Genomic DNA, 135,725 nt, shown 5'->3' with positions numbered 1-135,725 from the left:
GTGAAACTTTTGGTGGATACGAACATCCCAAATTCAGCTGCATTTCACATAATTTGACGATGTAAGAGCATGAGTGAGAGGCAAGGTTGGGAGGTGACAGTGCACCATTGTTACCGTGAAGCTAATTGTGCTGCAGATTGGCTTGCTAATTATGGAGTCAATATGGAGCAACATCTTTTGATTTTTGAGGCGATCCCAGTGGATTTTCGATCCGTTTTTTTGGAGGACTTGGGTGGAATGACGATTGATAGCAGGGTACCTGCTCCGACAGCTTAAAGTTTTTAAGCCTTTGTTTTTACTTTTGTTGTTCGTTTAGTTTGTTATTTCATTTAGTTTAATTTACTGCTTTCTAGGGCTTTTGTTTCCCTCTTTTACACCCAAAAAAAAGGCCAATCATATCATTGTTCTGATTTGTATTTCTGCAAATACAACTAAAAAAAACACTGAATTGAAAAACAATTACAAATTCCATGAAAAGCAATGTTTTGATAGATCGTGATTCTGTCTTGGAATTTTCTTGTAATAGAACATGAACATAATGAAGACCATATGTTCCGGTGTTGAAGCGAATGAAACAATGGGCTTCGAATGAAGGCCCTTTTTCTGTGTGTTGAAGATCTTGCTAGCTCGAATATGTTGTGTCCAAATCAACCTGCACAATGAACAAGTTACTAGCCTCGGGGGTGTTTCCGAGGAAAGCCCCTCCGATGCCTAAGTAAGAACGATGCTCGGATTCTAGAGAGAGAAGTTCTCTAGAAGAGTGGTCTTAAGGGGTGAAATGGACGTACCTTGGTATGTGAGTCATGACGGCTTATTTATAGTGTTCGTGCAATGATTGCCCTTAGGTCATTTATTGCAAGTGGGCCTTGGGCCTTGGGCCTTGACTGGTGGCTGAATAGCCTTTTGGACTGTAGTGCTTGTGGGTTTGATGTTGCTATATTGAGCCCTTGGGCTTTGGACTTAGTGGCCCAATTGATGGTCAATTGGGAGCCCAAACAACATGCCCCCCAGACCCGGTCCATTTAGGAATAAATGGGCGGGTTTTGATGTGTCAGAAGTTGGAAAGTTTTCCCTCTTTTTTTTTCCAAAAGGGGCGTTGGAACCATGCGTCAGTGGGGCAGGTGTCACATGGATGTTGTGCGAGTGGCGTTGATCGAACGGCTTAGGATGAAGTGGGAGTTGGGCGGTTTCTCGAACCAAGGCTTATAAATACCCAACCCAAACGATCATATATTCAAAACTTTATTCTCCAAAATTCTCGAACTTTTCCCAAAATTCCGCCGATTTCTTTGTGAGTTTTCCTCAGATCTTCGTGAATTCGTAGAGAATTAACCTCGGATCTTGGCTCCCTTTGATTCGCCGGCGATTTCCGCTTCGAGCAAGGTAATTTGTTTCTCGTTTTCTTCTTTTGTTTTTCAGCTCTTAGCACTTCGGCACTCTATTTTCTTTGGAGTTTTGCCATGGCTGGGGGGAGATGGAAAAAGAAATCTGGCGCGGTGTCTTCGTCTAGTGGTTCCGAAGATAGACCAACGAAAACTTCCCTCGAGGCTGAAGAGCGCTCGGGGAGTGGAGCTTATGCCGGGCCAAGTCCCGGAATTGGTGTTACTGGCCGCTTTCCTATTCGCCCTTTCTTCTCGAGGCGGTGGGAGGAAGCGGACCCTGAAGGTAGACTTGCGGCTCTCTTCGATGATCCGAGCGAGATAGCTGGTCCTGACGGCACGGCCGTCGATGGGGAGTGGCTAGTAACCGCTCGCCGTGGTCGTTACCATCGTCTCGCCGAGGATCTTTACGACATTCAGTATGCCTTGGGTTACTGGTGTGAGCTTCCGCTTCAGAGGCTTGCTTGGGTGACGAGGCCGCCTCCAGGTTTTATTGCCGTATACCTCCACCATTTTGACTATGGGCTTCGGTTTCCCTTGGATCCGTTCGTTTCTCGCGTGTTGGAGGAGTACAACATTTCCTTGGCCCAACTGACGCCGAAGTCTATGCGTCACATAATCTCTTTCCGCTGGACGTGCGATTTCCTCGGTTACCCTCCCTCTATCGAGGTTTTCAAGGAAATGCACGAGCTGGCGAGGAACCAAAACGCGGAGCACGGTTGGTGGGCGATCAGCAACAAAAGGCTTCGGAAGGGGGAGTCGCAGCACATAACTGCGTTTCCTTATGTCTCCTCAGTTCACAACTGGAAGAAGCAGTGGCTCCTAGTGCGGGTGCCTGTCGATCCGAAGCATCCATACTACTATGCACCGCCGAAGTGGTTTGTGAGGGTGGATCCGGAGATGTCTAGGGTTGGCCCTGTTGATCCGAGCAATTCGGATCATGTTGCTCTGCTTGAGTGGTTCCGAGCGAAATCGATTAGGGAGCCTTTGTATTGGCTTCCTAATTTCCACTATATCACTCAAGAGGCTCTCCTCGCTGCTGCCGGTCTCAGTAGGATTTATGATAGGGGTGAGCTTTCTTGTGCTGAGATCGCGCTTCGGCTGAGGTGCTTGCCTCTAGCTTTGTTTGTATCTAACCCATTTACTTTTCCTTGTGCAGCGTTCGGTGAGGCTGCTGTTGACCCTGAGGTGTTGGGGTATAAATTGGAGGGTAGCAGGATTCTTGAAAGCTGTCCTCCTTACGATTTTAAGTCTTCCAACCCTCGGCAGCCGAGGCTAGAGAATCATCGGTTCTCCGCCCACGCTTTGGCTCATATCGACGATATCCGAGCTGATCCTTGGTCTGCTGATAACCCTGGAGAAGCGGTTCCCAGACAGAGTGTTCTGCCTGAACTGGTAACTACTTCTGATCCGGTAACCTCCTCGTTCTGCTTGTTCGGATGCGAAGTGCTAAGCGTTTTCTGATGTGGGGCTCATCTTATTTTGTTTTTGTATAGGGTCCTGAAGTGACGGTTGCTGTACCGGTTACCTCGTCTGCTTCATCTCCTCCCTCTTTCGCTATTCCCGAGGTAGGTGTACTTTATTTCCTCGTGTTTTCTGGAGGTTTGTACTTGTATCCTTATTTTCCTGCGCCTTCCAGGAGTCGCGGAGGTTGCAGAAGCGGAAGTTCTCGGAGGACGAAACTTCTCGGAAGGGGAAGTCGGTTGCTAAGGAGAGGTCTCCGAAGAAGAAGAAGAAGAAGAAGAAGTCTTCGTCTTCGGTCGAGGTAACCCTTTCACCCGAGGTTCTTGAGTTCTTGGGCCGTCGACCTTTTCTGACTGAGGAGAGGATTCAGCAGGTTGTTGCTGAGGATCCGAGCCTTGCTGAAGCAAGAAAACTCTACCTTCCTCGTCAGCAGAAGGAGATGGGGCCTCCGCCGCACTTACGCCGCTCTATCCCGAAACCTGGCCAGAAGTTGAAGAGCGTCGCGGTGCTGGTATCAAACGAGCTTGTCGACCAACCTTTGGCTCAGGAGGCCGATGTTCCTTCTCCGTTGAAGCCTTTGACTCCAACGGAAGTGTTCGTTGAGGATATCACCCATGAGGTGGAGAAAGCTGAGGCTGATATTCCTACGTTCGCCGCCGAGGACCCCGCAACGAATGAGTTCGCCGTTGGCGACATGGAGGGGGATCCCGAGACTCCACCGAAGGTGGTGGTGGAGATCTCTGATACGGAGGCTGCTGAGAATTTGACCTCGGCTGCAGAAGGTGCTGAGCAACCTTCGTCTTTCCAGCTCGCTGAAGGTGGAGCTTCTGAGGGTCGTGGAGTTAAGAGGGTTCGTGAGACCCTGGGCTCAACTTCTACCTCCGTGCTGGAAGGGTTGATCCATGGTGACCCCTGCGCGAACGTTCCTTTGAAGAGGATTCCGTTGGAGGTTCGGGAGACCATGGCTCGCTATGCTCGTCCTGCCGTGTTGGGTGAGGATCCTTTGTCTCATGTGGGCTCTTTGGTCGGTCCTGAAGCTGCCTATGAGAATTTGCTTCGTGGGATCCCTCAGTTCCGCGTTCCTGGGGAGGTGGCGAACCACCCTACCAAGATGGCTCAGTACCATCTGAACGAGGTAATGTGTACATGTTTTGTTTTGGTCGTATCTCCCTTTCTTCTTTCGTTAGCTAAGCTCGCCTCCCATTTTTTTTTATTTTTTAGGTTGCCTATTGGATCTCTCTGTCTGCTTCTTGCCAGTCTCATGATGAGAGGAGGCTCCAAAAGTTTGACGCAATCTATGCTCGGGACATCCCCAACATTGACAGAAACTTCAGCTTGATCGTTTCCGAGCTTGCTAAGGCAAGGGAGGAAGTTGCTGAGTTTACCAAGGAAGGAGGGGATGCCTTGGCTCGGATTGGGAAGGAGGTCGGCATTCTTGCTTTCCACGCGGGGGATGCCGAAAAATACGAGGCGGAGAAGAAGAGGCACACTGCTGAGAAGGTTGCCTGGAGGCCAAGCTCCAAGGTAAAGACACCACGATTGTCGACCTTCGGGAGAGCAATATGGAGCTTCAGGCCGAGGTTGACCGGATTCCTGTTCTTGAGGACGACATTAAGCGTCTAAAGGAACAGGTTCGTGACCTCGAGCAGCAGAAGGCTCGGATGTATAGCCTCGAGCAGTACCAGGATATGTACTGGGAGGGTATCCTTGGTGCCCGCAGGATGTTTGCCAAGAACATGCCTGACTTTAAGTGGGCCGAGCATGTGCCTAAATGGCTCGAAGCTGAGGACAACCAGGAGGAGTGCCAGGCTGATAGGGATGATGCAGCCAGGGAGAGCGAAGGAGCTGCTAAGGGACAGCAGGCTCGGAAGGTCGCCTCGGAAGAGGACACCACTGTTGGTACTTCTTCGCAAGCCGTTCCTCAGGGGCGTGATGGTGACGTCCCCTAGTGACTTGGGCAGTCGTCTTCCTCAGAGTCGGTTGGTTCCAGTTGAGGGCCCCCGAACTTGCGCTTGATTTTCCCCCCTTTTGCCTCGGCACTGCGTTGTACTTCAATAATTTCATTTTTTTGCTTTCTTAGTACTTCGGTAGGCCGACGTTTTGTCTGTTGATGGCTGTCGATTTTAGCTTTAAGTCATTTTTCTTTCAATTTTTGAGGATTCCTCGGTTTGATCCGAGCTTTAGTTGGTGTAATCGTATTTGCTCCCCAAACGTTGAATAAAAATGACTTCGCTGTTTTCGTTTTATCTCTTTTGCACTTCCGAAGTATTTAACTTGTTTTGGGATCCCTGGATTCTGTTTGCGTCCTCGGATCTCCTTTAGTCTTTCCGATCTCCTCAGATCTGTGGATCTGTTAAGAGACTCGTTCTTTTGTTGACTTTATCAGGGTCTTGCTGAATCAGGGTCTGAACATTTGTTCAGAGTCTGCTTTTGAGCTCACCAGATCCGTGGATCTGTTGAGTCCTCTTTTGAGCTCTTTTGGAGTTTGACATTTAGAGTCTGCTTTTGAGCTCTCCAGATCTGCGGATCTGTTACGAGTCTGCTTTTGAGCTCTTTGGAATGTGACATTAGAGTCTGCTTTTGAGCTCTCCAGGTCCGTAGATCTGTTAAGAGTCTTCTTTTGAGCTCTTTGTCTTTTGTAGACATGTATAGAGTCTACTTTTGAGCTCATCAGATCCGTGGATCTGTTGAGTCTACTTTTGAGCTCTTCCAGTGTCTACTTTCGTTCTTCCGAGTTCTTGTGGTTCGGAAACCTGGGCAAGAAATCGCAAGTCCTCTTAGTTATTAGCTTCGGGAATCCGTGGATTTGAGCCGTACTTGCTATAACTGTATTCGAGAGACTTTTTTGCGAACGAAGTGTCCCTGGGTACCGCGAATCCGAAGATTCTGGACGGTACCTTGCGGGTCGTTTTTTGAGCTAGCTATTCTTGGGCCTTTGGAACCCAAGGAGTGGCTACTTCGGGTTGTTTTTAGCTTTGGATTGATCAGATCCGAAGTTGCATGCATGGTGATAGAATAAAAAGACATAGGGATATGTTTAATGAAACACATGGTGCCAGTGGCTTTCCTCTTTTCATTAAACGACTTACTTCTTGAGAACATCGGCATTCCAATGGTTCTTGAGAACATCGGCATTCCAATGGTTCTTCAAGATTGTTCCATCTAACTGTTTAAGCATAAAGGTGCCAGTCCTCTTTTCAGAGTGGATGATGTATGGTCCTTCCCATGTTGCCGAGAGTTTCCCATGGATCCTTCCCTTCTGAACTGCAGCAGCGTTTCTGAGCACTAGGTCGCCGACCTTTAGAGGCCTGGCATTGACTCTTCGGTTGTAGTGCTTGCTGACTCTTTGCTGATACGCTGCGTTTAGAGTTCTGGCCTCGTCCCGAGCTTCATCTAGTAGATCCAATGATTCGGACAGAAGTTGGTCGTTGCTTTGACCATGGACTCCATCATACATGTTGTATGCCTGGACCCTTAAGCTTTCTGTTCCGATCTCTACAGGGATGACAGCCTCGGAACTGTAGACCAGGTGGAAGGGTGTTTGTCCTGTGGCTTCCTTCTCGGTGGTCCGAAGGGACCAAAGTGTTCCTGGGAGCTCTTCTAGCCATTTGCTTTTTTCGTCCTCGACTCTCTTCTTGAGTGCATTAAGGATGAGCTTGTTTGCAGCTTCGGCTTGGCCGTTGCTCTGAGGATGGCACACTGCTGAGTAGGCGAGGTGGATACCGAACTGTTTGCACCATCTTTGCAGTGGTGTGTTGTCAAATTGCTTCCCATGATCGAAGACCAATAGCCTCGGTATTCCGAACCTTGTGATGATGTTTTGCCAAATGAACTTGCGGACCTGCTGCTCTGTGATGGAGGAGACTGCTTCGGCCTCAATCCACTTACTGAAGTAGTCGACCCCCACAATCAGCCACTTCTTCTGATTCACAGCCGAAGGGAATGGACCAATGATATCCAAACCCCATTGCGCGAATGGTAGGGGGTAGAGTGTTGCTTGAAGGGTTTGGGCTGGCTGGTGGATTGCAGGTGCGAACTTTTGGCATTTCTCGCATTTTCTTGTCAGCGCCTTTGCTTCGGAAACCATGGTGGGCCACCAAAATCCGGCCCTTAGTGCCTTGTGTGCCAGTGCCCTTCCTCCGATGTGATTTCCACATATGCCGAGGTGGATTTCCCTCAGGATATAATCGGCATCGGTTGGGCCTACACATTTCAGCAGTGGGGCTGAGAATGACTTTCTCATGAGCTCTCCGTTGGCGTCAATGATGAACCACCGGTTGAACCTTTTCAGCTTCCTTGCTTGCAGCTTGTCTTCGGGAAGTTCTCCCCTCTCTTTGTATGCAATGACTGCGTCCATCCAACTTGGCTCGGGACGTACATTGCAAACTGTAGGGGGTGGCATGTCGATGCTCCTTTCTTGGTGTACTTCCACATGGACTGACCTGTTTAGGTCAGAGAGCGTTGAGCTTGCAAGTTTGGACAGCGCATCCGCCTGTGCGTTTTGACCTCAGGGAATGAGTATGACTTCGAAGGATCTTAACTTTGACGTTAAGGAATTGATTTTTTCTAGGTAAGCTGTCATGCTTGGCCATTTGGCCTCGTACTCCCCTCGGATCTGGTTGGCTACGAGCTGAGAATCAGTCTTGAGACAAACATGTTCGGCTTCAAGAGATAAGCACAGCTCTATTCCTGCGATTGCTGCCTCGTATTCGGCCTCATTGTTGGTTGCTTTGAAACCGAACTTCAGGGCGTACTCTATGCTCTTTCCCACTGGGGGTATCAGTACTACTCCGGCTCCCGAGCCGTTCACTGTGGAAGATCCGTCAGTGTAGACCTCCTATGTTCTCTTGGTGTCATCTAGCACCTCTTGATATGAGCATTCGGCCAAGAAGTCTGCGAGCGCCTGTGCTTTGATGGCCGTCCTCGGCTGATACTTGATTCCGAATTCAGACAGCTCGAAAGCCCAAGCAGCCAATCTTCCCGACCGTTCTATCCTGTCTAGCACTTTCTCCAGTGGCTGGTCAGTTAGTACCACTATTTGATGGGAGTCAAAATAGGGCCTTAGTTTCCGAGCTGCTACCACCACTGCGTATGCTACTTTCTCAATGAGTGGATACCGAGTTTCGGCATCCGTCAGGGTTCGGCTGGTAAAGTAGATTGGTTGTTGCTTCTTTTCTTCCTCTCGGAGGAGTACTGCGCTTACGGTCCCGGGGATGACTGCGACGTATAAGTATAGAGCTTCCCCCTCTTTGGGCCTGGCTAGCGTCGGCAGTTGAGCTAGGTAAGCCCTGAGCTGTTGGAATGCATCTTTTTGCTCTTGTTCCCATGTCAGCTCGGGGTCCACTTTCCTCGGGACGCCTTTCTTTTTGATGAGTTCTGCTTCTCCTCCGGGGAGGGTTTTGGGTTTGAGAGCTTTGAAGAAGGGTGCCCCTTTATCCGAAGCTTTCGATATGAATCTTGACAGTGCGGCCAACCTGCCCGTTAGCCTTTGCACGTCTCTTTTTGTCTTCGGTTCAGGTAGATCTAGCGCAGCCTGGACCTTGTCCGGGTTCGCGTCTATTCCCCTTTCACTTACCATGAATCCGAGGAACTTCCCTGACTTCACCCCGAAGACGCACTTCTTCGGGTTCAGTTTCATGTTGTATTTCCTCAGGTTGGCGAAGGTTTCGGCCAGGTCCTTGATGTGATCCTCCTCCTTCACGCTTTTTACTATGGAATCGTCCACATAAACCTCGACGTTCCTTCCCTTTTGATCGGCAAAGACGTGATCAACTAGTCTTTGGTAGGTGGCTCCGGCGTTTTTCAATCCGAAGGGCATCATTCTGTAGTTGAACACTCCCGCGCTCGTGACGAAGGCGATCTTCGCCCTATCGTCAGGGTGCATGAATACTTGATGGTACCCTGAAAAGGCGTCCATGAAGCTCAGCAATGCGTGGCCACTGGTAGAGTCTACCAGTTGATCTATCCTCGGGAGGGGATAGCAATCTTTTGGGCAAGCTCGATTCAGATCTATGAAATCGACACACATGCGCCATGAGCCATTCGTTTCCTTGACCATGACCACATTGGCCAACCATTTGGGGTACATGCATGGCTCGATGAAGCCTGCCTCTTGCAATTTCTTCACCTCTTCGGCGATAGCTTTGTTTTTCTCCGAGGAGTAGTTCCTTTTCTTCTGTTTGATCGGCCGAGCCTCGGGACTGACATCCAGCTTGTGACATATCATCTTCGGGTAGGGTGATCAGAAGATGTCTTTGTGATCCCTCAGCAGCTGGATCAACTCTATTCGAAGTCCCGAGCCTAGGCCTTTGCCTATTCAGACACTTCTGTCTGACTCGTCCTCTAGGGAAATGTCTTCCATCTCTTGGTCTGATTCGGGAGAAAGGGTCTCTGGTCGAGCATCAACTTCTACGGGCTTTACCAGGTTGCTCGGTCCTGCCTTTCTCCTCTTGGCATCTTTTTCTCCACCTGGGGGAGAACTCTTCTCATCTTCATCCTCGGGACTGTCTCCTAGTTTCGGCTTTCGGATGACCGTGTGGCAGGTTGACCTTGCCACCTCTTGATCGCCCTTTATCCGCTCGGCGAAGCCAGCATCCGAGACATACATCATCATCTGATGGTATGTGGATGGAACTGCTTGTATTTTGTGGATCATGGTTCGTCCCATGATGACGTTATACACTGAGTCGCATTCCATCACCAAGAATTCCTCTCGGACGTTTCTTGCCGCCAGGCCTTGGCCGATTGTAACGGGTAGGGTGATCTTTCCTCGGGGAATAGCTGCGGATCCGTTGAATCCGATCAATGGGTAACTGACCTTGGTCAGTGACTCTTCTCCCTCTTCGAGGATGAGCTGTTCAAAACAGTTCCTGAAGATGATGTTGACAGCGCTCCCTCCACCGACTAGTACTCTATGGACGTTGTGGTTGTTGAGATCCATTTCGATCACCAACGAATCTTCATGTTTGTACTGGGTCCCGAGGCAGTCATCAGCAGTGAATGTCATGTTCGGGGGTGTAGGCTGATTCTCCCTAACATTGCTGAAGTTGACTCGGTGGGAGAGAGCTCTTAGATGTTTCTTGCTGGCGTGGCCGGACCTTTGTCCTCCGAACACCACTAGAATTGGTTTTTTCTTTTGCCCTTCGGTCTCATGGATCCTTTTCTGGGCTTGCTCTTGTAGCTTACCAGATTTTGCTTTTTCTTTTTCTTCTCTTTCCGCCCTATGGTCAAGCAGGTAACTCTTGAGGTAGCCTCGTCGTATGAGGTCTTCGATGTTATCTTTCAGCGAGTTACACTCCTCCGTGGTATGGCCGAAGTCATCGTGGAATTCACACCACTTGTTCTTGTTGCGGTGGCGGGGGTTTGACCTGAGCTTGTTTGGAAGCTTCCACTTTTCATCGTCCTTGTGGAGGTTGAAGATTTCTCTTCGGGGTATGGTGAGTGGGGTGTAGTTGGTGTACTTGGGTTGAAATTCACCCTTCTTCCCATCTCTCTTGGGACTCGCTTCTCTCGCACCCACCTTCTCTTTCCCCTTTCTTGAGTTGCCCTCGGGCTTACTCTGGTTTGTTCTGTTATCTTTCGGATCTGAGGAACCTCTTAGCCTTGCTGCTGCCTTGTTGAACTCTTCGGTTCTGATGAACGCATCTGCCATTTGGAGCACGTCCGCTATTTTGGAGGGGTTTTTCATTGTCAGTTTGTCTCGGAATTTCCCCTCCCGTAGCGCGTGCTTCAAGGCGAAGATTGCTACATCTGGCTGCAGGTTCGGAATGTTGGTGGATTCCTTCATGAATCTGGCCATGAAGTCTAGCTCGCAGGCTCTCGTCTCTTTCTTGCTGTATAGAGGTTAGCTCGGCAGTGGTTCGTTCTGGGCGATTGTTGCTCACGAACTGTATGCAAAACCTCTTTTTCAGCTTCTTCCAACTTTTGATCGATCCCTTCGGCAGCGATCTGAACCATTCCCCAGCAACTCCTGTCAGCGTGGTTGGGAAGTATTTGCACCAGCAGGCTTCGGAGTAGGGGCTCAGAAACATCTGTTGTTCGTAAGAGATGACATGATCCCTCGGATCCGTGACTCCGTTGTACGTCAGGTGCGCTGGTAGTCTCACTTTGGGAATCGTCTCCATGACAATATCATCCGAGAATGGGGAAGATGCTGGAGTCATGATTTTCTTTCCTAGCCTCGCCCTGATACCTTCGCTTCTCGAGTTTCCTCTAAGGGACTGCTCGGGGGCGTGTAGGGGGCTAGGAGTTCGGTCACTTCTCCTTCTCCTTCTCGACTGGCCACTGCCCTCGGGTTGTCTACTGGATCCACAGGGGCTGCCCAGCCTGTCATGAGCCGAAGGTCGCAGTCTGCTATGGATCGAGCTTCGGATCCGAGTGGGATCACTTGCTCCACTTTGGAGAGCTTGCGGTGTTGGAGATGGTGTTGCGAACCACTCTGGTTGCTGTGCAGCTCTCTGCTGCGTATCCCACGTGCTCTCTCTCCACCTTGTCATTAGGTGTGTTCCTGACATTGTGGAGAGATCTTGCTCGGGTCTCACATTGTCCTCGTCAGTCGAGGGCATGTTCAGCAATACCTGTCGCCTGGCTCTCCTCGCCTCTCGTCGTGCTACTGCCTGGTCTTGTTCTTTCTCGTTGAAGAGGAAGTTCTGCATGATGGTCATGGCCGCGGCGAGCTCTTCTCGAGAGGGGAGTGGTCTGCTAGTCGTGGCGGTGGCCCTTGTTGGCTGCGACCTCGCCACTGAGTGCAGCTGCTCACCTCCATCAGATTCCGAATCCGTTTGGACAAGGACGTCTCCCAACTGGTTGTTATTGTTGGGCACTTCCATTTTTTACGTGGAAATGTAGTGTTTTTCGGAGCTTTCAAGTGTTCCTCCCCAAAGACGGCGCCAAATTGTTCCGGTGTTGAAGCGAATGAAACAATGGGCTTCGAATGAAGACCCTTTTTGTGTGTGTGTTGAAGATCTCGCTAGCTCGAATATGTTGTGTCCAAATCAACCTGCACAATGAACAAGTTACTAGCCTCGGGGGTGTTTCCGAGGAAAGCCCCTCCGATGCCTAAGTAAGAACGATGCTCGGATTCTAGAGAGAGAAGTTCTCTAGAAGAGTGGTCTTAAGGCGTGAAATGGACGTACCTTGGTATGTGAGCCATGACGGCTTATTTATAGTGTTCGTGCAATGATTGCCCTTAGGTCATTTATTGCAAGTGGGCCTTGGGCCTTGGGCCTTGACTGGTGGCTGAATAGCCTTTTGGACTGTAGTGCTTGTGGGTTTGATGTTGCTATATTGAGCCCTTGGACTTTGGACTTAGTGGCCCAATTGGGAGCCCAAACACCATATATTTTTGCTAGTTTCAGTGAAGACCATATATATATTGAGTTATAACATTATTCCTAATTATATTAGGAACCTAATGCGACTAGCAGTCTATTGTACATAAAATAGCTTAAGATATTATATATCTCTATCAAACCTCCACAGACCATAGTCATGTAAATCCAAGAATGTTACGTTGTGGAAGCCTTTTGTAAACATTTCGACAAACTGATATCGGGAAGGAACATGCAAAAACTGTACTTGACCTAGCTCATCCTTTTCCCTAACGAAGTGGATTTCCATCTTTACGTGTATGATTTTTGATGTTGTATCGGAATTCTAGATAAATAAATAACACTGAAATAATCACAATAAACATTGGTGGCATGACGAAGTGGGAAACGTAGCTCTATAAGTAGATTAGTACGTAGATCACGAAGCCAACATGATTTGGCAACAATATCCCGAAGTCGAATGACGAGTGTTAGGACACCCGCCCCAATATGCATATAAATCAAGTGCGTAGTGGTAGCAGGATATAAGTGTAACTCGCGATTAATGGTACCCTGAATGTAGGCATGATGTGTTTTAATGCATTATAGTGAGGCTCTTGTGAATCATGCATAAAATGATACACCTACTGGACCGCGTAAGCAATATCAGGACGAGTGAACGTGAGGTATTGAGGAGCACCTGCTAAACTGTGCTAATGAGTAGGATGCTCGATCCACTGCAGGAACCAAATCGGCACTAAGCTGTGAGATAGCATGTGTCTAAAGAGTTGTTGCAGGTTTAAAAGTTCCCATGCCTACATGCTCTAGAATCTTTTGTGTATACTTCTACAGAGAAAGAAGCATAAAAGAGGGAGTGCGAGTGATTGAAATCCCTAGAAAATAATTCAATGGCCCCAAATTAGATGTGAAATCAATGTATCACGCAAAACATCTGAAGAGGTTCATAAAATGAGGAAACCAACAAAAAGAAGTAGGTATGTCATTTCATTACCCTGTTTGAAGGTGAATAGCGAAGTGTCACGCTTAGCAATGACAAAACCCATATGCGGTAGTGATATTGCATTATTTATAGTGTTTTTACCCCCGTCTCTTAGTACTATTCTGTGTTAAATGGGCCCTTAGGAGCCCTTTCTAGTACTAATATGTGTTGTGTAGTGTGCCTTGAGTTTTCAGGTTGTTTGGAGAGAAATTAGCCTTTTTAGGCCCGTTTCGTGATATTACGGGCCACTGCATGATCCCGAGTAGGTTCAGGATGATCATTGTCAATTCTTGGGAGCCTAGGATGTTCATATTTGATCCCCAAGTGTTAGACTCGGTGTTTGAGATGAAGAATGACGCGTCGAGCCGGTCGCCCTGCGACCTGTGGGCGAAGGGAGACCAACCGGGCAAGCAAAGAGGAGAAATATCCAAATCAGCACGCGCCCGATCGGGCGCCATTCGCCTAGGGCCCATCAAGCGCTGAGCTCGTCAAGGTTTCCTAGGGCAGATGCTCGCCCGTCGGGCGAGAATTAATGTTTTGGTACGCGCCCGATCGGGCGCCCGTCGCCTGGTGCCCATCGGGCGCATGCGCTGCTGCGTACAAGGAATAAATTCTGTCGAGTTGTTTTCCCGATCGGGCGGCAAATTGCTTGAACCTCTGGGGCGCGTTTTAACTTTATTTTCCTTTTTATTTCCTTCTTTAGGCAAGACTATAAATACTAAGCCCTTAGTTAATTGTAAACATCTAATTTTCTAGTACCTAAGTTTATTTGCACTTAGTTTTATTCCCTCAAACTTATTCCAAACACTTTTATTTCAATCAAAGTTCGAAACTTTCATTCAATCTTTCGTTCTTCAATTATGTATTAATTCATTTCTTGTTTTATTATTTTAGTGTAATCATGTTTTCATTAAATATTTGTGCTTTGTTTATTTCAATCATGCGTGAGTAGTCTTAATCTAGGGTTTTAGGAATCCATGAAATAATATGAAGGGATGATTTGTTATTGTTAATTGTTGGCATTGTTGGTTGATTTCCTATTGATTGATTTCATTTACTATGCGATTAGATTTGCGCAGGTTTAATTGTAATAGTCTAGCAATATCAAGTTAAAATTCGAGAGATGTAATTTGATATTTATGATTGTTTCAATAGGTAGAATTGGGTTTAAATAAAGTGCGAGAGCCTGTTAATCTCAAATCTGTGATTAGTATCGATTTGAGAGAGCATACTAGTCTGATTGGTTGCTTTGTTGACCATTAGTAATTGTTTATAATATACTACATAGTACCTTATGCCGGATTATGACAGTTGACCCGAATCTCTTGCGTTAGACTTTTCCACGTGAAAATCACATGACATTTAATGACTAGCTTCCCTCTAATTTTTTTTTTTTGCTTTAGGAGATAGAAATAATAATAAATACTCCCTCTGTCTATTTTTATTATTTACGTACTAGTATTTTGTTTCGGGTATCCCATATTAATTTTTACGTTTGGAATATTTCTTTTTATATTGTTTTCAGAATGATATTTCCGGTTACTATTTGCACAAACAGTAAGACAAAATAGAGAAAGTGCATAAGAAGGGTGTGTGGATATAATAAAATATGGATAAGTATGGTAGATGGATAAAAAGGTGAGTGGATGTAAGAAAAAAATGAATATAGTAAGAGAAAGTGAGTGTAAAGTTGTAAATGTTGTGGGGTAAGAGGGGTAAGATTGTGAACTTTCATGTCCAAAAATACAATAAAGCAAAGGTGAAAAGAACATTATAATGAAATGGACAAAAGTGAAAAATGTAAAGTTCATTTTGAAACGGAGGTAGTAACATAAACGTTCTTAATAGTCCGTGAAAAATCAATCAACTGATGATTTTAATCAATCAAATTATTTGGAGCACTAAATCTTTACATTTTCACAAACTTTAAAACTTGCGCACCTTTTTAATGTCATATTTTGGATTAAGTGAAAACATTATCAATAAACGTAATTTGCATTGTTTAAATAAATAAAAAAATGGATCTTTATCCACATTAATTATTACATCTATTTTTTTTTTCTTGCATCACTTTTTTTTTTTTTGATAAGTAAGTTTAGCTTCATTAGCAAAAAAGTTGAACCAATTTACAACCTAGGATAAGTTTTCAGAGAGCTCATCCCCTACCAAAAAACATGACAGCAGTCATGTGAATGTCCCAAACTATACAAGCATTTTACTCTGCCACCAATCCTGAACTCTACTACTGATTCTGGGAATCCCTAATTGCTGCATTCTATCTATTACACTTTGCTGTACAAATCTAACTGTATGAGTAACAGTAGGAAGCTTTTGGTTCCAAAGAACCTCATTTCTAGCTCTCCATATTGTGTAAACTGTTGCATTAATAGCAGCATACATGACATGCTTCTGAAACTTGCATCCTCTACCTTTCCAGTGTATCCATGTCATCAAAGCCATATATCTAACAATGTTCACTGGAATTCCCAGCCATTGCTTAACCTCCAAAAGACACTTCCTACTGTATAGACAGTCAAAAAACAGATGCACATGAGTCTCCTCATGACTGTCACAGAAAAGGCAACTTGTAGTATCACACACCCCAAACTTACATAATCTGGTTCTTGTCTGAAGTCTACCTTGCAACATCTTCTTACATCACTTTGACTTAAGCATTATTCAATATTAGGTTTGACTTGATTTTTAACGAATATATAGTAATCAAATGTTGTTATGTATTCCGTAAAATGTTGTTGGATTAGTCACAATACATATTTTCATAATATTAACTTTTCATAACTTTTACAAATACAAAATTGGAGATACTTAATGATAAAATGATGCAAGTAAAAGAACGGAGGGAATAGTTGCTAAATCGCATACATGATACCAAATGTAAAGAATAAAAAGGGACAAAGGAAATAGTTGATTAGAACCTTTTATAGAAGTGGTTACCAGTGAGTTTGTATGTGGTTAACTCCCGAAAATTATGTTTGAGGTTCCAAAAGGTGAAAAAAAGGCCGATGCAGGTCCTGAAAGGTGAAAAATGTGAAAGGTTAGACCTCAATATATAGCTTAATCATTGGATTGGTTTTAATTAATTAGATTTGAAGAAAGTGATCCAATAGGAATTTCAGTAATAATGAAAATTAAATGATTAATTATAAAAGTGGATTAATTTAAATATCAAACTAGTTTAGGAAATTAGCTAGAAAGTTAATTAGCTTAAAATCTTAGGTGGCATGATAACTGGAGTTGCTTTAAGTAAAGTAGGAAAAAAAAAGAGTTGGATTAAATATGATCGGCTATCTAGCCAAAAATGAAATAAAGTAAAATATTTCTCTTATTTTGAAAAACCTATTTATAAAAATGGTAACCATTTTTTTTATTCAAGCTAGGGACATTAAATTAAAATATCAATGTTTACAATAGAGTTCAAGGAGGTTTATCCTCCAAAATAACATCCACAACAAACCCGGGAGGGTGTTCAAGCAACATTAAATCAAAGCTAGCAATTAAATTCGTACAACACATTTTTTCCATTCTATCAGCCACCCGATTAGTGCTTTGCGGTGCAAAATGTAGCTCAATTCCCGTCATTTCCTTCAAAAGGGCGCTACACGTATTTGCAATAATGAGATTAGCATCTACAATTTCAGCATTAGCTACATTGTGTACTGCATGTTGTGCATCCGAGTTAACAATCACTTTAGACCATCCCCTGCTTTTTATCACCTACAAACTCGCACAAATAGCTAAGATCTCTCCCATCAAAACATCTTGGTGAAACCAAGAATCCAATTACCAGATTGGTCTCTAATGACTCCTGCAATGCTCGCATCATTACCCACATTCAAGAATGCGGTATTACAATTGATCTTCAAATAACCTGAGGGGGGGAGGGGATCCACTGAAAAATGGCAGCATTCGAACTAGGGACGGTGGACGTAGTTTTTTTGGAAGTATAAATCTCTCAAGCTAAAGCTTGGGATTACAAATCAAAATTCTCCGTAGTGAGTTGGGTTTGGGTAAAAATGATAGAATTCCTTCTTTTCCAAATGAACCAAAGAATGGAAGGAACAAGGGTTTTCGAAGGTAACAAAATCTGATGTTGGGAAGTACGTGGCTTGTGAGTGAGATTGAAGTGGAGCCATTGTTGGACAGGGAGGGTGAAGAAAGAGGCATAAACACCAAAGTTTTCCCAAATTTCCTTTGACTTAGAATAATCCCTAAGAATGTGGATTGAATCCTCTTGAGTGTCTTGACAACACATACAAAATTGGGAAGTGGTCACATGTCTAGCAAAGAGAGTTTTTCTATGTGGCAACCGATCATGGAAGGCTAACCACACAAAGAATTTCACTTTAGGAATCTAGTCAATCTTCTATAACCACTCAAAGGAGTCAGTTACAGTAGGTTGACTAACTTTGCAAATTTTCATAACTTTTTTTAAAATCAATCCTCCCATTACTAGAAAAATTAGATAACATGAAATCTGACAGGGGTTTGTTATTCACATTTTACTTCGGAATCGACTCACAAAAATTAAGAATACAACTAGGCAAGACAAAAGAGACAGAAGAAAAATCTCATTTATTACCCCCTCCGTATTTATTTAAGGATATACTTGCCTTTTCCGACCGTATTTATTTAAGAGATACAATTGCCATTTTTAGTAACTTATCAACTCCACTATCTAATTAAATAATACATCTAATTTACCCTATGACCCACCATCCTATTAAACAAATAATTTCATAAACTCACCCCACCTCCCACTTCCCAAAATGACATGGTCCCCACTTGTTTACTTATTAAAATATATATCCAACCCCACTTGCTTTATTATTTTATTTCATTCAATTTTTCTTCCTAATACTCGTATCCGTCCAAGTGTATCTCTTAAATAAATACGGAGAGAGTACTATTTAAAACATACCTCATAATAAGATTTTCTTCCCCTTTATTCAAGGGGCCTTAATATAGAATCCTAAGCTCACATTAAAAGCCACAAGGTAGAAAACAAAATGGTTATATATTAAAATAGTATATAGAACATTAAAATTTGGTTGCCCCAATGGTTTCCAGTAAGCTACTCCCTCTGTCCCTTAATACTCGCACCGTTTTGACTTTTCGTACTATTCACATAATTTACTTTGACCCTATTTTATTTCTAGTATATGAAAACAAATGTTAATATATAATATATTGTTGGATTCATCTTAATATATATTTTCAAAATATTAATATTTTTACAAGTTTTTATAATATGTAGTTAAAGATATTGATGGTCAAAATTGTGCATTGACAAGCGCGTCAAGTAGAAACGGTGCGAGTATTAAGGAACGGAGGGAGTATATTGTATCAAAGGTCGAGGTTTGACTCCTTCCGCGACTGTACTTCTCTAAAAGAGGCTTCATTTTATGTTTTTTGGTTTTTATCTCTTTAAATTGTCAGTTTTTTTTTGGGTTTTACCCATGTGTCTAGATCTCAAATTTTATGTGATTATGTTTAACTCTACAATTGATTACATATTTATAAATTCTAACTAGTTCTTGAACCCGTTCGATGAACGGGCTTTGGTTCACCGTGATATGTGTGGTATTTTAAAGATCCAATTAAACTTAACAATCACCATGTTGAAGTGCTCATATTAGATAATGTTAGGAATAAAGAAAACTAATATTGTAGTTGAAGTACCTCCAAAATAGGCAAAAAGTAATAGTACCAAATTACCAATAGACTATGCAAGAATTGGGTTAACATAACTGGTGAATTGTGAAGACAACCCATTTACAAAAGCTTGCTACAGCGTACTCCGTATTCAACTCCTAACATTACAATAGAAAGATGAAGATAATTTCTTTTCCCCATCCTTAGGCCTTTATGCTAACATTGAGGAGTTTGATTACCATAAGATACTTGACGGTGAATAAGTATGATCAAACTGCTAGTTTTGTTTATTTCTGAATGCTAACATTATAAGTGAATTGACGACGCGAGAAATACACACCATTATATCCTGAAACGTGATCAAAATGTATCAGCTTTGTATATTATGCCAAAGTACAAAAAGTTTCTTAATCCAACAAGTTATAATGGCAAGTTTGCAAGTACCTGAGGTTGCATCTTTAAGAAGTTTGCTCGTGTTTTATGTCTCCCAAACGCTATATCAAATTTTTCCTGCAACAATCTCAATTCAGTTCCTCTAAAGCTTAAACACCCAAATTGATTTACATATATGTATTTTGTTTTTCCGAAGTACACATTGCAGATGAGTGGCAAGATTATTAGCAAATTATTATTCTAATCACAAAATCATTATTCGAAAACAATAAAGTACAATAATACATAAATTTAATCCTAAAACCGAAAACAAAACCTTTTAAAAAAATATTATTAGTTCTTCCTTCTTTCCCTACAGCCTCTTCACTGTTGTGCTTCTCAGTCCCTAATCCCTTATTACAACATTAACATAACAGCCCAACAATCCAACAGCAAAACCAAGTTTAATTAATCACTGTTGGTTGTCCACTCATTTAATCACAAGAAGTCCAACTATTTACATGAGTAACAAAACCTAGCTTATCTTTGATGGATCATTGTTTTCAAAAATTTTAGTAAAAATCAAAACCTGCAACACTTGGAAATACTCTGTACTATAATTAATTGGGGAAAAAGTTACAGGCTTACACTCAACGCATAAAACACATAATGAGAGCATTTGATTTGACTACACTATGACATTCAACCTCAATCAAACCTCTAATGAAACAAACTTTCAAACACACAAAACAAACTAAATACTCCGTATTAACATACTACTATTTATCAAAAACCGATACATCAAATCTAATCACCGGAACTGGTAAACCCAAATAGAAAAAAGGAACCCAAAAAAAAGTACTTGCCTCGATCGGTCTAGCTCTCACTCATAGCATTACTGTTGTCGTATCTACTGTGTTAAATAGAGTTAGGATTGGATTTAGAGATGAGAGACCAAATATAAGCGATCGTTTGTGATTACGAAGTGTAACCGGCATTATTTAATCAATAATTAATGGTTCTGGGAGGAATTGATTTATAAATGGAGGCTCTTAAAGGAGATGGGGAGAAAATGGTGGATCAAATTGAAGGTGGAATTCCATAAAGATGATGTATTTAGAGGTCCAATTGAAGTGTATTACAATTTACTTTAATTGAAGAGTTTGTACAATTAAAGATTCTAGAATTAAAGATTCATAAAAGAATTAGATGAGATATTTATATCTTGTAACTGCTCATGAAATTGAAGGAGGGTAAATGAAGAAAGGTTTGGCATGGAGTAGAATGGGGAAGTTGGACGGTGCTCTGGTGTGGAGTGATGGTGGGTATTTTATGTTTTTTTTCCTTCAATTTTTACAATTATACGGATGGGAGAGCAATGGGATAGACACGTGGCCAAAGTTTTGGTTTTCTTTTTTAAATACTAGGTATAGATTATAACTATACTTTGTATTTAATAATATAATTGATTTAATTAAGTATTTATTTAAAGCTATTTTTTTCGACGTCACCCATATGACAACAACAGCCCCACCAAAGGTAAAATCCTGACTCCGCCATTGCTCACAATCCCCTAAACTATTTTCCTCCCAAAGATTTGATGGAATCCCTATCCCGACTCCCCAAAGCACACTCTTCTTGAAGATGGTCCAAACCTTACCCATAGCTTTCCACAAATGAGAACCGTAATTGAAGGAATGGAACATACCATTCGATTTGAAGTATTTGTCTTTCAATACTCTAATAGCAAGGTTATCCTCTTGATGAATCACACTCTCCACCACAATTTAAGGATAAAGGCCTTATTAAGAGCACGCAAACATCTAATACCTAAACCCCCTTTAACTTTGGAGATGGAGATATTCTCCCACTTAATCAAGTGGATTCCCTTTTCGTTGTTTCCAATTATTTAAAAACCGATAATTTTAAATTTGGTATGGAGTAGTCCCTATATGGCTATATGGTTAATTATTGTCAATTTGTCATGTATTCTACCGTCTACAATGGAAGATAAGACAAAAGTAGGCTTATAGGCTACAACTTTCCTACTTATGCGGTAGATAAAATATTTATACATAATAGAAAATTACTCCATAGTTAGTATATGAACATACACTTTTCCCAAGGAATAGAGGTTGGACATTATAAAATCCATAGAGCTGTGGCTGTGATTGAGAAAAAGTGTAAGATCCCTGCTCATATATCAAAATGTATTGTCCACTTCCACCCCTGCCTCCGCCTCAACCTCCATATCCACCTCCACCTCCACCTCCGCATTCAATTCCATTTGAATGGACAACGAGGGACCTGAAGACAGCAACATTGATTGGAAATGTGGGGTTCTTAAAAGCAAGTTTCGCCAGCAAGGTACCATTGGAATACTATAAAACTACGTTTCAGGTTACTGAAGCAGATCCAAATCACAGTGGTAATATCTTTCACTTGTCAGTGTTAGAAAACAGAGAAGAGTTCATTAGAGTAGCAATCCAAAACTTACCTCCCGAAGCCATACAACAACTCTTGAATCAACCACGCAACCGTGATGATATTGACATTGACATTGTCAACCCTCTTTACTTGGCAGTCCTTACCGGCAACTTTGAGATTGTAAAGCTCTTCCTAAATGTATTTCGAACTTCATCAGCATTACAATCACCTTCTATTCCAAAACCATGGTTAATAACGGTTGATAATACCTTGCAAACGCTTTGCCACATAGCTATTTTAAATGATAACGAGGAATGTGCGCTGGAAATATTGACTATGGATATGGATTACTTTTGCAACGCCATGGATATCAATAATACTGGGGTACTGTACTATGCTATGTTGCAGAGGTTTACCAACTTTGTGTTGCACATCTTGAGATCAGACACTATTGTTACTTATGCCGGTTTCAAAGGCACTACTCCATTAAATGTTGTCACACGCTGCTCAGGTATGTCCATTCCCTCTTTTTACTTCCTTCCAAATTTTGCATCTACTCAGATCCCTGTCAATTTTGGAGTTTATATAATCCTAGAGTGCCTGATTTACTCTTTTAGAAATTGGATAAATTCCTTTAAATAATCCAACATTTTCCATCAATAGTCTAACATTTTAATTATTATCTAATAATTCAATCTAAATTTATATCCCTATTAAGTTCAGGTAGTTTGCATCGGAAACTTTACCAAAGGTGGGTAGTATGATAAATTTCGTTAATTACATGTTGTTGTACACCTGACTTGTGTGGTTATTTATTTTGGACCTATTCTAAAATTTCTGGATTAATTAGTCCCTGCAAAATTAAATCCTTGATCTGCAACTATGTATAGTACAAGAATTAGCATGGGCTTAATTTAAAATCTTATACTCCGTAATATCATGGTTTGTTTCTACTTTTAGTCGTTAGAGAAGGAATTACTTTTTTTAATTTTTTATTAGAGTTTGAAGCAAACGTTTATATGATTACAGAAGGAAAAGAAATTTGTAGACTGCTGCTTGAAAAGGCGCCAAATCTGGTTAAACAACGAGGTGACGGAGGTTTTTCGGTACTCCAATTTTGGGCAAATGATGGTAAACTGTGGCCATATGAATATGTCCTAGAAAATAGTGATATTTCTCCCGATGTAAGGAGGGTCTTTATTGACTTAATATCCGCAACTAGTGACCAAGGTCACAACTCTCTACACAGTCTTGCTAAGTTTTCCCCTATTGAAGAAGTAGCTGTCCAAACAGCAAAACTCCTTATTGATACTTACAAAAAAGAAAAAGAAGTAGTAGCACTAGCGTCGTCAAGCATTCAAGAAGATTTACCATGGCTCCCAAGACGAAAGATGGATTTACGCCACTGTCCTGTGCTATACAGCATGGGTATCAGAATTTAGCAATTTATTTCTTGTCAGTGGATAGCAATGCACTTGTAAATTTGGAGAGGAATGATTTGTTCTTTGCTATTGAGAGAGGGTGCCATGAAGTTGTAGAAAAGATGTTGGAGATAGTGAACAATGAAAAATGGTCTACACTTCTTACTAATGATCATCAGATGAATGTCTTGCATCTTGCACCATTATGCACAAGTGAGTTATATATGTATATATGTATTAATTATGCTTTAATTAGTTGTGCATTGAGTTTAGGATAACGTATTGTATTTGACAATATATAAGGGTTTGTTTGACTACAGAGACATTATGTGAACGATTTCTTCAGGGGCATCCGAAGTTACTGGAAGGAGTTGACAAGAATGGAACCACTGTAATGCACAGCTGGGTGATTAAAGGTGAATTATAGCCTTTTGAATACATGTTGAAAAGCGAACAAGTTGATACCAACTGGAGAAGGCAATTCATCAACCTCATTACTAAAAGTGACTGTATTAACCTAAACAACCCTCTCCATATTGCGGCCATGGTGAATTCCAGCTCCCATGAAACAACGAATCAAATTGTAAGGCTCCTTGTAGATGCTTACATAGAACAAAAGTCTGATTGGCGTATAACACCTCCATCTTACTTGCCATGGTTTCAAAAAAATAAGGACTACGGAGCACCTCTTCACCTGGCCATATTAAATCAACATGAAACACTTGCATTAGATTTATTGTCACTACATGGGGATGTCACTGATTATTTTCATCAAGTACTGGATCATTACCAGACTCAGCACCGTACTCTCTTTCTTGCAATAGAAAAGAAATGTTATCTTGTGGCCAAACAGATATTTTCCAAGTTAGATAGACTACGCTGGATGAAGTATGTTATGGATTCCAATTCTGGGCAGAACGTCTTGCACCTTGCTCCATATTGCACAGGTCAGCTCATGTTCATTTATTTACTTTCGTGTATTTTCAATATATAGGTATCACTATCAACTATCAATCTTTTTTTTTTTTTTTTTGACGGGAAATATCAGGATTCTATTAATGAGAAAGTAAGCCCATCTTGTCTGCTACAACAAGGGGAAGAGCTTTGGGTGGGCACTCCTCCATCCACACTCTCACTTCTTGAAGATAAAGTGAGTAATGTGCAATAGAGTGTGCCACTGTGTTACAATTTCTGTAATTAAATGCAAAACTACAATACTCAAAAGCACTAACTAGTTTTATTATGTCAAACACAATCATCTGAGCAGTAGACCTTAACTCCTGGTTCTTTTTTGCGAGCTCCACAAGTTGAAGGCAATCATACTCCACTTCCAATCTTCTAAGGCCTGCATCATACGCATACTTTAGGCCAAATAACATCGCCTCCGCCTCCTCCTCTAGCACTCCTGTAAGACCATCCAGTGTACGTCCCGCAGCCATCATCACATCCCCATAGCCATCACGTACCACCATCCCCAAACCGACCTTCCCCTCCTTGGATAATGTTGCATCGGTGTTAAGCTTGTAACGAGCTATGGACGGTGGGCTCCATTTTCCCTCATCACTTCTAGCTATATTCACCAATGGTGCAACCTCACGAGTGTCCGCGGCCTCGAACTCACCTAGCAGGTGCATTGCTTTGGAAATGGTCACTATGGGGTCAAGCTTTTTCTTTTCAAAAATCCACCCATTGCGTACATTCCATATTTGCCACATTACCATCATGACTATCTCCCATGTTTTATCACTACTGTGTTGCTTGGCCATAGCCGTGCACCACTCACCGAAGTTATGATGCACACACTCCCCCATCTCAAGTCGTAAGGGTGATAACCTCCAAAGCAGTTGGCTCTCCCTGCATAGGGTAAACAGGTGCAGAGCCGACTCACTTCCCTCACCGCATCTGGGACAAATGTGGTCTACATGTGTTATTTGGATGGAACACTACAAGAGGGGGGGTGAATTTTAATATGGAACTTGCTAGCCAATTTTTGCGGAATTATAAAGAACATAAGCAAGTAGAGAAACAATGCAAGAGAGATTTTACGAGGAAACTTTCCAGGGCCCAACTGGAAAGAAAACCTCGACCCACTTGGGATTTCAACTCAAACTCTTTTCACTATAGGGCAACAACTCAGTTACAATCCTATAAGAAACTTGGCCATTACTTGAGTTCCTCTACGAACTCAAGTTCCCAATAGTTGTTCCCTCAAACAACTACGCTCTCACTGACTTCCCTAGAAGTCTCTCTTGACTCTTAGACTTCACTCAAAGCCTCTCTGCTTCTCTCTCATAGACTTCACTCAAAGCCTACCCAAATACATATCAGGAACTCACTCACGTTCCTGCCCCATACACATCAGGAACTCACTCAAGCTCCAGCCCAAAACTTGATACAAGAATTCACTCAAACCCTTGACCAATTCCCCATTACAAGAGTTCACTCAACCCTTGACCAACTCTCAAAATATTGATGATTGATAATTGATTAGTGTCCCTCTAGAATGTAGCACGTGAAAAACCAATGGGGAACATGTCACTCGTAGGAACTTGGAACTCGTAGGAACTGACTCAAAAATGTGGAATGAAAAACATATTCTTCTATAACATTATTCCACAGCCAACCCTTATGGAATGACACAAGTCAAACACTTTTGAATGAAGATATAAGCCTCTATTTATAGCGTGTACAAGACTTAACCATAATCCCACTAATTCCTCCACTAACAGTAAGTTTCCTAACTTCTAGGAACTTACCCATGATCAGTTAGTTGGGGAGAAACTTGGGGAGAAAGCAGTCAAAGTCTTGGGCACAACTTATACCACGTTTACAGTAAAACAGTTAGAGTAAAAATAGGAAATAAAAAGAAAATAAATAATTGGAGAAAAAGCAACGTTTTATCAAAACATAATCCAGGAGATATTTTTCCAAAACTCACTTTTTATTTATTTTCTTATGCAAAAATATTTTACTGAAAACCTTTTCATAAACGTGAAATAAATACATGAGATTTCGTTCGTACAGGAACTTGCATTACAAGTTCCAACACTCACAAACTCATTATACGTATTTTAAATTTTGACTCTTTATTTTCCAAAAGCAGGTAAGATAAAAATAAATAAAAGATGAAATTAAAATCAGAATCCTAAGTAAAGTTGATTTAATTTAAAACTTATCTTTTATTTAAAACTAAATCTTATCCTAAAATAACTAGTGCATATTATCTAAAACTCTTAACCAAGTAGAGATTTATTAAGAAACAAAACTCTAAATAAATCCCTACAGATTACGATAATAATCTGCAACATATTCACTGACTCTTAGATGCTTTTGACTCTAAGTTCCACGAGTTCCTTTTGACACCTTGTTCCATTACCTTTCAAGCTACTACATACTTACATGAATCCTAGAAAATAAACTCTTATTTCCTGTCTTCATGTTCCATGCTGCTCCGCATGTTGGTTGTTCCACCTCTGGAACTTCTCGAACCATGTTCCCATCAGGAACTTATTTATGCCTGCTTGATCAGTTTCTCTGATTGTCCAAGTCTACATGCTTTGGCCTTCTCTTGTTCCTGCTCTGGAACTCCTGGTTTTCTTAGCATAGAAACTTAAACATTTATTAGTTAAGTTTGCCTGTCATCATCAAAACCCTGTGGGTCAACAAATTCCCCCTTTTTGGTGATGACAAACCAAGCAAACTTAATAGAGAAAATAAATCCAACATGCATAGAAATCTTAAAACAAAATATTTACAAGAGTTAAAAGAATATACATAGTTGTAACATACTTGAGAAAAGCAGATATTTGAGACTAGGAACTCAAAATATTTTGCCTTCAATGTTTGCCTTTCTTTTCCCCCTTTTGGCATCATCAAAAAGGTTTAGCTAATAGTATTAATTTAATCCCATCACAGCACCATACTAACGAGAATGGTTAGTCAGAATCAGAGACAAAGCAAAATATCTCCCTCAATGTTGTACTGTTTAGACAATCATACTCAAGCGAATAGAATTCAAAGTGAAAAGAAATTATCATAAGCCAATGTTCCTTAGCAACAAGCAGAAAAGAAAGAAATAAGTTCACCCAAAAAAAAAAACAGAAAAACAAAATAAAAATAATGAAAAATTATTTCAAAATACATAAACACCATCAATTTGTATTTTGCAGGGATAGGCAATTTATGAGGTAAAGGTTAGGCATGGCTCATGATTTTAATGAATGTATTCCTTTGTCACTTGTTTCTCTGCATGTCTCCTTCTTTACGGACTTTCAACTGAAGATCCTCGCCATAAAATACACCGTTGTTCCTTTCTTTCTTCTATTATTCTTTAGCAGTACGTATAAATTCTTTGAAGCTTTTTGATAGTTCCTTGATTCAATTTTTGTAGGAACTTACATTTATGGTGTAAGTTCCCATGTGAATCTTGAAGGAACTACATAATTTTTGAGATAATTCTTTAAGGTATAGACAGCTTCATTTGCATTTCAACTTGGAAACTTGAAATGCTTGTAGGAACTTATGATCCCTTCTCTTTCTATTTTCACATATCTCTCCTTTTATTTCCCTCTTTTTTTTTCGATTTCTTTTGTCTCCTTTTTTTTTCATCTCCCTTTTTTTTTTCAAAATGTACATTAACGCTCTATTAATCACTGTTATGGGTCGTTTTATACGACGTGAGGTCAACGTTTGAACGGACCAACGTGAATAAGATCGTATCGGTTAACTCCTACATTTAGGGAGTCGTTGTGGCTGAATCAAGGAATACTTGGAGGGCAAGGTCAAATTAGTTAGAGATTATTAAGCAAACAGTTGAGGATATCAAGGAGCTAACAACATTATTCCCTCAACAAGGCTAGACCCAGAGCTATATAAATACGTCCTACCTACAACAAGAATGGCGAGGGAATACCTACGGTGAAACCTAAATACTCCCCATATCTAACCACTACCTTCTTCCATTTATCCCACTAATATCCATTATCCCCACTACTATTGTTTAACCACTACTTAGCTACACTCCATGATGCATCTTTTCACCTGAGCATACCCACGTACATTTTGCTATAAATACTCCATTTCCTTATAATGAAGGGGGGATCCCGGAGACACACGCATCCTTTTCCCAATATCTTCGGGTCATTACAGCAAAGCCCAATATCGTATAGTTATTCATTCGCAAGCACCTTCCTCGACTATCCCAATCCACTCGTGTGTTCCCTTTTATTCATGCTTTATCAATTAGCTATAGTACATACTCACAAATATACATTATACTTGTACTCATCTGGGCTATTTACGCCGATAACATAGTGGATTGGTGGACTCATTGCCACCCGCGGTTTTTATCCCTTTCGGGTTTTCCGCGTCACCATCTCTTGTCTCGTCTCTCTTTATTTTCTGTCATTTATTTCCTGTCATTTGCTTAATTATTTTATCTAGTCGTCTATGTCCCAACCAAAGGTCGTCCATACGAAATTTGGCATAAACAGTTTGGCGCCGTCTGTGGGGAGATGGCTAGATTTATCTTCAAACACATATCCACAAATGTCCTCTCAAACACAAAATCCGACCCACTTGGGTTCACCAATAAAGTTGTCGCCAGGCTATGGATTGTTGTCATACTTTGTCGCCACCATGAGATGGAGCTACGTCAGGGTACATGCCGTCGCCAGATCAGGTGTCGACATCAGCAGGTGTCATCGCTAGAAGTGACGCGTTTGAGTGGTCGAATTCAACCTAGATGATGCATATCGTGACAACAACGACACTAACGCTTGATGACATCGAAAATTGACGTCACGGACCATCATGCAGATGTCACCACAAACAAGATACAATATGAGTTGTCTCGTACCTTGATAAGATCTCGAGACGATTTGACACTTGACGTCGCGAGAAGTGTGGTATAAAACTCAACCCCAGTGATTTTAATTTAAACTAATATTGTTTCTAGTCCTTGTTGTCACTAAAACAGATGCGAACACGTGACGTCATCCACCAATGACATGACGTCTACATAGTTTCGTCCGACGTCACATCCACATCAGTCGACGACGTCTCCAAAAACGAAGGCGACAAATGGAGATTCAACAACAAATTGTCGGCAATACTAGATTTTGTGGCTAACTTCAGTCCAAGTATCAAACAGGAGAATTTGTAGTTGTCCTGAAGTCGCCACAGGGGAGCATATAGTATACTCTATCTCATTTAATTTTCATATAGTATACTTGATTTGCTTTTTATATAGTATACTTTGCTTGTTTTAATTTCCAAAAGCACTTCGAAATATATGCTATACGTTGTTATCCTACTTTTTGTACTAACATCGTCACCACTTGTCGTTTGATCATGTCGTGTCGCCAAGTATTATCTTGTCTACAGGTACTGATGTGTCGTTTGGCAAGGTCGTGAGTAAAGAAGGTGACCAACGTTAGAAGTGTTACACGAGGTCACGACACGACATGAGGTCACGACGACACAACACGACGCCACGACAGCAAGTCACGACAGCAGGACGCGACCATTCTGGTTACCCCTATGACGACAAGAAGTTTCTCGGCGTTAAACATGGTACGTAGAAGTAATTATCGAACATCTTTATTTTAACAATATATTTCTTCGTAAGTTCGCCAGCAGATCGTTGATTGATACATGAATGTCAATGGGGGCTAAAGGTACGAACATACTTTCAAAGTAAGTTATCTTTTATTTATAATATACACGTATTGTCGCTGCCACGTACATCGCAGATCGTGAGGGTCATCAACACAATCGAATGGTATGAGTGACCCAATTCATTTATTAGTGACGTCAAAATTTTATAAACTAACATCTCATACCCTATTGAAATTTTCTCATATATCATCCGTGATAACTATTTTTCATTTACTAACGACATGCCGCGACTATACGCGTTAGTATGTATATTAATGACAACAGATTACCTCGATCATGATGGTATGCCCCGACGCCACGAGATGGCAATGACCGATGACACGCCACCACCAAACTACCGAGAAAGCTAAGGAAATCGGAATGTCGAATAATCATCATCAATGACCATGATGACACATGAGACGTTTAGAGGTTACATCATGCTGGCACGCATGTACGGCGTCAGATATAAACGAACATCATCATATCTGTGGCCGACTTCAGTCATGATATCTTCCTAAAGCCGCCACAGGGGGGCAAGATAGTACGATGCTAAGACAAATGTACGAACACTGGGGGCTCAACCACTATCGCATGTCAAAATAGGCGGATAAAGAAAATTCATTGGGTTTCCCAAAGACGACAAGTGATAAGACGTCAACCGATTAACAAGAAAGGTAATTTATAAAGAGATCACATGTATTTGAATTTACGACATATTGTAATGTAAGTTTGTCAAATGATTTTACCAAAGACGTTAAGAAAAAGTCCACTTCTTAAGGCAGTATAAGGAATTCACATTAACCATATGTTCTTTCTTGTGCCACATTGCGAGGATCAACCAATAAGTCGACCAACGTTGGAATGGACAGTGTCAAGACCAGCGATGCGTCATCGTTCAACATGACGGTACGACGCCAGATGTGACGACGATGGTACAAGCGATGACAATGATCTCAGGAACGAAAACAAGATCGGCGACGAGAGGTGTCACGACATCAGGACAATGCTGTTGATTGTAGAATCGTCATCAAGGGACAGTCAACGACTCGACGTAATTTCGTTACATGAGCCCATATTAAGTAATATCTAACACTTACTTCGTGCGTTAATTAATTTATTACATTTTTTACTACACTGCGATTAAAGTCCAATTTCAGTTTTTATTATTTGTCGCATTGAATATATCTTTCCAAACGCAATTATATTATATTTATGTTTCATCTTATTCATTTGAAAATCAACGCTAACATCGCATCAAGCGAACGTCCACCTCTACCTTTTCTATTCTCTATAGATCACTTGTTGACGATATCACCAACGACAACAGCAACGAACGACGTCATCAGAAGACGACATCAACGAACGACGCTATCAACTACAAGCGACGACGTCTCCATGGTCATAACCCTTAAACTTATTGGATCCCAACGACGACGTGCCTCTTCTAAGCGCGACCACTACACACGACGTAGGTACTATTTATGTGCACATAGCTTCGTTCTTTGAGTACCTTACAAGTGACATTTATTCCACAACGAATAATAGAGATAGCATAAACAACATTTTAAGCTAACAACGTGTATGTACCCCCGACACTCCTCCAAACGGCTAACCCATCGCCAAATATAAAATAGCAAACTCACGTCTTTCCTCCTCAACACTGACGACGAACGAAGCCAGCCCAGAATGCTCGAAACCTACTTAAACTACTCTTCTGGAAATCCCATAGGCTAAACTCTTCTGCCGTAGACTGCGCCATCAAAACATCTTACCCCTTGTCCTCATGTTATAGGGAACCTCATAAACCTTCGACTCTTCTTGACATTCGTCATAAGGTCACTTCGAACCACCCACTTCATTCACCTGTAACTTCAACTTAGTCGCCTGCTACCTACCCTCACACGACATTACATCTGACTAAAATTATTCGACCATGTGCTCACTCGACACGAATTCCTTCTATAAAGTTCTTCGCATGACTACGAACAAACGAAGAGGCTTATATCGCCTGCACACGATAGATATCATACAACAACGACAATAGAGGCACGCCTGTAAACATCAGACGACCGACTAAGATACAACAGTTGGCCGTGACGCCTGCAAACACCAGACGACAAGCTAAGATACAATGGTTGGTCGTGACGCCTGTAAACATCGGACGACAGGCTAAGATACAACAGTTGGTTGTGACGCCTGCAAACACCAGACGACAAGCTAAGATACAATGGTTGGCCGTGACGCCTGCAAACACCAGACGACAAGCTAAGATACAATGGTTGGTCGTGACGCCTGTAAACATCGGACGACAGGCTAAGATACAACAGTTGGTTGTGACGCCTGCAAACACCAGACGACAAGCTAAGATACAATGGTTGGCCGTGACGCCTGCAAACACCAGACGACAAGCTAAGATACAATGGTTGGTCGTGACGCCTGTAAACATCGGACGACAGGCTAAGATACAACAGTTGGTTGTGACGCCTGCAAACACCAGACGACAAGCTAAGATACAATGGTTGGTCGTGACGCCTGTAAACATCAGACGACAGGCTAAGATACAACAGTTGGTCATGACACCCATAATCATCAGACGACAAATTAAGATGCAACAGTTAGCCATGACGCCTGTAAACATCAGACGACAGACTAAGATACAACAGTTGGTCATGACACCCGTAATCATCAGACGACAAACTAAGATACAACAGTTTGCCATGACGCCTGTAAACATCAGACGACAGGCTAAGATACTGACATACAACAGTTGACCATGACGCCTGTAAACGTCAAACGACGGACTAAGGTACAACAATTGGTTGTGACACCCGCAAATATCAAACGACAGACGAAGATACAAAAGCTGGCCATGACGCCAGATACCTAACTAACGTTGTGTCCTAACATGCTTTCGCATAGGTTTTATAAGAATTACATTATGTTGACTTACGCTCGTTAAGAGAAAGGATTCTTTCACAAGATGTCATGTTTACATCTAATTAAGCTGAAGACACCAACGCCGACATGAAGACGCCAATATACGCATGACGACATCAAGTGTCAGAAATCATGGATGACACCAAGTTGCGACGTCGTTGATCAAGATCAAGTATGGAAGACGACGGACAGGACGAAGACAATGATAGATTAGCATCGACAACAAATGAACGCGGTGACTGACTTTGAAGATTATTTTTCTAACTTTCGGCTCGCTACAATTAGAAAAATGGGGGCTATTGTTATGGGTCATTTTATACGACGTGAGGTCAACGTTTGAACGGACCAACGTGAATAAGATCGTATCGGTTAACTCCTACATTTAGGGAGTCGTTGTGGCTGAATCAAGGAATACTTGGAGGGCAAGGTCAAATTAGTTAGAGATTATTAAGCAAACAGTTGAGGATATCAAGGAGCTAACAACATTATTCCCTCAACAAGGCTAGACCCAGAGCTATATAAATACGTCCTACCTACAACAAGAATGGCGAGGGAATACCTACGGTGAAACCTAAATACTCCCCATATCTAACCACTACCTTCTTCCATTTATCCCACTAATATCCATTATCCCCACTACTATTGTTTAACCACTACTTAGCTACACTCCATGATGCATCTTTTCACCTGAGCATACCCACGTACATTTTGCTATAAATACTCCATTTCCTTATAATGAAGGGGGGATCCCGGAGACACACGCATCCTTTTCCCAATATCTTCGGGTCATTACAGCAAAGCCCAATATCGTATAGTTATTCATTCGCAAGCACCTTCCTCGACTATCCCAATCCACTCGTGTGTTCCCTTTTATTCATGCTTTATCAATTAGCTATAGTACATACTCACAAATATACATTATACTTGTACTCATCTGGGCTATTTACGCCGATAACATAGTGGATTGGTGGACTCATTGCCACCCGCGGTTTTTATCCCTTTCGGGTTTTCCGCGTCACCATCTCTTGTCTCGTCTCTCTTTATTTTCTGTCATTTATTTCCTGTCATTTGCTTAATTATTTTATCTAGTCGTCTATGTCCCAACCAAAGGTCGTCCATACGAAATTTGGCATAAACAATCACCTTCCTCATTAGTTCCCCCTCAGTTGTTGCTGCATCGATTTAGTGACAAAGGAGGAATATTTTGTAGAGGGTTTTTGTATAGTGATGAATTTTTGAGAAAGTTTTTGAAGAGAAAAAATAAATCAACGTGTGGTATTGATTTGGCTTTGTGGTTTCTAATAGGTTGATATGGTAAGAGAATATTGGGAAACATTTTTGTGAGGAACAAAACTTAATTGGTGCATAAGTCTTTTAGGATATAGGTGAAAGAGATTTTAAGTGTTTTAGGTGTTTATGATAGATTGAAACATTTAAAAGATAAAATTTTATTTTATTGGGTGTAACTTAACAAAAGATGGAACATCCTTGAGGAAAATTGAGATCGGCAAGGAGTCCTTTCATTAAGCAAATACGAAAAATTGTAAAGGAAAAAGAATAAACGAAGATTGAATCAAAAGAAAAAATATAAAAAATTGCTTGTCGTACTAGTAATAGGAACACACAAAACAACATGGCTTATGACTCTTCTTTTTACCTTTTCATCAGTTAGCACAAGTAATTATGAACCAAAATACGAGAAATTAGGAGAGTCCTTCACAATGTACAATTCTGATCTATGTTCACACACAAGAATTGCGTGGGATTAATTTTACCAAAAGCTAAATACTTACAGTTTTGCCATATTTGGGGAACTTCAAGGAAAATATATCCAGCTTGAATATACTGAGTTCCAGTCACATTTTCTCGTGCTTCTGATCAAGAGTTATAGGATGGTAAAATGCGACTTTCGGAGATTTGATTGGAACCTCTCGCTTAGACCTATGGATATGGCAATATTTGGTCTATTAGCGGTTAAATATTGGACAATTTAACAATCATACCTCTGAAGCTTTGTGTATGGCTCACAATCATCCCTTAGGAACCTTCATCTAGTCTTGCTCGTGTTCCTGTGGGAGTGTGATGCGTCTCTGCATTCTTACGCTCATATTACTTTATGAGTTTAGTAAAGTACTTACACAAAGATTTGTTAGTTGTACCAAAGAATATATAATCAGTGATAAATACGTACAACAACCAAATTATAACATGCATTCATATGAAGGATTTTTAAAGAAAATTCATGATGCATGAAGAATAATTCTTTGGAAAAATAAGCTATAATGCGTTTTCCTTTTATAGCACAAAATATAAGTGTGACACATTTACTTTAAGCATACATAAGTGCCTTATTTAAATATGTGTATGCGTTCCAAATCAACAAAACTCTTGTTAAAGACTATGTTATGCTCATGTCATGCTTCACTAAGTCTTGATCCTCCAAACAGTCCATGAGTAGATGAAATCATAAAGAAAGCATATTCACATAATGCATTGCAAAACTTGTACACTTGTATTAATAAGTTAACAATATAACGCATTAAAACATGCTATGATATGAATAAGAAAAATTTACCTTATATAAATTTTCACCATGTATATGATTTCTTTGAAGTGCTGGACTGATTTTGATGACTTTATGTTCGAGTTCCTAGAGTGCTAGTTCCACCATCTTGATGCCCTCACATCTTATGGAAACATTCATGTGTAATCGAATATTGTCAATCATTCTTCAGAAGTTCCTTGACATGCTTTTGTCATTTGATCATCTCAAATATCACTCTCTATTTAATTTTTATAGAAATTAAGAGAGTGGTTGTTGTGTTCTTTCATCATGTTCATATAAACACTTATGATAATGAAACCTTATAAAACAATTCGTTAGGTTCAACATTTATGTATATATATCACTAATAAATCAGTTTCTCTTGAAAACAAAATATGTTAATTTTAAAATCAGTTTTCAAGAAGGGACTTGACATTGTTCTTTATAAGAAAAAAAGAAGTCATCTTCTGTTTGGAACAACCTACGTCCCATATGTGCAACAACATAGGATTATATATAATTACCTTATAAACAAGCTACTGGAGAAAGAGTCTCCTAAAAATCAATACCTTTCTGACTAGTTGTTCCTTTCAAGAACCAACCTTCTCTGAGTTCCTTTGTCGATGTCATTGATAAATTGATTGAATGAATGTTGTAGTGCACACAGGAACTCGATAAATGAATCTGGCAATTTCTCTACTACTAGAGCAGTCGTGGAACTTGTTGCATGATATTGATTGATCGAGTTGATCTTCAGCTTCATGAACTGGAACTTGAACCTTAGTTTGAAGTTCCTCGACATGAGCTTATGTAGCTGGCTACTGTTGCTTTTAATAGTGACATATTTTATCATTAGAAACTCGATTAGTTCTACAGGAACTTGCGAGTTCAATATTGAAATAAACTTTAACCTGTTGCTGGGAATAGTCATGTTAGTTTCAATCACAAGTAATATATTCACTTATTTCAACGCACATTTTTATATTTGTTGTAAACTCTGGATCATCTTAGCATCCGCTGCCTTGCACATTTGAATGCCTGCGATCGCTGCTTCGTACTCTGCTTCATTATTTGAGGCTTTGAACTTGAACTTTATGGCATATTCAAAAACATTGCCTTCTGGTGAAGTCATTATAATGCCTGCTCCTGACCCTGTAACTGCGGCTGAGCCATCTACATATATCTGCCAGGTCCCCAAAGGCTCCTCTTCCTCTTCATAGGATGCCTCAGCTATGAAGTCTGCTAGTGCCTGTGCCTTTATGGCCGTTCTTGGCCTGTATTCAATGTCGTACTCTGAGAGTTCTACCGCCCATTTCAATAGTCTGCCTGAGGTATCCAGCCTTTGCAACGATTTCTCTAGAGGCTGATTGGTTAGTACTTGTACCTTGTGAGCGTCAAAGTATGGTTTCAGCTTCCTGGCAGCTATCATAATCGCGAAGGCCATTTTTTCGATCTAGGGGTACCTTTGCTCTGCGGGGTTAAGAATGTGACTGATGAAATATACTGGCTGCTGGACCTTGTCCTTTTCCACTATTAAGGCTGCTGCTACAGTCTTTTTGGAGGCAGAGATCTATAATTGCAAAACATCTCCTACTTCTGGTCTGGCTATGGTTGGGAGGCTCTTCAGATGATTCTTTACCTCCGCGAATGCCTTTTCCTGCTCTTCTTCCCACTTAAACGTTTTGTTGCCTTTCAGTACTTGGAAAAAAGGGAGGGATCTGTCTGCTGACTTACTGATAAAACGAGTGAGTGCTGCCATCTTTCCAGTTAATCTCTGTATATCTCGTATGTTCTTTGGCTCTAGCAAGTTGAGTATGGCCTCTACTTTTTCTGGGTTGGCATCTATTCCCCTTTCACTGACCAGGAATCCCAAGAATTTTCCTAACTTAACACCGAACACACATTTCTTTGGGTTTAATTTCATACCGTACTGTCTCAACGTAGCAAATGTTTCCCGCAAATCTGCGATGTGGTCGGCCTCTTTTTTGCTCTTGACTATGGAATCATCCACGTATACTTCCACATTTCGGCCCTTTTGCCGTGCAAATATCTTATCTACAAGCTTCTAGTAAGTTGCACCCGCATTTTTTAGGCCGAATGGCATAGCCTTGTAGTTATAAACTCCAACGTCTGTGATGAAAGCAGTCTTCTTACGATCTGATTCGAATAAACTGATCTGATGGTAGCCGGAAAATGCATCCATGAAACTCAAGAGAGCGTGTCCACTGGTAGAATCAACCAGCTGATCTATCCTGGGCAATGGGTAACAATCCTTCGGACAGGCCTTGTTTAGGTCTGTGAAGTCTACACACATCCTCCATTGGCCATTTGCTTTTTTTACCATTACAACGTTAGCCAGCCATTCTGGGTAATCGCATTCTTCTATAAACTTGGCTGCTAGCAATTTGTTGATTTCTTCTTGGATGGCTACATTCTTCTCTGCCGAAAAAGTTCTCTTCTTTTGTTTCACTGGCCTAACTTCTCTACTGACATTCAGTCTATGGACCATGATACTGGGGTCAATCCCTGGCATTTCGTCCGCTGAGAAAGCAAATATGTCTGCGTGCTCTCTCAGCAGACCAATGATGTTCACTCTGAGGGATAGATCTACGTCTGTGCCAATTCGAACCGTCCTGTCTGTCACCCCTTCCTCTAATTCTATCTCCTCAGTTTCGTCAGTTGACGTGGGTTCCAACAGACCTTCTTCCCGATGCTCGAAGTTTCCCATGCTTAGCAACTTGTCTTTTTTACGCTCTGCTCTCTTTCTTTTTCGAGATTGGGGAAGTTCTTCTTCTGCCAGTGGTGGGGGTCTGGGTGGTTGTTTTAGCGCTGTGTGGTAGCACTTCTTAGCCTGCTCCTGACTGCCTTTGACCTTGGCTGAGCGGCCATCATTTGTCGTATACATCATGGTGATGTGATAAGTAGAGACTACAGCCCCTGCGTCATGAATGAATGGTCTGCCAAGAATGACGTTGTAGGCTGCAGGGACTTTCACAATCATGAAGTCTACCATGATGTCCTTGATATCCTTCCCTTGGCCAATCTGCACTGGCAAACTGACTATCCCCTCTGGTATCACTGTGGCTCCTGTGAATCCGATTACTGGGTAATTGACTGGCTTTACGTATTTCTCATCAATTTGCAACTCTTGGAAAGCAGGCCAGAACAAGATGTTTGCAGAGCTACCTCCGTCTATCAGAATACGGTGGATTTTTCTGTTTGCTACGTTCAGGGCTAGTACCATAGGGTCGTCATGGGGGTATATTATGCCTTTACAGTCCTCCTCTGTGAAAGTGCACTGCGGGATTTTTGGAGGGGCAGGCCACCTGCCAGAATTATGGTAATTAACCTGGTGTTTGAATTCGCTCACACTGGCCTTGGCACCGCTAACAGTGGTTCCTGCGTAAACTGGCCCTCCTTTTATGACCAAAATGTCGCCCATCCTCTTTTGGTCTGCTGGGTAGCTTTGCTTGGGTTCCACCTTCTTATTGTCAGACCTATTATCATTATCTCTATTCTCATAGGTCCTGCTATACGAGCTTTTTGCTTTGAACTGAGTCAAGTATCCCCTCCGGATCAGATCTTCGATATTATCCTTCAAATGAGTGCATTCTTCTGTGAGGTGGCCATGATCTCTATGAAAGTCACAGTACTTTTTTGGATCCCTGTATTTGTTGTACATTTTGGGAGGTCTCTGCCACTTCTCGTCTTCTTTGCTGATGGCAAAAATTTGAGTTCTGGATGCCACTAAGGGGGTATATTCATTGAACTTCCCCCTCTTTTCAGTTTTGAATTCGTTACTTGACCTAGCGCATCCTTTTCCCTAACAAAGTGGATTTCCATCTTTACGTGTATGATTTTTGATGTTGTATCGGAATTCTAGATAAATAAGTAACACTTAAATAATCACAATAAACATTGGTAGCATGACGAAGTGGGAAACGTAGCTCTATAAGTAGATTAGTACGTAGATCACGAAGCCAACATGATTTGGCAACAATATCCCGAAGTCGAATGACGAGTGTTAGGACACCCGCCCCAATATGCATATAAATCAAGTGCGTAGTGGTAGCAGGATATAAGTGTAACTCGCGATTAATGGTACCCTGAATGTAGGCATGATGTGTTTTAATGCATTATAGTGAGGCTCTTGTGAATCATGCATAAAATGATACACCTACTGGACCGCGTAAGCAATATCAGGACGAGTGAACGTGAGGTATTGAGGAGCACCTGCTAAACTGTGCTAATGAGTAGGATGCTCGATCCACTGCAGGACCCAAATCGGCACTAAGCTGTGAGATAGCATGTGTCTAAAGAGTTTTTGCAGGTTTAAAAGTTCCCATGCCTACATGCTCTAGAATCTTTTGTGTATACTTCTACAGAGAAAGAAGCATAAAAGAGGGAGTGCGAGTGATTGAAATCCCTAGAAAATAATTCAATGGCCCCAAATTAGATGTGAAATCAAAGTATCACGCAAAACATCTGAAGAGGTTCATAAAATGAGGAAACCAACAAAAAGAAGTAGGTATGTCATGTCATTACCCTGTTTGAAGGTGAATAGCGAAGTGTCACGCTTAGCAATGACAAAACCCATATGCGGTAGTGATATTGCATTATTTATAGTGTTTTTACCCCCGTCTCTTAGTACTATTCTGTGTTAAATGGGCCCTTAGGAGCCCTTTCTAGTACTAATATGTGTTGTGTAGTGTGCCTTGAGTTTTCAGGTTGTTTGGAGAGAAATTAGCCTTTTTAGGCCCGTTTCGTGATATTACGGGCCACTGCATGATCCCGAGTAGGTTCAGGATGATCATTGTCAATTCTTGGGAGCCTAGGATGTTCATATTTGATCCCCAAGAGTTAGACTCGGTGTTTGAGATGAAGAATGACGCGTCGAGCCGGTCGCCCTGCGACCTGTGGGCGAAGGGAAACCAACCGGGCAAGCAAAGAGGAGAAATATCCAAATCAGCACGCGCCCGATCGGGCGCCATTCGCCTAGGGCCCATCAAGCGCTGAGCTCGTCAACGTTTCCTAGGGCAGCTGCTCGCCCGTCGGGCGAGAATTAATGTTTTGGTACGCGCCCGATCGGGCGCCCGTCGCCTGGTGCCCATCGGGCGCATGCGCTGCTGCGTTCAAGGAATAAATTCTGTCGAGTTGTTTGCCTGATCGGGCGGCAAATTGCCTGAACCTCTGGGGCGCGTTTTAACTTTATTTTCCTTTTTATTTCCTTCTTTAGGCAAGACTATAAATACTAAGCCCTTAGTTAATTGTAAACATCTAATTTTCTAGTACCTAAGTTTATTTGCACTTAGTTTTATTCTCTCAAACTTATTCCAAACACTTTTATTTCAATCAAAGTTCGAAACTTTCATTCAATCTTTCGTTCTTCAATTATGTATTAATTCATTTCTTGTTTTATTATTTTAGTGTAATCATGTTTTCATTAAATATTTGTGATTTGTTTATTTCAAGCATGCGTGAGTAGTCTTAATCTAGGGTTTTGGGAATCCATGAAATAATATGAAGGGATGATTTGTTATTGTTAATTGTTGGCATTGTTGGTTGATTTCCTCTTGATTGATTTCATTTACTATGCGATTAGATTTGCGAAGGTTTAATTGTAATAGTCTAGCAATATCAAGTTAAAATTCGAGAGATGCAATTTGATATTTAGGATTGTTTCAATAGGTAGAATTGGGTTTAAATAAAGTGAGAGCGCCTGTTAATCTCAAATCTGTGATTAGTATCGATTTGAGAGAACATACTAGTCTGATTGATTGCTTTGTTGACCATTAGTAATTGTTTATAATATACTACGTAGTACCTTATGCCGGATTATGACTGTTGACCCGAATCTCTAGCGTTAGACTTTCCACGTGAAAATCACGTGACATTTAATGACTAGCTACCCTCCTTTAATTGTTTTTTTCTTTAGGAGATAGAAATAATAATAAATACTCCCTCTGTCTATTTTTATTATTTACGTACTAGTATTTCGTTTCGGGTATCCCATATTAATTTTTACGTTTGGAATATTTCTTTTTATATTGTTTCCAGAATGATCTTTTCGGTTACTATTTGCACAAATAGTAAGACAAAATAGAGAAAGTGCATAAGAAGAGTGTGTGGAAATAATAAAATATGGATAAGTATGGTAGATGGATAAAAAGATGAGTGGATGTAAGAAAAAAAAATGAATATTGTAAGAGAAAGTGAGTGTAAAGTTGTAAATGTTGTGGGGTAAGAGGGGTAAGATTGTGAATTTTTATGTCCAAAAATACAATAACGCAAAGGTGAAAAGAACATTATAATGAAATGGACAAAAGCAAAAAATGTAAAGTTCATTTTGAAACGGAGGTAGTAACATAAGCGTTCTTAATTTCCGTGAAAAATCATACAACTGATTATTTTAATCAATCAAATTATTTGGAGCACTAAATATTTAAATTTTCACAAACTTTAAATCTCCCACACCTTTTCAATGTCATATTTTGGATTAAGTGAAAACATTATCAATAAACGTAATTTTCATTGTTTAAATAAATAAAAAATGGATCTTTATCCACATTAATTACTACATCTATTTTTTTTTCTTGCATCACTTTGACTTAAGCATTATTCAATATTAGGTTTGACTTGATTTTTAACGAATATATAGTAATCAAAAGTTGTTATGTATTCCGTAAAATGTTGTTGGATTAGTCACAATACATATTTTCATAATATTAACTTTTCATAACTTTTACAAATACAAAATTGGAGATACTTAATGATAAAATGATGCAAGTAAAAGAACGGAGGGAATAGTTGTTAAATCGCATACATGATACCAAATGTAAAGAATAAAAAGGGACAAAGGAAATAGTTGATTACCTTTTATAGAAGTGGTTACCAGTGAGTTTGTATGTGGTTAACTCCCGAAAATTATGTTTGAGGTTCCAAAAGGTGAAAAAAAGGCCGATGCAGGTCCTGAAAGGTGAAAAATGTGAAAGGTTAGACCTCAACATTAGCTTAACCATTGGATTGGTTTTAATTAAATAGCTTTGAAAAAAGTGGTCCAATAGGAATTTCAGTAATAATGAAAATTAAATGATTAATTATAAAAGTGGATTAATTTAAATATCAAACTAGTTTAGTAAATTAGCTAGAAAGTTAATTAGCTTAAAATCTTAGGTGGCGTGATAACTGGAGTTGCTTTAAGTAAAGTAGGAAAAAAAAATGAGTGAATGGATTAATTATGATAGGCTATCTACTAGCCAAAAATGAAATAAAGTAAAATATTTCTCTTACTTTGAAAAACCTATTTATAAAAATGGTAACCATTTTTTTTTTGATGCAAGCAAGGGACATTAAATTAAAATATCAATGTTTACAATAGAGTTCAAGGAGGTTTATCCTCCAAAATAACATCCACAACAAACCCGGGAGGGTGTTCAAGCAACATTAAATCAAAGCTAGCAATTAAATTCGTACAACACATTTTTTCCATTCTATCAGCCACCCGATTAGTGCTTTGCGGTGCAAAATGTAGCTCAATTCCCGTCATTTCCTTCAAAAGGGCGCTACACGTATTTGCAATTATGAGATTAGCATCTACAATTTCAGCATTAGCTACATTGTGTACTGCATGTTGTGCATCCGAGTTAACAATCACTTTAGACCATCCCTTGCTTTCTATCACCTACAAACTCGCACATATAGCCAAGATCTCTCCCATCAAAATATCTTGGTGAAACCAAGAATCCAATTACCAGATTGGTCTCTAATGACTCCTGCAATGCTCGCATCATTACCCACATTCAGGAATGCGGTATTACAATTGATCTTCAAATACTCCCTCCGTCCCGGAATACTCGACCCGGTTTGACCGGCACAGAGTTTAAGGGACTTGAATTGACTTATTTAGTTTAATAGGTAGTAGTTGATAGTGGGGTATTATTTTAATGTAGTTAGTGGGAAATGTGTAAAGAGGTGGGGTTGGGGGAGAGTAGGGGTTGAATTTTTAATTATTTTTGTATGGAGTAGGGGTAAGTGGGTTAATAGAGGTGGAGTGAGAAATAATATAATATTGTTAGAATATTTCCATTTTTAGAAACAGGTCAAGTATTAAGGGACGGCCCGATAAGGAAAACAGGTCAAGTATTCCGGGACGGAGGGAGTAACCTGAGGGGGAGAGGGGATCCACTGAAAAATGGCAGCATTCGAACTAGGGACGGTGGACGTAGTTTTTTTGGAAGTATAAATCTCCCAAGCTAAATCTTGGGCTTCCAAATCAAAATTCTCCGTAGTGAGTTGGGTTTGGGTAAAAATGATAGAATTCCTTCTTTTCCAAATGAACCAAAGAATGGAAGGAACAAGGGTTTTCGAAGGTAACAAAATCTGATGTTGGGAAGTACGTGGCTTGTGAGTGAGATTGAAGTGGAGCCATTGTTGGACAGGGAGGGTGAAGAAAGAGGCATAAACACCAAAGTGTTCCCAAATTTCCTTTGACTTAGAATAATCCCTAAGAATGTGGATTGAATCCTCTTGAGTGTCTTGACAACACATACAAAATTGGGAAGTGGTCACATGTCTAGCAAAGAGAGTTTTTCTATGTGGCAACCGATCATGGAAGGCTAACCACACAAAGAATTTCACTTTAGGAATCTAGTCAATCTTCTATAACCACTCCAAGGAGTCAGTTACAGTAGGTTGACTAACTTTGCAAATTTTCATAAATTTTTTTAAATCAAACCTCCCATTACTAGAAAAGTTAGATAACATGAAATCTGACAGGGGTTTATTATTCACATTTTACAACGGAATCGACTCACAAAAATTAAGAATACAACTAGGCAAGATGACAGGCTAAAGTCGTATCACCTAGTCAAAAATAAACCTAATTCCACTAACAAGGTAGCAAGGGAAGTCAGGATCGTATTTACAGGGAAACAAGCGTTCTTTCACTATTAAAACTAAGGTCTAAACTATTGGGAAACAAGAAAGTTGGTTGATTTGTATATTAAAACTAAGACAATAATAAAAGAGGAATAAATAAGATATTAAGAGGTCTAGGGCATAGGTTCGCCAATGAACAACAATCCGGGATGATAAACAATATTAATAATCAATAGAACAGTTAATTAGATTAGCATGCTCTCTCGAATCGATACTAATCATAGACTTAGAATTAACGGGCTCTCGCTACGTATTAATCCCAGTTCTACCTATTGACACAAGCCTAAACATCAAATTGCATCTCTCGAATCTTAACTTGATATTGCTAGACTAATACAATTAGACCTGCGCAAATCTAATCGCATAGTAAATGAAATCAATCAATAGGAATTAACCACAATACCAACAATCAACAACATTCAATCATCCATTCATATTAATTCATGGATTCCCAAAACCCTAGAATATAAACTACTCACAAATATTTAATTTAAACAAAGCAAACATGATTAATGAAAACATAATTAAAATTGAATAAAGAAGGAAAGAAATAATAAATACCAAATTGAAGAACAAAGGATGAAATTTAAAATTTGAAACTTGAAAGCAATAATAAAAGTAATTAACAAAAGTTTAGAGAAAGAATAAAAACTAAGCAATAAACTAAGGTACTAGAAAAATAAGATCCCAAATAATATGTCTAAGGGCTATATTTATAGTCTTGCCCAAAAGTAGAAGAAAAAAACCGGAAACAAAGCAAAAATCCGCGCCCAGGGGTTGTCGTCGCCCGATCGGGCAATGGGACGCCCGATCGGGCGATCTGCTCGTCAAACTGCACGATCCCGTATCTTAAAAAAACCATATCTCCTTCTTTATAAGTCGGAATTAGGCGAGTGACTACTCGTTGGAAAGCTCTTGAAGTCTAGAATCCAACCCAATTTGAATCGCTGCATTTGGAGTTGTATAACTCGAGTTATGATCAAAAGAGTGGAAGACATTCAGTTTTCTACTTCTTTCACTATTCGCTTTGCATGAAAATTCTTCCAACTCAATGTTTGCGCTCTCGAAAGTATATAATCTCTTGTATTGATTCAAATAAGTAGGAAATGCATAAAAATATGTTAATTCCTACAATGATGAACCTGAAACTACAAACACACTACAAGGAGCACATTAGTACTAAAAATCGCTCCAAAGAGGTCATTTGAGATCAAAAAGTACTAAGGAACGGGGGTAAAAACTCTATATAAAACGCATATATCACAAGACAAAAAAGACAGAAGAAAAATCTCATTTATTATCCTTACCTATATCTTCTACTTCGTATATAAAAAAGCCGAACGAGCAAATATATTTTGGCGTAATTTCTATACCCATTATACCCATTCCTTTAGATTATAATTACTTGACAAAATAATTCCTCTTTGTTTTACCAATAGGCGACAATTTGCCTAGTTTTCATTTATGCATGCCTTGCATGAAGACACCTGGAATTGTTGACACAATGACACCTGCATCTTTGAATCAAGGATATAATATGATTGTTCATCTAAAATTAAATATGATGGATGATGATAGAAGTACACAAGGTGTGCAAGAGCATCTTGCACACCACCCCTCATAATATGCCACCTCAACTTTAAAAGATTCTATCTCTTTTGAAAATTTCAAACAAAAATTTGAAATGTGTTTTGAAATTTAATTTTGAATTTCAAATTTGTTTTAAGTTCCCAACACAATCAGCAATTAATTATCTTTAATTCCCCATAAAAGCAATGAGTGCATTCCCCATAAAGGAAACAAATAACCAAAAAATTATCTAATATTTTGATCTTTTCATGACTAAAATGATCCAGTAAAATGGTTTTGATCCGCAATTAAAAATTTGGTTACTTATCCTCTTGAGAAGAATCGAACACAGGTTTGCGCAGTTAGAGTAGATGTTGTAACAGCTTAGTAGTGACCATTGTAGCAAGGGGTATCAGCACGTAAGTCATTGCAAACATAAATCTTTTAATCTAATTTTACCGAGTTTGAGAATTCTAAATATGATTTATATAAAAATGAAACGATCCTTTATAATCGTAGATAATATTATAACACATTCATGTGTTCTAGCTATTTTTTCTAATCTTGGTGGTGGGTCATAATTTTGTATTATAACAAGAAGTAAACAACTTATTCAGTAGATGTTTTTGAAAATGTTAGGAGTTACACATCTATTTTACTTGAGTTTATTTTTATTTAAATTTAATTTCTTCAAAAGTTATATAATTTTGTGTAATCTTAGCCAAACTTAGTAATTAAAGGCTAACTCTTTGAAGTTTGATCTAAACAGTTCATGTACAACGTACGGAGTTATATTTTTGGATAACGTTACTATTTTACAGGTTTAGACATACGGTAATAAAAATTTCATTTGGAGATTGGTAAACATTTTCTGGTATCATCTCTATTATATAAGCCAGCTCCTGAGGGCTTTTAAGTAAATTAACTTTTCGTGTCCACCTTGAAAAATACCAAAATACCCTCTCCACTCCAACTCCCAAACCCTTCGCGTCTCTCAAACCCTTCGCATCTCTCAAACCCCTCGCTGCCCTTTCTCCCTCCGCCGCTTCTTTCTCTCTCCTCCCTTCACTCAATCTCCTTCACTCAATCTTTCCCCCATTCCCTCAATCTCACATCTTCGATCTCTCCTCCCTCCATGACAGAGAAAGGGCGAATGAGCAACCCGACGAATTGAACTTCATCATCTCAACGGGTTTCTCTTTCAAATCTCAGGTACTCGCTCAAATTGTTTCTCCCGATTTGCTATGGAATTGGAATTGAATTGTATATTTGTATGTAATTATGCATTTCGTTTTTGCTTTGCTGTATTCATGCGGTTTCAATGAATTTTCTTCAATTTATTTGTGTTATTTTTTGTGTGTTTTTGTTGTTCATCGGTTCAGATCCGTATTAACTTCTTTCGATTTCACCCAGAAGCCTCAAATTTGGGTTTTTATCAAAATCGAAGCTTTCTACAATCTGCAAGATAATCAGACCACGAATTTGGTGATTCTGCAATTTCTGATTTTGGAATTCATCTTTTCTGATAATTTCAATCATTACCCCCTCAATTAATTTTTTTGTTTTTCCTTACTTTTTTTTTTTTGTTTTTTTGGTGTGTTAATTTAGTTTTTTTGGTGTTAATTTCCTGATTTTGGAGTTCACCAATTGATGTTTAATTGTGCATTTGGGGTTCGTGGAAAATTGTGATTATTTTCACCATTAGCTCATTTAAAACATAGGTAATGTTTGAACTGGGTATTTGGTTGTTCTAGAATTACTGTTTTGTAATTGGACTGTTATTGAATTAGTTTTAGTTTTGTAATGACAATCTATGGCTTTAGTGTTGATTGTTGGTGTTTATAACTTCATACCATATTTCAATTTTATTTCAGTGTTGATTATTGGTGCTTTGCAGACTGGACCAATTTGTGTTTCGATTTTTATTGGATTTTCTCCCATAACGTTCAAGAATTCCAATTGAAACCTGGGTCAATTAAATCCCAGGTAATTCTTTTAATTTCTCTATTTTATTGCTTCGTTCAATTTCTTTTCGCTTTTGCTCGGCTTGAATCAACGGTTAATGTTTCTGAACTTGCCTAATTTCAACTAGGCTTTGGTAGTTAATTTTATGTCAAACTTTTCTGATTCTGTGCTTAATGTTTGTGGAATTTGTTGATTTTTTGCAATGAAAACTGATGAATCGGATCGGGAGCTTCCATGTCGGACGGTTCTTCTTCCGCCTATCTGTCGCCATCCAGTTCCATTCCGACAACCAGTGGCACGGTTGCCGAGTTTCTCACCTGCCTTCTGTGTCGCGATCTCTTCTCTTCTACCGCTGTTTCCTCTTCTAATCCGGTACTCTTTCTTTCTCCTCCATTATAATTAGCCCTAAGTTTTATTTTCTTTTATATAGTGTTAAAAGTTGTTGTAATTTCTTTGATGTTGGTATTGCCATTGTGAGAATTAACAAACATCAATTTGGTACTGTTGTCTGATCATCAAGCTGTTATGGTAGTATACGGCATTGAAAAAGGAATATTGCCCGATTTGTAGTAATTGAAATGGCTGTTGCTGTTTGTGTAGCCCCATATTGGGTGTAGTATTCTTGATTGTTGTATGCTGGGGCATGGTTTGCGGAAAGGATGTCAGGGTTATTGATTTTGAGGAATTCAGTGGCTATAGGGGATATCTAGAGAAGAACACAAACTGGTGGGTAGTTGACTATTTAGATTCTCTTTTTGGTTGATTACATAAACTCTCTTAAAGTGAGGCCTAAAAAATGGTTTGTGGAGAAAATGCTTATATAATTAAAATTGAATGAAGCATTTTCTATTTACTTCAATTGAGATTCTGCACAAGTGCTCCCATTTCAAAAACCTCATTGTTAAATTCTTCAGGAACTTTTGTTTTGTCATGGTATAAATGTACTGTTAAGGTGGACAGTTGTGATGAATTCCTAGGGATATTGTAGTTTCCTAAACACTTCCAATGGACTGATGGGGTATACTATTTGCATGGTAGTTTGTCCTATTCCTATTGGCCACCCAAGAGTTACACTTCATCATTCAAACATGTTCATAACTTCAGATGTTCTATTACCAAAACACCAGGAATTAGTTACTCGACTCTTGAAATATGTACGTCCTTCAAATGTTTTAGATTAGATGCAGTAGGTTGATGTCTGATGCTAAACTGGAGTACCGAATAGTTTATTGTATGCCGGTAAGTCCGTTTTTTACCATTTTGCTGCTAAATCTTGGGCCTTTGGTATACCGGTAAGTCCGTTTTTAACCTTTTTCTGTTTACTCCATGAATTCAAACTTGAAAGATCTTAGAAACTTCAAGTTCTTTAGTAATTAAAATCACTTTGCAATGTGTTTTTGTCCTCAAACTCCGTAGCAATCAACTATTGAATGATAGTCTTATATTTTATAATCTATTGTTTCAATATAAGTCACGACTGGCTCAAGTTTTCCTCACATGTTGCCACCTCTAGAGTTTGTGACTACCAGTAGCAGTCTCGATGAAAAAAGTGAAGGGTATATGAGAGGGATTGTGGAGGAGAGATGGATAACATTGTTATAAATTTCGGAAGTTGGATCTTTGAGAAATTATAAAAGGAGTGAAGGTTATAGTAATTTCAAATGACATAGTAGTTTGAATCGTCATTTCAAATTCATTAGTTCATGCAATATTTTTTTAAAAGTTATACATAGTAGGATGTTGACCAGTTCAAATTTAAAAATCTTTCTGCGCTTTCCTTATAAAACCACCAAGCGGTTATTAAGATTTTCTTAAACTACATATCTACAATTAGTCGAACAAAAACGACATAAGTAACTTTAGAATCCAAAACACTCTGCTAACAAGCAATCAACACATATTTTTTGTTATTAATTCCTAAACTAATATTCGCCCTGATTTTAGTAGTTACAGAGTACAAATTTGTTAGCACAAAGTTTTTGAAATAATTACATGATTTACTTTGTTAACACAAATTTGTTAGTTAGCACAAATTTGTTAGCATAAAATTAGTTTGTTAACTGTGAATGATAGTTGGGAATGATAGTCTTATATTGAAGCTGATTTAATTTCCACAAATTTTGAAAGATATATATATAGTGATTGAAAGATAGTTAGCACAAAATTAGTTTGTTAGCCGTGAATGATAGTTGGGAATGATAGTCTTATATTGAAGCTGATTTAATTTCCACTTTGTGTAGATTATAATTATACCGGTGCATAACCTGTATATTTGATTCTTCGGCGCCGGCGATCATACTATTTCACCATTAATTCTTTTTTGGGTATTGCTTTAATTTTTCTGGGTTTGTTCATTTTAATTAATATGAAATTTTAGTTTGCTGTAAAAGGGTTATTACCTAGGTATTAGTTGTATCCTCTCCGTACCAGAGAGCTGATAGTCCTCTCTGAAATAGTAGATGAGCTGGTTGTGCTCATCTTCAGTCCTCTCTGAAATAGTAAATGAGCTGGTTGTGCTCACCAGAAAACTAAGCATGTGATTAATTGGGATGACTAAATTTTCTTAATTTGTTACTCTTATACTTTCTTTACTTATCAGTTTACAGGTTCTCAAACTAACCAAAAGTAGCAGTTCTGGAAAACCAAAACAGGTCTGTAATAACTTCCTTTTAGGCTGAAATGTTTCGTTCATATTTGAGGGATAATGTCTATCGGAAATGAATTGCTGTGTCTGAGAACAAATATATTTTATTATTTCATTTGTGCATGAAGAATCTATATGTGCAGAAAAGGGGTAGTTTAGTTTGCAGCAACATCTCCATAACCATTAATCAGTGCTGCCAAACATGAGGGAAGGTCTGGCTATTCTACCCCAAGGCTCACAGCCTCATAGGTCAATCACCAAACAAGAATTTGTCTTGATTTTAGAACAACTCCAACGAGGGAAGGCCTGGCTATTCTACCCCAAGGCTCACAACCACACAACTCCAGTCACCTCCAAGTTTTGATTTTTTTTTTTTTTTGGGTTGCAAATATTGAATGTGGTTTTATGTTGATGTATTGGATATGACAAGTAATTAAAGTAAGAAGTACGCAAGTAATTTTGACCTTTTTGTAATGAATTAGTAATATTCTTGGCTTAATGATTTTTTTTTTAATTAGGGATCTTGCTCTGTTGTCAGTTAAAGTTTGGATTTCGTAAAAGTTTATGCAGTTTATCTACATTTTCAGCATTTTGTTAAAATTCTAATATTATCTCGCACGCATCGCGTGCATATAAGACTAGTTAAGTTTTATTGTAAGCCTTTGTGTAATCAAAAAAATATGTAGTATATAATTTTTTAAAAATAAATTATATTTTTAACAACCAACTCTTTTTTGATAGTGAGGTAAATTAATTATGAGATAGTCCCCATAAAGATAACGATTTACCAAAAAATCATAGTTAAAGGTGAAAAAAATATTCAATATTAAGTTTGATGTTTTATTTACTAAAATGATCTCATAATTTGGTTTGTCACATTTAAATTTTTGGTTATTTTTTCTCTAGTCAAGAATCAAGCACGGGTTCTCGCAGTTAGATCGAGTAGATGTTATAGCAGTGTAGTAGTGACCCCCTTAGCAAGAGGGATCAGCACTTATGTCATTTCAAACGAAACTTTTTAATATAATTTTACGGAGTTTGAGAATTCCGAATAAGATTTCTTTAAAGGTGAAATCATCCTTTTTAATCGTAGATTATAATACAATATTCGGTCCTAATTCAATAAGGGGTTATTGGCAAAAAAAAGATTTTTTATTATATTTTTACTAGTAAGTACTCCGTGTGTTTTTTAAATGAAAATTAAATTTTATAAGTACGTATTTTAATACGTGGGATCATTATATGTATTATGAAATCTAAACATTCGCTACTTATAAAACCTTATCTATATTCTCAAAATCTCAAATATATTATATATTTTCTAGCACAAATGGATGTGCTGATACCCCTTGCCAAACTGGTTAAAACGAAGTTTATATGATCATCTTCACACTGCCCCTAGACCTGCGTTCGATCCTTTATATGTGGATCTTTTTTTTTCCTTTGGGCAATTGTTGTTTTATGTTATCATTGTTTTTATGGTTTCTTTTTAGTATTTACGGAATCATAATAAACAATACTTCCTTTCTTTATGTATTGAATCTTTTTATGGGATCATTTGTGAGTTTATTCATAAATTTTATCCAATTTTGTTTATCTTTTCATCCAGTTATATAGCCGTAACGATATGCTATTTCGACAATATATGATGTGGACTGTAATGACAGATGCGTGAAACGAACAATCTTTTGCATATCAGAAACTCTTAGATGTAGTTTAAGCTTTAGATATTATGAATAATATAATGGTTTTCAAAAAAATATATTTGTTGTAAACAATGAAGTTTAGACTTTGAGTTTAATTATCATGTGTAGCTTCATCAGAAAACTTTTTGTTATGTCTTGAAAAAAAATGCATGTACTCATATGATTCGTCGATGGATAACGAAAGAAAATGCATGTACTGATACTCTTATCTTTAAACTTAAAAAATCATAGTTAAAGGTGAAGAAAAACATCAACAATTTGATCTTTTCATGACCAAAATGATCCCATAAAAATGGTTTGTCACAATTAAAAATTTGTTTTATTTGCTCTTGACAAGAACCGAACACTGGCACACAGTTAGAGTATATGTTATATCAGTAGAGTAGTGACAATTGTAGCAAGGGGTATCAGCACGTAAGTCATTGTAAACAAACATATTTTTGTCTAATTTTACCGAGGTTGAAAATTCTGAATGTGATTTTTTTAAAGGTGAAATGATCCTTTTCATCATAGATAAAGTTATAACACATTGTGTTTTCCAATTTTGGTGGTGGGTCGTCATTTTGCGTTTTAACAAGAAACAAACAACTTAGATGTTTATGAAAATGTTAGAAATTACGTATCTGTTTTACTTGAGTTTGGTTTTATTTAAATTTAATTTCTTCAAAAGTTAAATGATCTCGTGTAAACGTAGTCAAACTTAGTTAGTTATTTAAATCTAGCTCACAAGTACGGAAAATGCTTCTAGTGACGCTTTATAAATGTCAATTACGACGCATAAAATCGCCGCAAGTGCTTTTACCGACGCTTTCAAAACGCTCTCTTTGCCTGTGCCGCTACCCCCTATTACGACGCTATTCTTTTGAGTAGGTAAAACTTAAGATTAGCATCGCTACAGACTTATTACGCTTTTAAGCGCCGCCATATATCTAATTGACGTTTTCCACTACCGTACCTTTTGGAGTACACTAAAAGCGTCGCAAGAGCTCACTAATAGTGTCGTAGAAACTTAATTTTCATGGTAAATAATTTTAGCCAAACTTAGTAATTAAAGGATAATTGTTCGAAGTTTGATCTAAATAATTCATTTACAACGTACGGAGTTATTATTTTTGGATACCGTACTATTTTACAGGTTTAGATATACGGTAATAAAAATTTCATTTGGAGATTGGTAAACATTTGTTGGGATCGTTAAGTTTTATTGTAAGCCTTTGTGTAATCATAAAAATATGTAGTATATATGTAATTAAGGAAAAATAAATTATATTTTTAACAACAAACTCTTTTTTGATAATGAGGTAAATTAATTATCAAATAGTCCCCATAAAGATAACCATTTACCAAAAAATCATAGTTAAAGGTGAAAAAAACATTCAATATTAAGTTTGATGTTTTATTGACTAAAATGATCCCATATATTGGTTTTTGACAATTAAAAATTTGGTTATTTTTTGCTCTAGTCAAGAATCAAGCACAGGTTCTCGCAGTTAGATCGAGTAGACACTAGTAGAAAAAACCCTTATTGCAGCGGGCTTTTAGACCCCTGTTGCAGCGTACATCGTATGCTGCAACTGGGGGGCCTGCAACAAGTCTGAACTTGTTGCAGCGTACAATGTTCGCTGCAAAAAGTGATTTGTTGCAGCGGGCTTTTAGATGTACGCTGCAACAAGTGCCAAAAAATTGGCAAAATTTTAGACTTGTTGCAGCGGGCTTTTAGATGTACGCTGCAACAAGTGCCAAAAAATTGGCAAAATTTTGGACTTGTTGCAGCGTACATATATATGTACGCTGCAAAAGACTCAACTTTTTGCAGCGTACATTTATTTGTACGCTGCAACAAGTCTGAATTACTCAATTTTTTGCAGCGTACATTTATTTGTACGCTGCAACAAGTCTGAATTTTTGCCAAATTTTTTTCCCTTGTTGCAGCGTACAACATATATGTACGCTGCAAAAAAGCACTTTTGGCGGGAAAATTCTAATTTTGTTTAGGGATACCTAGAGTGCCTTGCACCAAATATAGATCGAAACCTGTCAAAACAATAATAGAATAACGCAACCTGTATAACAAATATAAAAACAACAACTGGAGTTTTGTATACTATATATCCCAAAACCAAAGTGCACATATTACATTTAAATATATGTTCCAATTTCAACATAAACATACATTTTAATATAAAATTTATTCTATAACAACTAAACCAACTCGATCAAGCGCGCTAAAGCCAATAATAAATACTTGTTGGTAAAAAACTTAGCCCATTGCTCACGAACCACATCAAATTCCTCGCATAAGGCGCAATCCTCGGAGTGTAGACCTTTACAAAAACAGAAATTTAAATTAAACATTAGATTAAATACAAATTAAATATCACATTTTAACATTCAAGAAACTAATGACAATGTCCTAATAGTCTAAAATGAGTCCTTCGGTTCTTTAGTTCAAAGTTGGGAGCGAAAATGTCATTTTAGCCTAAATATGACCTATAACGACCCAATGAGCCTATAGGTGCATAAATAGATTGGAACGAGTCTTAGATCGTTAAAATTATGCATATTAAACATGTAATAAGTTTTAAATGAGTCCTTAGGTTCTTTATTTTAAAGTTGGGAGCGAAAATGCCTTATTTTAGCCTAGATATGACCTATAACGATCAAACAAGCATTAAATGGGTATAAGTAGATTAGAATAAGTTCTAGAAACTCAAAACTAAGCTTATTAATCATATAATAATTTAAAAATGAGTCCTTCGGTTCTTAAGTTCAAAGTTGGGAGCGAAAATGTCATTTTAGCCTAAATATGACCTAAAACGACACAATGAGCCTTAAATATGCATAAATGGATTGGAACGAGTCTTATAAAGTTAAAATTATGCATATTAAACATGTATTAAGTTTAAAATGCGTGCTTAGGTTCTTTATTTTAAAGTTAGGAGCGAAAATGCCTCATTTTAGCCTAAATATGACCTATAACTATCAAACAAGCATTAAATGTGCATAAACAGATTAGAATAAGTCTTAGAAACTTAAACTAAGCATATTTATCATATAATAAGTTTAAAATGAGTCATTAGGTTCTTAAGTTCAAAGTTGGGAGCGAAAATGTCATTTTGGCCTAAATATGACCTATAACGACACAATGAGCCTTAAATGTGCATAAATGGATTGGAATAAGTCCTAGAAAGTTAAAACTAGAATATAAAACATTTAGTAGGTTTAAAATGAGTCCTTAGGTTCTTTAGTTCATAGTTGGGAGCGAAAATGTCATTTTAGCCTAAATATGACCTACAACGACCTAATGAGCCTTAAAGGTGCATAAATAGATTGGAACGAGTCTTATAAAGTTAAAATTATGCATATTAAACATGTATTAAGTTTAAAATGAGTGCTTAGGTTCTTTATTTTAAAGTTAGGAGCGAAAATGCCTCATTTTAGCCTAAATATGACCTATAACTATCAAACAAGCATTAAATGGGTATAAGTAGATTAGAATAAGTCTTAGAAACTTAAAACTAAGCATATTTATCATATAATAAGTTTAAAACGAGTCATTAGGTTCTTAAGTTCAAAGTTGGGAGCGAAAATGTCATTTTAGCCTAAATATGACCTATAACGACACAATGAGCCTTAAATGTGCATAAATGGATTGAAATGAGTCCTAGAAAGTTAAAAATAAGCATATAAAACATTTAGTAAGTTTAAAATGAGTCCTTAGGTTCTTTGGTTCATAGTTGGGAGCGAAAATGTCATTTTAGCCTAAATATGACCTAAAACGACACAATGAGCCTTAAATGTGCATAAATGGATTGGAATGAGTCTTAGAAAGTTAAAAATAAGCATATAAAACATTTAGTAAGTTTAAAATGAGTCCTTAGGTTCTTTGGTTCATAGTTGGGAGCGAAAATGCTTCATTTTAGCCTTAATATGACCTATAACGACCCAATAAGCCTTAAATGTGAATAAATAGATTGAAATGAGTCTTAGAAAGTTAAAACTAAGCATATTAATCATGTAAAGGGTTTAAAATGAGTCTTTAGGTTCTTTAGTTCAAGGTTAGGAGCGAAAATGTCTCATTTTAGCTTAAATATGACCTATAACGACCAAACAAGTCTCAAATGTGCATAATAGATAGGATTGAGTCTTGAAAAGTTAAAAATAATCATATGAATCATGTAATAAGTTTGAAATTAGTTTTTAAGTTCGTTAGACCAAAGTTGGGAGCGAAAATGTCATTTTAGCCTAAATATGACCTATAACGGCCAAAGAAGTCATGAATGTGCATAAATAGATTGGATTAAGTCTTGTAAAGTTAAAACTAATCATATAAAACATTTAATATGTTTAAAATGAGTCCTAAGGTTCTTTATTTCATATTTGGGAGCAAAAAAGCCTCATTTTAGCCTAATATGACCTATAACGACCAAACAAGCCTTAAATTTGCATAAGTAGATTGGAATGAGTGTTAGAAAGTTAAAACTATTCATATTAAACATGTAATAAGTGTAATACTCTGAGAAAATATGTAGCTTTTCCTATTTGGTTTATTGTTCACAAATCAGGATCTTTGGACAACAACAAATGCTTATTAATCCAAGAAGCTTTTCCTATTTGGTTAAAACCCACACATTATTCACAATCTTCAACTTTTGTGATAATCATAAATCATAATGGACAAGCACTGTAGACTTACGAGATCTTCTCCAAGTCTGTGAATTTGTGGAATTTATTAGGAAAAATAGCCAATGTTGTAAACATGATGAATGGAAAATATAAAACTGAAGTTCTCTGTACAAGCCAGAGAAACTCCTTTTCTACCTAGATTAAGTTCATATGGTGTGTCGTGAAATGGCAAACAAATCTTTACCCAAATTTAGTGCACACAGTGAAGAAACCTAAAACCATGGATATGGAGATAGGAATTTAAGCAAAGAAGTTGTATAGTTGACTGAAAACATCTCTAGCATTGCCCACCAATGGCATATTCAAGACATATATAGTGCTTCGTAGTATATTGCCTACACCTAGACATTAAAGAGATTGTGGACTTGGCTCAAGTACCAAATTCTACTCACGAGGCTAATTGCTTTTAAAGACCTCAAATAAATACTCTAAAAAAAAATACAAGACAAACCACCAGAGAACATAATAGCTTTACTAACTATGACAGATTACTATTTAGGTTTGAAAGAGTTCCCATATCGCTTTAATAAGATGAAAAAAAGAAGTCACTTGCTTCAGAGTGTTTGTTAGTTCTCTCTTCTCAGAAAAGAATATGTCAAATTCTAAATGATAATGTCCTGTAGGACCTAGAGTGAAAGCATCAGCTTATGGAAAAGATTCCTGTGAGAATTCCACTGCTTGAATCAGGAGATAATTCAAGAAACTTCTCTATGGAACATATGATCAGATCAGGTGTAGTATAGTAAACAACCAAGACTCCATATATATAAGAACATTAATATGATGACTAGAACTGAAAGTTATGCAATCTGAGATGCTAACATGCTATTAAGGAGTATAGGAGATACAATGGGTAAATAGTTGCATACTTTTTCCTCGGTGTCATCAGCACGAGTGACAAGTCTTGATTTTATTTCCTTAGCTCAAGAGGAAAATTTATAACGTTGTAAATCTTCCCTGTCACTGGATCAAGTCTTCTTCCAACGCATCTGTTGATCAAAAATCAAAATTTCATAAGAAACCTGAGTATCAGGAACCAAATTTATATAAACTATCACTTTTACCTTGAGTTTAACAGAAGAAGAACAAATCAATTATTAGTAACATACCTTACTAATCTACAAGAAACAATACCTTAGCGCTTATCGTTGAAAACACATTCAGGGCTCACTTTAACTATATAAAGATTTTTTACAGAAATATGGCGCAAACGTTGTACCTCTAAAGGCAATAATTTGTGCATCACTGGTAAAATATACACTAAGGCCTAAGACACTAATTGTACAATAATTAGTAATTAAGGAGTAGTAGCCTTTTCATGGCCATCCTGGGTAACATTCACAAGACACAAAGTGGTGTCAGACTCACAAAGAATTCCTTGGCACATCAAATCAATAAGTCCAGTAGATGCTATCTACAAATTATTTATTTGATGCAATGGATGAATTAGTTTCTTGTTTAAAAATAAGAACGAATTAGTTTGTTTTCCAGTAAGGACTAAAATGATAGTTTATTGGCCACTATCATGTATAATCTGAAGTTCTACCCATGAAAAACTACCGAATGAAGAAAATCTGGTTACACAGTGCAAAACGACGTACTGTACAATATTTCTGCAAATTATCCCAATACCAAAATAAATCAGCAACAACAAACAGCATAAGATGTAACAACCATACGATAAAAATGAAAAATTAATCACTAAACCCGGGAAACAAAAAACAAGCATCCAATTACAGAATCAAGTAAATATATGAAAACATAAGATTCCTATTGGAAATTTAAAAACAAGAATCAGTAAACTCTTCAACTTGGTCAAGGCAAGATCTTAACAGTGAGAAAATTGAACAATCAAGAAAGGTCGACATAAAAGTAATCCTTAACTATGATTTGAACAGTCTCTAGATTCCATAGACTCATCAAAGACCCATACCACCAAATATATAAAACTAAAAACCAATAAAGGAAACACCAGTTCATAACATCAACGATTTCGACAATTTTCACTATACACCCGAGTGTAGTGTACATCTAAGGCTATAACATATAACATGCATCGTAGTAATATATGATTATAGACTTATACTTCAAATATGGATCCTACAAACAATTACAACAAGGAAAAATCAGAACAACTATCACACACCCGAAAACAGTAGAAAAAATAATTTGAATTACCCACAAATTCAAAAAGAGTTCAATTTGAAGTCTCACTAAATACATCCCGCCACAAACTAAAAGTGTGGAACATCCAAGTCTGAACATGCACTTTTCCCATATTAATTACTGTTAATTAGGACTTCATGTGTACGTGAATATTCAGCCATATCTGAAGACAATTATGTGGAAGATCTGTTACAGAGTCTGGCGGTTATTAATAGATTAAGTCAAGGAGTATGGAGAATAGTGAGCCTTGTGCTCTATGTGTTTTTCTCATTGTGATTTTACATCCAGAAAATGCGACCATCTTTTTCTCATTGTGATTTTACATCCAGAAAATGCGATGTTGGTTATCTTGGTATCAATACAAAGGCCAATGTACCAACTCCTTTCATAAAATGGATCCAAGGCCAAGTTCATAAAATGGATCCAAGGCCAAGTTTATATCATAAAATGGATTGCCATGACTCATGAGAGCACTCTGATGTAAAAAACAACAAAAGCAAGTTAATCAATCCCTGACAACTGGCAAACCTAACTACCTCAGACTTTAGAAGCAAATGAAAGGGACAAAGAAAATAAGTCTGGACTTGATTATATTCATACGATATTGAACCCCAAAATTAAAGACATCGATTAAGTCAAAGCGACCTGAAAGTACATAAGTAGAGGATTAAGAGGCAGGAGCACAGTATAATCCTATAATGTTTCGTAAGGCTGTCTATCACGCTACATGGCATTCATAGATAATTAGGAAAAAGCCCCCCATAGTAAAGCACAAGGTGACAATCTATGACAAGGCAATGACAAAGCATCACTGAGTTCTAAATCTGAATGCTCCTACTTTTCTCTACAGGCATTTTTTTTTGGAATTTCTCCACAGGCAATTCATTAGTTTACCACATTCTCTACATGAATCTACAATTCATCAGCAACAAAAATTTGACTCACAGTCTCGCCCAAAGAAGAAACAAAACAACAATTCATTATCACTGCAGAATTAAAGGAAACCCTAATTCTTAAAATAAGATAAACGAACAAACCTGATTGGACAGGGAAGATGACCGGTCGGCCGCGGCGAGGAGGATGACGGAGATTAAAACCAGCAACCGAGCAAAGCAGCTTAGTTTTTCGAGTGGGGAATGACTTCACCGGTGGTTTTCGAGCAGGGAATAACTTATGCGGTGGTTTTCCGAGAAGGGAACCACCGGTGAGGAGGCGAGGAAATAGACTCTTGGTAGAGTACCACCGGCGACGGGCGAGACCCAGCGGCGACGGCGAAGACGACTGGCGAGAACCACCAGCGATGGGCGAGACACAGGGAAAGATGAGGGAAGAAGAAGGGAGTATTGAGCGGGGATATGAATTGCGAAATTGGTGTTGAGGTTTGAGATAGAAATGTTTGGTCTAAATTAACGTTGCAGCGAAAAAAATTACTAAAATGCTATTGCAGGGGCATTTACCCTTTACGCTGCAAAATAAAAAGGCTGTTGCAGGGGGCTTTTACTATGTACGCTGCAAAAAACTCTTTTGCAGGGGGCAATTAATTTGTACGCTGCAACAACCCTTTAAAGGGTTTGACCCGCGTTGACCAAATGGTTGTTGAAGCGTATTAATACATGTACGCTGCAATAAGGGGGCTGCAACAGGGGTTTTTTCTACTAGTGAGATGTTATAGCAGTGTAGTAGTGAACCTTTTAGCAAGAGGGTATCAACAAATATGTCTTTCCAAAGGAAAGTTTTTAATATAATTTTACGGAGTTTGAGAATTCCGAATAAAATTTCTTTAAAGGTTAAATCATCATTTTTAATCGTAGATAATAATACAGTATTCGATCCTAATTCAATAAAGGGTTATTGGCAGAAAAAGTTTTTTTTTTTATTATATTTTTACTAGGAAGTACTCCATATGTTTTTTTAGTGAAAAATAAATTTTATATATATTTTAATATTGTGGGATCATTTCAGTTATTATGAAATCTAAACATTCGCTGCATATAAAACCTTATCTATATTATCAAAATCTCAAAAATATTATATATTTTCTAGCATAAATGGATGTGCTGATATCCCTTGCCAAACTGGTTACAACGAAATTTATATAATCATCTGTACACTGCCTCTAGACCTGCGTTCGATCCTTTATACGTGGATTTTTTTTTCTTTGGGCAACTGTTGTTTTATGTTATTATTGTTTATGGTTTCTTTTTAGTATTTACGGAATCATAATAAACAATACATAATCAGATTGCATATTGCAATAAACGACCATTGTCAGTTCTGAAAAGCCATTGCCATCTTCATCAACCTTCGCTAAAGGGTCCAACTTTGGCTTCCGTTCAAGCACAAACCATCAGTATAGCTAGTTTTCTTCTACACCTTCTTCCAACCATCAATATAACTAACTTTTGCAACTGAAACTAATTTAGAAAAGGTAGATTAAATTTATTAATTCAATTACGCATTTTATCAAACACCTTATATGCATCACAAAGGGAGGTTTATGTAAATAAAATATGAATGCTCAATAGTTGAAATGATCCCGAACTGAACAACATGTAACCAATATCACGAACTGATAAATATGAATGCTCAATCAGAAAGGAAACAACAAAAAAATATCAAGTACAACATGTAACCAATATCACGAACTGAAAAATATGAATGTTCAATTACTTTAGAAATGGAAACCAGAAAAAAGAAAGAATGAAAATAAGAGGTGAAGAAATGAAATGTTTGGCGGTGAAGAATGAATGAAAATAAGAGGTGAAGAATGGAAAAAAGATCAGTAAATGTTTGGCGGGAAAATGAAAGTGGATAGTATGGCGCAATTTCATCCCGCCTAACATATGCGAATGGCGCAAATGGCTGAAATATTTTGCCGCCCATAATCTTCCTTTCTGAAATTTTTTCCCTCTCTTTTTTTAGTGGAATTTGTGAGTTGGCATCATTTAATTGGTGGTGTGCAAGATACCTTTGCACACCAAGTGTATCCCTAGCCTTTTCCAAATATGATTGCTGTTCCCATTCTAAGCGTTAAAATTTATGGCTGATTTTTTTAATTTGTAATCACATTAGTACACTTTTTATGTAATTTTTTTTTATTATTATTTGACATAGTCAATTACTTATTACACAATTAATTATAATTCCTCTCAACCATAAATTACGAATATAATCGCAATAAAAGCTTAAATAATGATTGCCAAATATTTGAAATTTACTCAATTTAGTCTTCGAATCCTTTTTATTTTTTTGTTATTAATTGTGTTTGATTTGATGACTCTCAAATTCAAGCTCTACCCCCCGATGTGGACATTTACAATCAAATTTTGATTTTTGCAATGGATTGATCAAGTAATTCAATTTGAATGTTAATAACAAAATTTAGTACGGAGTATTCCCTCTGTTCCATAATGACGTTTCAGTTCAAGTTTTTAACACTATTCACAGTTAAAATAAATTTATAAATGATCTCTCGAGTTATTTGCAAGATGGTGTTTGAAACAAGTAATTTTCCTGTCTAAATTAATTTGGACTATGTTTATCCCCTCATAAAATAATATTTTTGTATTTTTTTTTGAAATAGGCTTTTAAGGGAAATTGACGTGAACTAGGACTTGATCAAAATTGAAATTTAGAGGGAAATCCGGTCCTCTTTTGTGCGTGGAGATAAAAATTAAAGTTACATGCATCTTCATATTATTACTCCCTCCGTCCCGGAATACTCGACCCGGTTTGACCGGCACAGAGTTTAAGGAACTTGAATTGACTTATTTAATTTAATAGGTACTAGTTGATAGTGGGGTATTATTTTAATGTAGTTAGTGGGAGGTGGGTTAAGAGGTGGGGTTGAGGGAGAGTAGGGGTTGAATTTTTAATTATTTTTTGTATGGAGTAGGGGGTATGGGGTAAGTGGATTAATAGGGGTAGAGGGAGAAATAATATAATATTGTTTAGAATATTTCCATTTTTAGAAACAGGTCAAGTATTAAGGGACGGCCCGATAAGAAAAACAGGTCAATTATTTCGGGACGGAGGGAGTATTATGAAATTGATTTTGTTAGATTAACCAATTACTTATGGTTGAATCAAAATTATCGAATTTGACATACTTTTTGAAATCTAAGGTTAGGTTTTTGATATGTGGAAGCATGAGGTGTTGTTCTTCATTCAAGGTACTTAAATTATGGGTAATTATATGCTCCTTCAATTAGATTGATTGGAATAGTACGATATTGCGTTTTTAAGTTCAGCGAACTTCAGCATACTTTAACCTCCCCGGCTTCCCCCACCCGCAAACTCCCCCTCACCTCCACCTCCATCTCCCTCAAACCTCCCCGACTTCCACCACCCCACTTTCAAAACCACCTCTTATTTTCTCTCTCCTCAACAATGAAGAAGAAACGCACCCAAGAATCCCAACTACAATACGAACTAGGAACATGTTCAAAGCAAAACGATCTCACAAAAGCAATCTCTCTCTACAATTCAGCTTTGTCCCAAAACCTCCTATTATCTCACCACCACTTCAATTCAATACTCCACTTATGTTCATCTCCAGATTCTCTCTCCTCCCCTAACAAATCCTTCGCCCTCGAAAATGGCTTTCGGGTTTACGAACAAATGCAATCCAACAACATCCCACCAACCGAGGCCACGATTACCCAGGTTGCGCGCCTCGCTGCTGCAAGAAATGACCCTAATTTTGCATTTGAGTTGATTAAGAGTGCCAAGGATAAAGGGGTTTTGCCGCGGCTGCGGACTTACGGACCTGCATTGTTGGGGTATTGTGATAATTTAAGAGCGGAGGAAGCGTATTGCGTGGAGGAGCATATGAGAGGTAATGGGGTGAGGTTAGAGGAGGGAGAATTGAGTGCCCTTTTGAGGGTTAGTGTTGAAGTAGGGAGGGCGGAGAAGGTGTATGAGTATTTGGGTAAGTTGAGGGGGGTGGTGAGGGGTGTGAGTGAGGAGACTGCTGGGGTTGTGGAGAAGTGGTTTCAAGGGGCGAAGGCCGCCGAGGTGGGTATTGAGGAGTGGGATGTTGGAGAGGTGAAGGAAGTGAGGGAGAAGTGTGGGGGTGGGTGGCATGGGATAGGGTGGTTAGGGAAGGGGCCTTGGGAGGTGAAGAGGGTGAATGTGGGGGGTAATGGAGGGTGTTGTGGGTGTGGGGAGAGGTTGGTTTGTGTCGATATCGATTGTGGGGAGACGGAGAGGTTTGCTCAATCGATTGCTGGTTTGGCTATGGAGAGGGAGGTTAAGTGTGATTTCAAGAGCTTTATGGTGAGTGTTATGCTTTGTTAATTGTTATATATTGGTTTTTGTTGAATTATTGTGCCTTGTTTGATTTTTGGGTTATGGAGCCAGAAACTGTTTAATTTTGTATGTTTATTTGCTAGCTTGGTGTCTTTTAGTTAAAGGTAGGACTTTTGTTGTAATTTTGATTGCAAGAAGGCAGACAGTGGACCACTGCCTAACTAGAGAAAATAAGGCGTTATAGAAACAAAGTTCTTATAGTGATAGATTTGATCCCTTTGTATTATGCTGTAGGAAAGCGAGAGTGTGTAGAAGTAGAAGCTAGTGAGATACTCTTTGGCTTAGAGAATTGCAACTAAGTTGTATAGCATGTGGTTGAAATTCCAAATTAACATAAAGAAAATGATTCAAAGGTATGCTAGTCTCACAGTTGTAAATTCCAATTTTCAAATTGGTTAGTTTGTTACTATCCTGAACCACTCTAATAATACTTATCATATCTAGGAACTGAGAAGAATTGTTCATAGAATGTACTTGAAGTACCATCACAATTGCTGGAGTTTATGATTTGCTGTTGAAATGAAGGATTGTGTTGTGAGTCGTGATTATTGGACTAGAATACGTTGTAAATTGGATTGTGTTGTTCTTGGAAGAGTAAGGAAGAATGTATGTTGTAATTTGGATTGTGTTGTTCTGTGACATATTAATGCATAAGCAGATGAGTAAAATATTTTAACCTTTTGATTTATTTTGGGAGGAAAAAGTTTATGGTGTTTAACTAATGAATGCTTTGACTGAAAAATGTCAAGGTGGACAGATTCTAAACGTGTTAGAACCATATCAGCAAACTCTCTTACCATTTTGATGATAACATAAGCTGTTGTAGCGATGGTTATAAGCATCACTTGTTATTCCTGTTCTTATGACTTTTGTTGCTCTGCTCTGTTGCAGGAGTGGATTGATAACCATTCTGACTATGTGGCTATAGTAGATGGAGCAAATATTGGGCTTTATCAACAGAATTTTGCTGACGGGGGGTTCAGTGTTGCACAGGTGAAACATTTCTATTTGCTTCCTTTTCTTGAGCTGTTCCTTTTCGCTTGCTCTTGCATTCAGTTTATATGTGAAACAAAACTAATTTTATCTCTTTATTCTTCTTTCGCCATGGAATTTTAATAGAGCAGCTTTGAAGCTGTAGTAATGGAGTTGTATACTAGGAACAAAAAGTGGCCTTTAATTGTCCTGCATAAGAAACGTCTACGGGCATTCCAGGGTAACCCTTCCAGTCAAAAGCTGCTTGAGGAGTGGTTAGCTCAAGGCACACTCTACGCAACACCTAGTGGATCAAATGATGATTGGTGAGGTCTTCCAGCCTTTTTTTTTTTTCTGCCCTGCGCATTAGTGTAATTCTTTTTCTAATCTGACTGAAGATATAAAGAACTTCCACTGTTAACAGACAACAATGGTTCTAATAATGAAAGTGCCCTAGCCTATAATAAAAGAGTATCAGGAGATACCTGTTTAGTGATTTAGTGAACTTTCCTATCTGGATATGCTTTTGTCTAACTTCCTCTAAGAGGCTTTATGGTCCTTCAATCATTTTATAGTTTTATACAGTATTTTCTGATCTTTCTTGCCTGTGCCACTCAATTTTCATTTTGTATGTGTTCAGGTATTGGCTATATGTTGCTGTGAAGATGAAGTGCTTGCTTGTTACAAATGATGAAATGCGTGATCATATATTTGAACTCCTTGGGAGCAGCTTTTTTCTTCAGTGGAAGGAAAGGCATCAAGTATGTATTCTCTCTTTTTCTAGTGATTTAGTGACAAATTTTCCATAATGTTCACTTTGACTGATACTGAGACTGCTGTGTGCTTAGAGAAGGGAATAAAGGTTAGATCTATTTTTGTGATTTCCTGTAAATACTTCTATTTTACCAAAATTCACGGCATCAAGCATGTTTTCTCTCTGTTTCTAGTTTTTTACTTCTGCACACCCTCGTGCCAGTCAGGAACTTTTGCTTAGCTAAGTTGTTGTTGGGTTAGATGTGGGAAGCTCCACTTCCCAGAATTTGTAGGTTGTTAAGCACATGAATTTTTAATTCATCGGAAGTGCCAATATTTGGTTATTAGAAAAAAGTAAGTTCTACTTTCCATGGAAAGTTCCATATACCTAGAGGACTAATTACTTCCCATAGCCAAACAACTGCAAATATTTGGAGATGATGTCGTGAGTAAAGGAGAAAATGAATTGGATGGTATGTAATTATGAGTGTGCAGTATGTACCTCATCAGGAATTTGGTTTGATGTAGTATAATGATCAGGAATGTGTTTTGTCGGCCATAATGATTTGTTAATATTAAATGGTAGAAACTTATTTTCTGTGACTAGGTAAAAAACTAAAAACACTTCGTTGTATGTACTACTATGTACAGAAGTTGGGTGGGATGGGGGGTCAGCCTTACGCCCTTACCCATTTTTGTGTTCATGATAAATTCCATTCATATGTGCAAACGTTTTGTTAAAGTATAACATATCCAATGTGCAATCTGTGTCCTTTTTCTTTTAGCTACGATGAAGGGGTTTGGCTACTAGATGAGTACCATGTCATGTTCCTTTTTTTTTTTTTTGGAATCCATGTCGTGTTCCTATGAGTATTGTAATGTACGGAAATCACAAATCTGTAGGAGGTATGTGTATCCCTGACATGGAGGGAAAGGTGACAAGGAAGCAAAAGAAGGGAGTAGAAAGTACATTGAAGAAAACTCAAAATAATCTTCACAAATGACTATTTTGGAAAAAGAAAACCTGTTTATTTTATTAGTCCACACACGTGTTTCTTTGTTGACATATTAATTATCTGCAAACTTTGTGTGTCTTCAACTTTGTTACCATTCTTTTCTAAAGGATATCATTTTTCTCCTCTTAAATGAGCATATTATTTCTTTTTGCAGGTCCATTATACTTTTGCGAAAGGAGTTCCAAACCTTAAAATGCCTCCAAAATACTCTATTCTTATGCAGGTATTTGTTTATATCTTGGTCTTTATCTCCTTTTTGGCATCCCCCCATACTACTTTGTTTACCTTTATGTCTCATTTGGCAAGTGAGAGGAATAAATGGATTTGGATATAGCAAGGTTGGCATGAAATGTAAGTTGACTTTATATGGGAATAAATATGGGTTACTAGAAAGTCTCTGGTGGTTGGGTACTTGGGTGTTACTCCTGGAAGGACGTTGAAAGAAACATTTACGTGTTATTTAGGTAAACTGGTGTTAGAGAACTTTAAGTCACACCATATGAGTTGTTAGACTGTCCTACCTAGAAAGTAGCCTTATTTAATGTGGCCGTACCCTAACTCAAGAACATTTTAAAGGAGTAATTAGGCCAATCATGAGATATGTGCTTTTAGAAACTTTTATAAGTTTATGCGTGCTTTAGGTTATTTGGTGTCAAGGCACTTTAAGTCATGCCATATGAGTTGTTAGACTAACCATCCTATAAAAGTACCTTATGATGGACCAAGGGACTAAGTGGCCAAACGTAGATTCAATAACATTCGAGAGAGTTATCAGCTCTATCGATTTGAGGTAACCCAGAATCCCCAACCAAAAGATGCATCTTGTACTAAATGAGTTATTCTGGGATTCTCCGCAAGTTCTTTTGAGAGTTAAATGGCCTTGTTGTAATACCTAACATTCAAGAATGCCAAATGAAAAATGCAAATAGCTTGTACCTGGTTCAAGGAGCTTTAGCTCATGTTGTGTACGTCTTAGGAGAACTAGAAATGTGAGATAATACTGTTTCAATTTATTTGGGTCCTTATATGAGGTAAATCGCTGTTTAAACACCAGGAGATTCCAAGGCTATTCAGGCGTAGTCTTCTAATGTTTATTCTGAAAATTGGAAATGCCTATTGGGTAAGTACTTATGTGTTTAGTTCTTCAATCAATGCTTCAATATGGAAGAATTTTGACTCCTGAGAGCTAAAAGAGTAGGTCAAGTCGCAATGCTTAACCTTCAAATTTCATTTACATGAAAGGGACCATTAGGTTAAATTTTTGAAGAATTTATGTTGGACTCAAATCTTCAGAGGAATAGCTAATATGCAATCCTATTTTGGTATTTGTGAAATTCAAGGAAAACACATGTGAAAGTTTTGCTCGAGGGGCTGAATAATTTGTAGATTTACTCAAGGGCAGGTTGGTATTTGGGATTTTAGCGAACTACAAAATATTGGTTCGTGTAAATGATAATAAGTGTCCGTATGGATGTCAAGGCTCAAGCTGTTAACCAAGGCCGTGCATGTCCTAAAGATAATCCAGAGCACATTCCCACAACATTGCCATTTGAGTGGGAACCAAAGTTTTGCACCTGGGGATTTTGGGCAGAATTTCACATGGAAACTAAACTGGCACCTGCTGTATGGGTGATGTATTGATGTGGTTGGATTTAATGAGCACTACACGATGATATAGTTGGGGCCACTTGCGGGGGTTTAAGTAAAGATGGTTATGGGCTGGGCCGGGTCGGGCTCCGGCCGCCAAGCCCACTGTACATCATGCCAGGCCGGTCGAAAATTTTAAACGGGGACCAGGGCCATCGTGTGTCATGCCGGGCCTAAGCCTAATTTTACAAAATTTAGCGTGTTTTGTCGTGCCGGGCCGAGCCCTAACGTGCCTTGTCGTGCTTTTTCCAAAAAAAATGCGGCCAGGCCCAACCCACGACTTTGTGCTTGTGCCGTGCTTTTTTCGTGTGATCCCCGACCCGGCCCACAACCATCTTTACCGGTTAAACCATCATTAATCCTGGAAGAAATCACTTAGGTGAAGTTTGAGAATCAACACTATTTTCAATCTTGATATTATTCCCTAATAATTCGATTTTTGTAACTTTTACTCCCCCCGTCCCTTAATACTCGCCCCGGTTTGACCGGCACAGAGTTTTAGGCAATTTAATTGACTTAGTAATTTATTAAATGGTAGTTGATAGTGGGGTATTTTTTAATATAGTTAGTGGGAAATTTGTCAAATAAAGGTGGTGGGGGTGGGGAAGGGTTGAATTTTTTTAATGTTTTTTAGGAAGTAAGAATTCATACGGGTCCATGATTAAGGAAAAGAAATTATATAATATTAGTAAAAGTATGTCATTTATAGAAATGGACGAGTATCAAGGGACGACTTTATAAGGTAAGTGGGGCGAGTATTAACGGACGGAGGGCGTAATAGCCTGTCCAAGTAATGCCAGAGCCCCAAACTCGTAGTGGAGAAATGCAGATTGTTTATCTTCGTTAGAGTTATGTCAATCTATTTTGGACTACTAAAATTGTGAATGAATGTGATATTTCAGCTTTAATATGGAAATCATATGATTTCTTGCTAACTTCTGAGAGGATATTATGTAGTTGCTTCCACCTGCTTCCGGTCTATCTTGAGAATCTAAGGAGATACATTTTTACAAACATTTTTACTGTTTATAAGGCGCGCTTCTAAGGTGCAGGGAGCTCCGGTGCGCCTTTAATTTTCTAATACATTGCTATGCACCTACTTATAGTCTTGCCCGTTTTTGCGGTTGGTATCATTGATATTATACTTAATTACCCGAAAAATTAAAAATTCCTGCCTGCTGGGCTGCTGGTATTGTAAATTTGTAATTCAGTGACGTAGTCTCCGGTAGCTATATGAGTGGTAGAAACTTCTTCCGCTCAAAATCAGTTGTCACATTATTTCACCCCCTCATAACTCCTCACTATATGATTTATTTACCGAATACCGTTTATAACATCCTAAGATAGTAGTATAGGAGAGAATTATTTTTGGTTGGAGGGATTCATTTATTTGTTCACATCTTGCAGTTGAACCAATGCTGTAATTGCTCAAACTGCTAATAGTAACTTTTTTATTTTTTTATTTTTTTATTTTCCTCTTCAGGAATCAGAGAGAGGATCTTGGCACATCCCAATAGCCAGTGAAAACACTGATGAGTTGTCGAGAAGTTGGCTATGCATCACCAAGTTGAGTAGTTTCAGCTCTAACTCGGGTGAACAGATGCATATTCCCCTCAACAAATGCAACAATGGAGGCCAAGATTGTCTTTACAGTTCTGGAAATGGGGTTTCATCTCTGACTGGTAAAAGGAAGGAGAGAGAACCGTCTCCTTCAGGGCTGCATTAGTTTGTGTTAGTAACTATTATAATTTTTAGTTTACGAGTTCATTGCATGTCTCCTTGTGCTTCTCCATGGCTTTGGAATTGGATTAATACCTAACTACAATATACAGCCAGATAAAGTATGTAAAATTATCTTTTTTGACCTGACCGATGGAAGTGTTCTAAAGAAGGGTTTTTTTTCTTCTCTTTTCAGGCAGGCCATAATTTGTGTAGTAATTTGGTGTTATTATATCATAAAATGGTTATGATAGTTTATATTTATCAGGTATGTTATTGAATCCTTAAGAGTTTGCGGTTTGCTTTTTAGCTTTTTTTTTTTATTAATTACTGAGTAGTTTTATTTGTAACGGAGTAGAGTATTTACTACTTCCTCCGATCGTTTTTACTTGCAACGTTGGTGACTTTCATGTATGCCAATGCACAAATTTGATCATTAATATCTTTAATTTTCATTTAGAAAAAATTATAAAAAGTTGATATTGTGAAAATGCACATTGAGACGAATCGAACAAAATCCCACATGACTATGTTTTATCTTACCTATAAATCACCAACAATAATCAAAGTTGAATATGTGAGTGGTTTAAAAAGTTCAAACGTTGCATATACTAAGAAACAAAGTTTTATTTTTTTGCGTCTTTAGGGTTGCGGATGTTTTTTCATAGTTATCGTAAATACGGAGTATCTTTAAATTTGCATGGTTTTATTGGTTGTGATGAGTTCTGATAAGTTTAGAAAAAATAAATGAAAATAAAAATCAGGTGAATAGAACACACGTTTACTGTACGTGTACGTTCTTACATGAACGCCATAGTGTATGTACGCCTGTACAGAGTATACTGTAGCAATCTAGAATCGTGATAACTCATAGATTTGAAGAGAGAAATTTCACCTAGCTTGTATAGATATGATTATAGATATGTCTTTATCATTGTTTATCATTGTTTTGGTTGGGTTCGCATTTCTGCAACTATAACTAAAACACGCACTTTACTTGAAAAGCAATTACAGTTTCCCTGGAAATAGATTCAAAGCAGTTCCGTTACTTGTGATAAATGGCGCTACGCTACAGCCCACAGGAACTGTGATTGTTGATTCAGTTAGTTGCATTTGAAACAACGACTTCCCCCTCGACATAAAAGCTTTTCATGTTTTGTATATGAAACAAGAACTTCTAGAATACTTAGGGAAATGAACTGAAAATGTCGAATTAATACGATAGCCATAAAAATAAAAGAATTAAAGATTCAGAATAAACTAAGAGCTTACCAGTTTCACCAGAAGACTTTGATCATGATTCTCCGTGTTAGCAGAAGGGATTAAATTGTCAAGAACTTTATACAAGACATTCCTGTTTGCTGAAATTCCAATGAGAGAGCACATTACAGTAATAAGGATGGCCGCCCACATCGACTTTGGTGATATAACTATAAATACTCCTGACATAAACGCTAATAAAGTGGAGTAAAGTGCTAACTTGCATGAGTAACATCATGCTTCGATCAATGAAGAACAATGACTTATTAGAATCATAGACCATTGACCATATCAGACAAATCAACACTAACATGGAACAACACATGGCCAACGTATCAGATATCAGGAACACTAAAAACGCTGCTTTGTTTGCCAATATTGCTTCACCGATTGAACCCACCTGGGAGGGTGAATCCTGCAGTGAACGTAATCGTTGCTAGTAGAGCTGCCACAACAGATAGTGTGTTTCGTACCTCTAACAAATTTGTCTTACGTTTGAAATATGTGGTTCTTATTCTCGGATCAATTTCAACTTTTTTGCACATTTGATCCTGTAATGATTCACAATAGTAAATATTAACAGATCATTTGAAAACACAGATAGTTCAAAAAAGTTATGAAGAGAAAGCATAGGTACCCAATCATCGTTTACAGTGCATAAAAATGCCAGGGCAGATTCATTTTGATTATCCTTGATATTATACGATATATTGTCAATTGCAAGTAATGTTTCCGCCAATGAAATGTCCTCATTTCGTATAGCCTTATGCAAAGGCGTTGCACCTTGGTAATCTTGAACATTGATTAAATCCTTGATGCCGGCCTGTAATACAGATAAATTCTTCATACTCTGTTAGACTTTGAAGCTGTACGTGATGCAGAGGCGAATCCTTATTTTTACGACAATGATCTTTAAAACTTCCTGGACAATAGTTGATGAAGGCTCTAATAGTTGAGATATGACCATTTTCACATGCTTTAACCCAAGGCAAAGGTGTCAAATTGAGTGCTAAAGGATTGTTTTCCAGTATAGCTTTTATAAGCCATTCGGCACCAGCACCGAATGCTAGATGGAGAGGTGTTAATCCGTCTTTGTCGGTTAGGATGATCAACTCTGGTGCTACTCCAATCAGCCATCTACCAAATTCTTCTGCTTTCAAATTAAACATTCAAATTACTATGCAAGTATATTCTGCATTCTGCAACACCGTAAATAATAAGGTTTTTCATACAAATAAGCTTTCTAGATAAGCAACTATTGAACATACAAGTATATAACAGTGGAGACACCTAATGTTTGGTCTGTCTTCGTTGTTTCAAGGGAGGAATTAGCAGCAACATGAAGAGGGTTGTTTCGGTTAATGTAGTCATAACTAGTAAGGAGATCGATGAAACATCTTCTCCTGTCAGTATCAGCATCAGCATCTTCGTCTTCACTTTTCAAAATCAATTCAAAAGGCCACACTTCACCCAGCTGTGCATTACCGTGTTTCCATTTTTATCCACTCCTTCAAGTAACTCTGGATACCCCTTAAGCAATCGTGTAAATAACTTCTCTGTAGGCAGCAAAAGATAGAATGTTTTATTTACATTTTAAGTCATGGCTTTAAAATGGAGCAAAACAATAAGGGGTGGACGGAGTACGTACTCACCTGTGCATAGTGGTGCAAGATGCAAGACATTCAGCTGCTGATCATTGGTAAGAAGACTAGCCCATTTTTCATTGTCCACTATCTCCAATATCTTTTCCGTAACTTGATGACATCCATTCTCAATAGCAAAGAACAAATCATTCCTCTCCCATTTTATGAGTGCATTCTTATCCACTGATAAGAAATAAATTGCTAAATTCTCATACCCTCGTTGTATAGCCCAGGACAGAGGCGTAAGTCCATCTTTCGTTTTCTTGAGCCATGGTAAACCTTCTGATGAAATGCTTACTACTTCATTTCTGTAAGTGTCTACAAGGACTTTTGCCAGCTACTTCTTCAACAGGGGAAAATGCAGCAACACTGTGTAGAGGGTTGAAACCACTATCATCGGTTGCGCTTATTAAGTCCACAAAAACCCTCCTTATATCAGGAGTTAAATCATTATTGCTTGTTAGAACAAATTTAAGTGGCCACAGTTTACCACCACTTGCCCATCTGTGAAATACACAAATTCCTCCATCAGATCTTTGTTTCACTAGATTTGGCTCTTTCTTAAGCAGCAGTCTAAAAATTTCTTCTCTTTCTGTAATCACATAAATAAACATTTATTCTTATCAGACGTAATAAAAAAATTTCGAAACTTTTAATAGTGAAAGCCAGCAACTTGCATGTATGCAGAAGCTGGAGCAGTCTCTGAAAGCATTGTTAGATGAACTAGGTAACAAAATGGCATGCTGAAACTGTAATAGTAACAACTTCGGTATTGATAAAAAAATTTTACTTTTACCAACTATAAAAATTGATAATTTGTGTTTTATCGCCTACAAAAATAGAAATCGTATTTTACCACCTAAAAGTTTTTTTTTTACCACCTCTCAACGGTAAGATAGATAGAAATGTTATGCGGACCGCATTTCAATGCCTATATTTTTTTTATTTCTTTATTTTCTCCCACGATTTACCTGCGTTATAACCAAACGCGTGCCACAAACGATAGGAACAAACCCCCAAATACAATATAGAACAAATAGCAAAAACAATAATAAAAGATATCATGTTTGTGAGGAAATTTAGATTTCATCACCTCAAATATTATCGTATTATTAAGTTCCTGCAAAATAATACAATAACTCCTCAATTGATGATTCCTCTCACCAATGTATTTTCCCTCTTATTTTCTAGCTAGTCCTAAATCCTTTTTTTACATACTAACTAGAAACCCTCGTCTACTAGAATTATATTTGCTCCCCAAGACTAAATAAATCCAGAGATTGTTACATACCAAAACATATCTAGTTTCCTAATTACACTTCTAATTAAATTAGGAAACAACATATAAACCAACAAATCAGTTTCGTATTCTTGTCGACTTAACTAAGTTGTGTATAATTCCTAACGACATGTATATAAATTATCATTTATCATTGCTTCCCATTAATTTACATAATTTGGTAATGTTTTTCAAATTGACAGATGCATAATTATTTCCCTGATTTGCAAACGATAATCAAGTTGTTTTAAGGTACTCCCTCCGTATTTAAAAAAGAGATACACTTTGACCAACACATACTTTTAGATAGACCTGATCTAAAGACGGGTCGGGCCGGGATCGGGTCGGGCCAAAGCTTTAAAAATCAGCCCGATCTCGGGCCAGGCCGGGCCAAAATTCGGGTCGGTTTTTCATGCCCAAACCCGCTATTTCGGGCCTAAAACATCAGGTTTTCGGGCCAATTTCGGGACGGGCCAAATTTATAAATAAAAATGTGGTTTTTACGTTTCCCAAACCCGTCAATTTTTTTTTATTTTTCGGGCAGGACTCGAAAATCAGGCCTGAAAAGGCTGCCCAAACCCGTCAAATTTCGGGCAAGGCTGCTCTTGATCAGGTCTAGTTTTAGGAGAGTAAGTTGAATTTATTAAAATAAGATAAAAGTGGGGTAGTGGTGAATTATTTATTACTCCCTCCGTCCCAAAATTATAGTCCTGTTTTCCAAATCGGACGTCCCATAATTATAGTCTTATTTCCTTATTTGAACACAAACATTTTCTCATGTTACCCTCATTCGGGGCCACAAAACAAAAATAAAATGTACTTTAATCCTTTTAACATGTACTATTTTCTCTTCACCATGTACTTTATTCCTTTTTACATGTACTATATTCTACTTTTTCATCATCTATGTACAATATTTCAATTTCCCACACACTACATTCCATTTTTCTTAAAATCCGTGTTTTTAGTCAAACAGGACTATAATTTTGGGACGGTGGGAGTATATTAAAAGGATGAAGTGATTAAGTGTAGGGACCACAAGAAAGAGATAAATATTAATATAATTGGAATTTGGGACCAAAACATGTCAAAGTGCAGGGACCACAAGAAATAGAGAAATATTAATATAATTGGAAGTGGAGACCAAAACATGTCCAAAAAAAAGTGTATCTCTTTTTAAAATACGGCCGTTGAAGGAAAGTGTATCTCTTTTTAAATACGGAGGGAGTATGATTTATGTTTGATTTGCGTCAAAAAGGGTTTCACATAACGTTTCCGTCCATCTTGCCGTTAAGATGTGGTAAAAACAATACTCTTTCCATGTCGGAATACTCGCATCGCTTTCCTTCTAAAGTCGTCCCGGATTACTTGCACCGTTTCTATAAATGACAAACTTTTATTATTATACTACCATTTGACCCACCTATATCCTTACTCCCATTAAAAAATATTAAATTAAAAGTGAGTCATTTTCTACTACCTTTAAAAAGTTGATATGTTTCTCACTATCTATATTTAAAAAATACCTCATTATCAACTACCATCTAATTAAATAACAAAGAACCTTTTGAAAAGTTGACACATTTTCCACTATCTATATTTAAAAAATACCTCATTATCAACTACCATCTAATTAAATAACAAGTCAATTACATTGCATTAAACTCTGTACCGGTCAAACCGATTCGAGTATTCCGGGACGGAGGAAGTACTCCCTCCGTCTCTTTTTGTTCTTTACGTTTGATATTTTTCACGCGTTTTAACGATTAATTAATTTGCATCGAGATTCCTCAATTTTTTTTTATTTAAACAAGATAAATTACGTTTATTTATAATATTTTCACTTTTATCAAAATTCTGATATTGGGAAATGAGAAAAATTTAATGTCTCAATGAAAAAGTGTGAGAGATTAAATGACCCAATGAATTTAATTGGTTAAAATAATAATTGGACACAAATTTTGATAGAATACTAAGTCATTCATGTGATAATATAAAAGGAAATGTAAAGAATATTTTTAAATAACCAAAAAGGAAAACGTAAAGAACAAAAAGAGATGGAGCCATGGAGGGAGTATTTTTTGCAGCAACTTTTCGGTAGGACCGCCTCACGGCGCGTGTAGGAAAGACCAGGTGAGACAATCACGCGCGCGTATCTTCACGCGCGGTATAAATTGACTTTTTTTCTCTCTCCTCTCATTTTCTGTAAACTCCATCTTCTCTCCTCTCATCGTTCTCCCTGTAACTCAAAACCCTAAACTCCTCCTTCGCGATCTCTTCTTCTCCTCCGCCGCAAACCCTAGTTTCTTTCGCCGCGATTTCTACCACAAAACGAATTCCATGGATCTCTCACCGTCGTATCCACATGAAAACTTCAAGATTGATTATGGCTGGTGGTCGAGGTTGACGAATTCTCTTCTACGGCGGTCTATGAGTAGTTTTGGAAGGTGCTCTAAATTCGATGCTGGTGTCATTGGTGTTTTGCGAGAAGGGTTGATTGGAATCTGGGCATGGTTGTTGTGTTTGATTGGCGAGGGAGATGGTGTTGTGTTTGGGTGTGCTGAAATTAGGTTTTTTTATTATAGATTTTTTATCTGCCTTTGATTCGTTGCGGTGGTTGTGGTTTTTAATTTAGTTGAATTCAGTCACGCCACCCATCACCGGTGGATTCGATGATGGTGAATTAGGCGGCGGCAAGGAAGTCGGAGTGAGGAATGGAGTCACAAGAAAAACCACTGAATGTAGATGTATTTCAGTATATTGAAATTTCTCCTGTAGTTTTTTTTTATAGAATTTTGTTTTAGTTATAATTTTTTTATATTTAGTTATGAAATAAAGTGTTTTAGTTATCTTTTTGCATTTTATTTTTGGTTATAAGCAACAAATCATCAATGTCTTTTGATGTTAATTTTCTGAATCTGAAAAAATCCACTAAAACTCAAAAAAAATTAACTAAAACACAAAATAAAGAAACTAAAACCGCAGAAATCTTAACTAAAGCTCAAAAAAAATAACTAATACTAAATTTTTTAAACTAAAAATATATAACTAGAACTCAATTTTTTTTTTTTTAAATCCTAACTAAAACTTCAAAAACCATAACTAAAGCTCGAAAATCCCTAACTAAAACTCAGAAAATCTTAATTGGTCTCATTGCTTTAACTAAATCGTTTCATTGCTTAACTAATTGGTTCTATTGCTTTAACTAAATCGTTTCGTTGCTTAACTAATATGTTTCATTACTTAACTAATTGAATTCAAACTTAACTGATTGGTTTCATTGCTTAACTAATTGAATTTCAAACTTAACTAATTGTTTCGATTGCTTAACTAATTGAATTTCAGGTTTACCTAATTGGTTTCGTTGCTTAACTAAATCGTTCCATTGTTTAACTAATTGGTTTCATTGCTTAACTAATACGTTACATTACTTGACTAATTAAATTTCATGTTTAACTAATTAGTTCCTTGCTTAACTAATTGGTTTCATTGCACAACTAATTAGTTCCATTGCATAACTAATTGGTTCAATTGTGTAACTAATTGGTTTCATTGATTAACTAATTGAATTTCAAACTTAACTAATTGGTTCAATTGCTTAACTAATTGAATTTCATGCTTAACTAATTGGTTCAATGCTTAACTAATTGGTTTCAATGCTTAACTAATAGGTTACATTACTTGACTAATTGAATTTCAGGTTTAACTAATTAGTTCAAATTCTTAACTAATTGATTTCATTGCTTACCTAATTGAATTTCAAACTTAACTAATTGGTTTGATTGCCTAACTAATTGAATTTCAGGTTTACCTAATTGGTTTCGTTGCTTAACTAAATCGTTCCATTGTTTAACTAATTGGTTTCATTGCTTAACTAATACGTTACATTACTTGACTAATTAAATTTCATGTTTAACTAATTAGTTCCTTGCTTAACTAATTGGTTTCATTGCATAACTAATTAGTTCGATTGCATAACTAATTGGTTCAATTGTGTAACTAATTGGTTTCATTGATTAACTAATTGAATTTCAAACTTAACTAATTGGTTCAATTGCTTAACTAATTGAATTTCATGCTTAACTAATTGGTTCAATGTTTAACTAACAGCTTACATTACTTGACTAATTGAATTTCAGGTTAAACTAATTAGTTCCAATGCTTAACTAATTGGTTTCATTGCCTCACTAATTAGTTTCATTCCATCACTAATTAGTTCAATTGCTTACTAATTGAATTTCAAGCTCAACTAATTGATTCCATTGTTTAACTAAACGGTTTCATTGCTCAACTAATTGAATTTCCGGCTTAACAAATACTTTATTTATATATGTAAACTTATAAATTTTATCGCTTAACTAATTGGTCTCGGTGCTTAAATAATTGACTTCAATACTTAACTAATTTACTCCATTGCTTAACTAATTGAATTTTATATTAACAAAAAAAATTTCACGAAATCATAACTAATTCTCAAAAACTCTTAACTAAAATCCAGAAATGTGTAACCAAAATAAACGTATTATTAACTAAAACATATAAATGAACCAAAATTGTTACAATCCAGGAATTAATTGCACTTCTTTGCAATTTTACCATAAAAATTATTACTAAACCATTTTATTTATTAACTAAATATAACCAAACTATGACTAAAACAAATCTGTAATGACAAAGCAGCTCCTTTAATTTAACAACAAGGAAGACCAACAACAACAATAGTTGTTACGACTTGCGAGGCCTCTGCAACATTGTTCCTTCACATTGCCGCCACCGCCACAGCCGCAACCAGGGAATTAGAGCCGCCAACACAACAACCACAAGATCTGTTCCACCACAGCAAGAGGAACTCATTCAACCAGCACATAACATCGAACAATGGCGATTGGCGACTCTCAATCTTCACGCCGACGCTTCTCCTTCCCTTCCTTCATCTCTCGCTGTTCGCCGACGATCTTTTTTCGCTGGAACCCTAATTTCTCGCCGGAATTTAATAAAAGGAATCACAAAAACAAAAACAGAAAATCAAATTCCAAATAAAAACTCAATCCTAATAATTTCAAGGAAATGAATCGTAATCTCCAGCATTCAAATACGAGTAATAATTTTAGATCGAACATCAAACCTATTTTGAACGCGGAGATCCAGTGGTTGCGGACTTACGAGCGTCCTTTGTGGTGAGAGAAGACGAACACTACCGCCGGCGGCGCCGCAATCGACTACGCCACCAAAATTCGTCGTTGCTAAAACATCAAATTCGCAGAGAAACGATCAAATTCGCATAGAAACGAGCAACTTCGCATAGAAACGAGTAAATTCAATCGAATTTGGCGACAACGCCGCCACCTTCCTCACCGCTTCTTCGCCGGGAAACTTACAAAATCGTAGAAACGAAGATGAAGCAGATAGGTTGAGTCAGAGATCTGAAGAAATCGAGTTGAATGGAAGTAGAAGAAGGATCGACGAAGAATCACAGAGCTTTCTCTCTCCTCAAAGTTGGAAGGTGAACAGTGATAAGAAATGAGGAAAAAATCGTGTAAAAGGGGCTTTTATAAGACCCGAATAATGTGACCCGCGACCAGCCCAGCAAGACTTGACCCGCGAATACAACCCAACTATAAGGTGGTCTTACAGGAAAGACCGCCTTATACAAAAGTTTGTATATTTTTTGTAGGTGTTAAAAAAACATATGTCAATTTTTTTTAGACGGTAAAAAACAATTTAATATTAAATCTATTTATAGATGAATGATTTGATCATGGAATTAGCTGTTCCACGATTTGACGTCAACAAGTTAATCAATTATTCTGAAAAAGATGCATCTAACTCTGGTAGTCCGGTCAACTCTCATTTCTTAATTTTCGTGCTGATTAAGAAACACACTCCTTGCAAAAGTGCGGAAGAATTAGGAGTAATAAAATGCGTAATGATACCTGAGCAACGTGTGACCAGATGTAATGGAGTAGCGCCTTTGAAACCGGAATAAGTAACAGTAGTGGTGGATCTCAAGATCTTGAGCACAAAGTTGCTAAACCCACGTGCTGTAGCATGGTACAGCACCCCACTGCCATCATTATCTGTGGCGTTGCAAAAGAAATCCATATCCATAGTCAATACTTCCAACGCACATCCCTCGCTATCATTTGAAATAGCTTTGTGGCAAAGTGTTTCCATGGTGTTGGGATTTATAATTAACCATGGCTTCGGAAAAGATGGTGATTGTAATGCTGGCAAAGACATTTAAGAAGAGCTTTAGTATCGCAAGGTTGCCAGTATCGACTGCCAAATAAAGAGGGTTGTCTATTTCACCGTGATGGCTGCGTGGTTGACTTAGGAGTTGTTGTATGGATTCGGAAGGTAAGCTCTCGATTGCTTCTCTAATAAACTCCTCTTTGTTTATAATAAATAATAAATAATAAATAATAAATAATAAATAATAAATAATAAATAATAAATAATAAATAATAAATAATAAATAATAAATAATAAATAATAAATAATAAATAATAAATAATAAATAATAAATAATAAATAATAAATAATAAATAATAAATAATAAATAATAATTAATAATTAATAATTAATAATTAATAATTAATAATTAATAATAATAAATGTTAAATAATAACTAAATAATAATTATTAATTAATAACTAAATAAATATATAATAAATAATAATAATAATAATTTGTACTCCCTCCATTTCTTTTTGATGTATCCATTTGGAATCTGGTGTGGTTTTTAAGAAAATTGGAATCTTGGTTTGTATGGGTATAAGTGTAATGATTGGGTGTAAGAGATTATAATAAATAAAGGAGTGAGAAAATAATAAAGAAATAAGGTAAGAGAGAGGAGTGATAATGATGGGTGATAAAGGAGGTGAGAGAGTGAGTATATGGGGAAGGGAAAAGAATTAAATATTATGGGTGGGGAAAATTAGGTGGGAATATGGGTAGAATCTTTAGGTATTTTGGTCATTAGATAGAAATGTATGGGTATTTTAGGATAAAATGTATGTCCAAAAATAGAATAGATTCTAAATGGATACAACAATATGAAACGCTTAAAATGGAAACGGATACAACAAAAAGAAACGGAGGGAGTAATTGATTACTCAATAATTAGTTAATTACAATAAATGATAAATATTAATAATAATAATATTTCATATTTAATAACTAATAACTAAATAATTAATAACTAATAATCCGTAACTAATTAATAAATAATATTAATAAATAATTAGTTATAAATAATAATAATAATAATAATAATAAGTAATAATAATATAAATATAAATATAAATAATAAGTAATATAATAATATAATAATATAAATATAAATAATAATATAAGTAATATTAATAATAATATTATAATTATAATTATTATTATTATTATTAAATTAAATTGAATTGAATTAAACTAAATTGAACTGAACTTAATGCTCCTGAACTGAACTGAACTGAATGCTCCTGAACTGAATTGAACTGGACTGAACTGAACTGAACTGAACTGAACTGAATGCTCATGAACTGAACTGAGCTGAATTGAATTGAATTGAACTGAACTGAACTGAACTGCCAAATAAAACCTGAAACTGAAATTAAGCCAAAAAGAACAGGGCCTAAGCCCCTCTCTTCCCCACGCATCTCTCTCGATCAGTTCCTTTCTCTCACTTCCTCACTACTCCACAACCATCCCAAGCTCCAAATTCTTATCTCTCTTCGAATCTCGACGCTCAGACATACCCACGTGGTCTTTAGTTGCCTTCGCAACCACGAGCCCATATCGAAAGCCAACCCAATGTTAGTTTATGGATAAAAGTGAAAACATTAGTAATGAACGTAATTTGTATTGTTTAAGTAAAAAATGAAATATTTATTCACATTAGTTATTTGTTAAATCACGTGCATGATACCCAACATAAAGATTAAAAATTGACGGAAGGAGTAGTCTTTTTTAAAACCGTAGACATACTACATCTGTCCCTTAAAGTTCTTTACACGCACTATTTGCACGGACTCCAATTCAATATTTAGGCATTAATATATCTCATTCCGTGATGAAAAAATTATAAAAAGTTGATATTTTCAAAATACATATTGAGATAAATCTAACAAGATCCACATGATAATGTTTTGATGTATATAACAATAAATAAAATTTACGGTCAAAATTTTCATACTTTGAGTACATACTAAATCGTAAATCACTTTCAGGAACGGATGTAGTATTAAGTACTACTGTATAGTTTTTGGCAATTATACATTTATACCTTACTTTAATTATTGGGTTGCTTCGAGATTTATTTGCAAGGCAACAGGAGTAGTGTAGTTTAGGGCTTATTCGGCATAGTTTTATTTTTACATTTTTATGCTTTTTACTCCATCCGTTAGGGCTGTGCAAAACTATCCGAAAAACCAAAAACCCGAAAATCCGAACCGAAACCGATCCGAATATTAGGGTACCCGAAGCGATAAAGATTTCGGTTTGGGTACCCGATCCGAAACTTTGTTAACGGGTCGGGTAACCGATACCCGTTGACAAAGATTCGGGTACCCGAATTACCCGAAAAGGTTCAGTTTTCAATTATTTTTTTTAAAAAAAAAAAAGCTGAAAAGAAGTATACTAACTTACTAAGTCGCAAATGTGAAATAACCTAATTCCTTTTCTCGGTCTCCACTCTCTAGACCGCCGCTCATCCTCTCACTCACTCTCTTTCTCTCTCTTCTCATTCTCTATTTCTCTTAGTCACTTACAATCTACAGATCTGAGATATCCATCATCTCCTCTTTGGGTCTTTGATCTCATACTACTATTCTCCATCATCTCCTCAACACTCACTACTTACCGTCGTCACCGGCCGTTCACCACTTCGTCAGAGTTTTCAAGGTAATTAGTTTCATCTTTAACTTTAAATGTCATTAATTTCTGAAATTTTTTGTTGTCTTGAGTTTTCAATATTCAGGGTGTTTGACTCTGTTTGTAGATTACTTTTACAAGGATTTGTTATTTTTCATTATTTCTGAATCTATCTGAGCTTAGAATTGATTAATTGGTTAGTTTCGTGATTGAATTGGGCTTAAAATGTTGAATGGTGAGTTAAGAACTAAGAAGTATTGTTAATTGTTGACGGTAATTTGACCGGCCTTCCGTGGATTACAAATCAATGTTTAGATTTGTCTCTTTTATCACCCTTTTGGTCAGCTATCTTTGTTGGTACAGCAGTTGTTAATAACTTAATATGTATGTTAAATGTAACAAATTGGAGCTTGCACACAAGGTGTTCGAGAAAATGGCTCGTAGAGATGTGACTTTGTGGAATTCAATGCTTTTGGGTATTGCTCAGTTAGGTTCTATGGATAGAGTTTTCGTGCTTTTCCAGGAAATGAGACTTGCAGGGGAAATTATTACACGTTTCATCGCCATATACCCAGCTGATTCTCAAGAGAAAAAAATCCTAGTTACATCAACATACTAATCAACCTTTGTAAGCAGCAGCTTAGGAATAAGCCAAAAAATAAAATCTGAATTTTTGTAAAGACAATGATTAAGAATAATCCTAAACTGACAGCTATAAATAAACCCTATAAGCAACATCAGCTCTGCAAAGCAAAACCAAGCAACACTTCCTAAAAACGAACATACAAATTTCAATTACTTCAAGATTGAGATAACGGCAATGGAGGTTGTGAGGCATCTAGTAGATGAAAAACCACTAGTGATCTTCAGCAAAAGCTCTTGCTATGTTTCTCACTCAATGAAGCAACTTATGAGAAGCTATGGAGCCAATGCAACAGTATATGAGCTTGACGAAATTCCAAATGGCAAAGAAGTCGAAAAGGTTCTTCTGAGCATGGGAAATAAGCCAAGTGTGCCAACAATTTTCATTGGCCATAAGTTTGCTGGTGGGTCTAAAGACATCCTTCACTTACATCCCTTTTCTTATAAAGTCAACCAAAATTTCTTGCACAATTTCTATAAAAGGCGTGAACCCGGCCACTATTTATTTATTATTTTATCTCACTTCTTTTGGGACTAGTTTAATTACTATTTACTACGGAGTAAAACATTAAAAAAAAATCTCACTCACATCTTCAAAAAGCAATGACCTACTTCCCAGCAGCTATAATAATATAATATTCGACTATTAACTATCCACAATAAAATACAAATTATTTCTCCCTCCGTATTTTTAGAAGTTACTGTTAACTGACACAAGTACTAAGGATATGAGTTGATTTTCTTATAATAATGATGCAAATGCAAGTGGTTGATGTGTTAATTATTTGTTGTAAATTTTTTTTATGCACTATTTGTTGTAAATATTTGATAGTGGTGAATAATTTATTGTGAGAAAAGATTATGTGAGTATGTGTGAGGACAATAGGAGAAATATATATGATAAACAATGGGAGGGTGGGACATTGGGTTTAATATTTTAATGTAAAAGTTACTAAAAATGAAAATGTAACTCCTAAAAAATGGTTCGAAATTGTATATGTAACTCCTAAAAATACAGAGGGAGTAAGTTGTCTAAAATGTTATGCTGGTCGGAGTGGTTCGAGTAAATTTTAATGGTGTGAAAGTATGAAACTAAAAACCCAAAAACTAGTTTTCACCTTTTTTTTTTGTCAATTTTTAATATCAACCTAATTAAAGTGGTTATTTTTCATTTTATGATTCAATTTAAACCATATGGTTTTTAAAAAAAACTCAAAAAACTGATAGTGAATCAGTGATATTGCAACTGTCTTTTCCCATAAAGAGGAAAGAATATTCCCAGGGAGCTATGTGTGAAATATGGGGCAACTGTTTTTTCCCATAAAGAGGACATAATATTTTCAGATTGGCATAAGAAAGGAGAATTTTGCTCTAGTGTAGCTAGAGACGTTATAAATGATAGTAAACTTTCTTGTGCAAGTTTTGATGACTGGAATTGCATTTGGAGATGTGTGGGGCACCCGATGCAGTTTTTCTACTGGAAGCCATGGTGGGATAGGCTTGCCGCCAGAAAGAATTTGAATTCCAGATTACATTCAAGCCCCTTTTGTTTCTTTTGTCTGGGGTGATTGAAGATAATGAACATCTCTTTAGGGGGTGCGTGAGGGCTGCAGAATTCTGGTCTACGTTGGGTTTTGTTGTGAATATGTCTCCCCCGTTTAAAGAGTGGTTCAAGAGGAACCTCCTCTCCACCTCTCATGGACCTCACATTGTGCCTAACAATGTCCTCTTTGCTTTTGGGATTTTGCGTTTATGGAAACGCAGGAATGTGTGGATCTTTGCTCAAAACAATATTCCAATTGCTACCTCAACAATCAATCTTTGTAGGCTGCTTTAGAATGGTTTTTCCACTCAGAATTACAACTCCAAAGAAGAAAATCCCACACCCCTGCCTTGGTGTCCCCCTCCCACAAACTTCATCAAAATAAATTCGGATTGTTCCTTTGTTTCGCCTTTCACCCCTTCGAGTTATTGATGTGGTTGTCAGAAATAGTTCTTGTGTCTGGATTGAAGGAAGATCTAGGGTTGTGTTTGCACATGATGAGTTAGAGGGTGAGTTCTTGGACATTAAGGAAGCTCTCTCGTGGGCTGCTTAAAGTTCTAACCTCCATTGTAGTCTTCAGATTGCCTATCTGCTGTTAATGCGATTAATGGTCATGCTTTAAGCAACTCTCGACATAAAATCATTGATGATTGCAGGGACAAAATTGAAGTCTTGCAGGGAATAAGCTTGGTCTTTGAAGCAAGATCCACCAACAAAGTGGCTGATTTGTTGGCGAAAAATGCTAGAAAGTATTGTAATATGGGCGGTGAAAGTTGTATTTTTAATACCCTTCCCCTAATCTGTATTAATGATTACTTTATCGACACTAGTTTTGATCATTCTGATACTCAGGATCAATGTAATGAAGCTATGCCAATGAACAATACATGTGATGTAACCCTAAGGGAAGCCAATAGCTTTGCTGCTTCCCGGTTCTAATTTATATGCTCTTACATTAAAAAAATAAAAAAAAACATAAAAAAAAATCAGTGATATTGAACGAGTACTTCATTTTATTTTATTCATTTATTTTTAATGTTTCTATTTGTAATTTCCTACGTGTTGGAAAAGTAAAATAAAATAAAATAACTAGGTACTGATTCAAATTCCAAGAACAGAAGAGGGACAACTGGACAAGCAGCCACCTTGTTTCGTATCCAAACCAGCGGTGGCAAATCCGGCGGTAGCGCGATTCAGCACGAGCAGTCACTTTGTCATCCTCCTTCTCTCCCTTTCCTGCAATTTTCCAGGCGATTCATTAGTGTACGTTTTTTTTTGTTTATCTACATTTTGTGTTTTTTATTTATGATTCAGATTTGCTCCTGCTCCCTTTAATGGTTTTCAGAACTTTCACGGGTTGTTGATTATTATGGGTGTTTAATTTGGTGTTGTCGTTGACAATGGCTCTTCTATTTTCGAATGTTGACGGAAATTGGGTTGCTTTGTTCGATTTTTTGTCTACTGCATGCCACATATTCGATGAAATGCTTAAAAGAGGCTGAAGAAAACTAGTTAGAAGTTGCACTTTTAATCTGTTATAAAAATCAAATGGGTCATCTTAAGTTTGATATCATTTTTCCTTACAAAGTTTTGGAAGTGGCAACCATTCCTATTTCCATGGTCGAAGTACACAAGCTTCAAGTAACTTCATTGAGCTCCATCCAATTTGAAAGGCCAATATATTCTATATTTTCTTAGAAAAAATTGAAGACGTGTTTGATTTCAATTCATGAAAACTTCCCTGTCTTCGTCTACTTCATTTATGATCTCCTCTACTATGTTTTGTGATCTTGGAGTTTAGTCCTTCTGTTCTTTAGTGATTTTAGTTGTTGGCTTGTTGCTATGTAAGCGATTCCTTTCCTTATTACTTGTACAGTTATACGGAGTAGTGGAGTACCAATTACAAACAAGTAAGGGAACTGAATAAAAACGTCTCCTTTCCGTAGTTATATCAAACAAGTAATTGTAAGAGTTAACTTGCACTTAATGTAATCAATTCATAAAGGCTCAAGGCGCACATAGGCGATTTGGAGTTCCCTACGCGCCTCGGTGCGCCTCATTGAAGTGAGGCACACCTAATAAACAGTAAAAAATAATTGTGAAAAAATAGTTTGCGGGTGCCTCAGTCCACCTTAGCGCGCTGTAGTTGCGCCTCGTTGAAATCGCCTCGCCCAGAACACAAAAGGCGCTGACTCCAAACGCCCTGCGAGATACACTGATGTAAATGTAGGTGTTTCAGATAATAGGGTAAGCAGTGTGTGCCAAATATGGGAACATGTATTGAAACCATGTGATTTGTGGAATTTATATACGTTTTCAATTGCTGTGCTTTTTATTTTATTATTCGTGTTTTTTGGATCTGTGGCTAATTGAAAATCTAAATCCTATGCTGACAGGAGTTGAAGTCATTATTCACTTTCTTCTTAGTGTTGAAAAATTAAAGTTTACCTGTAATTGAAGGAACAAAAAACCGAAGATGTCTTTCACTAAGATCGGAAAATCCTTGCCCTTTTCTGGAATCTTGAGGTACTGCTCTTATTCTTATTCTCTGAAACTAGACTTTTCCTTCAGTACATTATTTTTCCTTTCAAAACTGTATTTAGACTGCAAAACCTGGTATGCATTGGTGTGCGTGTAGAAACTGTGGTTTCTGGATATTGGTTTTATTGAACAAATTGCTACTTATGTTACTATATTTTGTTGGCTAGATGGTCATAATTTGAATCTGGGTAATTCTTGATGGTTTCACTAAAGAAACTACCAGAATAGAATATGAATTTGCTAACATTAGAAGTATTTAACTATGTATCTGAAGATCTGGAATGTTATTTCGTTCAAAAAGGTTCTTCAGGGAAAGTTGCTTGGAGAGTTAAGTAAAATGCAAACATCTTTCTATAATTGGCAGTATATTGATAAGGTCATTAAGGTATAAACTTCCATCCTTGGAAACTGCAACCCTGAATGTCAAGAAAAAGGGTGGTCACGAGCATTTAGAAGGATTATAACTCGATTTCTACGTTGGTGTACTCAAATAAGAGAGGTATAACTGGATAGAGAATGAGTACTTACTTTCTTTATGGCTGAAGTGGCTCGATTAAGAGTTGAGGCAAGAAGGAACATCAAGTTGAACAGATGGAAAAAAGTTTTTGTGGCTACATTTGGGAACTAGATAAGAATACTGCAGTTGCTTGGGTATCCACCTATGGGCCATCTGGTGGAAGGAACACATGAACTTTCAACAAAATTACAGGAAATGAAGGTCTTACATGAGAGGGTTTTTTTTTACGACAAGCGCCTGACCAAGGGAAAATGAGAGGAGAAGGGAGTAGCAACTCTGCAAAGTGCAAAAAATCTAGGAGTAATTGATGTGTTGAAGTTCTAGTTGGATGGGAACACCGAACAACTAATTTTCCAGTTGGGATCTATGTGCTGGTGCATACAAAAAGGAAAATGGAAGAGAACACAGGAAAGCTGGAATCGGATTGGTATGTACGAATAGAAAATTAGAAACAATGGAGGGATTATAGACCAAGAAGGAGAAGGACTCAAATCAAGCAGAGATGATGGTGATGCTGCAGGTAATTTAATGGGGAGAGGCTAATGGGAGATCAGAAGTCACCATTTCTCAGATGCAAAAGTGATTAAGAGTTTCTTGATTAAGGAGAATTCATGTCCCCATAATTTAAAGAGCATAAAGAATGATATCCGGGTATTAAAAAGGGAAGGAAACTAGAGAACTACTTATTAGTTTTCGTTAGAAGAGGAATGGTATCTCAAGCCTGATCCATCTCGAGGACAGATGGATTAATTGAGCTGTAATGGAACATTAAAATCCAATTAGCTTGACATGTTTCTGTCATGGCCTATTAAAAAAAATTATTAAAAAAATAGCGTGTAAAAATTGAAATCATTTGCAGAGGTAAGAGCACAAGAGGCTTAGGTTTGGGAAGAGTGACATCGCTGTTGATTTTCTAGATTGTATGACAGCTAAGGATTTTCAGATTATTCCCCCCTATTGTAGAAACTAGAATCCATTGTTATTTTCTATAATATTCTTCCCCCAGTTTGTTAACATAGTTTGCTGTTGTTATTGAAGTTATTGTCTATGAAAAAACAACCTAATTTTTTCTTGTTTCAAGCCTTTGATTATTGCCATAATTTATAAATTTCTATTTGTTCCCGTGAATTTGTTGTTAGATAATGTATCAGACCTTATACATATTTTAATGTGAGTCGAAGAATAGGCCATATTCCTTCTCACCTTCTCATTGTTGGTTAAACGCACATTATGTAGCTTTTGTTTTTCGGTTGATACAAATTTCTTATCCTCTTTGCTTAATTTAGGCTTTGGCAAAATATGGCCAAAAATTTGGTGTTACATACCTTCCTGTCCTCTACCACCTTTCCTTCAACCTCTTAGTTCCCTGTGTTGCCAAGTCAATAGTTAGTGCTAAATATTGAATAGTTGAAAGACTTGAAACATTGATGTTTGATGGGAATAATCTATTTACTGCCTGCTGGTAAGTGCTCATAAATCGAATGTATAGTAATGAATTTGTGAGTAATTTTTGTAAAGAAGGTCGATGTTCATTAACATGGTAATGGACCTCCATCCCCGAACATGTGGCTTTCTTCATGAAATATCCATTATAACTAAAATACTTGACCACCACCTTAAAGTGGCAATGGGTGGTAATGAAAATGCATGAAGAATAATTTATTTGGGAATGGACTCAGATTACTATGCATATTGGCATGAGATTTTCTTCAAAAATTACATATAAAATCATTACCACCCACCATTAATTGCCATTTACCACATCCGCATGATAAAGACATGGGAGAAAATTGGTATAGCAAACTCTTCTTTGCATGCAAAATTACTTCTCGCTTTAGAAACACCTAAACAAACAAGAAACTGAACTTAGGTGGGTACGACGAATCCCTCTCATAGGCCTAAGTCGATGTTCGGTTGGCAGAAACAGGATAAAGCTAATGTGGCCTGGAGTTCAGGTCCTCAGGAAGAAATACCTTTTTATGTCATAAAGGAGATATTAAATCACAAAAAGTTCCCCTAGTAAATTCAATTGGTTCACTTATTGTCCATGGTGATTAGTAAGTCAAAATGGCATTCATAGCCCCACCAAACTTGTTCTCTGCTAAGTATAGCCAATTTCTAAATCATATGTAGTCTGGAAATTAGATTTAAAGTTCTGAGGGGAATATTTTATGTTCTCAAATTTCTCATATATTTTCCTACTTCTAACTTTAACCTGTGTGTGAATATGATGCTAGCTAGTTTGTCTTGCAACCAACTTATGTTTTGTTTCTTATGTCAGGAAGCTGGAGCAAGATGTTGAGACTGTAATCAGGGTACTGCAGCCTGGGCCAGTAGGGATTGTGGAGCACAAATTTACGGATAAAGAAATACACGAGGCAAATGCAATGGTTAGGAGAGCAGTGGTGAATTGGCAAAGGAGAGCAAAGTTGGAGAAAAGTGGCATTCTGAAAGATTATATAGAATCATGATGGATTTTGTACGTTGTTTTCATGAATAAGAAGTCAAATTTAGTGCTATAGCTTGTACGTCGTTGTGGAGCAACAGAAGAGGCTTATATATGTCAAGCCTTGACAAACTTTGAATTTTTGATTCCAAGAAAGTCTGTAGTTTTCTATTTGTGCCCTTTAAAAGGATATTGTCGTTTTATTGATTGTCATGCAATGATCTTTATTAAGATCTTACAGCGGAATTTGCTGGTCCTTGATTCTTGAAAATCTGCTATGCTGGAAGTGAATTGAACTGCCCCTGCAGGAACTGAGATGCGCACTTTCTTCGTACAGTATAATACATGGTTTGATATCAAGATTCAAGAAGAGAACACAACGAGGAACATGCAAATAGATGGTAAGGTATGTTTATCTCCATCGGTATTTTGCATATTATTGTACCTATCTGGTCAAGTTCTACTACTTTTGATATAAATGGTATTTCCTTTAGGTGATTGTCTTCAAAGTTAGGATTTAAAATATTTCTCTGACGTATTTGTTGAAAATAATAGAATGTTACTCCCTCCGTCCCGAAATACTCGAAACGGTGTGACCGACACAGAGTTTAATGCATTGTAATTGACTTATTATTTAATTAGATAGTAGTTGGTAGTAGGGTATTTTTTTAATATAGGTAGTGGGATGTGTGTTAAACTTTTAAAGGGGTAGGGGGTGGGGGTGGGGGTGGTGAAATTTTTTAATGTTTTTTAGGGAGTAGGGATGTAGGTGGGTCCTTGGGTAAGTGAGAAATTGATATAATATTAATAAAAGTTTCTATTTTTAGAAACGTTGCAAGTAATCTGGGACGCCTTATAAGGAAAGCGTTTCGAGTATTCCGGGACGGAGGGAGTAGTTAAATTTATGATTTACACAAGAAAACAGAAGAAATAGTTCTCTTTATTTACAACTGAAGTGGTTACTTTATTGGGCATTGTTAAACTCATTTATGGATAGTAGGGTAGATCTTTATTACCTGAGAACACCGAAGATAAGCTCCTCTAAAGTGAAGAGAAGCTTGTCAGAAGTGAAAGTGATATTTGTTTCTTTACTTGCACAATGCAAAGAAAGAGGTTCAAAGTGACAAGTCCTTAACGATGCAGTTGATGTTCTATTTCAAACCCATATTGCTCCAGCTTCTATGAGCAGAGGCACCAGTTTCCCTTGGATTTGGAGGGTAAGGATGTCTTTAGACCCACCAGCAAACTTATGGCCAATGAAAATTGTTGGCACACTTGGCTTATTTCCCATGCTCAGAAGAACCTTTTCGACTTCTTTGCCATTTGGAATTTCGTCAAGCTCATATACTGTTGCATTGGCTCCATAGCTTCTCATAAGTTGCTTCATTGAGTGAGAAACATAGCAAGAGCTTTTGCTGAAGATCACTAGTGGTTTTTCATCTACTAGATGCCTCACAACCTCCATTGCCGTTATCTCAATCTTGAAGTAATTGAAATTTGTATGTTCGTTTTTAGGAAGTGTTGCTTGGTTTTGCTTTGCAGAGCTGATGTTGCTTATAGGGTTTATTTATAGCTGTCAGTTTAGGATTATTCTTAATCATTGTCTTTACAAAAATTCAGATTTTATTTTTTGGCTTATTCCTAAGCTGCTGCTTACAAAGGTTGATTAGTATGTTGATGTAACTAGGATTTTTTTCTCTTGAGAATCAGCTGGGTATATGGCGATGAAACGTGTAATAATTTCCACAAAAGTAAACTCTTTTTTCCCTGTGGGCGAAACGCCACTTTCAGACAGTTGAGCATGTAAAACAGATTCCTGAAAAGTGGTCTTTCAGTTCAAGCTATTCCAGATATTTAGTGAGACACAAGGATTCTAGCTAGAAGCTGCTTTGGCTTCTGCATTTTCTTTTTTTCCTACTATTCCTGTAAATATTTTTATGTTTTGAGGAATCTGATGAGATGGCTGAAGAGAATCAAGTGATGAGGTCTATCCAGAATGTTAAACTTTCCTACCCATCTTGTGCTCCATAAAAGGGAGAGGTTGATATGCAGAAGAGTTGGCAGATGGAAAATCTTAAGCTGATAAGCTCTGATATGCTAATAGTTATTCTGTCCCATTCGGTACAGAATTAAAACTAGGCTGTATTTAATATTTCAATGACATGGAGAAAGAATCCTAAAATCCCTGCATCATTGTTGCTTTAAGTTGATAAAGTGTGTTATTTGATTATAGTACAGTAGCGAACTGGTGAAGGAGAGCATAGCTGGAGAGAAGTGGTTTTCTGAAAGATTATATACATAAATGATGGAATTTATACTTTTTTTTTTTGGAATAGTTGTAGTGCTTATCACTTGTACTTCATTTTTTATTTGGAATTTTTATTGTAGGGAAGTCTGTAGTTTACCAGAAGGATGTTTGTTGGCTGATGGAACCTCATGCAAGGTCATGATTAGGATTTTACAGAGATTTTTGCTGATTCCTTGAACACCTGTGGTTCTGAAACGAAGTTAATTGAACAGGCATTGAGATGAGCACTTTTTCTTACAATATAAAATTAAGTACATAGAATTAGTTGATTAGATGTCTACATATAGGTGATCCTGGTGTATTAGATACTGTGTATTAGATACTGAACTTTCAATCACGAGTAAATCTGAAAAGATGTTCATGTGGAGGGTCAAATAAGACTTGATGTTGTACTTGCATGTTTTACACCCTTACATGACTTGTTGAAGTTTGTCATTTCTTTTATGAAAACCAAAACCTGACCAACCTAAGTGCTATACGCTTGGAGCTTGTGTGGATGTAACAGGAAAGCTAGAGTAAGGCTAAGCAACCTTTCACTGAATTCCAATGCTTCTGTTGTGTCGCGTAAAGAACTTTGATGCTATCATCTTATCACACCTAATATTTTTGGTTATTGCAGTTATTTCCAGATATCTGTAGGAATTGAGGAACCCTTTTATAGGATTGTGCACCGTGCGAGGAAACATTTGATCAACAAGCTAAGGTATGTTTTATCTTCCATCACTATCTTGACATGCACGGCATTTGAGTTATCTGGCTGATCAAGTTTTATGGCTCTTGTGGCCTTCTCTGCTATTAAGAGATCAAATATTCTCAGCTAGTGTGATATCTGGAGTGTATGTAGCATAGAAAGTATTCATTGATTGAAATCAAATTATGCTGGTATTTTAAAGTATCAAGTTGGTGATTTGGCAAACGCGCTGCTATATAATTCTCACTCCGTCTGGAATTAGTAGTCACATGCCTATCACTTTGGGGAGGAGGTATAACTATTTTAAGAATGTTGACAAAAAAAAATCCTGACATCTTACAATAGTTTATGTGACTATTCATAACAGAGGGAGTAATATACAGATACAATAATGTACAATGCAGAAGCTTACCAGTTGCTTTTTTGAGAAGGGGTGGAGGTTGTATATTGTTAAGAAATAAACAGATGCTAACTAGTTACTTTGTAACTTCAATAATGGAATAATTGAATAAATCTTTAAAGTAGGTAATTGTTGTAAGCTTTTTTAGAGTGGAGTAGTTCTGCTGCTTTTTCCCTGTCATTTACCTGGGTAGGTCTTATTGGTTTTTCATCACCCTGCCAATGTGTTTGAAGTTAATATCCGGACTAAAGATCCTTCTTCATAGAATCTACCTCTTGGTGTGTGTTATTGGAAGAGTTGATCTTTGTTGAATTGATAACCAGTTCATCACCAGAAATCAACCGCCCAGTTGAGCGTCCTTTTTCGTAGATGTAGCCTAGTCGTAATATCAGTCAAATTTCCAAGTGTTTGGCTTAAAATGTACAGGAAGTAACTTAGGAATATGAAATTTGAGTTTTTTTATCGACTAATGCATGAAGTTTAGTAGGAAGATTAATTTGAAAGAAAAGGAGTACATAATAACTATCAAGTTTCTGTTTGCATGGCCATCTGTGATTTTCACTGTTTAGATGCCATAATTCTAGAGGTAGTACGTAATACATGATAACTTTTAAGTGAGTTGTTATGTACAAACTTTGGAACTTGAAAATAATATACAAATTATGAGATGTAATGTGGCATGCTTTTTGCTTCAGGTTTTCTGTTTTTAGTACGAGTATTAAGTTAATAGATGATACTCTGCAATTAGAATTAAACAAACGGTTAATCCATTTTTGTTGGTTGAGGAGTAAGTATTGAAATTTATAAAAAATCAACTTCTGGTAAACCAACTCCTGAACCCTTTTGATTGCTTCACGTTCTGTTCTTGAAAGAGCATATACAAGAAAGCAGAACTAATACTCTTCACAAATGGTAGTGATTAAATCAGTGGCATTATATTATTTAACTCATTTTATAAAAAAAAAGGCTAGTCTTTTTTATTTATATATACAATAAAATAGAAGAAAATTTCCTTACAACTGAAAGTGATTCCATTAGTGGAATCATTGTGTTAATTAATATCTTCACCTCCTACAATAAAAAGAAGGAGGTTCAGAAAGCTAAGTCCTTATTTGTCTACTCAGTTGATGTTCTATTCCAAACCCATATAGCTCCTGCTTCTATGAGCAGAGGCACCAGTTTCCCTTGGATTTGGAGGCTAAGGATTTCATTAGAACCACCAACAAACTTTTGGCCGATGAAAATAGCAGGAACACTCGGCTTATTTCCCATGCTCAGAAGACCTTTCTCGATTTCTTTCCCATTGGGTAATTCATCGAGCTCATATACAGTTGCATTTGCTCCATAGCTGCTAATAAGTTGCTTCATCGAGTGAGAAACACAGCAAGAGCTTTTGCTGAAGATCACTAGCTGTTTGTCATTCACTAGCTGCCTCACAACCTCCATTGTTACTACCTGAACGCTGAAAATACTGAAATGTTTGTGTTTGTTGTAGGAATTCTTTCTTGAGCTAGTTTCTCTTTGCAGTACTTGTGCTTCCTAGGGGGGGCTATTTATAGCTGTCATTTTAGGTGAGTGAGCTGAGATAATGCTCAATCAACTGTTAAGAATTATTCTGAATCACCATTTTTTTAAAAAAATCAGATTTTATTTGTGGGTAATATTCCTATACTGTTATTTACAATGATCAGTTAGCGTGTTTCTGTCCTCATATTTGCTCGAGAATCAACTAGGAATGTGGCGATGGAAACGTGTATTGATTTCCACAAAAGTATAGTATTGTCTGTGGTAGTTTCCTGTAGGTGAATTGCCACTTTTATGCCAAATGTTGTTCTTCAGACAGTTGAGCATTTACTCACTGAAGAATATATTCCTGAAAAATGGCCTTTCAGTTCAAGTGGTTCCAGATATTTTTGAGAAATGAGGAAACTAGAAGCTGCTTTGGCTACTTGCCGACTTTTTCGTTTTAAACCATAATCATAAGTACTGTTAGTCTTGCAGCTGTGACTGGAGGAATCTGGTGAGGTGGATGAAGAGGTGAGGTCTATCCAGAATGTTAAACTTTTGCCTTATCTTTCTGCTGCAGAAAAGTGAGAAAATCTGAAACTGATAATATGCTATCGATCAGTTGTTCCTGTTTATTGGTACGGAATGAAGATTTTGATTAATATTCAATTATAAGGGAAAGGAATCCCGATATGCCCACACAGTTATTTCCTTAAGTTGATAAAAGTGTGCAATTTGGAAGACTATTGAAAATGTTCTCACCAATTACTTAACATACAAATTCTTGTGCAATTCTTAAGTCAGTATTTTATTAGCGCAAATACCAGTAGATTGAGGCATACCTTCTTCCTACTGTGAGTCTGACTGTCTGAGTCAAAACATTGCTGAATAGGGAAATTTCATGGACTCAGATTGCATTCGAGCTCCCTAGGTTAGACATTTTTAAGTGATTTATTCATCTAACACTGAAATTATGCATACTTTGCAAATATTCGTTATTAGTCAACTTCATATATTTGTAGTTTTGTAGCATCTTTTCCTGCAAGTAAACAGTGCTGCTTATTTGTGCGACCTTTGAATGTTGAATATCTTCAAATTCTATTCATTACCTTCACAAAATCCTATAGTAATACGAAGTATATGTCTCAGCAATCTCATACGACACTTCTTTGCTCCTTTCCTCTTTTGTTAAGTTAGATTTATGTTCATAGTTTAAATCATGACTATTCTTTTTCGTGTGTATTGCAGGACAAAGGATTCCAGAGTCCGGGCATAAGTTGTAAGAATGGCATCAGTAATTACTTCGTGTACATGTGTTCGTTTGTCTGTGTTTGTGAATGAAAAAAGACCGATCTCATCACGCAACTCGTAAACTCGCTCCTGATCAACTTCAGTGCATGCTACGGTAAGTTATGAACTTGTCTAAGGTATCTCCCTATTTTGAGATATATATCGGAAAATGCGTGTGAGGTACTAATAGAAATCGTACAGATTTGAAGATGATGCAGAATCTTCTGTATGTATTTCCTAAAAAAAGATTGCATAATTAGAATGATTTGGCACAAAGCCAGATTTTTTTTTTTCCTGTCCAACAGGCAGAATACCAAGTACTGAAGGCTGAACAGCTGATCATTTGCACTACAATAATAAGCAGCTCAATATCAAGCGAAGGGCCGATCCTTAAGTCCACTTGAAGATGTCACTTCATAAAACAGAAGATACCTTATCCACAGACCAACCACTTACACTACATTTTCATATTCGCATATGATTTTTTATTTTTTTGTGTTGTTTTTTCTTTCTTTATTGGCTCTCATCTTTTAATGTTAATGAATCGTTAATTGAATGTTCGGGTTTTTTTCTTCTCATTTTTACGTTTGATTTGGTACATGGGAATAAATGGTGGATGATATGATGCTCAATGCGAAGTATATTTTTCAAGGAAATTGTTGACGTGTTGCAAGTCTTTTGACCTTACCCCCATTGCGATAAGCAATTCAGGTCACTGTTCGTGATCATACTATTTGCTCTAATTAGGCCCGTCAAACGGGTCAGTCGGGTTGGGTTGTTAAAATTTATTTTTGGGTTCGGGTTAATTCGAGTCGGTCGGTTTCGGGTTGGGGTTTATAAATGCTTGTTTAAGATCCATAGTTTTCGGGTTCAGGTCGACCAAACGGTTTGAGAGATTTTAAAACGTGTATTATATTTTAATTAACTTAGGTAATAAAATATAAAAAAATTTGGCACAAATTAAAAAAAATCTTGCACAATTTTATATTTAGTCAAATTCAACAACAATATAATACGAATTAAAATCATATTAAAATTCCTCATTTAATCATTGTATATAAATAAGATTATGAGGAATGTGTGCCAAGTGTTTACTATATATACAATGATTTTCAGTTGGTCGGGTCAAAAACGGGTTCGATCATTTTTTCATGATTAAAGTGCATTCAATTCAAATAAGTAAACACTTAGCACACATTTAAATGCACACTTAATCTAAATATGCCATTTCCTAATTTATAATAAAACATAATTTTAGAAAATAATTAAGAAATAACTCCTAAATAATCGAAATTATTAACATTAAAATCGAAAATCATTAATTTAATATCCGAATAATTAAAATTGAATTCGAAATTAAATTCAATTAATTTAAATATATCCGGGAAAAAAATCGGAAATTTTCAACTAATTTCGAAATTAATTTTCAAAATTAATTCCGAAATTTCGAAAATAAATAAATAAATAAGGCAAATTTGCTAAAAAAAAGAGCTTTTATAACCCAAATTTTACGAGGAATGACCTTATATAACTTTTTTTAAAATCACACCTTAATGTAATTTTTTTTGCGAGAAAGGACCTTATATAATTATTTTTTTTGTAAAATCACACCTTATGTAATTTTTTTCCGAAAGACAACCAAAAGTAAGTTTTCAGTATTGACTGAGCTTTACGGGCCATTGACTTGCACGTGAGAAGCACGTGTGGCTTTATGTTGCTAACCATACCCAATTTTCCTCCAAAATTATAGGGGGTGTTTGGTTAGGAGAGGTTTGAGGGGAAAATAGATTTTTGGGGTGAATTAGAGGTTTGACCTTTAGAAAAAGCTAATTGGGAGTGTTTGGTTAGGAGAGGAGTGGAAGAGAGTTTTGGGGTGAAAAAGCTAATTTTGAAAAAGCTCAATATAAGAGCTTTTACAAGTAGAGGTTTGAAAAAGTGGATGAAAATGACTATTTTGTCTTACTATTGCCCATAATTACAACCACTATCAACCTTGGTACCCTATATATTTTTCCACTAAAAACATTACTCAATTTTTTTTTTTATTTCACCCTATTTACTATATTAGTTTTTTTTATTGTAATAAATTTTATATTAGTATTTTGAAGCAATTGAAGTATATTGCAATCATACTTAAAATATCATTAGTAATATTTCTCTATTTGAAAAATATATATTATTCAAAAATTTAAGTTAAGAATAATTTATTTATTTTTTTAAAATTTATTTTATTTAGTCAATGTTTATTAGAAAAATATAAAGGAGAAAAAAAATTAACACAATAAACTATTTGTCTAATATTAATAAGAAACAATGTATGTCAATGTCCTTAATGGTCATTTTACACATTAAACAGCTAACAGCTACCAGCTAATTTACCAAACACTTTTACACAAACAGCTAATGCAACCAGCTAGTCAAAACAACTAATGCAAACAGCTAACCGTTAACAGCTAGTCAAACCAGCTATTAGTTAACAGCTAACAGCTAACAGCTAACAGCTCCTAACCAAACAGGGCCATAAGCTTTAAAACCTAAAGTTGAAAAAAAAAAAAAATCAAGTTTGAAAATCCAAGACTCGGGAAAATCAGCGTCTTTAGCCAACTTAAGCCACATGTGATGCTCTTCAGGCAAGTAAATAGCCGGAAAAGCTCAGTCAATGCGGGAAACTTCTCCTAGGTCCTTCCTCGCAACAAAATTTACATTAAAATATGATTTCACAAAAAAAATTATACAAGATCCTTTTTTTACAAAATTTGAGTTATAAAAGGTCATTTTTTACAAAGGATTTTTTGGATAAAACCACCTTTTAAAGTTGCCACTTTTGAAATAACCACCTTATAAGTTTTTTTTTAAAAAATAACCACCTTAAATTTGCTCCGTTAAGGAAATCGCCACCTAATTTGAACTTCCGTCAAAAATTCAGGAATTGTGGGGACCACTTCCAGCTATTCTTTGAACTTTCCCTCCTTTTTTTCCTTCCTTCTTCCTCCAATTAACACAGTCTTCCATTAGCAAAGCTTGCTCAATTTTCCCCCTCTCAAATTTCCCCATTTTAAGCAATTTCTCTTTGAATTTTCCAACTAATTTTAATTAGCTAACAAAATTCGACAATTTCTCCATTTATCAGCATGGTGCACGTTGTGAAGCGGATTATTTGTGAAATTCTGAAATTACGGTTCTTCGTCTGTAAAATTTGGGGTTTATAACTCAATTAATTGTTAAGGGTTGATGAACCACGGTCAACAAACAACTCTTCCCCTTGAATTGGGACTATTAAGAAGTATCATGCAAGCTCTTCCCCTTGTCAGCATTGCATAACATTAACGCAAATAAAGGGGAATGATAAACTACCAAGAGCTCTACAATAAATAATAGTCATGTGGTCTATCAACCTGCAACAATCAATTGACTTAAAAACCCCAAATTAAAAAACCCCCCAAAATTCACATACGAAGATTCAGAATTTCACAAATTACATGTTTAACTACTTGCACCATGCTGATAATTGGGGGAAATTGACGAAAATTATTTGGTGAAGAAATGTACTTGAAAAATTGGAAGAGAAATGTATTTAATTTGCAGATTTTTGAGAATTTTTTTTCGATCAAGGTGCGTTAATGGAGAAAGAGATTATAAAGAGGAAGAAGAAAGGAAAAGAAGAGGGAAATCTGATTTGGTCGTTGGATGTGGGTCCCACAAAACGAAATTTTTGACGGAAGTTCAAATTAGGTGGTGATTTCCTTAACGGAGTAAATTTAGGTGGTTATTTAAAAAAAAAAAACTTATAAGTTGGTTATTTCAAAAGTGTCAACTTTAAGGTTTTATCCAAAAAATCCTTTTACAAATTTACCTTCTTTTAATTAAATACGGAGGAGTTCAGTTTTGGTTCTGGCTCTTGCTGAAATCGGAACCTTTATGCCAAACCTAGCCTTCGTCGCTTAAACCCTATCATTTTCTTCTCTCTCACTCACTCCATCACAAGCCGCCGCGCATTGTTATCTCCACAATCGAGCTTCTGCTGCAACAACCATGGAGGCGGCTGCTCCTTCTATGCAGCAACAACAACAACGCCGCATTGAATTTCATCTGGCTAGAAAACCCATCTCTTCTTCCTTCGCTAACACCAGCAATTCTTCCAATTTCAAGCTTGAAACTCTGAACCCTTCTTCTCCTTCAATCTCTTCCCTTCGCCCTTCTCAATCTCAATCTCAACCCCCTTCTTCCAATTCTAAAAAGCCGGAGTCTTCTGATTTCATTGATGCCACTTTTGATCTCGATTTCGTTTTGCGAATTCCTTTTCGCCGGATTGTAAGCCCTTAACATTTGATTCCCCCCTTCTTCTGGGGCTTTGCTGTATTTGTGCATAATTTGTATGATTTTCTTTAATGTATTGAATGATGCAACGGACTGCGGAGAAGCGGTGCCGGGTGATGGCTGTTTTGTTAGAGGCTGTCACTAGTATTTGACTCGAGCTCAGCTCGGAATATTATTTATAAGAAATTGCCTGTTTGGTTTGATCATACTGTGATAGGTTTTGATTTTGTATTCTGGATAAGAAATTGCCTGTTTTGTTTGATCATATCATGATAGGTTTTGATTTTGTCCTGGGTAATTGTTCGATATTAATCTAATTGAGGTATTAATATGACAGGGAGCTGGTTTGGAAAATCTGGGGAATACATGTTTTCTTAATTCTGTCATACAGTGCCTCACATACACAGAGCCGTTAGTAGCTTATTTGCAAAGTGGCAAGCATCAGAATAATTGTGAGTTTCTTCCTGTCTCTTCCTCTTAACGTCCCTCGTTTCTGAATGCTACTTCGTTGCAAGTAATTTAGACTTCAATGCAGAGTATATAAGTTGCATTGTTTATGATTGTGAGGATGTATGATTATCAATTTTGTCCAAATTGTGCATTGAAACCAGAAGCATTTTCTTTTCGTAGTAACATCTCTTTAACTGTTTAGTAAAGGTCCTATGAAAAGCTTAGCTTTGTGATATTGGACAAAAGTTTCTGGTAATTTTTATTTTATCACCAGTTAAAAGCCATCGGACATCACTTTGAGATAATTTGTATTGACAGTGTCGGATTTGACCACTCTACTGAGTGGAGTTTAGCAGAATTGTGGAACAAAAGGACTATTTATAGCGGAATACAGTTTTGCCCAACTTTTAGAAAGTTCCCAGTTGTTTTAGTTTGGAGAGTACCTGCCATTCTGTATGGATTTGTTGCAGAGAACCTATCGTGAGACCTCATATGTTTCATAACATTCCAGACATGGAAATGTTTGCACGTTTTCCATAAGATGGTGAAATGGATATGTTTGGATTGTGCAATATTTTAAGAAACACAGGGTAACTAGAGATCTCAGCGCTCAGATATATTTTCTCGTTCCAGTATATTGATGTCTTCTTTGAGAAGGAAAAAGAAATGCCCGAGTGATGTTTGAAGATTGAGACAGTCCCCCCCCCCCCCCCCCCACCAACTCTGTCTTTCTCCCAGTCTTCATACATCTACTACTCCAGTCAGTCAATCACCATCAATCATTTGTACTTATCGTGTTAATGCATAATAAATAATGGACATCAGTTGTGGCTTGAGAAATATATGGGTTGCTGTGGTGGAGTTTGGAGAAATAAGATATTTTGAAGATCTGATATTTGAGTATGGGATTTGGTGGAGTATAGGGTCTTGGGCGCGAGGCAGTTCATGAATATATTACCAAGGATCCATCAGAAATTAGAAGAATAACTGTATGATAATCAAATTTTCTTATATTTTTCTTTTATGAACATCAATTTTACTTTACAAGTGACAAAGAATCAGAATCACCACAGAAGATAAAACTGTTTTGGACGACAATTGTATTGGATCATCAGCTGCAATGGCCAGTCACTTTTGGCTTCTTTTACTTCTTATTTTGGGTAAGAAGTCATGTATGTCAGAGGACTACTGTGCAAGGATTTAGAATGCGGAATTCTATAGTCTAGAAACCGTTGGATTTTTTGTCTTATTTGGATAGTTTTACATCCTGGAGACATCACTATGGACACAGTGCTCCTATATTGTCAGTTGGATTATTGATCTACATTTGACAGAAAGCTGACATATTTATTTGTGACAATACTTTGCAATACAAGACAATGACAAATCTATAATTTGTACCAGTGCTTGTAGGAGACTGTTTTGAAGTTCATTTGATTCTGTTTATATACTTAATCTACTTTGATATGGTAAAGTATTTTTTTTTATTAATACTTCGTTTTTTATTGGTGAAGGTCATGTTGCTGGTTTTTGTGCGTTATGTGCCATGCAAAAACATGTTAATCGCGCCCTACAATCAACTGGGAGAATATTAGCACCGAAGGATCTTGTTTCAAACTTGAGATGTATCCTTTTTGCATATTGTAGCTGATTGTGTGTAGCTGATGATTATTATGGATATGTTATCTTTTCTAGCACTGTTGTTTTCTCTGCTACTCCTTTTGTTTCTGTTGAATCTACTTTTCCTTCTGGCATATTGATTTATTTAGCCGCATAGTTGTTTTCAGGGTTTTCATTTGAGACTGAAAGACATTTAGGTTTCCAGAAAATTTTATTTCGAAAGGGTTTCTTACGTGGCATGGTTAATTGCTGAGTGTAGAATTTTACTTCAACTGCATTGCATTAATAAATATCCTAGTAGATATATGAATGCCTATTTACTATACTGTTGCTCCAAGTCTTCCCCACCATCCTTCTCTAGATTATGTTCTCAGTGTTTATGATCCCTTCCCAGAGGGATATAGTATATTTTATGACCCTTGACCCCACATTAAGGTATATCTCGTAGTTTTCGAAATGCAAGACAAGAGGATGCACATGAGTACATGATAAATTTGCTGGAGTCAATGCATAAATGCTGCTTACCTTCAGGCGTGCCTGCTGAGTCACCTGGTGCTTATGATAAGAGTTTGGTTCACAAGATATTTGGGGGTCGCTTACGTAGCCAGGTAAAAGAGGCAGGAGATGTTAGATTGTATTATGTTTGTAAACTTTAGGTACAATTATTGACCATAATATGGGAAGGGAGCTGCAAGTTTATATCTAATGCAAAATTCTCTAATTTACAGGTAAAATGCTTGCAGTGTTCCCATTGTTCGAATACATTCGACCCATTCCTGGACTTGAGCCTTGAAATAGCAAAAGCAGATTCAGTGTACAAGGCCCTCTCACACTTCACTGCCCCTGAGCAATTGGATGGTGGGGAGAGGCAGTATAAGTGTGAAAGGTGTAAGCAGAAAGTCAGGGCACTCAAACAGCTTACAGTTTATAAAGCTCCATATGTTCTGACTGTCCATCTTAAGCGATTTCGTCACTTTAATGGGCAAAAGATTGACAAGAAAGTCCATTTTGGCTCTTCATTGAATCTCAAGCCCTTCGTCAGTGGAACCTATGTATGTTCATAGATGTCTTTAGTCTGGTAACCTCAAGTTAGTGCTTTGTGGTGCTTTAAGAAAAAAAGATTTATTCATAATGGTTGTGGCTTTAATTCTTTTACGACTTTTAATTTTCTTGTCCAGGCTCTAAGAAATGGTCAGTTGACAGATTTGAAGAAATTCTGTGTTTTGAAGTCTTCATTTTAAGAAAAAAATCCCAATGATTGGAATGATGAAATAATGAGATGCTTCTTAGTAATGACTTGTGACCATTTGTGCCATTTCTCATAATTGGAATAGAGTAATTTATTTAATTTAAGTTGACGCTTGATTTTTTGTTTTGTATGCTGTTCCTACCATGACATTGTGTAACCTTGGTTTTCTTGTGATGTTCTTTTTGGTCTCATCCATGTTTGGTCTGTTACGTTGCTGGATCTTTTTCCATTGACTTCTGTAGAGATCAATTTGCCGCTCATGAATCTGGCTCGCGTGTTTATGAAGGGCCATACTTAACCCATGTGATAGCTTCAGTTGGATAGAATGTAGCGACACTAGATGGACTCTGTAACCTGTTCTTTTAGTTAAAGATTGCTTTTTTTGTTTTTAACCTTTTGAACCTCCCCCTTACCATATGTCATTAGATTCTGAATACAGCTTAGCTAAATTTTGATGGTTTTGCTCTCTAGATTGTATGTAAGTGTTGGATTATGATATATGTATTGTTAGTTATAATCCTATGCATTTTGTTGTCGCAGGAGGGTGATTTGACCTATACACTCTATGGTGTACTGGTTCATGCTGGGTGGAGTACACATTCTGGTCATTATTTTAGCTTTGTGCGCACATCAAGTGGAATATGGTACTCACTTGATGACAACAGGGTGGGTCATAAATTTCTTTTTAAACTGTTATGCTTATTTGCTCCAGTCATCAGCATACTTTTTCCTGGATTTTGAATTTATTCAATTTGGATATGATTGTTGTGGCTAGTGGGGATAAAGTCTATCATGTGGACTTTGATCATGTGTTACTGAACCTTGCACCATGGTCTTAACATGGATGCAGATCAATGAGGATGAAGCCTTGAAATTATTTTGGTATCTATAGCCTGCCCTGCATTATTGTACTCGGACTTGAATATTTTATGAAATTTTAGATGATGTTGGTCCATAAAGAAGTTAAAGTGCCATACTTGTGCAGAGAAACAAATATATGATGCTTGTACTTGAGGTATATGTAGAGCCTAAGTTTCGTAGGTTCCCATAGTGATGAGGCTAAGCTGAAGAGTAGGATCCAGACAGTCCGTTACAAGGTCATAATGAACCTTTTGAGGATGATTGGATCACAGGCATGATTGTGTGATGGGTATTTTTGTTGTGGGCATTTGGTCCTTAATGTGGCTTAGAATTCTTGAGCATTGGCCATGTCCATGTTACTTCTTATTAGGCCATAGTTAAAAAATCCCATTCCGGGGTGAGGCATTGCGATTGAACACTGGACAACCCTTTGTTAAACCTGTGTGATGGAAGCCTGGGATATAAGGAAGTGCTTGGTGTGGCTTGACCAACGTGGCATCATCAGGTTGATGCCTTGGACTAATGGGCCTCTTCGTAAGGAGTATCACATTGGCATGATACTTATAAGGGCTATTAGATGACAAGTATTCTCCAAGCAAAGGCTTTGGGTATTAAACACTTCGCTTAAACATTGTAATTCATTCTTACTCTAAGCATTTACTCAGGGACCAATAATAGAAGAAGGTTATTTTGGACTAATAGCAGGCTTACTAAGTAATCTCTAACTTAGTACCATAACAATGTTACCCTTTGGTAGAATATTTTGTTTAGGTCCAAGTTGGTTGCACAATTGTTTCTGGTAACCTTGCAATTTAAATCATTCCCGTCCCATCGGGAGGATGTGTTGCAAAGGAAGAAATGGTCTTGAGGTTAGAAATTTTCTGGATTGATGTTTAAGAGCTGCATAATTGCATGTAGACATTACCTTTTGGATAATATTGTGAAGTTTTGGAAATTTGGACCCTTAACTTCCGTCCGTCTCTGCATTGACTGACAAGCTATTGTACTTCATCTCCTTTCAGCAATTAAGCATGTTATTTCACGTCATTCGTATTTTCTGTAATAGGTAGTGGTAGTTTTAACGGCCTAGATAAGGGAAGTTGTATATGGCCCAACATGTAGAAAATTGGATATATGGTCTCTGTTACGCCTGCTTACATCCCAGCCCTCTGTCCTGCCCCCTGGGCAAGTGCCCCATGCAACATTGGGTCCATGACTTTTGATGATAGATCTATTCCCATTTTGTTATCTGGGATCTTATACCCGTGCTTCCATGCTGTCTTCTGTAACTTGATTTTCCCCCCTTCCCTCTCCCTAAAGTGAAAAGAGGCAGTACTGGTATTTGATTGAAATTCATCTTAGATTTTTTTATGCACTTTTTTCTCTCCACAGATTAAATCAGTAGTGCAATACCTTTAAAACGTCTGCTAGTTTGTTGTATCCTGGATCACTTCTCTCAATTCTTTGCATGGTTACACAATTCAGGTTTATCAAGTAAGTGAAAAGACTGTAATGGAGCAGAAAGCATATATGTTGTTCTATGTTCGTGATATGAAAAACGTTGGTACTAAGAAAGCCATGGATGTTGTTCACAAGGAAAAATTGATCACAACTATGCGAAATGCTTCAAGTTCTTGTTCCATCCCTGTTGTCAAGAGCTTTCAAAATGGTTATGCTGACAAGAACTCGAAGGAAACTATCCCATCTGGTCTGGTTGTGAATCATTCTGAAGGCCGTAATTCTTCTATAGTTCCGGTTCAACAGAATACATCAAAATGTGTTTCATCTAATGGCATTGCATCTGGGAAAGAGTCTAGTCATGAAAATAATATCAAAGTATCAACATTGCCATCTGTTACAAAGAAGGAAAATTCGTTAATTACAAGAACTGATTTGGATGGAATGGTACAGTCAGCAACCAAGTTTAGTAATGGTGATCATTCTGGAAAAATTCCTACTGCTACAGCTTCTGCAGTCTGCTGTGTTACCAACGGGGAAAAGGAATTCGCATCAGTGGAGAAGCCATCAATTTCCAACTTCCCTTCTAGTGCTAATATTTTATGCAACAAAGAATCTCATATGGTAATTTTTGTATATCTTCAACTGACACCTAATGATTTTGCATTTTGACTTGCTTTGTTATTGAGGCATGTCTTGTCCTTTTGTGTTTTCAGGTCAGTACTCCTGCAGGCACTGAGGGTCATAACATTCAATCCAATAATGTAAATGATGTTAAGTCAAATGTCCCATCAGATTCTGCAATCCAACTATCCACCGAAGATGGAATTGGCAACACCAAGGTACTTCTCAATGTTCAAGTGATACCCCCCACCCCCCATAATGTCACACACTCACACTCAGGGCACACTATTGACAATTTTTTGAACAGGTTTCAAAGGATGAAGCTTCAGAGCCTATGTCTGACATCCCTTCAGTATTAAGCAAACCGAGAAATAAGAGGCCAAGAATGAATGGGTCGTCTGCTGCAAAATCTCCTGAAAGTGCACCTCGCAAAAGATTAATGAAGGAGATCTTGAAGTCAAGTATTGGGGGAATGCATTTTAGCACGAAGTTGCTATATGGGGCTTCTCTGAGCTTGAGAAACAGGAAAAAGTTCAAAAGGATGAAGAAAAGCAATAAAAAAGTTCTGCAAGAGAATCTGCTTACTGAAGATAGTATCCCTGCAGACATGGGTCCGTCAACTTCTGACTCTGATCCTGCGGGTACTATTAAACATAGCCACAAAAGAGCAAATTGCAAGGATGCTAATGATTTGTGTTCCAATGAACCAACTTCTCAACTTGTAAAAGAAGTATCCGGTGCCACAGGAGGACTGCATGAGCCTGCTGGTGAGTACTTTTCTGCAGCCAAGTGATTTTAATCAACCCATAGACAAATTTTCTTGAACTGTAAACCTCTATGGTCAAAATTGTGTCTTGAGGCTTGAAATGACATTTACAGTGAACCATTTTTTGCCTTGAACTTTTTAATAGTATTTTACACTGGTTCCAAGTAGGCTACCTTTATGTTAAAATGCTGGTGCTCATTCTCTGAGCAACTGGTTACCCGCTTCCTACTCCAATGTAGTTGCTGGTTTACTTTATTGTGTTGTTCCATGTTTTACGGGGTCCCATATAGTTCAGAAACTTGCATTGTGTTGTTGTTAATGATAGTCTTCCTGGATTTTGGTTTCAGTTGGACGCTGGGAAGACGTGGAGCCTCCTTTGAAAAAAGTGGAATCAAATGGCCAAGATACTTTAAGCATTGGTCATGTGCTGGATGAATGGTGAGTTGGTCTTTATCTTAGTGCTGGATCTTTTTTTTTTTTTTTTTGTAAATTACACATGACTGAACTTGTTTACTTAATAATATTTGTTCATTGATTTTAGTCTCCAAATCCTTACACTTTGATAAACTTCTAGATATTTTGGACTCAAACTTGATGACAATTACGTAGTGTATAGTTACGAGTTTTGACTGTTCACTGATATTTGTTTGCTTTTTATTTTTGCTTAATTTCTGGTCTGTTTTTTTTCCCCCCAGGGATGAGGAATATGACCGTGGTAAAAGAAAAAAGATCAGAGTATTGCAGAATAATTTTGGGGGACCAAATGTTTTCCAAGAAATTGCAACAAAGAAAGCAAAATTGAAGGCAAGGAGTAAAGACCGCAGAACACGACCTTGTAGATAAGCCATCCTACAGATTTCTTCAGCTAGTGGCTGTAGATTTTATCATGGGGGCTTACAAGAATTTTCCTGGAAGTATTCTACTACTTGAGCATACATCCAGGGCTTTTCTATCGTGGAGATTTTGCACCATTGAAGTGTTGGGAGTCTCCGTACCATGTTGCAGCATTAAGCATTGTACTGGACTACTGGTCCTTGCCTCGAGACCGATTCGATTCGATGGCGCTTACATCTGTCCCTGCCAGGTAATAATAGATATGATTATCTATCTATAATATTTTTGAAGACGCTCTTATTTTTTATTTATTGGAAGGACAATATAGTATATCAAGGATCTTTAAATCTGCAGTTTGTATGATTGAAATTTTGTAGGCATTGTGTAAAAGGTTCTTGATCTGTCCTTCAAAGTATTGTATCTGTTTCTGAAGTAATATCGTGGAATGTAAGTTGATCACTCATTAGCCTTAATAAATTACTTTCTTGATCAATCTTTCATTTTTATTCTCAGAAGATTTTTTTCCTAATTATTCCACTATTGTCGGATTTGCCGATTTGGGTCTAATGACTTGTGTATCTAGTCGAATAAGGTTAAAGATTGGCCCTCGGTTAGGTACCATCAACCTATCGGTTTATTGCTCCGTAACAGTTAGACGAGTCATTTGAGTTATTCAATGCTTGTTTATTTTGTCTGTCACTAAAGAATCATGTCCTACACCATCTCTGAGATTTAGGAGTGTATGGTTAACGCAACACCTAGCCGGGAAACGATTTTTCCAACGTCAATCCGAATTACTGTAGAAAATTGGTTTTAACTTATTAACCTGCCAGCAGTAGTACAGTACTGGTATCTTGGATATTAGAAAGCAAAGCTGTAACAGATTTTAAATACAAAAAGGGTATTTTAGCTATTTTACACAAAACTCTGAGGGCTTCCATGGGAAATTTCAAAAATCTGCTCTAGGGCATCATAGATGGGGTTAAAATGCGGCACGTTGGAGTTACAATGGAAATCATGCTTTGAATTTGGGAGTTTCGTTATCATGACTGTAAACTATCATCATGGTTGGATACTTAAATTGTGTGTGAGGTTACATTCCAACTTGAGTATGTAAGATGGTGTTCTAGAAGACAATGTCCATGGTGTTATTGATTCCACAATTGATTTCGAACATCTGAGAGACATGATTCATGGTTGGCCTTGATTGTGGATCAGCATTGAGGCACAAAATTGCTATCTGTATGAGGAATTCCACCTGTCGTATGAGATCTTTACCCATTGGATACGGCAGACGACAGTCTAAGACATCTTTTAGCTGAGTTTGCAGTTGGTCATCTGACCTGTTTGAAGAACCATTGTGTAAGCCAGCTCTGAAACAACAACAACAATAATATGTTATTTAGTTTGGACTCATTTGCATCTATTGTAGTAGGTGTATAAGATTGCATATTGACATACCTGGGGCAAGGTAGCCATATGTTCCAACAAGTGCTGTCCAGTTAGATGAATCTGGATGTAGGAATTTCGCTGTGCCAAAATCAGAGACATGAGCTTCCAATTGAGAACACAACAAAACATTTTTACTTGAAATATCGCGGTGAACAACAGGTGGAATGCAACCATGGTGCATATATGCCAGGGCATTAGCTACACCTTTGATGATTCTGATGCGCTTGTCCCAATCTAGCTCCTTTGCCCCGTCATAGCTGCTTATAACATCAGCCAAGCTTCCTCTTTCAACATACTTGAACACCAAAAATGTCATCTTCTGATGCAAACAAAACCCATAAAACCTCACGATGTTCCTATGTCGAATCTCTGTTAGGGCTGTTACTTCAGTCACAAAGCTTTTGGCTGCATTCTCTAATATCCCCGAGTTGAGCTTCTTAACCGCTAACACTTGACCGTTGGGAAGCTCTGCTTTATAAACCCTCCCAAACGATCCACTTCCAATGCAATACAGACTGTGAAAGTCCTCTGTGGCTTCAACAATGTCGCTGTAAACCAATTTACCATCAAAGTTCAACACGGTGAATGGATCTTTGAATTTGTTCAACTTCTGTTGTTTATGTTTCGCCAGTCTGCCTCTTCTCCAAACTATTATGCCGCAAGCAACAAAAAGAAGAACAAGTAGGGTGCTTGCCAAAGAGGCTACTGTAAATTTTATGATACGGTATTGCTGCTTTGTTGTTGGAGATAAAGTAGCTTGTATATCATTGCAAGGTTTCATGCCCTTAATTTTACCACACAAGTCCTTGTTGTCAGAAAACGATTCAAGTAGAAATGAAGAGAAGGCCTTGCTATCAGGGAGTGGGCCTTCTAGTTCATTATGGGAGAAATCAACGCTTAGTAAGCTGAGAATGTTGGCTACAGAGGTAGGGATTCGACCAGTCAGACTGTTGTGTGAAATGTTCAAGTTTTCAAGTTCTTGTAGCTGCCCCAGATTCAGTGGCATCTCCCCAGTCAGAGAATTATAACTCAAGTCCAGAAAAATCTGCAAGTGAGTTAACTGACCGATCTCATCTGGAATTTTGCCCGTCAGATGGTTGTTGCTCAAATTTAAGCTCAGGAGCATTGAGCACCCCCCAATTTCTCCTGGGATTTGTCCTGTTAAGCTGTTATTAGAGATATCCAGTTGTCGCACTTCTTTTAGGCCTCCTACTTGTACCGGAACATGTCCTGAAAGCATATTATTCTGAAATAATAATTGAACCAATTTAGAGCTTTGTCCAATTTCTGGGGGTATGTATCCATGTAGCCTATTTGATGACAGGTCTAACAACCCCAAATTTGGCAACTGGAAAATATGTTTTGGTATTTCACCACCAACTGAATTTCCTGCTATTAGTAGAGCAGATAAGTTTTTAGACATTCCCCAAGTTGGTGAGAGTTTACCTCCTAGTTTGTTGTAGCTCAAGTCAATATAGCGCATGCTTGGATACTCTCCAAAGGCCTGATCAAGGTCTCCAGTGAGTTGGTTATGGTTGAGGTTAACCCTATGTAAACTCTGGCAATTCTTTAGGCTTATTGGCATTGGTCCTGTTAAATTGTTAAAACTGGCAGTCAGGTAGACAAGCTTTCCGCCCTTGCAGACTTGCGGGGGTAGTGATCCTGTGAGGTTATTCCTACACAATTCTAGACAGGTAAGTGATGATAGATTACCAATGTCTTGAGGTATATGACCATGAAACTGATTTTCATACAAACTAAGGTTGGTTAGCTTGTCAAGTCTACCAACAAATGTGGGGATTGGGCCGGTGAGATAATTCTGATCCAACCGTAGGCAGGTTAGCTCACTCAAGTTGGCCATTGATGCAGGGATATGACCTGAAAGTTGATTGTTGCCAAGAGCAATAATAGAAAGGTTTCTACAGTTTCCTATCGTAGAGGGGATTGTACCATCTAGATAAGTATGTTGCAGGATAATTCTCTTAATACTAATGAGACCAGAATTTGTTCGGCTCACTGCATCAGGGAACAAAGCCGGGTCTATTTGGCCAGTGAAGTCGTTTCGAGAGAGATCAAGATGTTCAAGTTGTGTGAGATTAGAAAGGGAAAAAGGTAGAGTACCGTTAAGCTTATTTGTAGAGAGATCAAAGTATTTGAGCTTAGAAATCATCCCTATAGAAGTAGGTATTGTACCAATGAAATAGTTAGAACTAAGGTCAAGGCCAATTAAATGTGGGAACGAAGAGAAATCCAAGGTATCGAGTTTACCTTGCAGTTCTAAGCCGGACAAGATAATATTGGTGACTCTTCCATGGCTATCACATCCGATTCCTCGCCAATGGCATGGATTTATGTTGGGTAAACAAGTGAGATTTTGTGGTATTTGCCAAGATGTGAAGGCTGATTGGTTTTGGAAGTTTTGTTTCCATTTAAGTAGCGCCCTGGCTTCGGTTTGTGGTGGATAATATGTTGCCTTTGATAGAGTGAGCAAGTTCATGCAACTCAAAGTGATTCCGATGAGCACAAGTTCAATGCTAATAGCAATGTTGGACATGTTTTTGTATCTCTCAACTCTCAAGCTAGGTTGTATTGTAATATTAATATTGTTGCCGTGTACTTGCATCATTGATTTGTTTTAAGTAGTGTATTGTTTTTTTTTATTTGTAGTTAAAGTCGTCTGATATGAAAGTCGAAGTCTGTGAGTCATTGTTGTGACTGAATATCACGTACTGGCTACGTTACGGCACTTTCATTCTCATCCATCGTTTGAAAATTCGATAATCTTTGTTATGGATTCGTGTTTTTTTCCCCGCAGTAGAACATTTCATTTGCAGTGAGGGAAACTCTAATCATATGGGCGTATTCATCAATATATACGGTAACATTTGGTTGACCGTAGAAAGTAAAAGTTCCTAGAAATAAGATTTTCTCATGTATTCAAATTTCCAGAAAGTAAGAAATATCGTTTGGTTGAAATATTAAAATTTCAATTTTTTTATAATTTGTAGTTGAAAATAGTTATTACTCCGTAAAAGGAAATTAAATAGGATAAATAAAATAAAACATCAACGTGTCTTTTGTGTGACAAGTCACATACCTGGGGTAAGGGAGCCATATGTTCCAGCAAGTATTGTCCAGTTAGATGAATCTGGATGTAGGAATTTCGCAATGCCAAAATCAGAGACATGAGCCTCCAACTGAGAACACAACAAAACATTTCTACTTCAAATATCGCGGTTAACAATAGGTGGAGTGCAACCCTTGATGATTCTGATGCGCTTGTCCTAGTGTTAGAAATAACGGTTATTTCATGAAATGCCCCCGAGTTTTGCTGTAATTCACCAAACGCCCATCAAGTTTCAACAATTCATAAAATACCCCTCACAATCCTTACAAATGCCCACCATACCCTTACTGTTAACAGACGTTAACTCTCCGTTAGAGGGAGTTTACCATTTTGCCCTTATTTTCCTTTTAGGCTCCATAACCCTTCCCTACCCCTGGTTACCCATTCCAAAAAAATCGCGACCACAGCTTTTCTTCTCTCTCTCCCCTGTTCTTCCTCCTTCTTCCACCATTTTCTGGGTTTTTATATGGGCTCTCTCTCCCTACTTTCTCCTCCTCAACCAGTTTAGGCAGCTAGCCTCCACCACCACCACAACCACCGCCACCGCCACCGCCTCCACCAACATCTCCGCCGCAACTCCTCCTTCCTCCTCCTCCTCCTCCTTACCTTTTTCAACCCACTTCGAAAAACCATTTCGTTCGTTCTCCTCTTTTCTATATCTCATCTGTTTAATCGAGGGAGACGAGTTCAACGGGAACTGGAGCTCCGGTGCACTGAGAAACAAAGCAAGGTATTTTTTTTATGGGTCTCTTGTTCTTTATAGTTTTGAACTGGGTTTTGTAATTTTTTCCATTGTTATTTAGCTCAAAGCACTAATTGGGTAGCTTGGATTTAACCTAGAAAGATTAGTGAGTTTATTGTATGATTTCAAATTATATAATTTGATTTTGGATCTTTTTTGAGCTGACTGTATGAGAATCTTGCGATAATTCAATTCAATTAAATTGCGGGTTCGTCAGAAGCGGGGGTGTTCTTTTTTTATAGATTTGCTCATGTTTTTAATCCAGCCTCAAATTCTGGGTTATTTATTTTTTATTTTAGTGATATGAACTTATTTTTATGTGTATTACTGCCTACATTTGTGCCAAGAAAATTTATTGTTGATTAAATTTTAGTAGTTTGGAAAAAAGTTTTGGAATTGGAAATGAAATTGATTTGGTCTATTCAAAATTGGAAGGACCGTTGTTTTCATCAATGGAGCTGAACAGTGGTGAAGGATCCATTTGGTCGATTCAATGTGGCGTATACGTTGATTTGGTGGATTTGGTAGTTGATCTTTACTGATACATATAGTGGGAGACTTGGGTTGGGGTAATGACATAATTTTGTGGCACAGTTATTATCTCAACGTATATCTTCCGAAGCGCATCAGCATGATAATTCAGTCAGGATGTAAAGTGCTCGATAGTGATGATGATGAGGTTGAAGGAGCTCAAAGTGCCAAGAATTCTGTGAAAAGATCTCGACCCGATAGTGAAGATAGTACAAAACTTGCCAAGTCTCACTACTTGATGGGGAGAAGATGATGCACCAGAACTTATAAACCTGAACTAGTATTTTCAGGTTCCTTTTAAGTTCAGAGGATTCCCATTTGTTTCTGTTGCCTGTAACTGATGCACATTACAGTGCCAAAAATCGTTACTAGGAAGAGCAAAATTTAGGTATGAATTTTGTGGTTATACGCCTTGAAGGGGATTTTCTTGCAGCCAGCTTGACTGAATGTTATGACTGTTGAGAATCTGTGTATCTAGGAAAATCTTATTGATGCGCAAATTTTGTCACACTATTCTTTCAGCTCATATAGTGCTTAAATGAGAGGGGTAATTGAAGCTTTTCATGTGTCAAATATGAAGCATAGAAAAACTATAGCCTACCGGAACCTACAGCTACTTTTCATATATAAAAACTAGTCATTGGAACACCAAAACTAGCTAAATTTAATGTTAGGGCATTTGGTGAAATAAGTTTGAGATTAGGGGCATTTGGTGCATTAAATTTAGAAATAGGGGTATTTGGTGAATTAGAAACTTAACTAACGGCGGACTAACGGCACGTTAGTAGTAAGGGTATGGTGGGCATTTGTACGGATTGTGAGGGGTATTTTATGAATTGTTGAAACTTGATGGGCGTTTGATGAATTACAGCAAAACTCGGGGGCATTTCATGAAATTTCCGTAGAAATAAATATATGGGATGAAAAATTAGGGTCGTTCTGTCCTTAAAGTAATATTAGCCTCACTATTTCTTGCTATGGGTTACCGGCTAAGATACTTCCAAGATTTCCCTAAACTGAGATTGATTGTAGCAAAGCAATAATCTTCATATAAACGTAACTCTCCCAATCCCAAAACACACACTAGCCCAACTAGTAGGCCCACTTCTATTCAAACATAAAAGGTGGTCTACTAATTTAAACAACTCCTTCCATCTCCATTCTATCAATGTGGGATAATTCTCAACAACAAAAACTCACCATATATAAAGACTACTCTAACATCTAGACCTGATTGAATGATGCCCGATCCAAAAAACAATTGGTTTGGGCATGCAGACTATGGCCTGAAGTTTGGATTTAGGGAAAAAAATAAAGCCTAATTTATTTCGGGCTGGGTTCGGGCTAGAGGTACAGGCCCACGCTAGGCATGCCCCGACCCAAAATTAAGAAAAGCATGCCCAACATATGCGAAACTTGAAAGAAACCCTACTCCACTCATAATTTGAGATGGATATCCAGTTACGCGATCCACCAAATATACATAAATGGACAAAGACCCGATTTAAACGGATGAAGCACATGACGGATCGGGTGGGATTCGGCTCCAAGCCATCCGTCACCCAATCCGTCATCCACCCGTTTAATTAATATATTATAAAAATTATGTGTTCATATTTTTCCTTCAAAAAATTAACGTGTGAGAGAGTAAACCCTAATTAACAAAACTCTTGTTCATTTGTTACTGCGGTTAGAGGTGTTCAATAGCGCCTACCCTAAAAGGCGGATACCCCCTTATGCGGGTAGTTGAAAATGCATCCCATGACCCGACCTGCAAGAACCTATCCAGTTAGTGGGTACCCAATTAACTGGGTCGGGTCACTAGGTACCCAAATGCTTTTACATGTAATTTTTTTAATCTCTTAGTTTAGTATACTTTTTAATATCTTAGTTTAGTATAATTTTTAATCTCTTAGTTTAGTACTTCGTATAACTTAATACTCATAATGGACCATGCAAAAGGGAAGAGATATATTACTCCGTATTACACTAATGGAAAAGTAGCCTTCGAAAGAGTACAAACAATGTTTACGGAGTTCAATAGAAGGATGCCCACATAACAAAACTGACATCAAACCAAAGTAAGAGCAATAAAACGAAAAATTTGTCAAATACTCCACAATCCAACAAAATTCTCATTTCACAGGTTAAAATTAACCTCAGATTTCCATTTTTCTTAATTACAACCCAAAACTTTATCATACCTTTAAATTACAATATATCCCGAGTCAATTTCCGGCAAAAACAATCGAAAAGTGATGGCATTAATACATTTCCAAACAATTAATGACTTTTCCAAAAAAAAATAATAACAAAAACTTTTTAAAAGAAAAAAATATAGAAACATTTTGTGTCTCTCTCTTTTTCTATTGCTCCCTCTAAGTAACTCAATCTTTCCAACTGCCATGTCCGAAAGCTGGGAATTCACCAGCTAAAACAAAGAAATTGTAAACTCTCGACACAAACAACACTATAGGATCATCCCCAAAAATCTTAACCCGTTTTTTCATTAAATACCACTAAGTTTTGAGGTAATTTACCAAAGGAAAAATTGATTCTAAAAATACAACTTTTGGCCGGTTTTCTTAAAAAGGGCCGAGGTTTCGATTATCTAAGAATAATATAAGCTTTACTATTAATTTGTTTTTAAAGGGCTTGTTTTATTTGTGACTTGCTACCACGGGTAAAAAGATGACGTGGTGATATTACTTGCCATCTCACCATGTAAAAAGCTCAACCTCTTTCTTCCTCCCTCCATTTAACTCCTCTGTTTTTTTTCATCCCCTATTCTTCTTCTTCCCCATCCCCCCATTCCAGTCCTCTTTTATAACTCTGCCATCTCATACAATAATTTCCAATTTTTGTTTCGTTTTGGGGCAAGACTAAAAATATATATAGCCCTTAGTTATTTGTATTCGACATCTTATTATCTTATATTTCAGCACTTAGTTTTATTCTCTCAAAGTTTATTAAACACTTTTAATTCTTCAATTCAACGGCGGAGGTACCACGCCGAAAGAGAAAGCTGAACATCTAGAGGCTAAAGCCTCTTTCTTCCCAATCAAAATGGATAGCTGTCAATTGTTGTTGTCGGGCAAAGAGGAAGGGTGCTGCGGTAATTACAATGTTCATAAGAGAAATTGATATTTTTTCATGAAGGAATTTAAGGGCAAAACTGTAATTCTACTATTCTTAAGAAAATTAGAAGGCATCTCTTGCTTTTTAAAGGGTTAGGATTCGTCGTCCATATTTTCGGTATTCATGATTCATTCCTTGCTTAATTATTCTAGATTGATTATGTTTTCATCATTATTAATTATTTTGTTTAATTATAGCATGTGTGAGTAGTTTTAATCTAGGGTTTTGGGAATCCATGAAGGGATGAACTATTATTGTTAATTGTTGGTTGATTTCCTATTGATTGATTCCATTTACTATGCGATAAGATTTGCGCAGGTTTAATTGTATTAGTCTAGAAATATCAAGTTAAGATTCGAGAGATGCAATTTTAGGTTTAGGCTTGTTTCAATAGTTAGAATTGGGGTTAATATATAGCGAGAGCTTGTTAATTCCAATTCTATATGATTAGTATCAATCGAGAGAGCATGCTAGTCTGATTAATCGCTTTATTGATTATTAGTGATTGTTTATCATCCCAGACCCTAGGCCTTTTATTATTGAATTTTTCATTGTCTAATTATTGTCGTAGTTTAATTACCCAAACTCAACCATTTTCCTGTTTCAAATAGTGTAGACCTTAGTTTTAATAATACAATCCCTACTTCACTTACTATATTTTAGTTGGTGAACGCTAGGTTTATCTTTGATAGGAGTGCGATTTAGGCTGTCAAGAGGTGAATGTCATCATCTGATTAAAGAATGCCGAAGCTTAATCAGGAGACTGACTGAGAAGTTGAAATTATTCATTGTATAGGGAGGGCAATCGAGCTGCGGATTGACTCACTAATCAAGGAGTTGTTCATCCAAATCAACTCATTGTTCTGGACCCGGCTCCTGTTGCCCTAGCAAGAATCATGAAGGAAGACAGGTTGGGAGTTAGCCTCCCTGGCTAGAATGTTTTAAATATCTGTTGAGGGTTTAAATTAGCGTTACTTTCGTTTACTGTTATTTATTTCTTGTTATTTTTCCTTTTTTCTGTATCTTTGTATCCTCGTGAGAATAAAAAAAAAGAAAAAACTTTCAATTCTTAGATCAATATATATTTTTAATTAACGGGTACTGGATACCCGAGTTACAAAATAAACAGTCCATGCCTGAACCGCCGACCCGATTATTTTCACGAAACGGGTACCCGACCCTTTAAGTTTAGGAAAAACAAAAAACTACCCAGTTTATTTGCGTCGGGTCGACGGGTTGGATAATACGGGTCAGGCTGCCTCCAGCATCCCTGATCTCTCAAATCCCAGTATTCCACTATCCCAGACACTTCTCTAACCCTAACTCAAGTATTCAACTTCTCTCTCAATCCTCACCGGTGGGTGCTATAGTAGTACTCCTCGTCGACGGCTCCTAGTACTCCTCGTCAGCGGCTCCTGTAGCAACAATGGCGAAGAAGAAAGAGAGCAAGCAGAAAGAGAGTAAGCCGAAGCATTCGCTTGATGTGAACAGAGCCAATGCTACCACCAGCAGCAGCCGTAGCGCTGCCACTGTGCGGCGGCTCAAGATGTACAAAACTCGACCCTCTAGGAATACCCAGGGCAAGATTATGAGCCAACAGTATCAGTCCAGCGATTTGCCTGATTCTCGAATTCAACCTGACCGTCGCTGGTTTGGTATGACTTTTGATTCACTTTCGCTATTATTTTGATGCAAATTTTGTAGAATTATCTTTAGGAATCTGAGGTTCCGATAATCTGGATAATTCGAATTAAGTTGTCGAATTTGATGGATGCTAGTTGAATTGATTAATTTCATTGTGGAGATGATTTTTTTTTGAATTCAGGTAAAGTAGGGTACATGGAAATGTTGTTTTAGGGTATTTGAATATCACTTACATGAACTTATGGGCGCTTATCTGAACTTAATATAACTTGTTATAGTTGTAAACTGAACTCCGGTTGCCCGCAGTGGCCGTCAACTTACCTTGTCCGAGCTTATTGGCGTGTGGGAACTTAATTAGAGTTTGTAACAAGTGAAAATAAACTGAGAGGAGAATATAGCCTTGCCTTGTTAGTAATGGCAATAAGTGTGACATTGCTAGAACAGGGAGATATTTTTCCAATTTCTAGAGCATGTATTTAAGATGAGCATGATAATCAGCATTCTCTACCACGTAAAGTGTGAGATGAAGAAGGGATAGTTTTTGATTGTGCTCAGATGTGTACTGAAATTCTGATAGAACTAACTCCTTTTTTGGTTGAATTTCCTTCCAAATTTTGTAGGGAACACTAAAGTTATCCCCCCAAAGGAACTTGAGTTTTTCCGTGAAGAGCTTACAAATCGCATGTCAAACAACTATAATATGATATTGAAAGGAAAGAATCTTCCTATGTCCCTTTTAAATGATCTTCCCAAGGTATGTAATACGTCCTTCACTCTTGACCTCTTGTTAGTTGTGAATGTTATTTATATCGTAGAATAAACATGTTTTTACTCCCATTATGCTTCATTAACTCGCATGTTGACAGGCAACAAGTATTTTTTCCCATTATGCCTCGCTTGTGCCGGTCAACATGATCTTCCTAGGGTTCCCTGGACTGTTTTTAGGGTTTCCCGGACTGTTTTTAGGGTTTCCCGGACTGTTTTTTCAATCCAAGTTTGAGGTTGATGTATACGTATGTTAATTTGACATCTACTGACACCACCTTTGTGTCTGAGTACTTGTGGTTGGGTATGAGAAATGTAGCTCATGTTGTTGATGGTAACTTTTTTCATCATTGCTTAGATTGTGTAGAATAGATGGATTGGTTAAACTCCTATAAAATTTTTCGGTTTGTTGTACACTTGTACAGCCGTAGGTCTCATTGCTGTAGCAAACTTGTAACCGCTGATCTGCGTAAAGGGTCTTGCTTGTTGAACTAGTTATAAGGGTCCTGCTTGTTGAACTAGTTATAAGGGTCCTGCTTGTTGAACTGTTTGTAAGGGTCCTGCTTGTTGAACTATTTATGAGGATCTTCTTGACCGTGTTGTCGGTAATGGCATGCTCTTACCTAATTTGTTTACTTGTGTTCTGTTTGTTAAGCAACGGAGAGTTCATCTCCTTGACACGGAACCTTTTGAGAATGCTTTTGGACCAAAAGGGAAACGAAAGCGCCCAAAGCTTCAGGCAACAGATTACCAGTCTCTGGTGCAGAAAGCTGATAGTTTACAAGGTATTCCACAATTTTTTTTTTTTTTGCTTCTTGTATTAAAATTTAGAATTGTAATTGACTAAATATTTAGTTTGCTAGCTAAGTGAGTTGTTGATTTCCAATTGGACCAAAGTGTCTGGGTCATATTTAAACATATTGCGTGGCATAACTTGCTTCATGGCTCATGCTCTGTTATGTGTTATCTGCAGATGAATATGAACAGAAGAAAGAAGCTATGCCTTCTACTGAAGGAGACGAAGTGGATGGATTCCGGGATTTGGTTCGCCATACAATGTTTGAGAAAGGTCAAAGCAAACGTATATGGGGTGAACTTTACAAAGTTGTTGATTCATCAGATGTTGTTGTTCAAGTAAGTACGTCGTAATTGTCTTTCTTTAGGAAGAACCAAAGACTAGTAGGCACTTACACTGCGGTGTTGTTTTAAATTTAATTCCTCTTACATATATATGTTTAACGACTTCAATGCGATAGTGGGCTCCTTTTACCTAACTACCTAAGACACTAGGCTCTGGAATTCCTAGTTTCCAAAGTCTTTTTTCTCACACAGGCTGTCTGTGATGGTTTGTACTCTCTGTAGTGTACTAGTGTGGCCAAGGTAGAAAAGGTAGACGGGGACTGTAGGTATAAATTGCTGGATGATTGATGTCCTATTTAAAGTGTTCTCTGTTCCTTTTTTTAATAAATAAATTGATGATTCAATAATCTTCATGCTGAGTAGTATACATATCAAATTGTATTGGTTAATGCTTATGGTTCCTCTTGACTTCTCTCTAGGTTTTGGATGCTAGGGACCCACAAGGAACAAGATGCTATCATCTAGAGAAGCATATAAAAGAGAACTGCAAGCATAAGAATATGGTTTTTCTTCTAAATAAGGTTTAATACTTACCTTTGTCTTGCCTCTTCTGATTGCTGTATCATGGTCTGTCTCCAAAGATGATATTTAGGAATGTTTCCCTTTATACAGTGTGATCTGATTCCAGCTTGGGCTACAAAAGGATGGCTAAGAGTATTGTCAAAGGAATTCCCAACCCTAGCTTTCCATGCTAGCATCACCAAGCCTTTTGGAAAGGTAAGGCTTTTGCATGTTGAATTCCCATACATTCTCAATCACTGTAACGGAAGTAGAATAATGCTTATTCACGGGGCATGCTTTTAATTTATTTAATGTCTTCCTCGAAAAGATCCTGTTAAGTGTTTGTAGTGGATCTTGGAGAACCATCATTCAAAATTCTAGTGGAACTCTTAACGTAACGAGTAAAAAATTATGACGTTTCTGTCTGTTTTGTGTTTGAGTTGATATAATTCTGTAATCACCCAATGAACCGGAAAGGCAATTTATAACATGAAAATGGTACAATTTTGGTCTAATTTAACAAATTAGGTAGCAAATTGGGAACAGAAACAAACCGAGGTATGGTTTCAGGGGAAAAGGTTAGGTGTATGGAAAAAAGAAAAATGCTTACTTGTATATCCTGTTCTCAATGTTCTATTTTCTTTTACTTAATTTTTGTATTCCTTTTTTCAGGGTTCTCTCCTTTCAGTGCTGAGGCAATTTGCACGGCTAAAGAGTGACAAGCAAGCAATATCAGTGGGATTTGTTGGCTACCCCAATGTTGGGAAATCATCAGTTATCAATACATTGCGTACTAAAAATGTATTGCCTTTTGCTAAATAATCATTGCATGTTACACATGTTTGTTGATATTTTCTTAAATTCTGACTTGTTTAATTAATTTTTCTGCTATAAGGTTTGCAAGGTTGCTCCCATACCCGGGGAGACTAAAGTCTGGCAATATATCACGCTTACCAAGAGGATTTTTCTAATAGATTGCCCTGGTGTCGTTTATCAGAATAGTGACACAGAGACAGATATTGTTTTGAAGGGCGTGGTATGTACTTCTATTGCGAAAAAATGGGTGGAACTTTATTGTCATTTATGCTTATGTTACATGGGTCTATCTCCAATACCTAGGGGTTGTGCCAGCTTCTGGCTTTAGGGGCCGTTCTTCTCATTGCTTGGTATCACTGTGGTCTGTGAGTTTTGCTGTGCTCCTGTCACTCACAGCCAAAAGGATGCCTTGGAATTTTTCTTTGGTGTTCTTTGAATTTCAATAACATGATGTGTTGAAAGACTGTTATGGCTGCATTTTCTTGCTTTTGCAGGGTATAGTAGGAAAATGATTGTGTTCCATTATATTCTCTTGTGCCTGCAGAATCTTTATGAGCTGTTTTGGGTAATTACAGGTGCGAGTTGCAAATTTGCATGATGCTTCTGAGCACATTGGGGAAGTGCTGAAACGTGTAAAGAAGGAGCACCTTCAAAGAGCATATAAGATTAAGGACTGGTACTGTGTTCATACTTGTAATTTCTTTCTGTTTTTGTTTGACTTTCAAGCTGTTGTTTATCATATCTACAATATTAAATTTGTTAAATGCACAGGATTACACACCCTATTACTACATGCATGTTACCATTTTTGAATTGCAGAGATCACAATATACATTGGTTAGATATGACTCATACGATCTTAAAAGGGAAGCTTTTAGGGAACTAAACATTTTCACTTCAGATGCTCTCTTTGTACTTAATGGTTTGATATGAGCTTATGAGGTTAACTCTTTTATGAAACTAGCCATTTTCCACTCCAGATGCTCTCTTGTACTTTCTTGCTTTTCGTTCTACTGTCTTTTCCATATTGCAAATGACGACTTGTGTTCTTTAGAGCGTTGGAGGCTTAAAGAAAGAAATTTATATTGGACTTGGATGCTTATTTTCAAAATTGTAAATACCCCTGTTTTTTTAACAAATGAAGTATTTTTGTGCTCTGCACATGTAACTGAGAAATCTATTTATGGTTCTGGCTTTTGGTTTAATGTATTTGTTTGATTTTTTAACAAATGAAGTATTTTTGTGCTCTGCACATGTAACTGAGAAATCTATTTATGGTTCTGGCTTTTGGTTTAATGTATTTGTTTGTTTACTTAATGTGAGATTTTAGAAAGAAGTAAGTTCTCTGAAGAATTTCGTTGCTTGAGTTTTGTTGCTTAATTACTTTCTTTGTCTTGAATTATAGGCTATGCTTGTTTGGGGTCATTTCTATTGAATTGAGTCATAAAACCACAAATGTGTTTTTGCTATCTGAAGTTATACACCTTACCATACCAGTGGAGTCTTTATTTTCATTAAAATCAATGGTATCATTGAAAATTGTTGCTTAATTTAGTAAGTTGCCTGTATTTTGAGATGCTTTCAAAAAATTATATGGTCTATTAATCAGCGACCGAGGGAGTATAATTATTTTGAAAAGAATAGTTGTAATTTGTTGGTGTTATCGGCTTTTTTAGGGAAGAGGTGATACTTCAATGTGTGTTTTTCTTAATCGCGCATGTGCTTTCGTGATCTTTGCATGTATTGTAATTTCAGATTTATGAATATTTTGTCCACCTTCTGCTGATGTGGAAACGCTCATCTTTTTGTGCTTTGGGGTTAAAAATTAACTTGTTGACGTGCTCTTACCAGGGAGGATGATCACGATTTTCTCTTTCAGCTTTGCAAGCTATCTGGCAAGCTTTTAAAGGTGGGTTTCCATTTCGTTTCAATTCTCCTAGTTAGAAACATTCATAATTGTTATGTTATCAAATCTTATTTGATAGATAATGAGCGTTGATTAGATTAGATCTTAAAGTTTGGTTTGGGTGGTTCTAACTGAAAAGAACACATTTTCTCCATATGTTTGATAATTTATTGCTTCTATTCCCAACTAGAATAATTAATTTTGGTGGGAGGGGTTTTGTTAAAGTCAAACAACTTGCATTCGGAGTTGTAGATGTGTTTTTTATGTGGGTATCTTTGGTCCAGGGTGGAGAACCAGACCTGATGACAGCAGCAAAAATGGTCCTTTACGATTGGCAGAGAGGCAAGATACCCTTTTTTGTTCCTCCTCCACAGGAGGAAGATAATACATCAGAGGTGCCGCTTGTTGCTGGCGATGATAGAGATGGAGAGACAGAGACAGAGGAAGATAAAGATAAAGAAAAGTCGTCATCTGCAATGAAAGCTATTGCAGATGTTATTTTGTCTCAGCAGCTGGAAAATGTCCCAGTTCAAACTGAACTGTTTAGTGAAACTGAGCTCAAGGGGGGAGATGTCTGAACAAACTGTGAATCCCAGAGTAATAAGTTTTGTTTTGTTTTGTTTTGTTTTTCTGCTTTTTTTTTTTTTTTTGTAATGTGATATTGCGAATGAAAACAAAGATATAAGAGATTAGTTCTATTGTAGCCGTGGCCGTGGGTGGCTATTATTTTTGGTTAATGCTACTTTATCTCTACAACAATGTTGTCGGTTTTGCTGCGGTTCATCATCTCTGGCTGGTGAGTTTTAGTTTGAGTTTGAGTTTGTCGAAGTTGAGCCAAATTAATATCTGATCAATGACATTCGATTGATCATGCAATGAGATTGCTGGAAGGTGCTACAAAATTTAAATTGCGGTCATTTATCTGATTTTACTATTAAAAAGGGTTACAATATTGACATCACTAACAATCAATAATTACGGAGTGGAGTATCAATTACGGGAGAAATTTCAAAATAATTCCCTTGATTGACATATCAAGTGGCACTCTCGTACTTACAATAATCTAAAAATTGCAATGTACGTAGTACAATACATTTGATATTTTTAAAAACACAAATTCTTATTTACAATGGTTGTACAATAAATATTGTACACCAAAGTAAAAGTTAACTCAAAATGTTTAAAAGTTATACTTATGTGTAAAAGTTATCCATTCTTTAATGATAAATTTTTTCATTTTAATAAAAATTGTTTCTTTAAAATCACTAATAATGTATAAAATTAATCATTTAACTCTTTAAAATGTTTATCTATCAACGTTTTTTTTACTATTATAAAAGTTAATCAAAACTAGGTTAAATTACAAAAATAATAGGTAAAAGTTATTTTGGTGTGCAATAAATTTATTGTACACCTACTGCGCGCAAGACCTTTTGTTTTAAAAAATACATATAAAATTAAAAGAAAGTAATTATAATATAAAAAGAGATTGTATATTCAAACATGTAGATTTTATATTTTGATAATTTATTTACGAAAATACTCTTTGATATGTTTTACTTGTCAATCATGGAGATTGACTGGGCGAAGCTCCAAGTATGGTAGTGGAAACTTGGAAAGAAATAATAAAAAAAAGAGTAGCTTGAATCGTACCCAACTCTACGAGGAGAAATTCCGAGTTTATCTCAGAGATAAACATAAACAAGTAAATCAAGGGGCATAATAGTAAATAACAGTTTAAAAACTAAATGACTGTATATGTTAAGATTATAGTTGTATACTTTTGTAATATGACTATCAATTAAACTTACTTGACTGTATATTAACTTTATTTGACTGTATATTTATTTAAAATAAATATATGGGGGAGGGATGGAAATTAGGGATGGCAGTGGATAATGGACCCGATGCGGATCCGTGGATCCAGATCCGTTTTCAGCGGATCTGGATCCTCAATTTTTGGACCTGACGAATCCGGGTAGGATCTGGATCCTTGGTTTTAAAAACGGATCTGGATTGGGTCCTAAGTCATTACCCGGATCCGGATCCGTTTACCCGTTTAAAAAAAAAAAAATTTAAATATAAAAATAAAGACTAAAAATTATAGCATTATTGAAGTTTGTTGAACTTTTAATATTATTTATGTTGGATTTGTTAAATTTGATTTTAGTGAATGCTTGTATGGACAAATAGCGTTGTTATTGAAATTTTATTTGACTATGGTTTAAGGTTAAAATGAAAATTAGGGTCTTTGATGAAAAAATATGTTAGGATCCGTTTTGGACCCGGATCCGTAGGATCCGTCGGATATGGATATGGATCCTCAATTTCATTACCCAACGGATCCGAGTAGGATTTAGATCTTTTCCTAAAAAACGGATCTGGATCTGGATCCTAGAGGATTCGATCCAGATCCTACCCGTTGCCATCCCTAATGGAAATCTCAGATCTAGATGGAAAGGGCGACGGTGGGAGAAAAGCAATAGTTGTATACTTTTGTAATATTGGAGAAGCACCTTCATGTTCCTTGTCAATTGCTCGCACAACGTTCAAAGCATCACATTCTAGCCACACTTTATCACACCCTAGTCTTCGAGCAAGCAGTAGGCCTTGTCTTGCCGCTGCAACTTCAGCCATCTCTGCTGTCCAGTCCACTCTCAATCTCTTCGTGGCGGCTACCAACAGCTTTCCTTCGTGATCCCTGATCACAGTTCCCATGCCCACCATAACTCCACCGATCACATGGGCATCTACGTTCACCTTAACAATCCCCATTGGTGGAGGGGACCATCTTGCTGTAGAGATGGTTCGGTTGTGGCTCACAGGACATGAAAACACGCTCTTCGCATATGACCTGTAGTCATCGACCATCCTAAGAAAACCACTAGTTGTGACACTATGCGACACGCACTCACCATCATGGACGAACTTGTTGCGGATGAACCAGATAGCCCACGCAATTGTCATGATACGTCTAACCTCTTCCGTTCCCACCTTATTCACCCACCATCGCAGTCGTGCCTCAAAACTACCACTTGGCGCAGCCTCAACAATGGCTTTGTATCCACTCTCATCCCAAACAACTTCTGCCGTCGAGCATTCGAAAAGGACATGGTTGATTGATTCCACTTCCACGCCGCAACACACACATAACTCGTCTTGGGCAACATGCCGCCTAAAAAGGACTTCCTTTACTGCCATTCTACCCCTATAAGCTTGCCACACAAAGTGCGACAGTTTTGGCGGACCACCCATGTTCCACACCAGATTCCACAGCTCGGAGTTGTCATTTGCAGTCGCTTGCAGGCGACCAAGGACACCCAACCAATACCCAGATTTTACCGAGTATATACCATCCTTTGTATGGCTCCAGAACTTCAAATCAGGTGAAGAGTACATAGATAGGGGTATCTGAAGTATTAGCCTACATCCTCATCAGCAAAAGTTTCCCGTAAAACCGATTCTCGCCATTCCATACAGCTATGATCAATGCATTCCGCCACCATCATTTATGGGATTACGTTTGAGTTTGGTCGCAGTTGAGGTGCCTCCCTCTTACCAGGCAGCCATCCCCCTGCCCAAACATTTATGCTCGCCCCATTCCCTACCCTCCAATCTAGCCCCTCCAACAGTAGAGATTTTGATCCCAATAAACTCCTCCACGAATAACTCGGGTCGTGTCCGCGATAGGCCTCAAGAACAGACGAGTTTTTGAAATACCTGGCTTTTAGGACCGAAAACAGAAGAGAGGACGGTTCATGGTGGAGTCGCCACATTTGTTTTGCTAGTAAAGCCTGGTTGAAAATTTTAAGATCTCGGAACCCCATCCCACCCATGGATTTTGGCTTACATAGAGACTCCCACGAGTGCCAGTGCATCTTTTTTGTTGTGCCATTCGACCCCCACCAAAAACGAGCTATTATGGCATGAATTTCATCTATTAATCCATCCGGAATCCTGAAAATACTCATCATGTAGGTCGGAATTGCCTGAGCAACAACCTTTATCAATACCTCATTTCCTGGTGTAGACATTATTTTTTCCTTCCAACCCTGTAACTTCTTCCATATTCTTTCCTTGATAGCTGCAAAAATGGCCTTTTTCGATCTCCCTATGACGGTCGGCAAGCCTAAATACTTTTCGTGCTTCGCAACTTCCTTGACCCCCAAAGTACTCACAATATCATTTCGACGACTCAAATCCACGCATTTGCTGAACACAACATCTGTTTTATCAAGATTCACGCTTTGACCCGATGCTCTTTCATACTTGCTAATAATGTTAGCTATCACTGAGCACTCACTAACAGATGCTTTTGCAAACAACAAACTATCAAATCGACGAGACTGTATATTAACTTTATTTGACTGTATATTTATTTAAAATAAAATTATGGGGGAGGGATGGAAATCTCAGATCTAGATGGAAAGGGCGACGGTGGGAGAAAAGCAATCGGGGCCACCACTGTGACGATGAGGAAGACGACGACAAGCACCGTCGATCTAGGAGAGAGAAATCTTGCAACGACGAACACCACCACCACCACCACCATAAATCAAAGTACTTTGTGGATGAGCAAGGGGAGAGGGAGGAAGATGTCGTGATTTAGGAAGGATAGATGACGGAGGTTGCGAAGGGAAGGAGGAGGAAGATGGTCGTGAATAGATGACGGAGGTTGCGAAGGGGGGGAGCAGGAGGAAGATGGTCGTGTAAAGATGCCGGAGGTTGCGAAGAGAAAGGAGGAAGATCGTATTATTTACATAAAATGCCACTTGATTTACAAATGTGTTAATCTCGGAGATTAACTCAAAAAAGCTCCTCTACGAGTTGTACTCAACTCTCCACGATAAGTGATTTTGGTGTCAACCATGAGATCAAAAAATAATAATATATATTCTAGTCACATGGAGGTAAATAATCCCTACAAATGGTAGCACCTTAAGAGAACGAAGGAGAAGTCGTCAGCTTGGCATCATTCCTACGAAAGGAAGTTTATATATACAAAATTACTCCGTAATTAAGTTGGTCGACCATCTCTTTATAAAAGGTAAACTCTAGCTTCGACATAATATCTGCTGAATATCATTGTAATATCTCGATCTGAGTAGGGACAACAATTAATAATTTGAACCATATACACTAGGGCATCGAATTTTCTCTTGCTGTTACGATCACATACGTGTTACGTAGACACGTACTGGTGAATGTTATAAATTGCGATCCCTTGGTTAACAGTTTTCTTATACCATTAGCTTAATTGAAACAAAATGGGTCATACTTACGTTTCCAATCGAATTCACATCTTACTCATGGCTTTACTCATCTTAGTTTTAGTTACAACACCAAGCCCTGCTCTCTGCTCAAGATTAAGAAGAGGTAATTTAATTTGCTCATTTCTTTTGTAAATGTGTAAGTAATAGCAAATTAGTACCTTAATACAAAAAAAGTTAAATACAGTTACAATAAAACAAACATATTACATACGAAGTACTCCATACTCCATAGTATTTAGGGGACGACGCATCTTGAGAATTGTCTGTAGAGGTCAGGCCCCCGCAACCTAAGTTTTGTCAAAAGAATTTTAATTTGTCCTCCTATGAATTTTGAGCAACTTTTCTAACCTTTCTAGGTTATAATACTTAATCTCCCCCTACCTCGATTAAACTGTCTAAGACCGCCACTGCATATTAACAATATAGTAATAGTTACTGGAATTTATCATATCCATTTCTTTCAAACTAGTATGGCCCGGAAGTAGTAAAATTTTCGAATTATTTTGGTGATGCAGTTCTTTGGTGCAGCGGAGACCCTTGTGGAGGGAATTGGAGTCCTTCAGGTCCTCCTGGAAGCACCTCATCACTTGCACAAACTCAAGGTACAATTTATTTATTACAATATAACAAAAGCTTTTACTATTTTTATGATATTCTATTTTTTAGGATAACTACGTACGTTATCCTTAACAGTTTTACATACATGGAACTAAGTACTAACACAAGCATACTGTATATGCTTAAATTTGTTAGTTGTTTCTCAGCAACACGGGGCACATGATCCTCGCGCTCGTAATAATCATCGGGCTGGCAATCCGTAGTTTACCGCAATTTTCTGCACAAAACGGGCCGGGCATGGTATAACTTATGAATACTTTTATTTCCTTGGTTGAATCTTGTGAACACATGTACCTAAAAATAATCGATTGTACCCTGTAAGTATATCCCGTTGTAGATTATCTAGTTTTCCATTGTTAAAATTGTCGATTTAAATTTTACTAGCTACTATATCGTACGAAGTACGTGCCACTGGGAAGGTGAATTGTAATTTCAGTTAGGCAAATTTGTCAAAAACTATCTTATAAAATATGATTTTTGTGAGAAACTACCTTATAAAAAAAATATTGTAATAAACTACCTTATAAAAATGTTTATTTGTAAGATACTACCTATGGCCAGATTATGAGCATTAATTCAAAATTACGACGTTGACTTTACTAGGTGCATATTACGCGACATCTAACGGGAAAGACATAATTAAATGACACGTGACATATATATGGTAAAGTCAATCCCGGAATTCCGATCAAACGTTCGTAATTCGGGAAAAGATAGTATCTTACAACATAAATTTTTTATAAGGTAGTTAATTGCAACATTTTTTTTATAAGGTACTCCCTCCGTCCCGGAATACTCGACCCGGTTTGACCGGCACAGAGTTTAAGGGACTTGAATTGACTTATTTAATTTAATAGGTAGTAATTGATAGTGGAGTATTATTTTAATGTAGTTAGTGGGAGTTGAGTTAAGAGTGGGGTTGAGGGAGAGTAGGGGTTGAATTTTTAATTATTTTTTGTATGGAGTAGGAGGTAGGTGGGTTAATAGGGGTGGAGTGAGAAATAATATAATATTGTTAGAATATTTCTATTTTTAGAAACAGGTCAAGTATTAAGGGACGGCCCGATAAGGAAAACAGGTCAAGTATTCCGGGACGGAGGGAGTAGTTTTTTACAAATAATTAATTTTATAAGGTAGTTTTTGACAAATTTGCCATAAATTATACCTTTGTGTGGAGAATATTCAGAATTATGTACTGTATCATTTATGTTCCCTCGAAAAGAGAATTAAATTAGTAGTTTCTGTAACTACGAACTATGAATGCAAGAATTGAATATTAATCTATTGTTGTTTAAAATTAGTTAATATTCTTACCCCCACCCCTGCCCTTACCATGAAACCTTGGATAGTTAACACCACCCTTGGGTGGCGCGCCGCTTCCGGGCGACGGCCTAGCAACCCTTGCATATTTTTCACTACACCCGAGCCTAGAAAGTGTAGCGCACCCTTGCATATTTGACACCACTCACAGGTGTAAGGGTGGCGCGCCGCTAATATTAATCTATATTTTTTTTTTTGGTGCAAATGAGCCACAAGGGCAATATAAATTACAAATGGGGACGGAGGGATTCGAACCTGAGACCTATTGTACACAGACCCTCAGTCTTAACCACTAGGCCAAGACATCATTGGTAAAGAATAGGAAAAATTGATATTGACAGTTCCAACTATGGCCGTTTAACTTTTAAAGGTCCCAACTTTTGATTATTCTAGAGTGGTCTCAACTTTAAGGTGTGTTTTCCAAGAATGGTCCTTTGGTTTATTAAACTATTAATTAAGTTGATTTAAGCATATCATACTGTTCCATTTACTTCATTTAATTAAAAAATATGATTATTGCACGAGAGATATGAGTGTTAATTAAGTTATTTAGCACTTAATTTTAACTAAGGGACCATTTTTGGAAAACACTCTCTATAGTTGGGACCACCATGACATAATCAAAAGTTGGGACCTTTTAAAGTAAATCGGCCATAGTTGGAACCGATATTATCAATTTTTCCTAAAGAATATTAATCTATTGTTGTTTAAATAAGTCGGTAACTATATATATGCGCAGTCTTAGAATTTGAGATGAGAGTGAGCTAATAAGACTTTTTAGGAAGAAAGATCCTAGATAAAATATCATCTTATAAAATGACGACAATGGTTTCCTAATACCTATTTTCCTCATGTTCCCTAGCTAGGTCGGATTCAAACCATACCATTCAAATTATGTACTACATTCGTTTTATTAAGTTCTTTATGCTTTGAAAAATGTGTTCAATAATCAAACTTTGTTTATAAATTCTCACTATTATATCTATAAAAAATTATCATGAGATATTTTGTTAGATTCGTCTCAAAATGCATTTTATAAATATCAACTTTTTATAATTTTTTGCCATAAACAGTTGGATATATTAACGGTCAAACATTGCACCGGAGTCCATGCAAATAGTAACTGTAAAGATCTTTTTGAAACAGAGGTATTACGTACAATAACGGGCATAACGATGATGGTTGTAACGAAGGGAGGCCCACAAACCCACCCCACGCCCCCGCATCGCAGATCCCTATAGCCCGATTCGACTCAATCGGCAGGCGAGCGTGTATGTTGTGTGACCACTCTCAAATAAAAGTTACACCCACAACCTAATATGTAGGCAAAGAGTAAATCTTTTAATGCTCTTTTGGTGCGAATGAGCCATAATGGCGGGGATGAGAATCAATCCCATGATCACCTGGAATCGGGAGAGAAACTTTAACCAACTGAGTTATCCCCACTGTCAATAAATCTTTTAATGTGAGACAACTACTATTCAATATAAAAAGTTTATCGAAAATTTATCATTCAAATTCTTTTTTAAAAGATAAAATACAATTTCACATAATAAATAAAAGAGATAATTAACTTAATTTTATAGAGGTTCGTTCAAACACGAATTTCAAAGGGTTTTGGACCAGACAAATCGGCGATCAAAAATAATACTTCCTCCATTCTTTTTTAAATGACACAATTGTACTTTTGACACTATTCATATAATATACTTTGACCATCAATTGTGATTTATACTTAACAAAAAATATAGTCATGTGGGGTCTTGTTATAATCGTCTCATCCTATAGTTTTATAATATCAAATTTTTATAATTTTTAACCATTGATAATAAAAGGTATTAATGGTTGAAATATTGCATTGGCAAACGTGACAAAAAAATTGTGTCATTTAATAAAGAATGGAGGAAGTATTATTTGACCCGAAGACTATACTGGTTGTCTCCGGTCCGGACCCGAAGACTATACCTAAAACGCGCATCTGGGCTGCATCTTCTATTGCCGTCATGTGGGTATGATTTAAGAAAAAGAAATGTCATCGGAGTGAAGGTAGCTAGTTCACTTGCTTAGTAATTACATCAAGGTATTTGCTTAATTTCAACTTTCAAGTAAGGAATAAGGATGGAACGGGTAGAACTAGTTGCTAATTGAGGGCTTGACTTCCCGATTAGCTATTTTACTTCTCCGCTCTGGTTCAAATGTTAACCTTTTTTTTAAAAAAACTTATACTCTCTTCGTTTCTTTTTTTTCTTTACGTTTGGTATTTTGCATTGAGATTTCTCTAATTTTTTTTTTTTTTTTATTGAAGGCAAATTACGTTTATGTATAATGTTTTCACATTTATCAAAATTCTGATATTGGAAAAATGAAAAAAAATTTAATGTCCTAATCGAAAAGTGTGAGAGATTAAATGACCTTATTGGACCCTATCAAAATTTTATGTTATTAAGGAACTAGTCTTTTATGCACGCATCTATAAGAAATAGATTTGTGTTATTACATTTAAATCTGAAATAACATAAAAAAAACATAATATAAATGTGATGCGTGCAAATATAAGAAACATATAACTAAGATAGAGCCGAAATATAAACAGATTGATTAAAATGGTAAGAATTGATTTAAGGGCTAGATTGATTAAAATGCTTATTTGGACTTTTCCTATTAGGTAGGTTGTCATTATATTCTATATTCTATAAGCGTGGATGGTATTTTATAATCCAAGGGGGACATCAAAAGTGGATTGACTAAAATAACCTCACATCTTCACTTATATAATAGAGATTTATGTGATAAAAGGAAATGTAAATAACATTTTAAGAACACCCAAAAATGAGCTTTTTTAAAACTAGCTTTGCTTTGAAAACGTAATTTTGAAAACGGACTTTTTTTAAACGAGATTTGCATTGAAAAGATAATTTTGAATGTGCGCTAAATTAGCCATTAAAATTCAAAATGATTTTGTTTTATGATATATTAATTGTGATGTTAAAAGTAAAAATATGATTTTTATCTATAATAAAACAATTATGTTTTGAAATTTTGATTATCTCCATTATATAAGTCAAGAGGGGAGGGGCAGTTTAGTAACTACACTTTTCGTGTCGCCAAGCGAAAAGACCAAAATACCCTCAAACCTTCGCCAAACCCTCAAACCCTTCGCCAAAATATGCTTCACTTCCTCATTTTAAACTTCTCCACTTCCTCTCCCATACTTTCTCTCTCCTCCTTCTGCTTAGCCGTGCCGATCACTGCCGTCGCCACCATCAGTTTGCTCGACATTTCGTCGCTTCACATCGTCGTGCGCTTTCGATCTCTTCCAATCATCGTCGTGTGCTTCCGATCTCTGCCAATCATCTTCGTCACCAC

General features: G+C 37.3%; 11 protein-coding genes and 1 long non-coding RNA gene across 20 annotated transcripts; 5 read left to right on the top strand and 7 right to left on the bottom strand.

Moving 5' to 3' along the window:
* Nucleotides 1-15,353: 15,353 nt before the first annotated feature.
* Nucleotides 15,354-15,800, bottom strand: LOC110776782 (uncharacterized). The gene has a single exon (XM_021981348.1). The coding sequence runs from the start codon at nt 15,798-15,800 to the stop codon at nt 15,354-15,356; it is 447 nt and encodes a 148-aa protein (XP_021837040.1).
* A 5,426-nt stretch (nt 15,801-21,226) lies between these two features.
* Nucleotides 21,227-24,314, top strand: LOC110776778 (uncharacterized). 3 transcript variants are annotated; one of them, XM_021981344.2, is made up of 4 exons: nt 21,227-22,134; nt 22,653-23,257; nt 23,365-23,991; nt 24,093-24,314. In XM_021981344.2, the coding sequence occupies exons 1-2, from the start codon at nt 21,405-21,407 to the stop codon at nt 23,063-23,065; spliced, it is 1,143 nt and encodes a 380-aa protein (XP_021837036.1). In that variant the 5' UTR covers nt 21,227-21,404; the 3' UTR covers nt 23,066-23,257; nt 23,365-23,991; nt 24,093-24,314. The 3 variants fall into 3 exon arrangements, with proteins under 3 accessions (XP_021837036.1, XP_056689206.1, XP_021837037.1); XM_056833228.1 differs by having other exon boundaries at nt 23,391-23,991; nt 24,093-24,280; XM_021981345.2 differs by having other exon boundaries at nt 23,348-23,991; nt 24,093-24,280.
* Nucleotides 24,100-35,988, bottom strand: LOC110776783 (uncharacterized). The gene is made up of 2 exons (XM_056832719.1): nt 35,789-35,988; nt 24,100-24,946 (listed from the first exon to the last, which is right to left on the bottom strand). Exons 1-2 carry the CDS (start codon nt 35,986-35,988, stop codon nt 24,100-24,102), a joined length of 1,047 nt encoding a protein of 348 aa, XP_056688697.1.
* A 17,751-nt stretch (nt 35,989-53,739) lies between these two features.
* LOC130464359 (uncharacterized) lies at nt 53,740-60,510 on the bottom strand. The gene is made up of 3 exons (XR_008924741.1): nt 59,897-60,510; nt 57,563-57,682; nt 53,740-54,331 (listed from the first exon to the last, which is right to left on the bottom strand). It is a non-coding gene; the product is annotated as an uncharacterized lncRNA (long non-coding RNA).
* A 2,580-nt stretch (nt 60,511-63,090) lies between these two features.
* On the top strand, nt 63,091-70,585 carry LOC110805843 (proteinaceous RNase P 2). Its single transcript, XM_022011462.2, has 6 exons — nt 63,091-64,136; nt 65,061-65,162; nt 65,289-65,467; nt 65,782-65,902; nt 67,065-67,133; nt 70,041-70,585. The coding sequence occupies exons 1-6, from the start codon at nt 63,249-63,251 to the stop codon at nt 70,281-70,283; spliced, it is 1,602 nt and encodes a 533-aa protein (XP_021867154.1). The 5' UTR covers nt 63,091-63,248; the 3' UTR covers nt 70,284-70,585.
* An 8,387-nt stretch (nt 70,586-78,972) lies between these two features.
* LOC110805846 (uncharacterized) lies at nt 78,973-80,840 on the bottom strand. Of its 2 annotated transcripts, XM_056831650.1 has the most exons (4): nt 80,392-80,840; nt 79,814-79,831; nt 79,584-79,701; nt 78,973-79,430 (listed from the first exon to the last, which is right to left on the bottom strand). In XM_056831650.1, the coding sequence occupies exons 1-4, from the start codon at nt 80,696-80,698 to the stop codon at nt 79,361-79,363; spliced, it is 513 nt and encodes a 170-aa protein (XP_056687628.1). In that variant the 5' UTR covers nt 80,699-80,840; the 3' UTR covers nt 78,973-79,360. The 2 variants fall into 2 exon arrangements, with proteins under 2 accessions (XP_056687628.1, XP_021867159.1); XM_022011467.2 differs by lacking the exon at nt 79,814-79,831 and having other exon boundaries at nt 80,392-80,838.
* Nucleotides 80,841-83,121: 2,281 nt separating this feature from the next.
* LOC110805831 (uncharacterized) lies at nt 83,122-91,258 on the top strand. Of its 6 annotated transcripts, XM_056831167.1 has the most exons (5): nt 83,336-83,353; nt 86,165-86,257; nt 86,602-86,771; nt 87,905-88,034; nt 90,848-91,258. In XM_056831167.1, exons 4-5 carry the CDS (start codon nt 87,985-87,987, stop codon nt 91,035-91,037), a joined length of 240 nt encoding a protein of 79 aa, XP_056687145.1. In that variant the 5' UTR covers nt 83,336-83,353; nt 86,165-86,257; nt 86,602-86,771; nt 87,905-87,984; the 3' UTR covers nt 91,038-91,258. The 6 variants fall into 6 exon arrangements, with proteins under 6 accessions (XP_021867138.1, XP_056687144.1, XP_056687147.1 ...); XM_022011446.2 differs by lacking the exon at nt 86,165-86,257 and having other exon boundaries at nt 83,122-83,353; nt 86,627-86,771; XM_056831166.1 differs by lacking the exon at nt 86,165-86,257 and having other exon boundaries at nt 83,122-83,353.
* A 655-nt stretch (nt 91,259-91,913) lies between these two features.
* LOC110805853 (monothiol glutaredoxin-S6-like) lies at nt 91,914-92,751 on the bottom strand. The gene has a single exon (XM_022011472.2). The coding sequence runs from the start codon at nt 92,475-92,477 to the stop codon at nt 92,169-92,171; it is 309 nt and encodes a 102-aa protein (XP_021867164.1). The 5' UTR covers nt 92,478-92,751; the 3' UTR covers nt 91,914-92,168.
* A 2,573-nt stretch (nt 92,752-95,324) lies between these two features.
* LOC110805830 (monothiol glutaredoxin-S6-like) lies at nt 95,325-96,301 on the bottom strand. The gene has a single exon (XM_022011445.2). It carries the CDS (start codon nt 95,855-95,857, stop codon nt 95,528-95,530), a length of 330 nt encoding a protein of 109 aa, XP_021867137.1. The 5' UTR covers nt 95,858-96,301; the 3' UTR covers nt 95,325-95,527.
* Nucleotides 96,302-101,107: 4,806 nt separating this feature from the next.
* On the top strand, nt 101,108-109,879 carry LOC110805852 (ubiquitin carboxyl-terminal hydrolase 23). Its single transcript, XM_022011471.2, has 11 exons — nt 101,108-101,518; nt 101,862-101,976; nt 103,489-103,599; nt 104,030-104,202; nt 104,323-104,646; nt 105,384-105,509; nt 107,190-107,786; nt 107,879-108,004; nt 108,094-108,553; nt 108,900-108,990; nt 109,248-109,879. The coding sequence occupies exons 1-11, from the start codon at nt 101,240-101,242 to the stop codon at nt 109,393-109,395; spliced, it is 2,550 nt and encodes an 849-aa protein (XP_021867163.1). The 5' UTR covers nt 101,108-101,239; the 3' UTR covers nt 109,396-109,879.
* Nucleotides 109,880-110,107: 228 nt separating this feature from the next.
* LOC110805854 (MDIS1-interacting receptor like kinase 2-like) lies at nt 110,108-113,441 on the bottom strand. Its single transcript, XM_056830666.1, has 2 exons — nt 110,848-113,441; nt 110,108-110,759 (listed from the first exon to the last, which is right to left on the bottom strand). Exons 1-2 carry the CDS (start codon nt 113,390-113,392, stop codon nt 110,701-110,703), a joined length of 2,604 nt encoding a protein of 867 aa, XP_056686644.1. The 5' UTR covers nt 113,393-113,441; the 3' UTR covers nt 110,108-110,700.
* A 4,562-nt stretch (nt 113,442-118,003) lies between these two features.
* LOC110805841 (nuclear/nucleolar GTPase 2) lies at nt 118,004-125,885 on the top strand. The gene is made up of 12 exons (XM_022011459.2): nt 118,004-118,353; nt 119,173-120,031; nt 120,641-120,774; nt 121,441-121,570; nt 121,759-121,919; nt 122,345-122,446; nt 122,538-122,642; nt 123,099-123,227; nt 123,322-123,462; nt 123,818-123,918; nt 125,094-125,151; nt 125,433-125,885. Exons 2-12 carry the CDS (start codon nt 119,803-119,805, stop codon nt 125,724-125,726), a joined length of 1,584 nt encoding a protein of 527 aa, XP_021867151.1. The 5' UTR covers nt 118,004-118,353; nt 119,173-119,802; the 3' UTR covers nt 125,727-125,885.
* Nucleotides 125,886-135,725: the final 9,840 nt, after the last annotated feature.

Source organism: Spinacia oleracea, chromosome 6 (assembly GCF_020520425.1).
Source record: "Spinacia oleracea cultivar Varoflay chromosome 6, BTI_SOV_V1, whole genome shotgun sequence".
NCBI lineage: Eukaryota > Viridiplantae > Streptophyta > Magnoliopsida > Caryophyllales > Amaranthaceae > Spinacia > Spinacia oleracea.
This window is presented reverse-complemented; position numbering and strand designations above follow the sequence as displayed.

Coding starts and splice junctions, on each gene's coding strand:
- LOC110805830 (XM_022011445.2), bottom strand. CDS start 95,857: ATGGAGGTTGTGAGGCAGCTAGTGAATGACAAACAGCTAGTGATCTTC.
- LOC110776783 (XM_056832719.1), bottom strand. CDS start 35,988: ATGTCGAGGAACTTCAAACTAAGGTTCAAGTTCCAGTTCATGAAGCTG. Junction 24,947..35,788: donor GACAAAGGAACTCAGAGAAG/GTTGGTTCTTGA, acceptor CATTTGTCCCAG/ATGCGGTGAGGGAAGTGAGT.
- LOC110805852 (XM_022011471.2), top strand. CDS start 101,240: ATGGAGGCGGCTGCTCCTTCTATGCAGCAACAACAACAACGCCGCATT. Junction 104,203..104,322: donor GGGGTCGCTTACGTAGCCAG/GTAAAAGAGGCA, acceptor TCTAATTTACAG/GTAAAATGCTTGCAGTGTTC. Junction 104,647..105,383: donor CCTTCGTCAGTGGAACCTAT/GTATGTTCATAG, acceptor TTGTTGTCGCAG/GAGGGTGATTTGACCTATAC.
- LOC110805841 (XM_022011459.2), top strand. CDS start 119,803: ATGGCGAAGAAGAAAGAGAGCAAGCAGAAAGAGAGTAAGCCGAAGCAT. Junction 121,571..121,758: donor GAAAGCTGATAGTTTACAAG/GTATTCCACAAT, acceptor TGTTATCTGCAG/ATGAATATGAACAGAAGAAA. Junction 122,643..123,098: donor TCACCAAGCCTTTTGGAAAG/GTAAGGCTTTTG, acceptor TCCTTTTTTCAG/GGTTCTCTCCTTTCAGTGCT.
- LOC110805853 (XM_022011472.2), bottom strand. CDS start 92,477: ATGGAGGTTGTGAGGCATCTAGTAGATGAAAAACCACTAGTGATCTTC.
- LOC110776778 (XM_021981344.2), top strand. CDS start 21,405: ATGTATTGTCCACTTCCACCCCTGCCTCCGCCTCAACCTCCATATCCA. Junction 22,135..22,652: donor TGTTGTCACACGCTGCTCAG/GTATGTCCATTC, acceptor ATATGATTACAG/AAGGAAAAGAAATTTGTAGA.
- LOC110776782 (XM_021981348.1), bottom strand. CDS start 15,800: ATGTTGCAAGGTAGACTTCAGACAAGAACCAGATTATGTAAGTTTGGG.
- LOC110805843 (XM_022011462.2), top strand. CDS start 63,249: ATGAAGAAGAAACGCACCCAAGAATCCCAACTACAATACGAACTAGGA. Junction 65,163..65,288: donor GGGGGTTCAGTGTTGCACAG/GTGAAACATTTC, acceptor GAATTTTAATAG/AGCAGCTTTGAAGCTGTAGT. Junction 65,903..67,064: donor AGTGGAAGGAAAGGCATCAA/GTATGTATTCTC, acceptor TTCTTTTTGCAG/GTCCATTATACTTTTGCGAA.
- LOC110805846 (XM_056831650.1), bottom strand. CDS start 80,698: ATGTCTTTGCCAGCATTACAATCACCATCTTTTCCGAAGCCATGGTTA. Junction 79,431..79,583: donor GATCTCCGCGTTCAAAATAG/GTTTGATGTTCG, acceptor GCGAGAAATTAG/GGTTCCAGCGAAAAAAGATC.
- LOC110805854 (XM_056830666.1), bottom strand. CDS start 113,392: ATGTCCAACATTGCTATTAGCATTGAACTTGTGCTCATCGGAATCACT. Junction 110,760..110,847: donor ATATGGCTACCTTGCCCCAG/GTATGTCAATAT, acceptor TTGTTGTTTCAG/AGCTGGCTTACACAATGGTT.
- LOC110805831 (XM_022011446.2), top strand. CDS start 87,985: ATGTCTTTCACTAAGATCGGAAAATCCTTGCCCTTTTCTGGAATCTTG. Junction 88,035..90,847: donor CCCTTTTCTGGAATCTTGAG/GTACTGCTCTTA, acceptor TTCTTATGTCAG/GAAGCTGGAGCAAGATGTTG.